The sequence below is a fragment of the Hermetia illucens genome, chromosome 2 (assembly GCF_905115235.1).
Source record: "Hermetia illucens chromosome 2, iHerIll2.2.curated.20191125, whole genome shotgun sequence".
Classification (NCBI taxonomy): domain Eukaryota; kingdom Metazoa; phylum Arthropoda; class Insecta; order Diptera; family Stratiomyidae; genus Hermetia; species Hermetia illucens.
This window is the reverse complement of record NC_051850.1, coordinates 122,102,262-122,206,611: the sequence shown is the minus strand read 5'-3', so window position 1 is coordinate 122,206,611 and position 104,350 is coordinate 122,102,262. Positions and strand designations below refer to the sequence as shown.

The following is a 104,350-nucleotide window of genomic DNA, read 5'->3' as shown; positions in this document are numbered from 1 at the left end:
CTTCATGTCTCCCATTGTTGAGGGGCATTAAAAATGCTGGCTAGCTGCATTGCTTTCTTTCAAAAAGATTTTCTTCTGCCGAGAAGAGTTCAAATTCTTCTGTCCGTCTGCTTGAATCCTTGTCGCTCTACCGTTCAAAACTTAAATTTCACTATCGATGAGACCTTTGTCCACCCAGTCTGTCAGTCCCTCTACCAGTGATCCCTGTGATCTCTATGAAGAACATCTCGTTCATAGGACAGGATAGGCCTCGATTTTCTTGCTTTCCTGACAGGTATGTTGCCTGCAGTGAAGTATCCGTTTCTGATACAGAAAGTTAGGCTCATCGGCCAGAAGCTTTTTACGTCCATGTGTATGCGGATGGATGTATATGGATTAAATATAATTTTATGTCCTTTTCTAAGTGTTTCGAATATCAACCTTTGCTAAGCATCCGCGTTATACATATTTTCTTATTATACAGGTATAAGCCATCCATGCCTCTATTACTAGGGCGGAAATTAAGTATATCAACTGAGCCAACAAACAACGATTTAAAAGCCGATGTAAAAGCCGTTTTTTGGAACTTTTTTGTGAAGAACTGAATAAATGCGTATTTCTCACTATATGTTATTAACATCTTGAGTGTGCACAACAATTTTTCCAACCCGATATCATAATTCATTACTGAATTACAGAGCAACTTATAGATCCATATCTAAAAAAGATGTTTTTCAGGTACCTATCGGGTAAATTTCGAAAATATGGTAATATGTTATTATTAACTTTACTTGAGGAGGTCATCTCGTGTGTCGGATCCAAGGAATCAATTTTTTTCTGGCATCAATTGTATCTAGATATAGTGGACGTTGTTTTTTTTTTATATTTAGAGTCGTTCGGAAATTACAGTGTTGAACAGGTAAAATGTCACACGCCAGGTTTATATCGATCGTCGTAATAAGGCGAGTATTTATCGGTCCGAATGACGTTCGAATAACTCCTCTAAAATCATAAGAATTAAAGCCATGCTTTACTTGTGTTTCCTCAAGAAAGCTAATGCTTATGGACTAGGTGTAGCAGATTATTGGTCAGTTAAGATTTTATGGTTAAAAATCGCATTCTACTTTTCAAATGCGTTCTTCTCGAAACTGCCAAAATAGCCCAAAATCCATCTAACGAAATTCTTTGAAATTTTTGACTTATTCAAAACATATTTTTATGGTCCGCAAACTAGGATAATTGCGATTCATAAGGTAGATTTTTTTTAACCATTAAAAAAGCCTTCAAAAAACGCCAAAATTTAAAAAAAAAGTTTGACAAGGCATCAAAAATTTAGCTTTCAATATTTTTTAATAATCCGGACTGTGGTTAAGTCCGCACGTTGAAATGTCGTTTACATTTTTTTTCCTCTAAGATGATCACAGCGCCCTCTAGCGTGGCAGGAGAAAAACACCTTTTTTTGGAGATGGGTGTAAGTTGCTCTGTATTTCACTAATGATCTATGCTATCGCGCTGAAAAAATAACTATGCATGCTCAATTAATATATGGTAAAAAATTCGTATTTGTACCTTTAGCCAATTATTCACAAAAAAAATCTAAAAAAACGGCCTTCACACGGTATGACCCCCTTAACAGGTATCGGAATGGGATGTATTTTGAGGCCAAAATTTCGTATTGGTGCATCATTGTGATTTTTTTCAGATTTTTCGGTTGGATAAGTTCTGAGAATGAAACTTGTTAGACGTTTTGGGTCACGCATTTTGAGCCTTCACTCCCCTATGTTTCAAAAATATTATCAGTTTCGAAAAGTACTAACAGATACCCCGCATAACCATATTCGGCGAAAAAAAAATTTACATCCCCTTTCGCATATATGGGTAGCCCCAATCAAACACAACACAAAATGGCACCACTTACTATATGTAAAGGGATTCCTAGACCACACCGTCTGACCAAATTTCGTGACCATTGGTTTAGCCGTTTCCGAGCAAATCGGTTGCAACAGACAGACAGAAGGACAGACATAGATCGAATCAATTCTAATAAGGTTTTGTTTTACACAAAATTGGAATGTGATTGTTAACAATAAAATCTTTACTGACCATTAATCTGCTATACCTAATCCATAAACCTTCGATTCTTCAAAAACACTCGCCTTGCCTTCAATTCTCGCTTGTTTAACGAACTTATTCGAACGTCATTCGGACCGGTAAATTCGAGCTTCATTACGGCGATCGACATAAACCTCGCATATGATACTTTTCCTGTTTAACACCATAATTTCGAAGAACTGGGAATATCATTCAAATGACACTATTTTAATGTCCGAGTTAAGGGCTATGCATTAGGCCCAGGCCTAGAGTTGCGGTTTTGGATACATGAAAATGAACTTCAAGCAGATGATGCCATCTTAAGAGCCAAATTTGACTTCCCGTTGTATCGGTGTATCGGTATTGTAGATTGGGAAATTCACTATTCGCAAAATTTCTTTCCTGCTAGTAGTGATTAACTGGAATGTTTTCTCAATCGCATAATAAAATTTGATGTATCCTCGGGGACGTTAACAAACTGCCTTCATCCAGATCGAATAGACGGCGCGAGATCTTGGGCTGTACATCAATGAAGGCAAAACAAAATATATGGTGGCAACGTTAGCACCGAAGACGAATCAACCAACAACATCAAACCGCACTAGTCAAACACGAAGAAGAATAAGGATAGGAGAATACAACTTTGAGACCGTTGACAATTTCTCCTATCTAGGGTCGAAAATCACAACCGATAACAGCTGCGATGATGAAATCCGCGCACGGTTGTTGTCAGCCAACAGAGCCTATTTCAGCTTACAAAGACTGTTCCGCTCGAAACCTCTCACCATAGGATCAAAGCTCTTACTTTACAAGACTATGATCTTGCCAGTCCTCATGTATTCCTCGGAAACTTGGGTTCTTAGCAGGAAAAATTGCGAACTCTTGGCCGCGTTCGAGAGAAGAATCCTCCGAAGATGATCCCACCCGGAAAGTCTATAAGGGCAATATCTATGGTAGAAAAAGAAGACGAGGCAGGCCCTGCCTAAGATGGAGCGATGGCGTAGGTCAGGACGCCAGGCAGCTTTTAGGGATATCGAAATGGTGGACCTCGGCGGAAAACCGGCATATCTGGAGTTCCTTATTAAGGCAGGCCTAGACCGGATACCGGTTGTTGCGCCGTTGATGATGATGATGAGGAAACCTACTCCGAACACATGGTTTACTGGATGGCCACTTTAATATATAGTCTAGTGGCCAGTAGGTATTCGCTTGCCAATATTAGAACTTCCGCACTAAATGAACTGGTGAACAGAAGTTCAAGCTTTTAATTTCCCGACTAAAAACGCAGGATGCTTGAATGAAATACATAAATATCTTGCAGCTATCGATCATACGACGGATTAAGGCAACAACTGCTTTACAATGCTGCAATATAGTCGGGATGTATTGAGCCCTTAGAAGAAAGCACCGATGACTAGGAAACTACCAACCTATCAAATCTCTTTCCGTTCTATTACCTAGCAAAGGTTTACGCCATATACTATTGCAATTCTTACAACTAAGACAGTTTCCTGGTGAACTTTTCGTACAACGGTGGATTAACGTTGCCATTCAAAACACATTCATTTACTACAATTAGTTTGGCTGGAAATGAGGCCTTAGTCATTGCCGGCCTTTTTGCCGCTGATTGAGTTGACGAATTGAAATGGTCAGAAAATGCTGATGCTTCGGTTTACCCTTGTATGCAGATGCCTCGGAAGATTCCTTCTCCTCAACCTTGATACAACCCGAACGTTTTTATTTTGCCCGGAGGCAGTTTGTCAAAAAGTGTTTGTATAAACTGGAGCGCTTAAAGCGCAACTACCTCTTCGTGCGCGTTATATATCTATATTTTTTTCGAAAATTAGGGTTGTCCTAAAGTCATTGCGAACTAAGGAAGCTATAAAGTTATTGTAAGTAACTTTGTATTAAGGTTTTATGTGAAAGAAAACCTTATGAAAATGCATTCGTGTCTGTCTGTCTGTCCCACACTCTTTTCTTCAAAACAGCTAAACAGGTTCAAACGGATTTTGGTGGGCTTATGGGAAATATCAAATCTCACGCGTACAGTGAGTGCCATAAATGTGCGTGCTGTTTAAAAGGGGCTCCCCACACATGCAAAGGAGGATGTAAAAAAATCCACTTAATGTAACCGTGTATCAAACAAAAGGCCTTGCAGAATGGGTGAGCGATGGGTAAAAAGGTGCACACAACCCAAAAACCTCAAAAAAAACTCAGGGCGATGCGCTTGGACGAAATCTATGTTCAAAATATATCCCATTCCAATATCTGCTCAAAAAAGCTTACTAATAATATATTACCAACTTTTGAAGTTGCCTAAAAAACCCCTCAAGTTCATCCTAGGAATGCAGCGCAATAAAAGATATAATAGGATCGCGCATAATACTGTAAAGTTTGGTACAAATCCGACTATTAGCTTCAAAGTTATACCAGTTCAAATTTCTCAATTTCCCGCATCTTATGTCATGCAAATAAGATACTAACTAACTAACTAACATTCCAGTGAAATATTAAAGTTCCATTTATGAACAATCTCCTCCTCCGATTTAATGGCTGTCCGCCTATTTGTCTGTCACACGAGATTTACTTTGGCTAAAACTATCGTCACGAAATTTAGTAAGAATATGGGTAAGTTTTACACACGGAGAAATAAAAAAAAATTTAAATTTTTCAATTGACGTAGAGACCTAATATGTTGATAACATATTTATCAATCAGAAATGACCATCATATCAATTCATGCTAAAAACAATTATCGAAATTACTTCTCTTATAAGTTTTCAAAACATTTCAATTTCATATGATCCAAATAGAATCAAATAATAAAATGCAAAACTCCCTACGCATGTGTGTATACTTCAAGCACAAAAAAGATACTTGGAAAAAAGTGTTGTCAGAAGTGGGATTCGAACCCACGCCCTCAGAGAGGACCAGAACGCTCAGCACCCAATTTCTTGGGCAAGATTGCTCTTGAGTCTGGCGCCTTAGACCGCTCGGCCATCCTGACACTTGATGGACGACTGCCCAAGTTACTATATAGATTGCGGGCATTGAAATTATATATGTATAGTTTTTACAAATTGAAGTATGTACGTGCTAAGAACACAAATTACTATTACGTATTATTTTCATGACTAATATAGCTACCACTCCATATACACCGTTTTAAACTATACGGATGAAATGAAAGGCACTTTTTAGTTTCCCAGTATATTATTTATGTGACAAATACCGATATTTCAAGAACCACTCGTCCCCTACTCTAGCACTGGGAGTGCGGCATAAGCATTTTCTCGAAAGTGAGGGAAATCCCCAAAGATTGTTTCTCTAAACTTTTTTTCGGTGTGACTTGTTAGAATCAAGTAAAGAGAGAAGTAGCGTCAGGTATAAACTGTGAAGATAAATTTTGCTTTTGCTTTGTAAATTTGAAATACTTTTTAACGGCGAAAATCGATTACTGAGCGTGTAAATTTAAACAGGTCTAAAAACGCTCCGGGAAGAGTTGAGCTTGAACGAATGCTGTTGTATCGTCACACTGGCATGACAAGTTCAAATAGCAAATGGAACAAATTATTCAGAATAGTGAGTGAGTTGGAATTCGCGCACGTAAACAAAATAAGGAAAATCCTGAGAAATGTTTTTTTAAGGTCTTGTGTAAAACAAATCTTATTAACGGGGTCATCCCGTGTGAAAGATTCTTTTGGAGGACTGGATAAAGATAGAAACGTGATTTTTTCACCACATGTTAATTGATATCTCTAGTATATGTGATTTTTCAGTTCGATATCGTGGCTAATTTTCGGAATACGTGTCAGTTTATGCACCCACCTCCAAAAAAAAGGTGTTTTTCTGCTGCCACGCTGGAGGGCGCTGTGTTCATCCGAGGAAAAAAAATTCCACGGTCCGCAAACTAGGATAATTAGAAAATATTAAAAGGTAAATTTTTGGTGGGCTTTTAAACTTAATTTTTTGGATTTTGGTGTTTTTTTACGGCTTTTTTTATGAATAAAAAAAAAACGACCCGTCAGATTGCAATTATCCTAGTTTGCGGACCGTAGAAACATGTATTAAAGAAGTCGTGAAAATTTCAAAGAATTTGGTTGGATAGACTTTGAGCTATGGTGGCAGCCGATTTTCAAGATGCAGTTTCGAGAAAAACACATTTGAAAATTTAAATGTGATTATCAACAGTAAAATTTTAACTCACCATTAATCTGCTACACCTGGTCCATAGAGAGCACCCTCCGTTTCTTCAAAAAAGTCTTGTAAGGCCGATTGTTGCTCTCTGGTTTCAACTCTGGCTCTTTTAGCGAGGTCAGTCGATCGTCGTTCGGACCGCCAAATTCGCGCTTCATTACGGCGGTCGGCATAAACCTGACATATGTGACCAACTTGACATCCCATTGTGACTAGGATTTTGAGAATGCCATTGAATCCTTCATTGAAAATAATTACAGCCAGAAAAGTGGCTATTTCTACGACCTTGGTCCCAGAATGAAACTGTTTAGGAGCGAAAGTCCAGATCAATGCATTTAACGACTCATTGGTATTCTGGGTCTCTGCTCCTAAACATTTGTTCAAGAGATCATCTCGTGACAAATCTTCGTAGATTGGTTTGATGACTGTTTCAACTTCTTCAGTCAAAGGTGCCTTCTCGTGGTGGAAACTATCCAGTTCTCCTTTAGCTTCCACTTTGCGCCATTTGCACCAACTGTCTTCATCTGCTGGACAATTTTGATGCTGAGGATTGTCGGCTGTAGAACATTTATGGAAAAAAGTTGCCCAACCTTCTATTGAATTTGCGTGTCCACGAATAGCTAGCCCTAAAAATGTAGTGAGGTCGTTAATAACCTTATCAGTAAGTTTTCCTGCCCATTTTCTACCAATGCCTTTGTGATTCTTCTTTGCGTTTCTAAGCCGCGTTCCCATTCTTTTCTCGACATGTCCTACGCATTTCTTTTTTACTACTACGTATATTTTATTATTTACAGAAATTTGCAGAAATACCGGAGAAAATCCAATCCAATATACAATATACAAAACTTGTCGCAAATGGAACATCCATGTTCATGCTTGCTAAAAGTTTCTTTGCTGATGTTGATGCGAAGTCCTTTTTCTTCTCTGATAAGTATCGATTCCCATGAAATACTCGTTTTTTAGTGCGAGCACGTCGTTGAACGTTAAAGCGATCTCCCTTCGTACGATCCATTTAAAAAAATCACTGAACACACAAACAGCGCAATACTTACACCAAAATGTAACTGAGTATAGCTTGAAAGCCTTTCAGTGCTCACTCTAGACTGGATTATCCTTTTTATTCTAAACAGCAAATCAGTTTAGACAGTTTAGTGTTCGAATTTATAAGGCTGAGGTAAAAAACTAACAGGCAAAAAAAGATTCCACTATATATAGATACAATTCATGCATAAAAAACCGATTTCTCCAACCCGACACACGGGATGACCCCCTTAAAATCGATTCACTGTCTGTCTGTCTGTCACACGCACTTTTCTCCAAAACGGCTAAACCGATCCGAAAGAAGATATGAGAAATTTCAAATCCCACGCATACAGTTAGTGACATAAATTTACGTGCAGTTTAAAGGGGACTCCCCGTACATATAAAGCGGTGGATGTAAACATTTTTTTCATTCAATATAGTCATGTGGAATATCAAATAAAAGGTCTCAGTTAGTGCTTTCCGAATCTGATTAGTTTTGAATGTGAAGTGCAAAGTGCGTGAGTAAGGAGTTAAAATGTACGCACGCACGCAAGTGAGACAGGACTCATTTTCAGAAACTAACCAACCCAAAAATCCAAAAAAAATCAGGAAGGTGCGTTTAGATGAGATCTAGGCCCCAAAATATGTCCCAATCCGATATCTGCTCAAATAAACGTACTGAAAAACCCCCTTAAATTCATCCTAGGACGGCCCATTTCATTTTTATTCCCCGCTGTCATAGACGGATTAAGATGTTTAATTTCTCTTATTTTAATAACTTGACAAAAAATTGCCCCTCGTTGTTACATATATTTATTCTTTGGACTTAATGATCTTTTTTATTATTGCATCTGCTTTAGTCGAAGCTTTAGGAAGTCTAAACCAAACTTCACCTCGAAAGCTTATAGCATTTTCGCACCAGCATTGAGGATAATATTTCGTATACACATGCCAAATTTTATGGAAATCTGGCCATTAATGCCAAAGCTTTAGCGGTTCAAACTTACCAATTTCCCGCGAATTTACTGTTTTTAAAGCCATGCAAATAAGATGCTGACGTCATAAGTAACGGAAATAATTGACATTCGCGTAAAATACTTATGTGAAATCTAAGCCGAAAGATGTCCCATTCCGACATATGCTTAATTAAACTTACTAATAGTATATTACCAACTTTCAGAAATTGAATGAACCCCCTCCCCCTTGAGCTTGTGGCGCAACATTCGTTAACGTTTACAACATTCGAAATTTGGCAGAATAGCTAGAAGAATTCCATTCTATTACTTCTGAATGGAATTCTTCTAGCTATTCTTTAGTCTCACGACTTTTGATCCATAGAGTATATAAACATACATGGGCCTCTCCAGACGGGACCACTTTCAACCAAATTGACCACGTGTTGATTGAACGCCACACCCTCTAAGCCTTGATAAATGTTAGAACAAATAGGGAGGCCAACATAGACTCGGATTACTATCTCGTTGGCATAGTGCTCCGGGCTGGAGTTACGACGCTGCCTACAATTCCCTCTAACAATCAGGTAAGTGCGAATACTAAAGCCATCTACAACAAATGATCTTCACAACCACCTGAAGAACGTTGTCATTGATACGGCCACAAACATATTATACTTGGCCCCAGCCATTCTGCTACTCATCTTGCCGAGACAAAGAGGAAACTCTGATTTCCGACAGAATGGGCATATTGAAAGGATAAGTTGAGTATTTTGATGAACTACTCAACAACCAGAGCATCGGCGAGTTGGAGGTCTCGCCAACTGAAAATGACAGACAAATGCTGCCACCACCGAGCATGAAAAAGACAGTTCACGTAATTCATCCACTTAAAAACCATAAGTCACCAGGAGCCGATGGAATTACAGCCGAACTAGTTAAATATGGGGCGAACCAAATATACTAAGTGATTCATTAAGTGATGTTTAAGGTTTGGGACAGCGAATCAATGCCTGACGGCTGGCAACGAGGTATTATTTGTCCCATACATAAAAAGGGGAATATCACGCAGGGCAGCAATTATAGAGGTATCATGTTGCTGGGCACTATCTATAAGATATTCTCCCTTATATTACTAGGCCGGGTAGCCCCATACGCTGAGAACATAATCGCCCATACCAAAGAGGCTTCACTCCAGGTAAATGAGCAATACATCAGATTTTCCCTTTGCGACAAACGATGGGTAAAACTGTACACGGCCATGAGAGACTTCGGTGTCGGTCGGTGAAATTGATAAAACTGATTAGGTTGACAGTGACCAATGTGTGGAATTAGATAAAACAGGACCACTTTCGACAACATCAACAACGACCTAAGACAGGAGGATGCCTTATCATGCGTCCTCTCTAACTTGGCACTGGGAAAAGTTATCCGCCATGTTGATGTTAATGCAAGAGGTACCATCCTCTTCAAATCCACCTAACTACTGGCCTATGCTGACGGTATTGACTTTATGGGAAGAACAACCAAAAATGTACAGTTTACCTTCATCCAGATCGAGCAGGCAGCATAAGATCTTGGGCTGCACATTAATGAAGCACGACAAAGTACATAGTGGCAACGTCAGCGCCAAAAATCAAAGAACCACCAACATCGAATTGCACTGGTCAATCGAAATCAATAAAGATTGGAGACTACAACTTTGAGACCTCAAAGGTCAAATCACAATCAATAACAGCTATGAGGATGAAATTCGAGCACGGTTGTTGACAGCCAAAAGAGCCTATCTCAGCTTACAAAAACTGTTCCGCTCGAAACGTCTCACCAAAGGGTCAAAGCTCTTACTGTACAAGACTGTGATCTTGCAAAAAAAAATTGCGAACTCTTGGCCGCGTTCGAGAGAAGAATCCTTCGAAAAATTGTTGGCCCCCTACATGAGGATGGACGATTCCGTAACCTATGGGCGATAAAATCCGGCTCAACAGGTTACGGTGGGTGGGTCACTTAATCCGTATGGATAAGGATGATCCCACCCGGAAAGTCTATAAGGGCAATATCTATGGTAGAAAAAGAAGACGAGGCAGACCCTGCCTAAGATGGAGCGACGGCGTAGGTCAGGACGCCAGAATTGGTGGACCTCGGCGCAAAACCAAGATGTCTAGAGTTCCTTATTAAGGTACGTCTAGACCAGATACCGGTTGTTGCGCCGTTGATGATGATAAAAAGAAGTGGCGCCTTGACCGCTTGTTGCGAACGGTAAGGAGGCGTAATGTCCTTCAGAGGTATTGCCTCAGGCCACTGCGTAAACTTGAAAATGATTGTAAGGCAATACTTGAAACCATGCGTCGGGCCTACGATGTCGAGATGTATAGTGTGGAACCGCTTGGTAGTGCGGGAGAATGAGCCCACTTCCTTCTTTACATGCTTGGTGACTTTACACTTCTTGCATGCGATGCACTCTCTGGCCCAGGATTTGATGTTCTTATTCATGGAGGGCCAGAAGTATTTCTCGGTGACTAACCGATTTGTCGTCCTGATGCCTGGGTGCGCTAAGTCGTGAACCGCATGGAACACTTCCTTGTGAAATCTGGCCGGAATGTATAGCCGGGGTCCCTTTTCCGAGTATTCGCAGCAAAGAGAGAGATTCGAGCCGAAGATGGGCAACTTCCGAAATTTGTATTCGTGGTTGGATTTGAGGCTCTGAACTACTGCGTCATCCTCCTGCGCCTTGGCAATAGTCAAGAAGTCGAGTGAGACGGGGATGTTAACCTCGGAGACACGTGACAAAGCGTCAGCAACTATGTTGTCCTTGCCGGACACGTGCTGTATGTCGGACGTGAACTGGCTTATAAAGCTCAGGTGTCGAAACTGACGAGGGGACGCTTTGTCGGGCTTTTGTTTCAAAGCATACGTGAGAGGCTTATGGTCTGTGAACACTGTGAACGGCCTGCCTTCTAGGGAGAAACGGAAGTATTTAATGCTCAAGTACGCAGCGAATGTAGCATCAGCCAGTTGTTGTCGGGATTTATCAAACGCGCGGATAGCCTCTTTAGACCACACAATCTCTCGTGTGTCCTTTGTTTTGAGACCAGACAAGTACGCGTTCAAAACGGACTGGTGTTGAGCGGTCTTCGATAGGAAACGACGATAGAAGTCTAGCATGCCTAAGAACCTCCTCAAATCCTTCACAGTTTTCGGACCGCTTGGATCTTCCCTGGGTCGGGCTGTATTCCGTCAGGGGAAATGAAGTGGCCCAGGAATCTCACCTGTGTCTGGAGGAACTTGCATTTCTCAACGTTTAAGACTAAACCGGCCTCAAGGAGACGTTGAAAAATGCACTCGAGATGGGCTAAGTGCTCAGGCTCTGAAGCTACAGGGATTTGGTGATATGCCTTGGCTAAATCCAAGGTCGAAAAGATGCGGCAATTTGGAAGATGATGCGCAAAGTCGTGGATGAGCGGGATAGGATATTGGTCTGGAACAGTCTGTGCATTTAGCCTTCTGTAATCCCCACCTTATCGGCCGCAGCCGCCAGCGCCTCCAAAGAATCGTAGACGCACGCGAGGACCGCCTGTTTGCCCTCCGGGAGTCGTCGCAGCCAGAGTAATTTTAACAAGCCATCGTGGATCTTGCTCCCACCCAATTGCCTCATTTCGCGAAGCAATTGGCTGGGGGTTCGATCACCCAACGACAAACCTACCAGCAAGTGATCCAGCTCAGCTGACTCATTTACTGACAGGGGCTTAATCAACTCGGTCTTCAACAGTGTGTAGAAGGCCGATTTCACAATTTCGGCCACCAAGAGGATGGACTCCTCATCCAGACCTACAATGGTTGCGTCCGCTCTTATTCTGGACATCTGGAACTGCGCTTCCAAATTTTAGGTGAATTTACCATCGTACAGGCCTCTCTCGCAATTTTTCCACGATCGGTGCAACTCCACATCGATTGCAGATATCCTCATTTCGGATGTGATCAAAACATGTCATGCCACTTGTCCAACGCAACATCTTCGTCTCCATTATCGCAAGACACCGTTTATTATGTTTTATAGTCGGCCAACACTCAGAACAATAGAGAGCGACACGACGGACGACATTGCGGTAAATTTTAGATTTAAGGCGTTCATTGATAATTCGATCACAAAAGAACACCTGTTGTGGAACGATACTTCATCCATGTTGCGTTAATGCGTGAAGCAATTTCATAACGCAGTTTCCCATTGGCTTATAGAATTGACCCGAGATATTTAAATCGCTCAGTTATGAGCACGTTATTGCCCCTGACAGAGACAGTGTCTGTTTCATGAGGATCGGGCGTAAGAATTTCAGTTTTATTCAAATCCAATCGATATTGCATGAGGTGATCATCTCATTTTTGGACAAGCTACTGAGATCATTTTTGCTATTAGACAACAGGAAAACATCATCTGCATAAAGCAGAAGTTGATGTCCCGTGTGACAGTGTCCATAACAAGGACAAAGAGGAATGGTGAGAGGGTGCTTCCGTGATGAACACCGACACAGACACGAAGCGGTTTTGATACATCGCCACACTTCGAACTTTACTTTTCGAATCATAGTAGAGCAATTGAATCCAGCGCACGAGTTCTTCAGGCACTAAGTATTGTTGTAGAGGATACTAGATGAGTTCGGGTGGCATACGGTCAAACGTTTTCTCTAGATTCACAAATGCAATGTAAAGAGGGCGATGCTTCTCACGGTGTTTCTCTATGGGTAACCGTGCAGCGTGTATTGCATGAATAGTTCTACAGTTCTTGACAAATGCGGCTTGATTCATGGTTATTTCAACGATTTTGCGAATACGGTTGTCAAAAATGCGTTCAAAAATCTTCATGTTATGGGTAATTTGAACATTCTCTCGGACTACCTTTCTTTTTCCAAATTGGAACTGTGGTACTTTTTTGCCACTCAGCTGGTGTTCTACCTTCCTGAATAACCCGATTAAAGAATTCACTGAGCCACAGTGTTGGGTCCAGAGCTTTCCAGACTTCCAATGCGATGTCGTCGGCTCCTGTTGCTTTCCTTGATTTCATTCGTTTTATTGCTTTCTCGACTTCAGTTGCGCTGACGGTTACGTCTCTGTGCTTTACGTGGGTATCTGTCTCGAGGACTTAATCCAGCGGTCTTCTTAAGATTGATTGGATTGATTTTGTAACCACAATTAGAGCCCCGCTGAGACAAGGACAACGGTATCAGTCTATACCAAGTGCATGGCTTAGCATTCATACTGGTGAACGCACATACAAAAGGAATTCTGAGCATGTAAATTCAAGGGCTCTCCCGGTTCCCATGGTACAGTATACCCCTGGTAAGGTTTCTTGACCAATTTGCCACTTCAGATAAGTCCCTCTGCAGACTCGGATCTGATCGCCCTAATTAGGCCTTTGGGCCATTCGCCTACTGCATCATGACCGGCAAACCAAAGTGAGTACAGCGTCTCCCAGTGCCACCACTATGGAGGGTCTCCTCGGCCACTTGGTTTTGGTTTGGCCGACAGAGTTGCCGCCCCGTCTTCCTCACTGCCACCTCTGAGCACCAGTTGCGCTGACAGATGGAACTGGTCCAAATGTGTGTAAGTGGAAGATGAACAAATTCTTCAGTTGAAATCTACGGGAAGTATTCTCACAATTTATCCGTCGCGGCTCGACGGTTGGTAATCAAAATACCGTTCTTGTCATTAACGCAACAGAAGTGTTCGATATCCTCTGTGCGTTCGTTTCGGCTTTTGGCAAGTCGATACAGATTTCTCTCGCCATCCCGAGTGTCCAGTTTATCGTAAAGATCCTGTTACACTGCCTTTTCATCCACATGACCATTAAGGTCGCCGCCATATCAATGATGATATGATCATGCGTCAAGAACCCTTGCCCATTTCTCGACAGGACTGGGGCCCGTCCTGCTGCGTCAACTGAGGTGCACGCCCTAGAATTTTTCCGAGACTTGTTATTCGATCCGATCATGTTTTTTCTAATGACCTGTCATCAAGAGAGATCAGGTAGGAATCAGCATAGTGGAATAATTCTAACCATACTTTATTCATCTCTTTCCCTGAGCTCAGCACTTTATTTTTATTTTACTGAGGATAGTACAAAGCACGTTACCTCAAACCCTCCTTCTTCACCTGGGCCTGGGACGAGCATGCTATGTCAATAGCATGGCGGAGCTGCAATTACAACCAAATTAAGTAAAAACTCGATGGAAAACAATATCCAATCTGGTTAGATTCAAGTAAATGTTTGTTTGTCTCTTATTTCACAGGAAACTTGGAATAATCCTTTAAAAATATATATTGAAATGTTTCAAATGAAAAAACTTTCATTTTTTAAAACATATATAAAGGAGCAGATGAAATTGTTGAGTTAACTGAGGTAATGGGTGCAGAAAAGTGAATAGTATCAGGAGCCAGTACGAGGCAGGTGAGCAAACCGGATCCACCGCAAACGAGAAAGGCGAACAACGTGCAAATCCATGTGGAAAAGTAGACAATGAGCTGAGGTAAAAGAAAGTGAATAATAAGGCGCGGCAGAACCTTCTCAGCTCTTTGTACTCAGATTCTGTTATTATCTATTCGTGTAAATTCTATATCTTTCTCTGCTGAAAATTCTGGCGCCTCATTTCAAATTAATTAAAGATTGTTCTATGTTCCGAGCCCGAGGCAAGGAATCCAACCCTTGTCCTTTCTGCCTCTCGGACAGCGCAGCCGCACAAGAAAAGGGAAACATGTCATCGCCACATCACCCCCCAAGTATTTTCTGCCAGAGTCAAGCACATACATTCGCCCCTCGCTTGGCAGTGGAGCTTTTGTGAGAGTAACGTCTTGGCCGTGGCTGTGAACGCTACAAATCCATCTTGGGAGCATTCATCTTGAGTGTCGCGCTGTGCGTTTGGGAGCCTCAAAAACCTCACAAGACGTTCCGTTCTCGGCTTGGTCTTGGATGTAGTCGCAGTCGTCACTCGCGTCGCCGGGCAATTATAATCGTTCACTATCTCTCCGCTAATTTAAATTCCAGATAAGATCTTTTGCATCGAACGCTCAGTGCCTTGTACTTTTGAAATCGCGAAAAACATCGAGCATTGTTTGTTCACGGGACTCGAAGATGTTCTGGTGAGTGGCGTCTTGCAAGACGCACATACGTTCGCACAGTAGCGGATTAGAGCCAACCACCCCCCGGATTAGTGGATTAGTGGAATTGGTAAATAGTCGGCGACTCGATGCATCCCAATTGGATTTAATAAGCTGTTAGCGCGTGCTTGTGAACATTTTCGGCTTTCGCGGTACCGATAAGGTTTCCTCAGGTGCAAATTTCGAAAGTGCTTTCCGATCGATCAGGTAACGAAATACCTGTACGGGTTGTGTGGACGGAGCCGGTGCCGTCTCCATCGCCGCCTTGCCGTGCTACCTGCGTCCCGCGGGCGCTCGCAAGTAGTCGCGACCCTAGCAGCAGGAAGTGAGTGCCCGTCTGGAGTATCACCTTATCAGCGGAGTGCAATCCACGAAGTGTGCAAAAAATTGTGTGGAAGAAAACTGCTCAAAGCGAACACCGCAGCAGTACCGCGAACTGGCAGTGAAGGCAAGACAACCACGTCCCGCTGCGCACCTCTCCAATATTGCTGGATACCAGCCCGGACTCAATCAGTAAATATTTACTCAAAAGCCAGACTTGTTATCAGTCTGAGTCGCTAAGTAAGTGCAATTATTGCAGTCTCACATTTCGAATAATTTAGATTAATTTCTGCCGCCTCCACAAAGGCTGATTGTTTTGAAGTTCCATTACGCATTTGCGGCAAGTGCCGTAATTATCTCCGGCCGGACAAGGAGACTGTATCGCATATGCCAACTCCACACTAGGCTCCATAGGAAAGTTCTCCGTGACACGAAAAACTATGACTCATAGCATTTAATTGCCTCCCCTAAGAAGAAGCAAAAATAAGTTTCAGCTCCGGGGGAATAATCGATTTCGGAAAAGCAAGTGCCGAACTCCTCGCTCTGTACCTCTCATTGTTATTATCCCTGCCTCCGTTCCAACGACCACAAGTGTCAGGACATCGTGCAGAGTTGCCGTCAGGACTTGGCGAACGATGGGTTGTATGCAAGCTTGGCAGTGTTTGTATTCGCCGATTGGGTAGTTTTACGACCCCTTTCAAATTCTTTGACGGGAAAGTGCAAATTATGCAGCCCAAATTCTACATTAAAATACTAAGTGGTACCAGGAAAACGATGGAATTTCCGTTTCATATGGTCAGAATTATTTCAAATATTATTCACAGATACAGATACATACGTGCTGCCACTGACACTTTAACATTGGTATCTTCCCGCATTTCGTTCGTTCGCCTGCAGCTTAATAACTTTTTGGGAGACTTTAGCTAGAGACTGCTACGTAGATACATACATACTTATAATACTTCAACAGCCAAATAAACATTGATTCATTATAAGGAAAAAGATGGATCGAAACATACATAACGCCTGTTGCTTATGGACACTGTTCGTGCCAAAAAGTAAGGGAAAATCATTTGCTTCAGTCCTCCTAGATTTGAGGGGTTCCTTTCGCTTCACAACAAACATTAAGGGGGTCATCCCGTGTGTCGGGTTGAAGAAATCGATTTTTTTTTTTTTGCATGAATTGTATCTGTATATAGTGGAGAATATGTGGACAAAGGGATTTTCCGATATTCCGAGTCCTTGAGAAATTACAGGGTTAAACAGGTAAGGAGTTTGCAGCCGCGGCTAGAATACTCGATGAGAAAGAGCATCGAATCTTTTTTTACCTGTTAGTTTTTTACTTGAGCCTTATAAGTTTGAACACAGGTATAAATATAAAAAGATAAAAAACCAATCAACTGTCTAAACTTATTTGCTGTTTGGAATAAAAAGGATAATCCAGTCTAGAGTGAGCACTAAAAGGCGTTCAAGTTATACTCAGTTATACTTTGTTGTAAGTATTGTGCTGTTTGTGTGTTCAGTGATTTTTTTAAATGGATCGTACGAAGGGAGGTCGCTTTAATGTTCAACGTCATGCTCGCACTAAAAAACGAGTATTTCATGGGAATCGATACTTATCAGAGAAGAAAAAGGACTTCGCATCAACATCAGCAAAGAAACTTTTAGCAAGCATGAACATGGATGTTCCAATTGCGACAAGTTTTGTATATTGTATATTGGATTTTGCTGGAGTTTTCTCCGGTATTTCTGCAAATTTCTGCAAATAATAAAATATACGTAGTGGTAAAAAAGGAATGCGTAGCACATGTCGAGAAAAGAATGGGAACGCGGCTTAGAAATACAAAGAAGAATCACAAAGGCATTGGTGGAAAGGGGACTGGAAAACTTACTGATACGGTTATTAACGACCTCACTACATTTTTTGGGCTAGCTATTCGCCGACATTCGATTCGATAAAAGGAGTGAAGCAAGAAATTTGGGCAACTTTCTTTCATAAATGTTCTACAGACGAAAATTCTCAGCATCAAAATTGTCCAGCAGGCGAGGACAGTTGGTGCAAATGCGCAAAGCGGAAGCTAAAGGAGAACTGGATAGTTTCCACCACGAGAAGGCACCCTTGACAGAAGAAGTTCAAACAGTCATCAAACCAATCTACAAAGATTTGTTACGAGATGATCTCTTGAACAGATGTTTAGGAGCAGAGACCCAGGATAACAATGAGTCACTAAATGCATTGATCTGGACTTTCGCTCTTAAACACCTTCATTCTGGGGCCAAAGTCGTAGAAATAGCCACTTTTCTGACTGTAATTATATTCAATGAAGGATTCAATGGTATTCTCAAAATCCTAGTGACAATGGGATGTCAAGTTGGTCACATATGTCAGGTTTATGTCGACCGCTGTAATGAACCGCGAATTTGGCGGTCCGAACGACGGTCGACTGACCCCGCTAAAAGAGCCATAATTGAAACCAGGGAGCAACAATCGGTCTTACAAGACTTTTTTAAAGAAACGGAGGGTGCTCTCTATAGACCAGTTATAGCAGATTAACGATGAGTTAAAATTTTACTATTGGTAATCACATTTAAATTTTCAAATGCGTTTTTCTCGAAACTGCAACTTGAAAATCGGCTGCCACCATAGCTCAAAATCGATCCAACCAAATTCTTTGAAATTTTCACGACTTCTTTAATACATATTTCTACGGTCCGCAAACTAGGATAATTGCAATCGGACGGGTAGTTTTTTTTTTATTCATAAAAAAAGCCGTAAAAAAACAGCAAAATTCAAAAAATTAAGTTTAAAAGCCCACCAAAAATTTACCTTTTAATATTTTCTAATTATCCTAGTTTGCGGACCGTGGAATATTGTCCACATTAAAATGCCACTTCGTTTTTTTTCCTCAGATGAACACAGCGCCCTCCAGCGTGGCAGCAGAAAAACACCTTTTTTTTGAGATGGGTGCATAAATTGACACGTATTCCAAAAACTAGCTAAGATATCAAGCTGAAAAATTTATCACGTATACTAGAGATATCAGTAAACATATGGTGAAAAAATCACATTTCTATCTTTATCCAGTCCTTCAAAATAATTTTTCAAAAAAAGGCAAAAAAAAACGGCCTTCACACGGGATGACCCCCTTAACAAACTCGTAAAATGTTTTCCAAACGAAAATAGATATTTCCAAGATTTTGCGTCAAATAAAGCTTTCTTAAAATCGATTTACTATTAGCTCCCTGCTTATTTTTGAAATCCATCTGGGGATTTGAAAGCCTCGAGATTGCACTCAGATCAGGCATTCGATAGAGCCAAATGGCGAAGCCGATCACGACGAGCCGACCCCGCTTGTGAACGGGACAAAGGCTGAAGAAAAAGAAGATGAGTCGTGTTTACTCCTTTTGTCAAGTGTGGACCATTTACGAAGTCCTTTTTAAGATTTTTAATCTTATTAAGCTCGGTTTACTGTCTGTCTGTGTAGCCGTCTTGTGTTCTTATAGGGAGGTGGGACTTTTACTCATAAAACCACCCCCTCCCTGTTCAGTGGAACCACTATTAGATTTAACTCACTTTAGTTATGTCTCCTTTCTTCTATGCCCGGCGTTTGTAGCCGCGCCTTCCTGACTCCTTCTCATGGAGGTCTCCGTTCAAAATTTTCGGGTGATAACCTTTCATCTAAAATTTCGTCTAGATTTTTCCTTCCTCGAGGTAATGATGGCATCCCCCATACGTGAGATTATAAATGATCTCATGTTTTCTCTCCAGGCACTTCCTGATCCTAGAGATCAACGTATATGTCTAATGACGCTTTTCTGAGTGGTCCTATCGCTGGTGCTATCTACTTATGGATCTCCCCGTTATATATATGTTATATTCGCCATCTCGTTTGCTAAGACGTCAATCGGCATCATTCCCGAGATAATGAGTGCCGCATCCTCTGAGACGTTCCTGAAGGCAGAAGACACCCTTAGCTTTCTTTTTCTCTAGACCATACTTAGTTTACGCGCATTAGATAAAACAGTATTTGATAGTCGACTTGGAAAGTGCCGGTCCAGTGCACTTAACCAGCCCTTAACAGCACTGACTGTTTCGCTTGAATACAACTCGGCATCCCCGAAAGGGTTGCAACGATATCCTGACCTCCTCCGGAACCGGAAAATTAAGTGCATCATTGCACATGATAGCAGTTATAACCTCTACCGCAGGAAATATTCCCTCGTACCTGCACACTTCGAACGACTTAGGGAGCATGTCCGCTCGGCGCGGCACGGCAAACTTCAGAGTCTTATACGGTATGCTGTAATGTCCTCTTCTTCTGCTGATCTCCAGAAGCTCCTCTTTGGTGACTGCCGAAAATGACTTCACACTCCGATGTCGCTGGGTGGTATCGGTGCCCCCTCTTGCTGGTGAAATAATCCCTGGAATAATAAAATGATATCATTGGAAGATTTTCAACAAGAGGGTTGGGCACAGGATCTGCGGACACAAACGGCTTTTCAATCGTCCTGTCACGACTCTATAACTGTTTTCCCACGGAGCTTATGTCCGCCTCCATGCAGAGCTCCTTAAAACATTCCCCTCGCTGGATGGCTAACTTGAGGTTCTTGCGGAGTTCCTTGTAGGCACGCTCCTTATGTCCCTAATCAATCCTACCTACTGCCCTTCGAGCCATTCGCAAGTCGATCGAAGGCTGGCCAGTCCAAAATTTCACCAATAGGTGGTGTAACCAAGAAAATTCTGGGCGACCCTACAATGATCGAGATTTATTTGAATCAACCTAATTTCTTCATTTGTAGTTAACGCCTTCCTAAACTTCGGGCATTCACCAGTTCCTGCAAAATTCCGGCCACCCCGTCCATTCTTTTCTTCACATAAAATGTATTTGGGGTCCCTATTGCATTTCTTAGCAATATGTCCTTCTTCCGACACCTTCGCATTGATCGGAAAGATCAAAGCCGCTAGACCATGCCTTCGGAAAGTGTCCGAACATAAAGCATTTTAAGCACCTCCTTCACGAAATCTGTTTCCTTAGATGGCTTCTAGGCTCACGACGGATTCGCATATTTCTATATGTATATAGATCTCTTGTTTTTGGGAACATATTGCAACATTCTCCCCAAGCGATTTTATAACAAAAGTAGTCAGTTTTTCTTATGCCCGATTTTTTTCAACTGAAACATGAGATCTCCTTTCTGGGTGCCTGGAATCTTGCTAATATTTCCGCCTAGGTCTCTTGGGCCAGGGTCACCTTTTTTAATATCTCCGCGTACAATAGATTTTCCTTGCTGGAGATTACAATTGCCATTCGGCGAATTCGCACCTTTGGTTTCTTTTGCTTCTTTTTATTCACGACCTTGGTCGATCCAACGTTTTTATTTGCCTGGATGTCGTTTTCGGCTCGGGCAGAGTTTTCACTCCTCAAACTTCGGAATTGTTAGTTGCGTTTGTTCCACTGGTCAGAATGAATTTTAGGCGCCTGTTGATTCTCTAGAGGTTTTCTCTGTTTCTCTCGCACTCTTTTACTTGGTCAACGGTCGATTGGTGCCGCTAGGGTCGCTCGTGACACTGTTAGAGCTGCAGATTTTGGCTTTTCTTAATGTCTGACAACTCTCACCATATTCTTAATAATTTAGCTCGAAGCTGCATGAAAAGCAGTTTTTCCGGATCGGGGCTCTGTTTTCTGTGAGTCTTGGTCGGATTACTTCTTTTGCATACTATTATTTACTGAGCTTTCTCTTTTGTTGTCTTTGGCATTCGAGGAGATCCTGATTCTAGAGTACCTCTTGAACAGATGCAGTGTAAAAATCGCCTTGATCATATTGGGGTCACCAATTATGGGGTTCACAAATAATTTTTGGTTACTTTTGTCCAAAAATTATTCTTGTGCGGAGCCCGGACCAATCCGTGTTTATTAGTATATGCCTCCACATATCTTCTCCAAATTTAAAATTAGAAATTAGAATCGTACCGTTAAAAACTCTCTAAATATTTTTCAGCCTCTTCGTGGAACTACCACTCGTTGCTTCATGGGGTTGACTTGGCGTTAAGTTACTTCTACTGAATACAGAATATTTGCTGCTTCCCTACAGCTTAGTAGTTGATGTGATTGCCTTGCTGTAGTCCTCTGTGGTCAACATGGATCGACCTATATAGTTGAGTAGATTGATTACATAAGATCATACTAGAACATAAGGCGCCTACTATCCAAGTTACTGGTTTTGAATATATCTGCAACCTCCTAACACCATATCCTCAGAATCACTGAAACTTCTCAATCCACTCTTTAACTTCCCGAAGGATACTCTGTTTCCAGTTGTGGTCAATACCAAGTTGCAGATTCAATAGCTGAGAAGTTTTGATTCCTTTTATGCTGCACCAATTCTTTTCTCTTCCGTTTTTCTCCACAACTGTGATGTCTGAAGTGTTTTGACACAGTTTTTTTTACCAGTTCCAGTGTACACTTTTGTTGGGCTAGCAACCCTTATTTCTTTAGAAAATTCTCTGTTATAATAGTTTCCCCGAAGTCTTCACTAAAATGTTTCTGTTCTCTTCCTTCATTGTTTTGCAATGATTTCCCTCCCGTTAGGCTAAGCTGACCCCATCTAGACTTTCGTTTTCTCTCTAGTAACTTATTGCGCTACTAACTATGCCTTTCAATCATCGCTCATGAGAGAAATTTTACTTCATATCACACCTGAAGTCATTTGCATCATACTTTCGATCTTATCGTCCCAGACCACTTCCCAAGTCAGCCCTACAACATCTTCTGTAATGATAAATAAATCACAAATAGACTTATCAGGTAGCAACCAGCTAAGTCCATGTCTTACTTCGATAGAGTTTAGAAACATGCCTCGGCAGCCTACTTTCCAGTGCTCAAGGGAAGGACATTCCATAGTTAGCTTTTGTGTAGTTGAACCTGGTACTGGCCAACGAAAGTGAATGAATACCTACTGGAAAAGAAGATCTGGTTGTGTTGCGGAACTGACATTCTTTAACGTACGCTGTTGCATCACATGTCTTAGCACTTTAGTGACAATTATTCACAGTGATCCCTATCACACTTATTCACACATTCAAGTTAGAGAGGTAGCCTGTAACCTGTAAGTCCAAAAGTAAGAATGTGGCTAAATCAGGTATCTATAGAGAGTACACTTTTAGAGAGCAAAATGCTACCCAATTCCGATATGATGTACATTTACCAGTAAAAACAAAATCGGTAGAATAGGGATCTGACCATCACTCACTCAGGTCCCCTCGAGCCAAACAACATACAAAGGAAAGCATATGAACAAAAATATAGAAACCTTAAGTTTGCTTTGTGACGAATTAAGAAAGATGCTTGAAGGAACTTTGCGCAGAGACGAACATAAGTTCATGCAGGGTATCTAGATGAATTTAAAGAGTATATTATGTTGTAGAGCACTCATTATTGTGGAACATCATGCACAGTGTGTCCGGATAGCTGAGTGGTTAGAGCACAAGGCTGTCGTACGGAAGGTCGCGGTTCAAATCTCACTGGTGGTAGTGGAATTTGTATCGTGATTTGACGTCGGATACCAGTCGACTCAGTTGTGAATGAGTACCTGAGTCAAATCAGGGTTTAATAATCTGGGGCGAGCGCAATGCTGACTACATTGCCTCCTACATTGTTACTGTAGTGTACCGTTACGGTCTTGAATGAAGTGCTCTAACACACTTCAAGGCCCTGATGCAATATGGATTGTTGCGCCAACGATTATTATAATTTTAGGATAAACTTAAGGGGGTCTCTCAGTCAAATTTTAAAAATAATATATAGTAAATATGATAATATATACAGTATAGCCATAAGTTCTGTCAGTAAATCGTTAAAAGTCGTAGTGACAGAAATGAAAAACGAAAAACAATGGCAACAGTGTGAACGTGTAATACAGGATCCCCTCTTACACCCGTTTAAGTTTCAGACCGCCGCAGGTAGTCGTCCGTGAGCAGCGCAAACAGAAGCGTTAACGAGTGAAATGAACATCTCCACGCGTACCATGAGTCGTATTTTAGGCGACGATCTCCAGTTAGGGGTCTACAGACATTGTGAAAGCCAAAGCTTAAATGAAATGAAATCCGTCTTGAGCGATACAAAACCTTCGCAAAAAAAGAGAATCACAATTTCTTTTTTGCGGATGAAAAAATCTTTTCTATCGAAAAAAAATTTAATCGCCAAAATGATCGGGTGTATTGAAGGTCATGTTATAAGACTAAGGATCGAGTACCACGCGTTCAAAGAGGGCACCACCTTCCGTCAGTGATGATGAGGTGGTGAGTGTCCTATCACGGCGTGACAGACATTCATTTTTGTGAAACTGGTGTCAAGACCAACTCAGCGGTGTATAAACAGATGCTGGAGACCATAATAGAGCCTCTGAATGAAAGCCTGCTCGAGGGTAATGTTTAGTGCTTTCAAAAAGATTCTTCCTCAGCCCACAAGGCGATGAACGTGCCACATTCCATAGCATCGACTGACCGGTTATCCGGAAGCCCAGACTTAAATCCATTGGATTATTCCCTGTGGAATAAGCTTGAAGAGGTCACCTGTCATCACCAGCATTCCAATTACGCAGCTTTGAAAGCCAATATAGTGAAAGCCGCGTGTGAAATGCCGCTGGAAACATCGATCGAGCGATCGATGATTGGCCAAAGCGTCTGAAACTTTGTGTGAAGAACCGTGGCGATCATTTCGAATAACCACTATGTACGCTTACTTATTAGACTATTTTGTACCTTCTGGCATAATTTCAGCTATACTGTGTACTATTATTAACTTTATTTGAACAGGAATCAGTATGGAGAATCTTTGGAGGCTTAGATACAATGCGCGTGGACCACCATATTTCTTTTTCTATTTGGGTTGGGTAGTTTCTACGAATGGGTGCTTGGAGTAACTGACCCTTTCCGGACCACTGTACTCCTCCCGTTTGCAACCGATGTCAAAATTAATAGCGTCTTCGGAAAGTACTAATAGAGACCTTTGATACCCCGCATGCCTATATTTGGAAAAAAAAGAACTTTGTTAATAATACATAGTAGGATCTATACCAAATTTTTCAATTTCGTGCCACATATTGTAGCTTGTATTAAATTCTGTACTACTAGGATAAACTTAGCAAAGTTTTCTAGTAAATTCGGAAGAAGTAGGAACATTTTATTATTCTAACATATATCGGCTAAATTTCATATGATTCTTCGGTTAGGTGATTTCTGCGAGTGGGTTCAGTTTCATTTTAAGTCTGCATCTTTATTCTTCACTCCCCTCCCTTATAATTTACATCAAAATTGAAACCTATTTTATAAAGCAATATCCAAATGTCTCATTGAGGTCTCCATGATATTTTCGATAAAAAGCGATAGCTCGTAAAATTTACCAATTGTTTACTTCTTATGTAATTATTGAAGAATGAAGAATTGGCAACACTAACTCATTCACAGCACACGCAACTAAAGTAACAACTCGACACACCACCCTATTCCCCCGAAGCTAGATTAAACAGATTTTATATCCTGTCGGGGCGGCTAAGACATTATTCCTTCAACGAGCAAGCCCCCCGCAGTATCGCTACAAATATACACATGCACATGGATGCAAATGAACGCACTAAAAATGCAATGCAACTTGAGACCTTTTCGTTGTAAATTTCATCCCCATTTTTGTATGCGCCATACCCTAGAGATTATTCCGTTCCCAACCCCAGAAGGGGGAAAATTGTAAATCTATAACGTCCTTTGTTTCCTCAAACTAAAGTTAGGTGGGATGTTTTGGGGAGAATATTGACTTTAGGGAGGAGAACACAATTCGGGACTTGAATGCAACACAATGTCGAGGGTAAAAGTGCTTCGGTGTCATTGTTTATTAATAATGGGTGTCAAAGTGAGAAAGTGGTTGAAGTAAATGTTGCAAAAACACCTTCAATTCGAAGCAGGTCTACAGTTATGAACGTTTGAATACCACAGTGCATCCGCTTGACTTTCTTCCAGGGTATGAACCCTTTTTTCTGCAAATAGGACTTTATTACGATTCATTTTCTGCTTATTGGTCAGTTAGTTTGCCGTTTTTCTGGAAATGCAAATCCTCTAAAGGTATTGAGCCTCCATTCCGTGTAGAAACACTTTTATCTTTTATCTAAAATGCTTTTTTCCTTTCCACTATGATAATCATCTTTAATTTACTTTCCCAGTTAAATTATTCCGTCGGTGTAACCGAAATGACCACTCAAATTCTGAGGTTGTCATTAAAAGTGCGCAATAGTTCAGAAAGTGAATCCTTTCCTGAAAGCTGGAGGTTACTTCCGGTACGTAGGCCTTGGTTCCATGTTAAAGAACATTCCTTTTATAGATGACTCTGTCATTGTGCCTCACAATAGCTTACTTTCTAGATATCTTTTTGAATCTGTAAAGAACGATGTTCGCCATCATATTGGTTGCTGGCGACCAATTTCTTGAAGCGCTCAAAAGTAACTCTTTAGATATAAATTACTTCCTAAGCAATCTACGCTTTCATGAATGCACACTTCATCAGAAAATCCGTAACTATTTCGACAACTGACTGATTTATTCTCTTAAAAACAGTTTGCTTAATGACTTAGAAGCACTGGATATGACTGGAAGGGCTTGAAATGTCTCCTGTTCAAACCTCTGTGAACTATAAGGCATCCATACCCTTTCTTCGTTGTCATTATTATCATTTACCTCATTTTATATTCAACGAGACTGTGCTAAAGTTTCATTATCATCGCATTCAATGCTGTGCCAATAGTAAGATTACAGCAGCGAAAAAAGCACAAAGATGAACACAAAACTTCATGGCGACCAGGATTCGAACTCGAGACAACGAGTTTAGGAAGCTCAACCAACTCGACCATCACATTGTCATCGTCTTTGGTTTTTGCAATTTCTCAATTTTATAGCCCAATGATGCGTATGAATTTAGGCACTTTCTGATTGCGACATAATTCATTTTCATGTAGGAGTAAGTAAATTATAGTGAAATCTTAAATATGTATGTGGAGATCTTAGATACTAAACAGTGGAAGCAACAGAATTAGAAAAGCGAAGAAGTTACTCAACAGATCTTACTTTTGACTGTTTCTATGATTTTCGATTTGGCGCGTAATCAGCTAAACAGAACTTCGCCAACGTAGGTTCTTGAGGCACGCCGGCAATGCCAAATATGCGAGTGGACCTACACCAGGATCATAGAGGTGATAGAGTTTCTATCTGCGACATAATCCTTAACAATTTGCTGAATACACGTGACCAGAGTTGGAATCATTTCTTATGTCGAAGCTGACGATAGCACAGTATATTTCGGCACTGCCCTATCACTTTAAACTTAGAAGTGCTTCCTCTGCCAGACTGTTGCTTTACGAAGCTTTCCATACCTATATCAATGAAGATTTTCAGATCAAACATCTTTGAACAGCATTGCTTCGTCTGAGAAGGGCGTATGTTTTTCGGATTAATCATAATCCTCCTCTTCATTATGATCGTTATGTTTATATCGCTTTCCAACTGAACAGGTTAGGAATACAGTGATATGCTCGAGCTTATCCTCACTTTGCGAAAGGTATAAGCACTCCCGATATTAGTTAGCACAGTGTCCAGTGACGAAAAGACTTCTAACAATATCAGTACCCTTTCGCCCCCTGCCATTTGAAATTGTTCAGGTTTATCTGAACAAATTTTCTTTGCACTTTCCTTTTGGAGATCTCTTAGACAGCGGGCGTTTTCCGCTTCCTGCGGTGTGAGCTTTATAACGAAAATCTGCATCCTTGTAAATTGAGAGCCTTTCTCGCGATTCCTTGCAAAGTGCTCTTCTTCGCCACATCTTCTGCAACGATCGGATATATTGTGTTTATTTATGCAAAAATTCCTTATTTATTTATGCAAAAATTCCTTATTTATTTATGCAGAACTTCCTTCGAACTAGCTGCATTGCACAACTACCACACAGGTCAATTACTACACCAACGGCTGAAGTCTGTAGCACTTGAGGACCTGTCTAGGCCTGGTTTTGTAAGGAATTCCAGATATCCCGAGATCCTCCAATTCGTTGGTAGAATGGGGGGTGGGGACTGCTCTCTATATATCTCTTTTTGATATTAGGTGGTTTTTGATATTAGGTGGGGAGGGGAGTGAAGACTCAAAATGTGTGCTCCAAAAAATCAAAGAGGTCTCGTTCTCAGAACCTATCCAACCGAAAAGCTGAAAAAATTCACAATGGTGCGTTTTTATAAAATCTGGGCCTCAAAATACATCCCGTTCCGATATCAGCAAAAATAAAATTAATAGTAGTATATTACCATATTTTAGAAATTTACCTGAAAAACCGCCTTAAGTTCATCTTAAAAGTACAAAGTATAGGCGATAATATGAGACACAATTCTGGAAAGTTTAAACTCGATCTGACCTTTATTAGCAACGTTATAAAAGGACAAATTTTCGCATTACACGTAAATTTATTGCTCTCTAAGTCGTGTATATTGATAATTTCTCCTATCTAGCTTCGAAAATCACAACCGATAACAGCTACGATGAGGAAATCCGCGCACGGTTGTTGTCAGCCAACAGAGCCTATTTCAGCTTACAAAGACTGTTCCGCTCGAAACGTCTCACCATAGGGTCAAAGCTCTTACTGTACATGACTATGATCTTGCCAATCCTCATGTATTCCTCGGAGGCTTGGGTTCTTAGCAAGAAGAAGTGCGAACTCTTGGCCGCGTTCGAGAGAAGAATCCTCCGAAGAATTTTTGGCCCCCTACATGAGGATGGACGATTCCATAGCCTACACAATGACGAAATCTATGAGCGATACCATGACCGTCCGGTTGTGGATAAAATCCGGCTCAATAGGTTACGGTGGGCGAGTCACTTAATCTGTATGGATGAGGATGATCCCGCCCGGAAAGTTTATAAGGGCAATATCTATGGTAGAAAAAGAAGACGAGGCAGACCGTGCTTGAGATGGAGCGATGGCGTAGGTCAGGACGCCAGACAGCTTTTAGGGATATCGAATTGGTGGACCTCGGCGCAAAACCGGGATGTCTGGAGTTCCTTATTAAGGCAGGCCTAGACCGATACCGGTTGCTGCACCGTTGATGATGATAAGTCGTGTATGATGTCATAAGTATATAAAGTGATGAACTTATATGAATGGCGGGTTCCGTGAAGACATTTTAGTTTTCCTTTCTTGGCTTTTTTTAGTTATTTATATATCAGTATCAATTACTGTGGGCAGGCATGTTTATGCATATACATGTGCTTAATTTATCGAGGGTGACATTCAAATCCTTGGATTTGCACAGAAGCGACAACTTCGACCTATTATAACTTTGTTAATAACAGTGCGATTTCTATCAAATTGGGTAGGATGATGCTCTATGCTATAGCCTACATTGCTGCTAGGGTGAACTTAAAGGGGGTTTCGCATTCAATTACTAAAACTATATACTATTATTAACTTTATTTGAACCGGTATCGGTACGCGGGGTATTTCGGAACCTAGACACCAAATAGTGGTAGCTTCTAGATTTCTTTTAGATTATTGTGTTGGGTAATTGCTGAGAATGGATCTGTTAAAGAAATGATCACTTTCGATCCCCCGCACTTCCCACCTTTCCAATAAATGTCAAAACTAAAACCGGCTTCGGAAAGTACCAACCGAGACCGTTCATTTGATACCCCAAATGACCATATTTGGGAAAAAACTTTACACCCCACTTCTGCATGTATGGCGATGCCAGTTATCAGGCGTTGATTCATTGTCTCAAACCTTGAACAAAAGTGGATGGGCCGCTGATGCAATTGGTAACCTCCGTATTTAACCTATTCGACTGTAATCTCACCAGCTAGCGGCGACTTATGATTCATAAGTCGATGAATTGCACGGACCGTTTCTTCCATGCTTGGAAGTGGTAATGTTTGTCCGTCGTTTGCAGATGGCGGCACCTCCACCTTGCCAATATTCTCTGTTGACCAGATTTAGATCTGTACCGGGATCGCATGTTCCATGAGATAATGCGAAAATCGTTTGTTCCTTTTCTTTCGCTGCGTCTGTCGCCATGTTGTTAATTAAGTCCGAGGTTCCTTTTGTGTCTGCATAGCAGTTCGTGTTCAACCTAGAAGACTAGTTGGCACAGTTTGTCTTGTCCCTTAGCTTCGGGTGACTCGAATTTATCCTTCCATGTCTGTACTTTTTAGCTAAGTAAGAACTACGAGGGATCGCCACGTCGAGGTGGAGATGAGGTTTGGTCAGCAGGCGTTTCCCAGGTTTTGAAGGAACACATGGACAACATTGGTCTCAACACGTCAGTCTCAACACGATGTTATCTCCAAATGTTGGACAAGGCAGCGATAGCGGATTAACGCTGTTGATACATCAAGAGACATTAAGTTCAGTGCGACGGTTGGCAGAAACAATATTTCTAAAATATGTAACTTTATCTGCAGAAATTGCAAAGATTGCAAGAAAAAGTTCCACAGGGAGTCCATCACGCCCGCTTGAGCGCACTGATGGATGGAATGATTTTACTTTAGTTTAGAGGAGCGGTCCCTATGATGTGAAACTTCATCGAATGTTTTATGGTTCAAAGTGGTGTTAAAATGATGTTTCCACTTCTTCACCTGCTCGCCATCGTTGACGAGGAGTTGACCTTTAACGCCCTTCCGTCGAATGGAAAGTATTTAATGATGCATTATAAAGTAGCAAAAAGGTTGCTATTTGCAATAACTTCTGCTTTTCTGAGCAATGCAATGGTGAATTTTCTTTTGCCACGGCGTACACGAGGTGAAACTCCTCGTACTTTTTCAAGGCAACGGAGCTCCAGCGCATCACCTCGCCCCTTGCTCGAAAAGGGTAATTACAAAGTTCTATAAAAACGCAGCCTTTTAATTTGGAGAAAGTTTCAGATAAAAATCTCGTATTGGTGGCATTAAAATACTTTTCGGTTGCGGTATTCACCTCTTAGGTTTGCATATTCAATTTGAGGCCGCCCTGTATATATAAGCAACAATACTAGAAAGAATAGTGAAATTCGAAATATTATTATTAAGATAGTTATAATACGTAAAAAATGTATTTTCCATGTGAATTCACTGTATTGTAAATGTCACTGTTATATTATAGTGGATAGCCTGATATACTTCAAATCACAGGCAGCCTGATAGACTTTTGTATTCTTAACCGCTTCCTTATCAATAACTGTGCACCCGAAATCTCCTAGTACCTGAGAAAACTGCAAAACTGTTCATACCGAAAATGCCCAGAAGCCATTTTCTCACTTATTGATGTGTAGACATGAGAAAGACATTTGAAAGGTATAAGTACTTTTCTTCTTTAGCCTTTTGCCATTCATTATTGAGATCAGATCGTCTAGATCATCGGTTTTTTCGGTCATAAATTTAATCTGGATGTAGTCTAGAAGTTGTTGTATCTGGTTTACCCAGGCCTAACAAGAGGGGGATCCAGAGTTTTCCCGGAGGACCCCAAATATAAATTTCGATAACAAAAGGGATAACAGAGGGTCCGCATAATTTCCAGCATGGGTCCCTTTTTAACCTCGGGCCCGGATTTTCTCGCTCAGGGTCGTCAAACCATCGCTGCTTCGGCCAGCTATGCAAAGAAATTGAATAAAAGTAGCCACTGCTTTCCACTACCAATGGCTTAAATAAGGGCTGCATCTAAGATGATAGGCTAACTTGAAACGTAAAAACGCTCCCAACACTCAGTTTTACCTCGTTTTAAAGAGCGATCGGTAATAATTTTAAACCCCTTAATTAGCTTTGTGTGCCTTTTACCACCAATATTGTATGCGATATTTATGTGTCTCATTTTACTGGAGTAGGAAACTCAATAGCAGAGCTGCTTGAAAATAGTATAGTTGTCGAGACCATTTCTAACCGTGATAATGAGGAACGCCCTCATCGTGTTATATTTCATCCTCTACCTTTGCTTGGAGTCCTTTTTTTGTAAGACGCATAGACTGAGCATAATAGTGCATAGTTACGTATACACACTTCCATTCACGGTAGGCACAAGCTTCTAATGAAACCCGGCACATTTTCAGGTGTCTGGCTGATTCCCGGCAGTTTTCACAAAGTCACAGTGTATATTCACATGTGCTTGCTTCATACTTAAACTTTTTCATCCCTTGGGGCTGCTGCAGTAATATTAGCCTTGTACGCCATATGAATTGTTTAATGTATTTAACGTACGGCGACGACGGCAGGGATTTTGTCGGGGCTGCAAATCACGCTACTGCATTTCATTATAACAAAGGGTACTTGAAATTCTACTTCAACTGAGGAAGATGGGGAGAAAGTGTAGAACAATGCAGTGATTAATTTTCGGTGATATGTTGCACACATCGCGTTTATTCCGCTGATGAATTAAGTAATTAACTTGATAGAGTAGTTGTAGTTTAGAAAGAGTTAGTTCACGGCACTTTTAGTGTGAATTAAAGTATGATTATCCGCCTTCGTATGCATAATTTGCGTATGCTGTGCATATATGGCGTTTTTAGTATTCATTCAAGTCTACGAAAAAAAGAGAAAAAATAGAACTTCTGTTGCGATAATTGCATGCATCTCACTGTAACTGTCAGACAGAGCAATGTTTTATGCGAAGGCAAGCGAATAAACCGAAGAACTAAAGTACAAGACAACTTAATTATGTCCCTCCCATCCCAACTAACAACGCGCCGCTCCCCATCTAAAAACTCCTGCAACCATTTCACCGGATGGTACGGTAGTTGCTGCCAGTGCCGCTGAAATACACAATCAGCCCCTAAAACCGCAGCAGTGCTAATATCCCAGTGCAACATTCTGAAATCTTTGTCCTTTCAACCCTGCAAACCGGCTGGCTTTTTTCCCAAGATGTCTATTTTTTTCTATTTTCAGGTTCAAGCTTTTTTAGCCCGTCGTCCTTGCCGGCTCGTTTTCCGTATTCTTCCTCGTTACGCTATAGTACGGTTCTCTCGTCTTTTGATTGAGACATGCTATCTAAAAATCGATAAATTATAGAGAAGTGGAAGGTGTGCACGAAATCACTTCCACAATATTTACATTACGTGCAGTCCAATGAATGCAATTTGCTTGTGATGTGTATTTTTTGAAGGACCCCATCTTTTCGCAGTTTCCGTTCCTGGAATTAGACTGTTCACGTATTCATGATTCGCTCGTATACTCGAATTTTTTTTCACTAGAACTGTTTGCGCATATCATGGGCAAGACGTTAGTCCTTTTAAGGAACATAATCGGAAAGCATTTAAAATGATGGATTGTGTCTGGCTTGCTTATATGGATTTTATATTTGGGGCGATTAAAAAGTGGAGTGGGAAGATTAATGGGTAGAAAACGTTTTTCCTTAGCACACAGACCATATTTCTTTGAGAATCAAGATAATAGAAAATGGAAAAGCGTAGGAGTTTTCGGAAAACCAAAGAAAGCTAAATATGTGTACAACGCGTACATATGTGCATACTCATATCTGATGTCAGTTATGCAACACACACACACAGACTTCAGAAGTTTGAAGAATACCTTTGACGATCGATGCAGATAGTTTAAATTCAGAATCTCTAACAAGACGGGAATACGCGGATCCCTATGGGAAAATATGTACTTTAAACAACTTACTATCTTGTCGATTCGGAAACTTCCGTTGCTGACGTTATTCCCACCTTCTACAGAAGATTAAAGTCGAAAACCGGAATCTGGGTTCTCCTGTAAGTATATTTGGATGCAAAACATGCCTTTTGTACATAGCTAGCAATATGCCCTTTGTATACCAGAGCACTCATTTTAGTGTGATATCGATATTCAATGCTTTGGTTTGCAGTAAATTTAGACATACATAATAGACAACTTTGACCTACTATAACTTTGCTAGTAACAGTTGGATTTTCACCAAACCCTGTAGTATCAGACTTTCTATCATAGGCTATATGATTCTAGAATATACTGAAGGGGTTTTCTACGTAATTTCCCGAAAATATAGAAATACATTATTAGTAACTTAATTTGAGCCGGTATCGGTATGGGTTCTTTATAGAAATGATCATTTTCGAACCCAGCACTCCCCCGTTTACACTTAATATCGAGACTGCTTCGAAAAGTGCTAATGAAGACGTTTCATTTGATACCCAACATGACTATATTCGGCGGAAAAAAATGAACACCCCCCTATTGTATGTATGGGGATCCTATTTGCCCACACGCTCAGTGTGGAACATCGTTCTGATGTTACACACTGAGCATGTGGGCGTTCACAATTCCAATCTTCCCAGCAAAGTTCGTGTCATTCGGTGCAGCTGTTTCCGAGAAAAGTGCGTGTGACAGATATACAGACAGATATTGAACCGATTTTAGTAGGTTTTGTTTTATACAAAACCGTAAACCGTAAAAAATCGGTTAGACATCCTCAACCTGACTAGTACAGCAGTATTGGTTTATACTGAGTTCAAATTCATCATCTATGTATACCAACTGATGCTAGGTCTATCTAACAGATTTGCCGTAACTAAGCAGTACGGCGCCCGAGTTGCACAACCATAACGAGCATGACACTTTCACAAAGGAGCCAACCGCAAATAACCGAGCCGAGCATATCCCCCCCGAATTCTCCTGAAACGTATGCTCTCGGAGGGCCACCCGAGTTCTTATGGAACCAGATAACCTCCGGTGAAACTCTGTGGCAAGGAGCACTTCAGATGAGTCCTATTACAGGCTCGGATCTGATCGCCCTCCAGGAGCACGTGGGGACAGCACTCCACAACGGGTTGACTAGAATCAATCCGGTGCAGAGGACCGCCAGTAAACTACCACTCTACGTACAAAATGAGACATAAGATGTCACGAAATAACACTAATACAATACACACGGCACTATGTACGTTTGCCCATCATTCTGCAGATGAAGTAGCATCGAAAAACTCCCTTCATTGCCGGAAGGAAGCATGGCCGTATTCTTTAGCGCATTGAAGTGTATGTTGTGTGTATTTAGCAAGACTATCAAGACAAGAATATCAAAAATACCGTTCACTACATTAACGCGCATGTTGTCTAGATTGCGGATGTCATAGTACGCTGGACAGAAAACCCTCACATGAGGCTAGGCTCCGCGAAAAGAGAAACTCATTCAAGCTACCATCTCTCAGGAGGAAATCTATCTTGAACCCAAAGTCCACGACAAAATATTCTCTGGCAGAGACACCCTTCGCGTACTCATATGTGAAACGACTGTTCCAGTTTCGTACCATCTAACTTAGATCTTACACTTCCATCTAACAACTTTTTGACTGCAACCAGTCCTAATCCTTCCGCCTAACTTAATCCGTTTGCAGCAAATATATACCCTTCTTGATCCTATAGGCCATGGTACGCCAGACTACTTTTTATATCAAGAGGACGAACACCAAACAATACCTGGTGCCAACCGAAACCGTGCTTTGAAAGCCGTAGAGCAGTTGCCTGTCCTGCACCTTCATAGACTATCCAAGAAAGAGAGCCACATATATAGGTCTAGCAGATCTCCTGCTTAGACGCCACTCACACCTTATCACACACCTCATGCACCAATTTAGTTGAAGGCGTCCTGAGCGGGCGGAAGGATATACGTTCCGCGATTGCGACTCCCACGTATGTCACTTTCTCCGGGTATTTCAAATTCTTTCTATTTAATTTAACAAGTAGCGGATGATGCAAGTCACCTTTAAGCAATATCGCGATGGTTTTTCCCTTGAGACCGCGACACCGACTTGAAGAGTCCACGCACTAACGATGTGCATGTACTCAGTACCCCGCTGTACTTACGATAGATCCCTTTGGGAAGCTGCACTTCATTCACTTTAGACGAATGCTCTCCTACCATGGAAGTAGATCTTCTACAGAGCTGATTTCTGGCAGATGACCAACCTAGATAATCAAATGCGCCTTTGAAGTTTGCAAAAATTCCCAGGACTTATTTGCTAACACAAAAGAAAACAAAATTTTTCACTTGAAAGTCGTCGTCGGTGAACCTGCTTGTTCGGAGACTATACTGCCTATCGAACCACAGAGGAGATGTATGCACTCCCAGTCAATGGGCCATAATGCTGATAGTAAAAAAGCTAGATTGTTGGTTTGTCTACCGGGACTTTGTCAGCGGATAAGTGAGGCATGTCACACTATAATACTCTGACAGAATTTGCATCGCGAAAGGAAACGAGACTACTGGTGGAATCAGTAAAGCTTGATGTTGAAATCATTATGTCTGTGAGCGAGGAGGCTTTGTCAAAGGGCAAGAGGAAAGCTGGAACATCGGAAGCAGGAGGAGATAAGGAAGATTCCGAGATTGGACGCGATTCCAAATAAAACCTTCAATTTGGCTGCTAAGGCCAGGTTCACAAGCATATTTGAACCTTGCATACTAGAAGGAGTATTTGCAAGGGACAGGGACATTCCGTATTAGGACTGTAAAATGAAGCGCTTGGTCATGATTACGAATGGTAGAATTAGGTCTGGTGGCAATCGTTTTTAAGGTGTCAATAATAGGGTGAACAATACTGAAAATATCGATTATTAAATACCTGAGGGCGAATGATTCCTTCGGATCTCCTATTCAATCAGGCGCATTACCTCTGCCAGATAAGGAGAACGAATCCCAAATTTGCTGTGTAGGAGGTGGCAGTAACGATGGGGCGATTCCCATGCATTAATAAAAAGTCGAGCGAAGGTAGGGGGGATTGAATTATCACATCTCCCAATTCCTTACTGAACACGGTAGCTATATAAATTGCTTCCATGTCTTCGATTTGGATGAGCCTCAAGACTGTCCTGAATACCCTACTACAACCGAGGACTCACAGAATGGAGGAGAGATTGAGGCTAAGCGATGTCTTCAACGTAGAGATCGAACACCACAATCTAGTAGAGATGTTAGACTCAGGAAGAATGGAAGGATGACCCCCTTAAGTACATAAATATTTGGCTCACCCCGAACAAACGATAATTGTTCTTTCTCGCTTACTGAAAAAAGCTAAAAAAGTAAATATTAGATGTTCCCATTTGTCGCTCCCTATGGAGTTGCCACATCTTCCATGAGGCGGGTAACTCCGTGTGAATCAGGGAATGCTCAGTGGATATTTCATGGGCATTCACATGTACGTATCACTAACTGTGGAGATCAGTCCACTATCTTCTGGATATGATTGACAGGCCGGTTCCTATTCTAAACATTCTATGTGAAGCTCACGACATAAGATGGTTTTTCCCAAGTCAAAATAGATTTCAGATAATCGTCTCCAAAATATACAGGCGAAACTTCGTCAGTTTGTTCAAGGATAATTAAAAAGAATTTACTTTGTACCCATATCAAAGAAAATTTATTTTGCACTCCCTTGATATTATTGCCCTCATGCACAGCTGAGTCGATTTGAATCCGACATCCAGTCACGATAGCAAATCCCTCTCCTCCAACAATGAGATTTCAACCGCGACCTTCCGCTACGACAGCCCAGAGCTTTACCCACTTGAGCAATTCAGATACTGGGAAAAATATTCAGAAATAAAATCGAATATGAAAGAAAAGAGAGGGGGGGGGGGGGGTAGTTAGAATGCAGGACCACGGAAACCCAACTTCGAAGGTGGAAGTGGACAAACGGGCTCTCAGCAGTCAATATCGAACAACGGCAATGCCTCAGTAGTGGAAACCTTGGTGTGTAATGTGTAATGTTACAAGCATAAGGGAGGGGCAACAACTGGTTCGATCGGTGGACCCATTCCGAAGAAGCTCGATACGCTTGAGCACATAGCCCCCCATAGAACTTAACTTCCCAGAAAATGAAGCAGGCGAGGAGAGCAGCTGAAAATGCTAACGAAGCGGCGGCTGTGGAAGCCTAGAGAAAGTTGGCACCTCGGAAAAAGAGAAATGGGACCGGAGGTTATTATCACCTCTAAATGAGGTGAAGCGGGGGATGTGGAAGCCTAGAGAAAGGGGGCACCTCGGAAAAGGAGAGATACGACCGGAGGTTATCATCATCTCTAAATGAGGTGAAAGGTTATAGGCTAGATTCACAGGAAAGTGGAGGTAGACCCTCGAATTAGCCCCGTTAAACGATCCCAGAAAGAGTGCACTATGTTGGAGCTCAAAAATTCTGACAATGCAACCGTGGACAAATCCTTGAGCCTAAATTCGAAATTACCTAAAACAGGGACTGCAAGCAAGAGTTAGCAGGCCGAATATCACTATAGTTTGAAAGGACATAGATGAGATCACTATGAAGAAGAAGGTTCACAAGACCTGGGGAAAAAGAGTTCAACCAAGAATCAGCGGTAAAAGCGCCAAGGAAAGCCTATATATAGTAGGGCACAAACCACCATTGTTAGCTTAGCCGTAAAGGCAGTACTCACGGTATTGTAAGCAATGAGAGTGAAGGTGGGCTGGGTTATTTGTCTGATTGGGGAGCTGATGTCATTGAAACGGTGCTTCAGATGCTTTGGCTGCAGTCACATCGCATTTCCTAGTGCGAATGCCAGAATGAAGCAAAGTAGCAGATGCAAAGTGTCATATCAGCAAGAACGATGGAACTGATCTAAATTTCATACTGTGCAAAGGTAAAGAGGGTGTAGACCATCGATGCATGGCAATAGGTATCCGGAGTACCGGACCTCTGATTTTGTACGCGAGAGGACGTAGGCTTAAAGGATTTGTCGCCGCCGTCTGAAAGCAATTGCTGCCAGTCCGGCTCCTCATCATTCATCACGCAGGGAAAGGCAAACGGTGCTCCAGCTCAACAAGTACGTGATACTTCCATTTACTGAGGAAGAATTGCGAGAAATGCGCAGGAGAATTGAAGACAATAATACTCCCGATTTGGATGGTATCTCTTCCAAAGCTTTGAAGCTGGCAGTGAAGACCAGGCCTGACCTTTTCGCTAAAACCTTTGAAGTGGGTCTAAAAGAAAAAAATTCCCTGCTCAGTAGAAAAAGTAAATGTAATAAGCCACCTGAAGATACAGCACTAAATCGCCCCATCTGCTTGTTGGATACAATGGGGAAGATTATGGAGAGAGTTATCTACAACAGACTATTACAATCATCAAAAATGGCGTATCGGGGCGCCAGTCTGGGTTTCGACGCGCTCGCTCTACGCTGGATACAACAACGATGGTCCCGCGGAGCAATGGTTTTAGTGGGTGCGAATTCCATTCTAGATCTGACGCTCACCCATCACATGCAAACTCAGCACAAAATCATACGAATCATTACATGTAAAATGGTTGACAGAACATATATTCTCACCCGATTTCGCGACGATAGATTTAGAAGTGTCCAAGTAAATTGGGAGTGACAGATTTAAATTTTAATAAGGCTTTGTTTTATACCAAACAGCTTTCAGTTGTTTCAGAAAATAGTTGAATATTAATGTCGGTTATTTAGAAAATCTGGTAACCGGTTAACCTAGTTGCATACGCCAAACCACAGAATATGCTGAGTTTGTCCTCGTTGCACAGAATTCCTCTATTCTAACTACAATGTTTGCGGATTTGCAGCAAAACCCTGAAATAACATACTCATACGTTCTATTTGATAGTAGTAATTTTTTTACAGCCTTTCCAATGATCACATTTGTGTGAAGATAAAACCGGCCATGAATATTTAAACTTATCCATTCGATCCTCAGCTTCATTAACTACATATAACAGCGGCGCCAGGAACGATATTTTTATTACTTTTAAATGTCACCATAAACGCGAATACTTCTTTTAAAATTCCAAAGTGATTCTCAAAGCAGACATCTATATTTATTTTTTTTTGTAGATTTAATGAAGACAGGCTCTCGTATATGGCTATAGATGCTAGACTGCGTGGACTTGCTGAGCTAAATAATTTCACTAGATTACCAAAATCGTTCGTTTAATCGATCTAATTACCATAAAATCTTTTGTGTTTGAATGTCCAAACACAGATTATTTGTATAAGCAAATTTAAGACGTTGCCTGAATAATTTCCCGTCGGTTTAAATTAAATATGAGGTGAAAAGGTTAATTTTCTTATCAGACAATAACACTCCGTTCGAGCTTGTATTGAAAACTTTTTGAGCTGCCAGTGCATGTGTTTTTTTGCAAGTACACTCAATTAAATAGCTATTCAGAGGGCATTCATGCGCAAACATGTTCGTTATACAGAATTGAATGCAAATAACTATTAATAACATGCACTCATTGAAATTCTAGCTAGATCCTATCTACTCAATCTTCGTTTGCTTTATGCGTTTTGATTAACAATTCAACCCTCGTTTGCCGAAGTGAGAAGTGTAACGAGGAACAACTGAGATAAAGTTCCATAAAAATGTGATGATATGAGAAGTCTATAAGGGGTTGTGACAAATCCTATTACAATTTGCTCATAAGACGGCTTCCAATCTATGTATTTATTGTTCATACCAGCTAGCATGATTATGCAACACGCATGTGAATATATTCGAGATGATACCACATGTGCATTTCTATTGAGAAAAAGTCAGCAGCGAATACCAAAATGCCAGCAATCTAATGTTCATTGAAAATTTGCATGGTTCTTCGAGCTATATCGCAAAACACTATGATGGAAGAAATTTGAAACAAGATAAACGCTAACCATCCAAATCGGAAAACATTGATACCTGCAGAAATCCAAAAGTGAAATTTCATTAAAGACTGGATTAGAATTTTTTTATGCAAAAACCAGTCGAAAATGGTCTACCCAGAAAACTAAACGCTCCGCCAGTATTCCTGACTCCTGTAAACAGCTTCAAAACATTACTCTCTTCTGGGCGCGGGTCTCCCTAAAGGTTTTTAATTGGCTTGAACTTCACTTCCCACTCTTTCCCTGATGTTTCTCCCTTCAAAGTCTCACGTAGCCTTCTTGTACATACGGTAGCCGCTACCCACTATGAATACTAATTTTCACTTTTACACGGGACTTTCTCGGTGTCATTCAACCAAACAAATTCCAAACGACTCCAAACACATCGTTCGTCTGCCATATGTCTCAAAACCCGCATACGCTCCATTATAATAAAAAGCAATGCTAAATAAAACAACCCAATAAATTTTTATTTGCAGTTCCGAACAACAATGGGAGATTCTAATCGGCGAACGGAGAACAAACTAGACGATATTATGCAAGGCATCCTGACATAATCGGGCAACAAGACCGCCGAACCACCAAGCGAGTGGCCATTTGCTACAACAACAAAGACTCCCCGAGCAGTTCAATGAAAATTCCAGCAAAGGACATTGAAAATGTATCGAAGAACTAATAAATGCTGGCTGCAGAGTTCCTATAGCTGTTGCTGATGGCGTCTACGGACGACTAGCCGGTCTAGCAACAAATTGTTGTTTCCCTGTGGAAGTTGAGGCATCGTGAGAGGAAAATTAAACGAAATTCAGAGTCTTCCGGATTGAAAATGAATAGTGAAATCTTCAATATGCATTCAAGGATAATATCGAGACGTTTGCTTCTGGTGCTTCTCTTGGGTTGCGTAGTGCGGGTGAATGGAAGTGAGTTACTGGAAAAGATTTGATTATAGAACGAAGTTTTTTTTTGTATTTGGATGAATTGATTTTTCCTCTTTTTTTAGTGGCAAAGCCTCGCATCTGCATAGGATATATTGATCCATTTTTCAACTCCATCGCCAACGACTCCGAGGAGGATTATAATGATCGAAATGTAACAGACAGCCAGGAAGTAAGTATTGAATTACGATTGATCTTTGCAATTTTAGGGACTTTTAGAGACATCAAATTGAAATACAACTACATAAGCTCTATATAGGGATTCGCATTGATGGAGGAACTACAGACTAAATTGTACTTGCTGGAACCTTCCCCTATACCCACCTATAGTGAAAAGCGTAGACGGAACCGGCTCCAAAGAAGGCATTTAACCGAAAACAGAAAAATGTTTTATGCAAAATGCGATATCCCTTCTGAATGGGTGCATACGCTCTGCTGCACCATCAAATGCAGCAATGGACTCCCCATTTGCTTATGAACATATCAAAATGTTACAAAGGATAAATAACTCCACAAAACCCCCGCTGAAAGCCGAAAACCGGTTTCTGTGCGGTCAGGTTTATGTTGTTACGATCATTTCAATGTCAGTTAACATTTTATAATTTGAAACTTCGATCTGAATTAATACTGCGACTGCGATAGAATTTTATATCATTTCATTGTCCAGTCGAAGAGCTGCCAAATTGCAAGGGAAGCATATCTTGGCAAGCATTTTGCGGAAGATATGTAAATGACCGTAGCACAAATGATATCGCAGAAGAGATGTCTCAGAATGAAGCAGGTGGTTTCGACACCTAGTTGAATGTTTCGACAGCAGATAATAATTTTTCACTAACGTTTTTCCAGTTTAAATTTGTTATGTGAGCTCATACCATTTTGATAATGCACAGCTTTTCATCATGCTGAGGGTGTATTTTAACGTATATTCATGTATAACCATATATGATATAGATATGGGTGTGAAATTGCGTAGCATTGCGGTAAAAGGCAATGAACCGAACAAGTTATGTGTGCTGCAACACCCTTCGCACTATCATCGGAGATCACCTATTCAATGGCCTCCTGCTTACGACGTTCACACGCTTTCGCGGATCTGAGAACATTCTCCAGAGCCTGAGGCAGAGGTCTTCGTTGAAGACAACTTTACCAAGGTATCTTCGTCTGAGATCTAAGGCGACCGGGCAGCTGCATACCAGGTGCAGGGCCTCCTCACATTGGCTGCATATAGCCGAAAGCACCACTCCAATTTTTCCATGTGATAGTTTAAGGAGCTGTGTCCCGTTAAAAGCTGTGCTAGGGTTTTCATGTCTTTCTTGAGGGATCTGCCCCGGGTTCTTCACCAAGATTTTCGGCTGCCGGCAGAAGTTCAAATTTTTCCATTCGACTGCGTGAATACGTGCAATTTTCCCCAAATAGCTCCGTGTGCTACGGTCGACATACTATTCATTGCTCCAGTAACACTAAGACCACCGAGCCTCTGAATCTGCATCAGCAGCTTCCTGCTGTTAACAAAGTTCAGTCTCGGCCACCAGATGATCCACGCAAACATCAAAATGGCTGTTATATGGTTGTATCCATCCAATAAATCCGTTTTGGTGAAAGTTTTTATCTATCACAATCCTGCAGTATCAGACCAATCTGAATGATTTCTGGTATTGTTCCTGGATATGGTGCTTCCAGTTAACTTAGAGTCGATATGAACTCCTAAATATTTGACTGTTTGTGCCAGCTGGATTTCTGAATTCTTTTAAGGTGTAGTGGCCCCACCTGACGTTCCTAGTGAACATAACTACATGGAACAAGTCCAGTCTTCCGAGCATTCACCGTGAGCCCATTATGGAGACTGCAAATGTGGATTACATGCAGTGTTGCGTTCAAGCGGGGAGAGAATCCCTCCCTGGGGGTAGCCCTTAAGACATGCTGCTTCAATAGACTTCTCTCCGACCAATATCTGGATCTTCTTCTATTCCAGAATGTAAAAAATCGAAGTGATTAACAGCGGATCGATTCGATAATATCTTGCCGCGTTACAAATGCCGCCAATGAGGCATAATTGAAAGCGCCTTCGATGTCTATGAATGCACCCAAGGTGTATTCTTTATCGGGCATCGTCTTCTCAGTTTTTTCCGTTAGCTCATGGGGTGGTGTCTCCGTGGATTTAACTTTCTGATAGGCATGTTGCCTACAGTGAAGTGGCCACCTAGGGATATATTGTATGTATCCCTTATGAACCGATCTACCGATCCTTTTAGGAAGGAAGTAAGACTGACCGGACGGAAGTTTTTTGCGTCTTTATAGGCAGATTTCCCTGATTTGAGGATAAATATAAGCGTGTGCTCGGCAAGTAGAGTATATATTCCGAATATGTAGGCCCAGGACAGACATTCGCACTATTACTAGAGCAGGAATAATGCCATCTGGACTCGCAAACTTGTACGGTATCTGTGAAACGAGTTGAATGCGCATTTCACTCGTTCTAATGATCTTGGTTTGCATGGAAAAATCCAATCTTTCGGTTGAGGACTGTATCCACCTTTCGGCCCTGAGAAGAGATTTTGGGTGCTGCCTGGGAAGTGCACTTGAAGAAAATGGTTTGCCGTTTTTACATCGCTTTCTGCGTACCTCTGAATCTGACTTTAAAGCTCGGACCTTTGTCTTTCTCCTCTGGTTTGCCAAATACGAACTCTACCATAATGTTTTACCATTCTTTGGGATCATGAGTGGACAGTTCTCTTCGATACCTTCTCTCATTCTACTTTGGATCATCTGCGTTGTTTTCTCAATTCCACCAATGAATTTGATGGCGTTTCCCAGGGATCGCGTCGCTCAATCTCCAATTTGGTCTGCAGTCTCGATACTTTTGCGTTGATGTTAGAACGTCCCCAGCATATATTGTTGGCGTTAATATCTCATCCTATTATTATTCCCATGCCATTAATTTTGGAATATTGCTTAGCACTGATGAATGCTCCACTGAGAACTTCGTCTACGTCATATGGGAAATAAGCAGTGCAATCCATCTACTTGTCTCCCTGTTGGCTGTGTATGGTCAGTATGATTGTTGTGGTGTCATCACATATATCGTTAACCAAGATAGCTAGAAGGTGTATGGAAACCATCATCTAGGAGCGGCACATACAACTAGGCATACAACTAACAACCCATGGTTCTTGTATGGGTTATATATATGTTTTGCCGCCATTGATCCGACGACTGACAACGACGCTTAATAATGCTGCAAATTTATTTGAGAAATATGGCACCCCGTCTATGAAGCAGATGAAAATGCCGTTGGCTGCACGTCCCCTTCAATGGTTTTTGGAGCCGACACTTGTAATGTGACGGTCGCAGTAGTCAGTAGTAGAGCCGGCAGCCCGTTGGTTCCCGAACCTTTTTAATATCACCTTCAGGAACAGTGAGGAAAGTTCCTGGCCTATCGGATCTTTCTCCTACTAACAGCATCCAGGACCTCGGCACCATTACACTCCTCTTCGGAAAGCCAGTGATGATGGCCGCTAGAATATTCTCTTCAGCAAGCCTATTGCAAGCAGAAGGTTTTGGAAATTGCTATGGTCAAATTTGAGATATGAAAACGAAAGTAGACTTCGGAGTTTTGGGGAAAGATGGTGTGTGTCTGGCCATTACCGGTACCATGAGCACGACATTTGGTGCAGTTGCAAATTCCTGGATTTATTTATTTGGAGCATTGCAATAAGACCGGTCCATAAACTAATTCTATTAGATTTGTGTGGAAACAATGGACGTAAGGGCACAGAGCATTCGGAGAACTGAATCACACTTGCTGATGCTTGATGCTTGGATCCTCATACATCTGTTTAGTAGAAGATATGAAGTTATCCTGAAACTTAGACAAAACTGGGACGAACAAGAAGAACGCGTAGCAGGACATACTGCGATCTTCTACACCGATGGCTCAAAAACAGAACATGATATGCGAGAGTATTTCAGCAGTAATGTGAAGTGTATGCGATCTTAAGGGCAGCAACCTCAATGATGGACGACCGGTTGAAGGGCAGGCGCATCGCATTGAGGGCGTTTAGCAGTCCCTTCGATCACTTCATTTCTAGATTCAATACGGTGAAACTTCTCTTGGTAAGTGCTACCTATGATATAGAGGAAAATTAAACCTCGGATAGCAGCAAAAGAGGGTTCAATTTCTCCCATGGGGAGTCAGTAGCATTGGCTAATGCTACTATCAAAACCTGGGAAAAAGCCTCCCGTAATGGCAGATGACAGAGCCTTAATGCTGCCAAATACAAAATTTTTCTTGTCAGGACCTAACAAACATACTGCAAAATGTTTCTTGCGGAAAGCAGAAAGACTTACAGGACTGTGGGCATTCTGATTAGCCATAAGCTAGCTAGACATATGTTCAGAGTAAGGATTCTCCAAGAAGATACGTGTCCACCCTGTAAGCGAATGCCCGAATCTCAGTGCGTAGCTTCAAATCACTAGCGGAAATCAGGGATATTGAGTGCAATGGGCCGTTAGGGTCTCAGTGCTCAGAGGCTCTCCCCAACCTTAAACACGCAAACACACACATTCCATTCCTGGTGAGTTCGCCCCGTAAAGCCCATTAAACCGAAACTACTTGTTCCTTACTGTCATGGCGATGAACCTCTTCCGGATTCTACCAAAGGATTTTGATCCGCATAGCGCTCCCTTCCTGGCCAGCTCATCCACTAACTCATTGCGGTCTAACCCAATATGGCATAGAACCCAGAGTATTCTGACCTCACTGTACGATCCAAGCGTATTATTAAGACATTCCCATACCAGTTAAGAGTTCACCTAATTGGAGCTAAGTGCCTTAATACATACCCGGCTGTTGGTTAGAGTTGCATTATTTCAATTACCCTGTATGAGACCTGTCAATGTACCAGATAATCAGTTTCCGGTTTAAGCCGAAGGTCACTGACTGAAAGCGTGGCAGTCACCTACGACAGTCCGCCACATAACTCCTTCGTTAAAAAAAAAACCAATTCGGACCGCTCATTTGTTAACTATAATGGTTTAAAAATTGAATTCTCACAAGGCGGAAAAGAAAACGTAGTGATTGGCTAACACTTCATGTGACGTCATCGAGGGAGCAATTTGAATCTCATCTACGTGAAAACATCCGGTTTAGTTTTTACTTGTTACTTTTCAAGTATTCAATCAGTTTTTAACAGGAAAGTGGGAAATTGATGCGTGAATGGACAATCCTTCAAGTTACTTTATGTTTCGGCAGTAATGGTAACATGCTATATAGCAAGATCTGACATTTTTACCTGCACGGCGGTAGAACGTACGTTTTTGAAAGATACTCATCCCACAACAAAATGTATTTGCACTGAGCGGGATTCGAACCTTGGGGCGGTTGAATATTCTGTAGTATTTCTTCTCTTGTGACTTGATTTGAATTTGAATAATAGTGACACGAAATTCTAACGCAATCGTATATTACCAATTAAGGTTGGAGTTAGGGTAGGTAGGTAGGTATCAGTGGCCGCTCCGAGGAGCCCAATTAGCACATTGGTGCGCCGTTTTGATGCCACAAACTCCTAAGACCGTGACTGTTGTTATTATTATTATTTTGTTAAGGGAAAGTCGCACCGCGTCCTTGAAGAACTATTGTGCCCCTTTTACTGGTTATAGTGTACCTGTTGATCATAGTATCTCAAGCAGGCCAGTAACCGTTAGGAACTTTAGTATGTTCCCCACTTCCAGAAGTTTCAGCTTTGCATCTGGTATTAAGTGTTCTCCCAGATGTATCGACCTACTTTGCACAAGTGCTGGACACTGTCCCAGGACGTGCATAGAGGTTTCGTCCTCCTCCTCACAGAACCTGCAGGCAGTGTCCGTAGATATCCCTAGCTTCCCTAGGTGGTAGTTCAGCCGACAATGACCAGTGAGAATTCCCACTATGATTCGGAGGTTCTTTTTGGTGAGGTTTAAGCAATCCTTTGTGCGCATGGGTTCGTATCCCCCAATAAGCACCCTGGACTGCTCCATCCCTGGTAGGCCCGCCCAATATAGTTCCCTCAACCGTTTTTCTTCGTTTCTTAGATTCATAGCCATGAAACTGTTTCCGATTCCACAGAAGGGTTCTGGCCCGTATAAAGGCATCCCTGCTCCCTTCTTGGCTAGTTCATCCGCTGCCTCATTGCCTTCCAGCCCAGCATGGCCTGGAACCCAAAGTATCCAGACCTTGTTGGACGAGCCGAGTGTATTCAGTCTCTCAAGGCATTCCCATACCAGTTTAGAGTTCACCTGGTTGGACCTAAGTGCCTTGATCGCTGCTTGGCTATCGGTGAGAATAGCTATGTTCTGCCCCCTGTAGTTCCTTTGCAGATTAAAGGAGGCACATTTGTCTATGGCGTAAATTTCCGCCTGGAATATGCTAGTGTACCTGCCCATTGGCTCAAAGTACATTTTCCTTGGACCAATGACACCGGCACCCGCTCCCTCTGCTGTGAGGGATCCGTCAGTGTACCAAGTAATCAGTTGCTGGTTTAAGCCGTATGTCGCAGCCACGCTTTCCCAGTTTGCCTTGTTACTCCAACGTATTTCAAACTTCTTATCGAAGTGAAACCTCGTTGTCATGTTGTCCCTCGGTATCAGTAATTCGGGATACCGTCTAGAAAGGATATCAATCTTCCTTCGATTTAGGCAGCTCCCCGCCTCACTCATGCTACCGGCCATCCTGAATATTGATCTCCTTGCCTGCATCTGTATGTGCAGATGGAGAGGGGTTAATCCCAGAAGGACCTCCAGGGATGCCGTTGGGCATGTCCTCATTGCCCCACTGATACACACGCAAGCCAGCCTTTGGAGCTTACGTAATTCCCTGGCTTGTGTGCTGAGTTCGGTTCTTTCTGCCCAGATTACCGCTCCATAGGTAATCATTGGTCTTACTATTGCAGTATATATCCAAAGTAGTATCTTCGGGCTACAACCCCATTTTTTTCCTGCTATGGATCTGCAAGTCATCAGAGCCCTCGTGGCTTTCCGACAAGTGTTTCCGACATGTGTCTTCCAGAGTAATTTTTGGTCTAGCGTGATTCCCAAGTATTTGACCTCTGTTTCTCGTTTCACCTCCATATCATGTAATGTTATGGCTTTCAGGTGATCCAGCTTACGCCTCCTAGTGAATGGTACTATGGTGGTTTTGGTTGGGTTGATCCGCAGTCCCACCTTCCTGCATCAGGCACTAGTAACCCTTAATCCAGTTTGGATTCTATCACATAGGGTATCTTCATATTTGCCCCTACAGATTAGAACAATGTCGTCCGCGTAGCCCTGGACTTGTATTCCAGTATTAGTTAACACGTCCAGGAGTTCATCCACTACCATACTCCACATCAGCGGCGATAGTACTCCGCCCTGTGGACAGCCTTGAGTGGTGTTCATGATAATAGAATTTGTACCTGTTTGTACCTCTATTTGTCTGCTTTCTAGCATTTTGCCCATCCAGAGTGCCAGGGTGTTTCCCACTCCTTTGCGGCTCAGGGCATCCTGTATCTCTGTGTGCGATGTGTTGTCGAATGCTCCTTCGATATCCAAAAACGCGCACAGTGCAATTTCTTTTGTTTCAATGGCGTCCCGTAGTACCTCTGTCAGCTGATACAGAGCAGTTTCAGTTGACTGTTGTTATAGGAACAGGGAAGCAGAGTCCAGCTGGCTCGGATCTTCAGAGCCAGCCCGTAGCATTCACGAAGGAAAGCAGTTCTCCCACCCTGCAGCTAGAAATCTCACTGAGGTCCCCAAAGAATGGTTTACCCAGTGTCCGCAGCCTGACTCGAGCCAGAGCTGGGCAATCGCAGAGAAAGTGCATGAGGGTTTCCCTTCCTTCTCCGCAGCTTCGGCAATGCGAGTTGTAGGGTAAGCCGAGCCTAGCGGCATGGTCCCCTATGGGCCAGTGCCCCGTGCAGACCGCCGTAATCCTGAATGCATTTGCACGCGTCTGGCACAGGAGCTCTCGTGATCGGGCTATGTTATAAGCGGGCCAAATTCTCCTTGATTTGGCACAGCTTGTAAGCCTTCGCCATCTCAGGCCCGCGGCTGCTAGGTAGTGCGAGTAGACTCGGCCCCCAACAGCCGCCAGTGGAACACCGACTGTATTCCCCGAGGGACTGCCAAGAGCAGAGCCTTGCCTGGCCAATCCGTCAGCCCGCTCATTTCCCTCTATGTTCCTATGCCCGGGAACCCAGAGGAGAGTGATCTTGAGCGTGCCGTTGGAGGTTGGAGTTAAAGTTCAAAAAAGGTTAACTCACATTGAAATGATCCTCACAATTTAAACCTGACAAAGAAACTCGATTCCGTTGGACGATGTTGATCCACTTCTCCCAAAAATCTCCTTTCAGAGCAGCCAAAGAAGCTTTCTGGGGGGTTTTTGTGGAGTTATTTGTACAGCAAAGCGGGGAAAATTAATTTTGATATTTTTATATTTTTATGAGTAACTGCCAGTTGCCGGGCTACTGAAGTTTCTTGGCTCGAGCTATGACGTTATATATATAATATGGCGCGGGGTTTTCATTCAGTTCAGATAATTTCAAAAATACAGATTTTTTTTCAAAAACGACCTTTGGCAGTTTTGTTAGATTGCAATATAGAGGTGATTTCCATTATTAGTGAAAATAAAGCAGGAAGTCTGTTGGCAAATTTATAAGAATACCAATCGGGAAGCAAAGAAAGCGGTTGCTGTCACCCGACCGGTCCATTGCAAATATCCTTACCACAAACTGGACCCTCGGGATGGCGGTAAAAATCTGAATCGACTTGCCAAAAGTCGAAACTAACACATACAGTATATCGAACACTTCTGTTGCGTTAATGACAAGAACGATATCTTGCTTGCGACCGACGAGCTGCAAAGGATATTTGGCGAGAATATTTCGAGCAGATTTGTTCATCCTCAACTTCCACAATCATTGCCGACATTTCATTCTGACATTCCATCTGCCAGCGTCACTGAAGTTGAGGAACCAATAAAATTAATGAAATCGAGGAAAGCAGCAGGACTCGAGTACATCGCATCTGGAAAGCGGAGACCTGGGACGCAACACTGATTTCTTCAATCGGATTATTGCGGAAGGTAGAACACCATCTAACTGAGAAGAAAATGCCACAATTCCAATATGAAAAAAGAAGTGTAGTCCAGCAGAAAGTTCAAATTAACGTCCGATCCGGTTGCTTTTCGGACGCGGTTTTCACTGCCCTATTCGCAAGATCGTTAAAATAACTGTGAATCAAGCTGGGTTTGTCAAGAACTGCGGAACTAATGACGCAATATACGCAGCGCACTTATTCATGGAAAAACATCGTGAGAAGCATCGTCCTCTTTATATTGCATTTCTGGATCTACAGAAAGCGTTTGACCGTATGCCACACGAACTCATCTGGTATGCTTTACGACAACAGCTAGTTCCAGAAGAACTCCTACTATCCGAATAGTAAAGTTCGAAGTATGGCGGGTGTATCAAAACTGCTTGGTGTCTCTGTCGATGTTCATGAAGGAAGCGGCCTCTCACCACTTCTGTTTGTTCTGATTGTAGGTACTTTCGCACGCGATATCGAACGTCCAACGCCCTATATATTGCTAGCAAAAATGATTTCGAGCAGCTTGTCCAAAAATGAGATGATCAGCCCATACAATATAGATTGGATCTGAAGAAAACTGAATTTCTTACCCCCGATCCTCATGAAACAGGCATTATAACTGAGCGATTTGAATATCTCGTATCAATGCTATCAGCCAATGGAGAACTGCGTTGTGAAATTGCTTCACGCGTTAACGCAACCTCGATGAAATGACGTTCCACAACTGGTGTTCATTGTGATCGACGCATCAATAAACGTCTCAAGTCTAAAATTTACCGGAGAGGTCCATGGTTCTGAGTGTTGGCCGACTATAAAAGACAGTGAGCGGCATCTTGCAGTAATGAAGACGAAGATGTTACGTTGGACTGGTGGCGTAACACACCTTGATCACACCCGAAATGAAGATATCATCAATATGAGGTTGCACCAATCGTGGAAAAATTGCGAGAAAGGCGTCTTCGATGGTATGGTCGCGTAATTTGCGCTAACGAGAATTCACTTCCCAGGATTAATCTGAACATCGAAGTTGATGGTAAGTGACCAAAAGGTCGACCGGAACAACGTTGACTTGATACGCTGGATGGTGATTTGAAAGCCTCACGGTTACATCCAGTTAAGGCCAGACCCCGTTTATGAACGGGACAAGGGCTAAAGAAAAAGAAGAAGATCATCCTATTCCTTGATACCAATAATTCAGGATACCGTTTTAAGGAGCTTTCCGTCATGCTAACACCCTAGAAAATCCTGAAAATTGCCATCCTCGCCTATTTTTGTATGCGGAAATGAAGAAGAGTTAATCCCAGAAGGACTTCCAGGGATGCCATTGGGCATGTCCTCGTTTCTCCAGTAATGCATACGCAAGATATACTCTTTAGTTTTTATAGGTCCCTGATTGTTGTGCCGAGTTTGGTTCTATATGCCCAGATTATCTCCCCATGGGTAATCATTCACCTTACTATTGCAGTACGAAGTATATCCATAAAGTAATTGTACTAGGGCTTTCATGGTAGTAGTGAATGGTTTTACAACATGTTGGACATATTACCGCGTGGCCTGACGCCTCCCCTTCAAAATGAGACCCATTCCAGATTACTATGTCGAAAACTCTTCCAATATCATGTTTTGCAACCTCCAATTGATATTTTTCATGAGGTAGAAACTGTTTATGGGAAATGCACACTACAGGCCTCCAACCAAAAGGCAGCCTCAGCTGTGACGTCCACCCTCCGCTAAAAACTTGAAACCCACATCGTAGTTCACCATTGCATTGGCTGAGAGCGCTGGTCCGAAATGGTTACACCGCTCAGTTCTCAGCAGGTCGTTACCATTGATGAAGATAATGCCGGTTTCATTTTTGTCGGTCGTTAAAAACTGGTGGTGAACGAAAGAGACCGAGAAAGTTACTGTGCCTAAAGTGGATATTATTGTATGCGACACCTGTCTGGGCAGAAACAGTAGAGAGGTCATCTAATAGAAGGGTGCCCTAAGAGCTGCAAGCATTTGCAGGATCACAGTAGAAGATGTAGTCTGTGTAGTAGTGAGAATATTTCCGATTAATATTCTCGAAGAAAGAAAACAAGATGACCAAATTTGCAAGGAATGTCGCCCTTTGAAACAATCTGCCACCTTGAAATTGGATACATCGCAGAAAGAAAAGAGGTCATATCGAGTGATCCCAAAAAGAATGGAAAATTAGATTAATACCTCACACAATTTATCACTGAGCATAAGAAGTATTTTATACCGCATAGGACGTGACTACGTCCTTTTTGTGAAGGCTGGTTGGATTCAGAGTATGTCTTCCTCTACTGCCTGATATTTATGGGCGATAGAGAAGAGCTGCGCTCGGCGCCAAATGAGGCATTCCAAGCTGAACACAGAAATGCTAGGGTTGGAGAAAATATGGAACAAGGTCATCACCAGAATGAAATAAGTGGGACGGAATGGAGAATTTTATTTTCTACGAAATAATTACTTTCCAGGAGTCCCTGGAAATCTACTATCTACTCGTTCAAAGGTTTATTACTTGCAAGCTTCACGAAAATGTTCATTTTTTTTAACCTTTCTTGGTTTTGAGCGACAATAGGATGATTTCCATCAATAATACTTTATCTAATTTTGGACTTCAAGAACGAGAGAATTCATATCTAAAGTCTTCGTTTGAATTTGAAAAATAAAAACAATAACGCTGTTTTCTTGGCTAGGGCATCGAAGTACCCGCTCAGCACTGATGAAGCGAAGAAGCTGTTCCTGAAATATCGGCATTTTCGGAACAGTAAAATCTTATCAACAATGGAAATGACATCCTGTTCTTTTATTTCTAATTGCCTTACTAGAAACACTGAATGTACATTTTCTTTCGTTCGATGTTATCATTTATACCCCTATGCTATGCTATGTGTCCGCGGAAATAATCAGAACGATTTAACTTTTCTTTTGTTAAAGAACTAGGTTCACTCAAGGTATCTTTCTCTATTTTCAGCCTGCGCAAGTGGAATGCAAGCCTGGGTTTGATTTCTGCTATGCTTTGTGGAAGAAACGATCCAATGGAACGATGATAATCAGACAAGGTAAGACTCCCTATTTAGCAAATAGTATATCCACGGTTCTTTACTTTTCAAAAATAAATTAAAAAATACACTTACAAAAACAAGATTACAATTAAAGCAATCTGCCAAAAGACTATAGTCTTGACATCATCCAACTTCCTCTAATGGTAACGAGACCTTCCTTTAGTTTTAGCGTTATCAAATTGCACCACAGCCTTCGCTCCCTCGAAATGGGCATGTGACCTCAGATTCGGAGGAAGTACCAATTTACACGCAGCTTGAATATCGATAGGTCTTAGAGTTTTCCGCTTGGCGTAAACCGTCAGTTGTGAGGCACATTGCGTAATGCGATCGAGCATATCATTCATGAAATTGTTCATCACATTCATGGCATTCTTTGATAATTTCTGCCCTGGATGTATCCTTTTCAATAGAAGTCTTACGTATCTGCGAAAGTTTCGGTTGGCAATGAATTGTCTCCGACGGCGACGTGTGATCCCTCGCTTTTTCGAAAGATATTTTCCAAAATTATAGCCCATACTCTTTTCTTTCATATGTTGACTAGATGCGCCGCCCATTGCTTCTTTAACTACAATTAGCGACTCCTTAAATACTCGACACTGAGACGGAATCGCTGGGAGGCTGTAAATTTAAGAAAATATCCAATCATTTTATGCTTTCCATAATAGTAATCGTGAATTTGTGCAACTTTGTAAAACGCAAAATTTTCAGATTACATATTTCCACTTCACGTAGGCAAGCTTGGTGAGGAAAGGGGGTGACTCATGCTCGTAGCCAAGTTTCCTCTAGGATCCGGAATAGCAAATTTAAGAAAATTAGATTATTTTAGCAATATTGAGGGAAACCTAATCAGGGTCAAGATTTTCTACCTTGTTAGCACTGATGAAGGGAACAAGTGGTTCCCGAAATATCGGTATTTGCAAGAATAAATATCTACACCAACGAAAAAGAATCAACAAGTTTTTTATTATTTCAAATAATTAATCGTTGGAAACTCGGCATAATTACACTCAGAGGATTTTCTGTCTAGTCTTATTCTTGTTTGATTAGTTCAAGGAGACTTGTAGAAGGTGTTTATCGCTCCGCCCGATGTAAATGCTATGAGGATAAAAGACATTACCAAGAAGTGCAGCATATCTTCAAATTTATGTTGTGCGCAAGAAAGGAAGGTTTGCATAATTATAGCTAGCGCCGAACACTCAGAACTGGAACTGCAGATTAAAATTAATTCAAGTTCAACCTCTGAAGAGTCGCTCAAGATCTGCATTTCCAGACCGCTTCCCAAGTAAACCCTGCGGAATGAATGAATTTGATAGGTGAAGCTGTAGCATAAATGTCCGGTGGTAAAACCACACGATTGTATGAGGTAGCTTCGGGTCAGTTAGGGTAACCGATGTATATGTGTATAGGTTTTACGTTCCTCCAAGTCTTATTTTGTAAAAGTTCGAGAACATGTTTCGCTCCCGTAATTGCTTATTAGTCCGGATGGCTCAAGTGGTTACAGCGCTGGGCTGTCGTATCGTTACGGTCTTGAATGAAGTGCCTTAACACACTTCAAGGCCCTGATCCAATATGGATTGTTGCGCCAACGATTATTATTATACCGAGTTATCACAATCTCGGCAGATGCCGGATTTTAAATAAATACTAGCACTAAGTGCCAAGCATTAAGACTCGGACGATCCTACCTACTTAAAAACTAAAGGGGCGCTGGTGGTGCTGGCCGGTGGTAAGTTAATGGGAGAATCCGTCAAGAACTCCCCGCAACATCGAGCGCGTATGCAGAATGGTGTATTTCTGCATGGTTTGAACCAGACTGTGCGAAAGTCCCAAGACATCAAGGGAACCCGCAAGGGAGATGCCAAATTTCTTTGATTTCCCGAGCGAGTGCCTCATAGTTCACCTTCTTCTCCACGTATTTCCGTTCGATGTTGCTATTATGGGGGATAGAAACATCAATTATATACGTGGAGCGACCCGTCTTATCAATTAACAGTACGTCAGACTTGTTATGTAGAGTATGACCATCAATCAGAATTTGCCGGTCCCAATACATGCTGCAAGCAAAACTATCAAGTACTGTTTGCGGCTCATATCGGTAAACCCAACATGCTCCCGTGATCAGCCCATGCTTGTATCCAAGATTTGGAAGGATAACCTTACATACAGTATTGTGCCTGGTGATGTATTGCACCGATACCATAATAGTACAGCCAGAAATGAGATGGTCCAAAGTCTTTAACGCCAAACCACACATTCTGCACTGGTCGTTCTCCACCCGTTCTTTCATAATGAACTTTTTATAAGCTCGGGTGGCGACCACGCCGCCGTCCTGAATGGCACACATGAATAACTCCGTCTCAGGAAAGAGCTCCCCAGCACACAGCCATCTGTTCGACAAATGCAAATCGACAAATGGCTGCCAAAGACAATTCACGTGTTTACCGTGCATTGCCTTCGACTTCCATTCATCGATCCGCTCTTGGTCCGACTTGAAAGATCCACCCTTCAAATTTAGTGGAGTCAGCCCACAGTCTGCCTTACAGCCAGCCGCCAGTCTGCCTTACAGACAGCCGCATACAACGGACTCGCCTGTTCTTTGCTATAAAAATAAGTGTCTTGGTCCACGGCATTATTTGGAATGCATAAACCAGTAAAGGGATAGTGAATACATTCAACACGCTTATTTTATTCTTCCCCGATAGATGCGATTTTAGTACGAGCTTTACACGTTGCAGGAATTCGGACAGCAGATCATCCTTCAGATCACCAACACGAGCATGGGTTTCCTTGCAGAATTCCTAGGTACTTGTAGAAGTCTGTCTCGGCCATAGCGTCGATGTGGATGTCACCAATACTATATCCGACATGCTCCTCGTGATGAACTTTGCGGATGGCTTGGATTCGACACTTGTCTAATCCAAACTCCTTCTGAATATCAGGGACGAATATTTCTACTATTCGCAACAGACTTCTAAGATGGGTAAGATGTGCGCACTGATAAGGTGGTATGCCACCCTTCCATGACTATCGCGAAAAGCTATCGAACGCTATCGAAACTCTTGGCATAATCGATATAGCAACTAAAGAGGTTTCTTTGGCCTCGAGTTGCTTGTCCTACAACTACCGAGTCGATAATGAGTTGCTCTTTGACCCAACTCGGCAGCCCTCCTGCTCCTCGGACAGAATGTTGTTGGTCTCGAGGTGCGCATTGACCCTTCCACTAATGATGGACGTTATGAATTTGTAGAGGGTTGATAAGCAAGTAATCAGTCTTGTGTCTGCGGGGTCCTGGACCGTGTATTTTTTAGAGATAAGGTAGGTAATCCCCGCAATGAGAAAAGGTGGAAATTCCTTCGGCCAACTCATGACTTGATTTACGCTGTGTGCCAACCAACTGCCGCAAAATTCATGCCAGGCGTATTGGCATGGCGGGTGCCTTCGGCGGTGATCCACTCAGCATGCTGGCGGGTAACCCCCAAAGTCCTCCCCAGTATTCTTTCGGTTCCGTTACCGAAAACTGTACTGGCTGGACGCTCTGCTGGGATTCGTTGAAGGATCTGAAAAAGCTCCGCTGGTTCCCCGCGTATGTTGCATTCTGGACACGTCTGGAGTGACTTTCGCCATACCGTCGGAACCGACTGCATATGACAGAAATTTTCTGCTTTAGTGTGTCCAGAATTTCAACTACGGATGTTTCACTGGGGATGGCATAGTTTCTGTAAACCCTCTGCACTTTATTCCTCATCCATCTGCTGGCATTGCCAATGCTAATCTGGATTAGCCTAGAAATGTCCCGAGTCCCGCCGACGTTCCAGACAAATTATCCATTATTACTATTAATAATGGAAAATCATAATAATAATTCCATTATGGGGGGGGGGGCGCTTTTTGCATGAAGGGATGATCATGGAGCAGTACTCGAGGATACTTCTAACAAGGGAGTTAAGGACGGTTGGATAAATCAAAAAAAGAGCCTAATATAAAGCCCGACAAGTTCGCAGCCCGAGCAGAACATCAGCGAACCATTTTGATATTATATTTGATTGAAGGCATAGGCGACGATATAGTGGAAAAGAGCTTAAGGTCGTCGGCGTAGAGCAAAGTGGAACAAGAACAAGAAAAAAATAGTGAAGTCGTCGTCGCCATCAATGTGCTCAAGCGGCGCTCCAGAGAAATTAATGGCTATTATCAGAGCGACATATGATGACGCAAAATATAATATGCAACATTTGGGTAAAATTTCTGAGGAATTAGAAGTCCAAAGCGAAACTCAAGAAGGTTAGCATAACATTCTTCATGGGACTTTGTTCTGAGGACTTCCATGAACCATGTCATCTTTCCTTAAACACCTCGACTATAATGTTTGCTCTCTCACAGGTTTGAAGAAGGAGGCCAGCAAAGTTGAACTGAAGCCAAACACCAAAAATACCAAAGTTCTCAGTTTGACGTATCATCGCACCCTTCCTATTATTATAAACGGTCAGAATATCGAAGACGTTGAATGTTTTGCATCTAAAAAGCCCCGTTTCTGCCGCCGGAACGCATTTCCCCACCAGCGAGGAGGACTGTGAGTCAGAGCCTTACTTGGAGGGTTTGCGGCCCCCAGCCGTGCGAGACTATCAAATCGGTAATTACCGGGGATAAGATCGGTTGGGCTATAAACTGTACATATAAATCCCCAGGTCCAGATGGCATAATGCCAGTCATGCTACAGGAGCTGTAAAAAAGGGTTTTGTCCGTGGCTTGTTGAGATTTGCCGAAGGAGGATACGTACCACAGTTTTGAGTCGTGGAGACACGCACGAGTAGTTTTCATAACGAAAGCCAGTATACCTACCTCAAAAGCAAGTACACAGAAACCACTATCCACGAGGTAATTTGCACGGTTGAGTGGTCGTTACAGTACAAGCAGTATACCCTAGCTGCCTTCTTGGATATAGAAGGAGCATTCAACAACGTTACTACCAACGCCATCAAGGAAGCCTTGACCAGCATTGGATTGGAGGGATATCTTACGCATTGGATTATATCCATGCTAAGTACCAGGATAATCCAGTCGGATCTGGGAGGGAACTACTTAACCAGAATTGTGAACAGAGACACGCCCCAGGGCGGCGCCATCTTTCCGGTGCTCTGGTTAATAGTGATGGACGAAATTTTACGAATATTGAACAGCAGCGGGGTGAAGGTAGTGGCGTATGCCGACGGCTTGGTGATATTACCGTCAGAGATGTTTCCGTCCATTATGAGCGACATCATGGAAGGAGCATTAAGAAAACTGTGAATGTAGGCCGCAAGGTGCGGAGTCGGCATAAACCTAAAACGGAACTGATGCTGTTCACCACCCGGGCAAGGGGTAGCTGAATGAACAGTAGATTGGTTGCTTCCTCAAATGTAAAGTGTCAGAGTATAATTCTGGATCCAAAACTAAATTGGCGATTGAACATAGAACTGAGGGTAAAGAAAGCCTGTAGAGCCTTCTTGCAAAGGAATGGGGTCTCCGGTCGGGGATGGTTCTTTGGATGTATACCGATGTGGTGTGTCCAATCCTAACGCTCTATTGTATGTTGGCAGGCTTTGAGCAAAAAGTGCAATAGAATGAAGCTTAATAGGACTCAAAGAACTGCGTGTGTAGATGCTACTGGGGCTCTGCCATCCTGCCCGGCAGGTGCTCTTAATGTACTGCATCTCCTCCTCCTAGACTTCCACATTAAATACGTTGTAGCGTGCAGTACTGTCAGACTACGTGGGATGCTGGACAATGAAGCCCTACGGCCACAGTATCATCCTAAACGAAGTACCTCGGGAAATCTGGGCATTTCCCACGGACTATGCCACACGCAAGTTGAACTTCGCAACTTGGCTGTGAACTTTCCAACCAGGGCATATTAGAAGACCAGCGGGCGGCGTGGTGCAAGGTTATGATTCGTATGGTGTCCCAGATTTCACTAGTGTATTTCAAGCGGCGATACTGGAAGTCTTTTGATGGCTGAAGCATGATCCGAGCCCCAAGCGGGGTTCTGATTTTGCCAGTTCTTCTGCGAATCCAGTCGGCGTCTCGCCGGCAACTATCTAGGGCGGAATCTACTTGCACTACTTAGCAGCCATGGGCCTTAGATGGCGAAGGCTTACCACCTGTGCCAAGTCAAGGAGGATTTGGCCCGCTTATAACAAAGCCCGATCACGAGAGCTCCTGTGCCAGGCGCGTGTAAATGCATACAAGACTACGGCGGTCTACAGGAAGCACTGACTCATAGGAGACCACGCCGCCAGGCTCGAGATACCCTACAATTCGCATTGCCCAAGCTATATGGTATTGTAGGTAACAATACACCCTTGAGCGACACTGCGCGTCGTAAGATTCAGCCGAGCAGAGAATATTTTGCAGTGCCGTATTTAATTTCCATATAATGAACTCAGTTGACTGCTACGATTTTTCAGTGTTAGTTTGTACCCATCTGTGAAGTCGCAAAAGAAGTTAGACCGGCTGGTTCGACAATGAATGTAAGCTAGCAACGGAACGGAAGAATGCTGCGTACCGGACAATGCTGCATCCTCAAAAAACGCATGCACGTGCAAAGGCCTATCACCAACTTCGTTGAGTGAAAAGACGACTTCACAGACAGCAAACAGAGACCTGGAAAAACCAATAAGTCTGTGAACTCGAGAAGTGCAAGGGTCAATCGTATCAGGCGCGGAAGTTTTTCCAACCAGTTAGCAGAATGAAGCATTATACACCTCGATGCTCATCCTGGCGAGACAAGGAGGGAAATTTCATTTCGGACCGTCTGGGCATATTGGAGTTCTGGGTTGAGTACTTTGATGAGCTGCTCAACACGGAAAATATCGGCGAGTTGGAGGTCCCGCCAACTGAAGACGACGGACACATGCTGCAGGGTAAAACTTTACACGGCCATGAGAGAATTCGATATCCCGATGAAATTGATAAGACTGACTGTCTAAGACAAGGGGATGCCCTATCATGCGTCCGCTTTAAGCTGGTCCTGGAAAAAGTGATCCGTGATACAGATGAAAGGTAAGAGGCAAGTTCAAGTTCACCCAACTACTGGCCTACGCTGATGATATCGACATTATAGGAAGAACAACCCGAGATGTACAGTTTACCTTCATCTAGAGAGGCGGCCCGAGATTTCGGGATGCATATTAATAAAGGCAAGATGAAGTTACATAGTGGCAACGTCAGTAACAAAAAACCAAAGAACCAATAACATCGAGAACAATAAGGATAGGAGACTACAGCTTAAAAATTTCTCCCATCTAGGGTCGAAAATCACAACCGATAGCAATTATGACGATGAAATCCGCGGAGGGTTGTTGGCTGCCAACAGAGCCTGTTTCAGCTTACAAGAACTGTTTAGCTGGAAACGTCTCACCGTAGGGCCAAAGCTTTTACTGTACAAGGTAGTGATCTTGCCAGTCCTTAAGTATTCTTCGAAAATCTGGGTTTTTTAGCAAGAAAAATTGCGAACTCTTGGCCGCGTTCGAGAGAAGAATCCGCACAATTTTTGGCTACGTAGGGATGGACGTAAGGATTCCGCAGCCTCTAACATATATCTATGAGCAATACCACGACGGTCTGGTTGTGGATAAAATCCGGCAAGTTGCAGTAGGAGCGTCACCTAATCCGGGGTGAGGTGAGGATGATCCTGGAGTTCCTTACTAAGGCAGGCCTAGACCGGATACTAGTTATTCCACCATTGATGATGATCCTGGCTTTGTATAAATGGAACTACCGAGCAATCAAATATTCTTTCTTTATTCTCTATCCAAATCCACAAAATTTCTTAAGTCTGAAGCACTACGTTTCTGGTTTCCTACTTTTTTCCGCAGAGAACGACATGTGTAACCGAACAATAGAATATTGTAGGCTTTTCGCAAAGTTCTAAAGGGAAGTCAAACATATTTGCGTGACGAGGTCAATGACAGCCACATAAAATCCCCCAGTATTGTGAGAAGCGGTTTTTCTTTTCAGCTCCTTTCGGCTTTTGTTTCAACATTAACTTGGTAATTTTTTGGCTTAATTTTCATCACATGCCAATAGTTTGTGTAGTTTCTGTTACTACGCAAAAAAATTCTGTTACAATAACAACAAAATCCAATCTCATGGACTTCGGAAGGGATCAGTGGTTTTCCTCCATTCACTTACGGAAATTTCCAAAATTTCTTTTTTCTAAAACTATTATGCACTCCGCAATAAAACTCTAAATACGCAGCTTACTAAATTCGAATTGCAACCTCGACCTTTGGGAAGAACTTAATCGCTTCCAAGTCAGAATTTTACTTTTCTTCTAATGCGTAATTTGTACAAGCTTTTACTGAGTTAAATGCAGTCAATCAAGAAAAATTCTGAAATTGTTGCATCCGATATCAGACATATCAGAATACCGACGCGCCTGTGGAGACGCTCATTATGGCCATAGTAGACGTAAGAAATCAGTACAATCACAGTAAATTCTGTCTTTTAGATAGATGACTTACTTAGAATATACTCGTATATAATACGACTTCTAGCACCCAAAATTCAACGTTAGAGACATTATTTCAGATGGCAGCATCGCTAGACGCCAGACCACGTTAATATTGGGCCAGTGCAAAGAAAACAAGCTTTTCAATATTTTTACCACACAGAACGATAGGAAGATTCGCAAAGTGATTAATAAACTTGCTCCAATTACGTCTGTTCGAAGATTTCCATGTGGTTATTTTTAACTTTACTCAGGCAACCAAACATGACTCAACACTTTTCCCGTTGACTGTAGCAATGTGTAATTCACTCTTGAAAAGCCTCATCACATTTTGATATGCGAACAAAGAAAAACACTTCGTATGTGCCCGGGTAGCTCAGTCGGTAGAGCGTTGGACTTTTAATCCAACGGTCCAGGGTTCAAGTCCCTGCTCGGGCGGTCACTTTTTTTCCATCATTATTTTTTTCTCTGCAGATAACATGAACTAACTCCTTTCCATCAAAGTTCTCAACACTTACCTCATTTTATAATATTTTCAAGCTTAGTTTTCGTTCAAATAAATAAATATTCATCCGATTGGAGTATCTTACTTAATAAATGCAAATCAAAACAGTAAATATTGCAAAAAGACAAGAGGAACGAACAGACAAATGTTAAATTTGGACAACGATTTTTCATTGAACAGTTAGACAGAACGAACAAGGACGACTCGACCAATTTGCCTTTTCAAAACAAATTTTTATTTTCCACTGTGCATAGTGAATGGCGCAACGCTTTTATTATATTCCTGTTTTCACGTCTTGCAGGATGCTGGCAATATTCAGAGAAAGTTGGTCCTTGCCAGAAGGAACAATGCGTTACAACGAGACCCACGGACACTTCGCAGGACTTGCGATTTTGCTGCTGTTCCAGCGATTTGTGCAACATGAACGAAACGAGTTTCATTCAACTTGAGGTAGGTGACAAAATGATTCTACATTCACCGAATTAGAATGCAAATTAATATTCAAATCCCATCCATAAATAGCAGGCAGGTTTTAGGGGGCGGTTATAGTTGATATTGTGATTTTCATAAGGATATTGACACGAATTTTGGTAGGTAGGTTGGAAGGGTGAGCCCCCATACATCCGGTGAATTTTACTGTTCCACATTGAACTTAAGTGGGGCTCCTCATACATCTAAAAGAAGGGTGAAAAGATTTTTTTACTGAATATAGCCAGGTGGGGTATCAGATGATAGATAACGATTAGTACTTTCAGAGGCAAATAATAATGTTGCCACTGGTTGTAAGGGAAAAGAATGCGGGGGTTCGAAAAGGATCAATTACTCTAACGACTCGTTCTCAGGAACTACCCAACCGAAAAATCTGAAGAATATTATGGTGGTCTGGGCGCACAGTATCTAGACCTCAATATACCTTACGGTACGATGAAGTTAATATTACGTCATAATGTCGGATTTTACCTAATACTAGTGTGGCGGTGCATCGGAAGCGCGAATCTTGGCGGATGGATTATGGATTCGCCTCCACCGCTGCATCCAATGGCCGCGGAGAACAGCTGACGGCTTGACATAGACTAGACGACAAGTCTCGACTGCCGGCCAGAGAATAGAAAAAAGTATAAGTACATTATGACAAAATAAACTATTAAAGCTCAGTAAAAGTCCCGATATTAAAACAAGAGTGTGATATAGCTACTAGAATTTGAATTTGGAATATATAATTATAATTAGCAATTTCTGTCTTTTAATTTTTAGGGGAAAACGGTCCCTTCAAACTAGCACTTAGTGCCAAGCATTTAGGCTCGGATGAACCTACCTACTTAGAAACTAAAGGGGCCATGGTGCTGGTGACCGGTTGTAGATTAATGAGAGGATCGGCTTAGAACTGTCCGCACCATCGAGGACGTATGCAGAACTGTGTACTTCTGCATGCTTTGAACTAGACTGTGTGAGTCCTAGGACATCAAGGGCTCGTGTTGACCTTTTGCGAATGGCTTGAATTCGACACTTGTCTTATCCAAACATGTCTACTATTCGTAACAGATTTTTAAGGTGGTGATATCACCTAAGTACATCAAGTGTGTCAGCTCGCACTTAGCACAAAGGCCATCTAGCATCATTGAGAAGCTATAAAAAGAGGTTCAGTGCCATGCATAACCAAAGGGGACTCAACGAATCCTTCTGAAAGATGCCACTCCGTATATGAATAGGCTCTTAGATATTGGTACTCCCTGATGATCGCACTGATAATGTGGTATGCAAGTTTGGGATCAATTAGATACAGACATAGGACATCGATTAGCCAGGTGTGCGGGGCACTGTCAAAAACCTTAGCGTAATCGATATAGCAACTAAAGAGATTTCTTTGGCCTCTAGTTGCTTGTCCTACAACTATCCAACTACCAAGACGTTAATGAGTTGCTCTTTGCAATCCGTTAATCCGACTGGGCAGCCCTTCTGCTCCTCGGACAGAATGTTGTTGGTCTCGAGGTACGCATTGACTTTATGAATCTGTAGAGGGTTGATAAGCAGTTAATCGATCTTCTATCTGCGGGATCCTGCACCGCGTCTTTTTTACGAACGAGGTAGGTAATTCCCGCAGTGAAGAAGGGTGAAAATTTCTCCGGTTTAATAATGACCCGATTTATGCTATGTGCCAACCGACTATCAACACTATTACACTTTTTATACCAGAAATTCTGCACCCAATCAAGACCAGACCTCTCCAGTTCTTCGGGGAGTTTATGACTCGTCGAACCTCCCCTTCGGTCCTGCCAGACGTAGTGGCATACTAGAGCCTTCGGTGGTGATTCACTCAGCATGTACCCCAAAATTACTTCGCTTCCGTCACCGAAAACTGTGCAGTCTGGACGCTCTGTTGTGATTCGTTGAGTGATCTGAAAAAAAACGCGGTTGGTTCCTTGCGTACATAGCATTCTGAACACGCCTAGAGTGACTTTTGCCATATCGTCGCAACACACTGCATACGACAGAAAATTTCTGCTTTAATGTGTCCAAAATTCCAACTACGGGTGTCTCACCGGGGATGGCATAGTTCCTGTAAACCCTTTGCACTTTATTTTTCACCCGTCGGCTAATGTCAGCTGCTGCTGATTTGAATCAGTCTAGCAATGTCCTGAATTTTCCATGGTGAATCTCTTTGGGCACTCAAACCAATAGCGCAATACACAAGTGATTGTAGTTGCAGGAGCGACATATCACCAAACAGCGGAGATGCAGTCTCATCATTGATTTGAGACAGAATTCTCGGAGTTCGCTGGAGATGCATTGAGCCTGGGAATACCTGGTCTATGCAAAGGATCCATTTCCGAGAATTCTATACACGCTCTTTGGAATTTGTCCCGAACCTCAGCGGGGCGGTGAAGAAGAGTGCTTTGGCGAGTGCAGAAACTGTTGCCTGAAGTGCCTCGTGGTGTTGCCCATCGACTCTTGGTCACCAATTTTCGCGATAACCTCAAGGCGAACATGCTGCACGATCACGTGCGCGAATTGCCGAACACGCTCGACGAATCTCTGGTGCGAAATGCGGTAAAATGTTGTAACTGCACCCGCCGTTGTTTCGTAGTAGGAGCGGATGATGGGGAGGTTCATTTCCTCAGTCCAGATCATCCGCTGCCTACGTGAACCTGCTGAAGCGGTCGCCGCAGATTTTGGCGAAACAGCTGTAGCAGGCGGAGCAAGAGCATTGCTCCGGTCATCGTGGCGCGTAAACATCGAACCGCCTCACGCCACGCTGTCCATTACGGGAGCCCGACCCAGTTACCAAGTCAAACGACTCCCGGTGGTTGTCCGTACCGGACTTTAAATTCCTCCCTCTCCTGATTTTTGGGTTTCCATTTTATTCCTAGCTGCAAGTTGTGGTAATAGCTTCCTTAGTGCAAGACTGCAAAATTCCTGCATTTTACTCACCTACCCCCTTGAGACGCTACGGTGATGTACAGCGATCTATCCCTCCTCCTTTCACAACCGGGCTTGGAACCGGCTATTATTATTATATTTTGGAAATTTACTGCGAACCAACCATGAGTTCATTTTAGATATTTATTGCAGTAATTAAGGTTCTAATGGGAAGTAACACATTGCACAATTTTGTAGAAATCCCACTACCATTAACAAAGTTATAGTAGGTCAAAGTTGTCTCTTTCGGGTCAAATTACTACTGCCTGCGAGATAAAATGTCAGTACCACATCGAATTCAACGTCGGGTATATTCAACGTATATTCACTACAAGCTACTTATAAATGGAACCATCCAGTGCTCAATTTTTCTTACATAAAAAATCAACAGAACCTTATATTATATTGGTATAGAAAGAATTTAATTTGTACAATTTTAAACCACTGCTATTCTTGCAGTCCTACATATGTATCAGGTTTGGAAAACTGTTTTTGCATTGTGACGGTAAATAATTCTGAAATCAATTATATTTAACAATATTGTTTCTATTTTAGGGGGGATATGGCAAATGACGAAGTTCCGTGGACCACAACCGTGGAAGAAAGTTGCTTCCCAACTGGTCCGGTCCGTCGTCAAGACCGTGGCGGATTAGGACTCCTTCATTCCGAAACAAAATTTAGTCTAGCTTCGATCTACAAACCTAAATATAATTCATACGTGTTTTTTAATTTACGTAAGGGAGCTACCTTGTAGCCCTTTCGATCATGTTGCTCTCAGGTTAGAAGTGAGGCAGTGTCTGATGCCTTGCCTCTGCCATGGACGTTTTGCAAATTTGGTGCTTGCCCAAGACTGCCGGGTCCGTGGAACACCACCGTGAAGTATGTTGCTCCCAAAATAGTCCGGTTCGCCATCAAGTGGATCGCAAACTTAGGAGTCCCTCAATCCCTAAACAACATTTTATAGCTTGTTTAAAGCTCCTGATAATTTTTCTCAAGTTCTATAACCAGGGCATCATAGGGAAAATCCCCAAATTTCCGCAATTAATTGTTGAAAATCACTACGCAAGTAGTCGAGAAGTTGATGAGGAGCTAAACTTCAACGATGAACTTGTTATGATTCGTCTGCTTCCTGTTAAGTTCACTTCATTTGAGTGAACCGAAAGAACTTATACAACGATTCGAAAATAGGTAACTGCGAAAATGAATTGCCGTTAGAGATGTGGAAGTGCCCAGAATTGATGAAATCTTAAGGCATCCTCTTCACCAAGAATAATACGGGACTAAACATATCTTTGGCATTGCATGACCCCGGTCTCTTCAGATCTTTTCCCTCCTCCGGTCTCTTCAGATCTTTCCTCTTTAGCCATAATCTGTGTAAATTTTATGAAAATGATATGATAGCCCACACGGTAGCGATAGGTCATTGATTCTCTTCTTCTTCAGCCTTTGCTGCCTACAGAAGCGGGGTCGATTGGTCTTGATCGATTGCGTGATCTTGTTTGGTCGAAAGCCTGATCTCAATTGAGTCAAGAGGCTTTCAAATTGCTAACCGGCGTATTGCTGTTTCACCCAGTCTTTCGGTCGCTTTCCTTGGACTTTGATGTTCAGACCTTGCCAAGTAAGATCTCGTCCGCCCATACCACCGAAGACGCCTCCCTCGCAATTTTGATCGCATCGATCGCGCATATTCTCACTTCGAATGTGTTCTTCATTACCGCGAGGCATCGCTCATTGCCTTTTATAATCGGCCAAAATTCAAAACCAGTAGGCGAACGACACTGCGGTAAATTTTGTATCTGAGAAGTTGGTTGTTATGTCAATGACAAAGAAAGCCAGTTGTCGAACGCTACTTCCCGGCTGCACTATTGCGTGAAAAAATTTCAAAAAGCAGTTCACCATTGCCTGATAGGTAGGTCACTCCCACTGACTGTGATAGTGGCTGTCTCATTACGATCAGTCGTCAAAAATTATGTTTTATTCAGATTCACTCTGAGAACGTGTGGCATGAGACGATCATTTAATTTTTGAACAAGTTGCTTTAGATCAGCTTTGCCATGAGCTGCTAGGAAAACACCATCTCTTCTGGTACTAAGTGTTGCCGCAGAGCATACCAGATGAGTTCGTGAGATACATGGTCAAACGACTACTCTAGATCCAGAAATGTAATCTAAAGAGGGCGATGCTTCTCACGATGTTTCTCCATGGGTAACAGTGCTGTATATTTTGCATCAGTAGTTCCATAGTTCTTTACAAACCCGCGGTTTTTTCAAAGATGTTATGAATACCGTTGAGAAGAATGTGTTCAAACATCTTCATGGTATGGGACAGGGACCGGATCGGATGGTAATTTGAAAACTCTGCTGCCGTAACTTTATTTTTTCATATTGGAACTATGGTACTTTCTTACGAGTCAGATAGTGTTCTACCTTACTGAATAACCCGATTGAAGAATTCACTGAGCCACAGTGTCACAGCTCAGATGAGATGTCGTGAAGTCCTTTTGCTTTCCCCGATTTCATTCGTTTTATTGCTTCCTTGACTTCAGTACCGCTGTCAGGTGGAATTGTTTCAAATGTCGGCAATGCTTGTGGAAGTAGAGGGTGAACAAATTTTTCCGTTGAAATCTGTTCGAAATATTTGTTTGGCTATCTATGCGTCGCGACTCGTCGGTCGGTTAGCAAAATACCATTCTTGTCATTAACGCAACAGAAGTGTTCGTTGGTGTCGGCTTTTGACAAGTGGATTCAGACCTTTCTCGCCATTTCGAGTGCCCAGTTTATAGTAAAGATCTATGTAATGGACCACTCAAGTAACAACAAACACATTATTTGCTTCCCATTTGGTATTCTTGTAAACTTGCTAGCTGGCCAGCGTTTTATCGTCGAGGCACTTATAATTTCTTTTCATGGAATTTCATTTGAACGGTTGAAGAACCGTTTGTTTGTCTTTTTGACCCCAACGGTTGTATAGACCGCTTTATGGATGGTGTTTTTAACTTGGTTCCACGATTCTTCTACATTCGAAATGGTTAGTATTTATGTATTCATGTATTTATTTACAAGTATAAGGTCATGAGTGTCTCTAAAATCGACTATATGCTCGCCACCTTCATTGCGTGCCTCAAACGTCTTTCCCCCTGGCTTTTCACCCACATGACCCTTAAGGGCACCCGCAATGACAATATAATATACGCTCTGACATACATCGAGAAAACTTACTGATTTCTCGACAAGACTGTGTCTGAGGTAAACGCCCTAACATTTCTCCGAAGCTTTGGATATCTCAACACTACCCCTTTTTTTAACGACAATGAATGCATTTTCTTGTTCGGCCCGTCATCAAAAGAGATCAGGTAGGATTTAGCAGCATTTTATTTCTGTGTCACTCACGATCTCAGCATTTTATTTCTGTGTCACTGACGATAATAAACTGCTTTGCTATTCAAACCTTCTTCCTTCATATTTGCTTGGAACCAGCGTCCTATGTAAATAATATAACGTTGTTCTCTTCGGATTGTGATGTATTAATTTTAACCAACAAGCCAAAGGTATCGTGACAAAATTTGAAAATGAAGGCAAATAAACTCTCGGAAAAATTACGACTATATTATTTAAGGAGGTATTGGCGATTGGGACTTTTCGAATCTGTTCCAACAGTAAAACCGTGTTAACAGCACTAAACAGATACACCATATTAGGCCAGCTGATATGTGTCTGCCACCAGGTGCTGCTTTATCCCGAACGACTGAACAAAGCGATTTAAAGGGGGATGCTAGGACATTCGAAAGCTGTTGATAGTGTAGATCCCGATAGATTGTCTCGCCAAGGGTCTAAAATTCATATAGCTGAATAGACTTATTTTGAAAGTATATTGGTAAGTATTCCTTCAAAATATCGGGATCAAAGTCCAATTAGAGCTTTCAGTCAGGCACTTATTTTTAAACTATGACATTGAGAAAATTTTCCTTCAGTTCCACTCGCTGTTAGTGTAAACAAGTAAGTAACTATTCAATCTCCTCAGACTCAAGAAAAGGATACCTTAGTAAGGCCTTCCTCAACGCCCGATTTCTATGCTCTCTAGGAAGGGTCAGTATTCTGACCTGAACTAACTTAAAATAGCCTTTCACTTCATTCATTTGATAAGCAAAATCCTAATGTTTTATTTTTTCCTTTTTTACAGCCTCAAGAGATCTCATCAAATGATACCGATGTGCCTGAAATAGCTGAATTTCAACCAGTTTGGAAATCGCCACTTTTTTGGATTGTTTTAATAATAAGCGCGCTTGTTACAACAAGTCTGCTAATTGTATTTGGATTTCGACGACCGCCGAAATCTGGACCAGAAACCGCACCCCTAGCACCTTCAGGGCCAGGATACAGTTCGAATTTACAAAACGTTGACAATCTTAAGTTGTGCTCAATGATTGGTCAGGGAAAATATGGAACCGTCTGGAAGGGGATGATAAATGAACAACCGGTAGCTGTGAAAATTTTTCCGGCTCAACATAAACAATACTTCGTCAATGAGAGAAATATCTATTCTGTGCCATTTATGGATTGTTTCTCACTGCTTTCGTATTTTGGTAAGTTGCTCTATCGCTTTGTTGATATAGATGTCACAGGCAGGGACTAATCCTGCGATTGCCTGGCAATTTAACTGGCCTAAGTTGAAAATGACTATAATGTCAACCTTTCCATCTTTCAGGATGCGACGAAAGACGAAATCTTGACGACAACATTGAATATTTCCTGGTGCTTTCGTTAGCGCCATATGGATGTTTACAAGATTGGCTTATGGAAAACACTACATCATATAGCATATTCTGCAAAATGGCTAAATCAATAACACGAGGTCTGTCTCACCTACACACAGAAATCAAGAAAGGAGACCAGGTGAAACCCTGTATTTGCCACCGAGATTTTAACACTCGCAATATATTGGTCAAAGCAGATTTCACATGTTGTGTAGCAGATTTTGGATTTGCCTTAAAAACCTTTGGATCAAAGTATGAATACAAAGGCGAAATCGCTGTTGCGGAAACGAAAAGTATTAACGAAGTAGGAACCTTACGTTACATGGCACCTGAGATTTTGGAAGGTGCAGTTAATCTACGAGACTGTGAAACTGCTCTGAAGCAGATTGATGTATACTCTCTGGGACTTGTCCTTTGGGAACTGTGTGTCAGATGTCATGATCTTTACCCGCACGGCCAGTCTCCTCCCGCTTATAAGGCACCATATGAAGCTGAAATAGGAAAGAATCCAACTTTTGAACAGATGCAAGTCCTTGTTTCAAAACATAAAGCAAGACCGCTCTTCCCACCTGGTTGGGGTGGTGGGCCGGCAGGAAAAATAGCTCGTGATACCTGCGAAGAATGCTGGGATCATGATGCTGAAGCTCGCCTTACCGCTCTTTGTGCCGAGGAGAGAATTCATGAACTATCTAATTTGAGACCGCGTTCATATATAAGCCGAGGACCTAGCCCGCCGTTAAGTGCAAATAATTTGGTTTCTACAGCAGCTCCTTTGACTTATGTTACCTCGAATCATGCTACTTATCACAATGCAGATGCCTCAGTAATCACGCCTCCGAACCAAATTATTCCAATAGTGAATAATTGCGGAAGCGAAACAACAACAACAATACTGAGTATGGCTTCACCGATCACAGAAAAGAACCATAATATTTACTCGCAACCAATTCAGGCTTTTCAGGGAAGAAATCCTTGCCAAGAAAGGAATTTAGCGCCAGTCAATATACAAAACCAAGTATTCATAGAGAAAAGTAAGAAACACAGCTTCGTTGAAAGGGGTCAGGAAAATAGTCTATCTTGCTTGGAAGACGATGTTAGTGTTGAAGACCTTATATCCTCCAACCGAAATGTGATTGATCAGACAATTATGGGTGAAGGATTCCCAAAACAAAATAATACAGACAAGAAACTTCGTGGCTGGCATGGAGTGCGAGCTTTGATCCAGAAAAAACTATTCCGCAAAGATGCATCAAAATTGAACATAGATCCAGAGGAAAAATCAAATTTAGTTGATAATAGATTAGCTATAAGAATTGATTCAGCATCGCCCACAAAGGACATTCGTGTCAATTTGGTGGACATAAAAAATAGCAAATATCAAAATGGTAACAACGTGCAAACTAGACTCGAATCTTCCAGTGCCCGCCCCAGCAATTTGGATTTGAACCCAATTACCGTTCGGGTTAATGGCCTTTCTGTGGACAACGCTAAATCAAACCTTATTCGAAATATTTCCGAGGATTCGCATACCAGGCACAAGAAGAGTCTATCAACGGATTGCGATTACAGTGACTCTTTTATAACTTCCCCTCGAATTGTTATTTCAAAATCAGCTAGTGCTGTGAAGAACCTGAACAGTGCGGCAGAAGATAAGGCGATTAAGCGGCAAAGGAGCCTCGAAGTATTCAAGGAGATATTTGGAAGCAAAGCCAGTACCGAGCGGCTAAGAGACCCTAGTCAAAGGGTAAAGACACCGGGGGATGTTCCGCCTTCGGTACGGAAAGTGCGCGCTTCAAAAACACTTAGCTTGTATGATGACAGAATGATGGGTTCGGACGTAAATAGCCTCTAGCATGAGGAGGTGCTGCTGCTAGAAATATAGGAAAATATTTTCCTAATATAATCTAGCAGCAGACCTCAAGATGGATGTGAGTTATAGATACTAGTTCTTATGACGAATAGCTGTTTAAAGAATACTCAGAAAGATATACAATCAAATCATAATTTTACGGTAATTGCATCATTGCGAAATGGGAATTGAATAACTAAAAAGGCTGAAAGGAGTTCAACGAATGCTAGTGGAATATGTTTTGATGTTTTTACCTTTCAATTTTTTGCTGATGGATAAAATGTGATTTTTGAAAGTAATCTTAAAAAGAAACCCTTCCTATATCGAAGGTTTCAATTACTCCCGGTTGCCTCAATTTATCATCGCTAAGTTTTTATAATTAAATCATGCCAGGTTCACTTTACTATCAATGATGTATTTGGAAATTACTTACTCACTTTGACGGCGCGACAGTTTAATAAGAATTCGAACATAGTTGATATGACGCTTCCACATTGCCCCTTATTCCCCGCTTCTCTATTCTCTATTCCAAGAATTTGTTCAATGTTTGCTTAAATGCAAATAACTTGTCAAACGATGGATCACCTAACTATAAACCTCAATATTTTCCAATAATTTGACTACCATACACTTTTTTCTTGTTCTTATAAGGCAGTGAGCAACAAATATAGTAGAATTAAATATAATTGGATCCAAAGCAGCACATGTGAAGGTGCTACCGGGGCTTTGCAGTCCTGACCGGTGGATACCTTTAATATACATCTAAACCGTCTTCCTCTGGACCTCTATATTAAATACGCTGCAGCATGCAGTGCTGCCAGACTGCGAGCCCAGATGCTGGACAGCGAAGTACTTCGCCCGTAGCAGAGGAAGTACCCCGGAAATTTTGTGCAAGCCTAATGGACTTCGTCACACGATAGCTCAGCTTTAAGAGACATTTTGCTGTGGGTTTTCCAACCAGGATAGAGTGGAAGATCGGCGATTGGTTTCAAGATTATGATTGGTAGGGAATAACCAACAGTTCAGTTCAGTGTATTGTAATCGCAGGTACTGGTTATACTAGAGAACTGTCAATCGCTATGGCTTGATTCGAGCCCCAATTATAACATAGCCATTCTGACTGCTGGTGATTGTGAGGGGTGGAATCTACTCATGCTGCTTGACAACCACTGACTACAGATGGCGAAAGCTCATCAATTGCGCTAACATAATTACGATCTGATCCTTCAATAACAAAACGCAAGAACTTTTGAGACAAATGCGAGAAAATGTATACAGGATTACAGCGGTTTACAATGCAATATAAAGGACCATACCACCAGACTCGGCATACCCTATAATTCGCACTGTCGAGAAAAACTTAGGCACCTCTTTTGCGATTACCTAGCTTTAGCTAGAGCCAGGCTCCACACACTAGGAAATAATTCTTTGGAGACCTAAAAGAGATCTCTGTTTGTATGGTGATGGAGTGGCTATGTTTTGTAAGCGCCACGGACTAGTTCTAAAGATCTAAGCCGGCTAAATTTTGCTTCCTTGCCTTTTTGACAGGAGTTATGATCTTAGGTACCTGGGGGCACCGACACCTACCCATATCCAACATGATTTTCATCGGAATGTACGAGAATATTCCCTTGTAGTTCTGACAACATAGTAGTTCCCTTTTTTTGTAAATTGGGTCGTAATGGTATGTATCATTGATTCGCTATGGTGAGTACGACCCATAAGTCACTTTTTTCTCAAATCGTCGGCTTCGATGGTTGTTTTAATCTGTAGATTATTTTAAATAAATACGACCAATAAAAGGTTGCCAACATTGGCCTCCGAAGCTTTTCCATCAAAAATTCTTTGACGATCTAATTTTCCTTTAAAAGCGGGGGTTAGTCGAAATCATAAATCTTGATGTAAATGTGTATGCACTCGCATTTCCCATTGTTTGAGGCGATAATGAAAAAACAATATTATCTCAACAAGCAAACTATTTAACCAATGATAAGAATGTTGCATCCCGCACCCCCCAATGTTTCATTCAGAGTGATAAACGATTTGAAGGGTGAAAAGAGTATCTACAATATTTGATGGAAACTCCTCCCCGAATTTCAGATACAAATTACACTTCCAAATAAAAATCAAACCATGTTGAACAATTTTTTAAAAAAAAATGTCTCCTAAACTGATTTCAAGGAGGCGAATACTATTTTTGGTCAGGTAGAACATTACAAAGATTGCCTGGATTCAAATTGATATAGAAACTTTCCTTCTGCTATTGAAAAGTTTCTGCCTTAAGAAGGAACTCTGGCATCTTTGTCTAAGTCATCGCTCGCTCTAAGACAAAGTCTACCACCTATTATAGACTTTATGGGCCGGATCATACTCACCTGAATAGATTAGATGACCCTTCTACCGCAGCATACTGATAAGGATTTTTTTCGCAACCAAATGGTCATGGTATCGCTCATAAATTTCGTCGTTACAAATCTGGCTTACGGAATTGTCCTCCATCTTTCTGTAATTCTTGAAGGACCCTCCTTTTGAACACGACTGAGAGTTCGCAATTTTTCTTGCTGGCAGAATCATTGTTCCTTTTTTCCCTACTGACTTAAAATCTCACAGCTCTCGTCTCTGCTCTGATAAGGCGTGCTTTGTTGTTGTTATCATAGATAATCATACATAATAGTACGGCGTTTAACTCATAATATTCAGTTGGAATTTTCTTTTGAACTGAATAGCGCAAACATGCTCTGGATATTCCGAAAATCTATTCTTCCACCAATTTAAAATATCGTAAGTTGGATTAATTTTACATGATTTCATAAGTTTTCGGCCTATTCCCTGGAATAGCAGGGGGTCTTTGGAACTTTTCCGGTTGAGTTATTCTTACTGTTGTGCCCTATCTAAAGTTTTTATAAATGATTGAAGATTTCGTCATATTTGAACCTAACTTTATCAGTATGATTACGTAGGTTATACGTCTTCCACTATTTTTGTGATGTCCATTCCTTCCTCTGAAAGACTCGCCACAAGAAACTAACTAAGCATTTGAACTACTATCAGGGATAATGCCCTGGAAGCCGTGCAGTGATTGCTTACTACCAGAATTTCTGGAAAATTAAGCCTGATAGTTGCGGCTCTCCATGGAAAACAACTCTTCATCTTTGAGCAAACAAAACAAAACGCAATTATTAAGATATCCTGTCAATCCACTACGGATCCTGCCTTGAAAAACCATTGAGCTACTCATCTCAAGAAGTGGCTTTCACATTGAGCGTGTTCTACGTCCTCGATTGCTCCCAAGGTCAATTTTCCAGGTCGGAAATAGTGCTACTTCTCAAAGAGCCCGTCAGCGTTCTGAATTGCTTCCGCCAGTCGTGGCTTTAGCATTTTTTGTCAAGCAGCTAGCCACCTATATCCAGCACACAGTGGAATCTATATGAGAAGTGGAATATGCTTTACCTTTACTAATCACATCTTTGCAGAAAATCCTTCGGATAAGTAAGCGCTATATGTATCCAGTGCATCCGTAGGTATTCGACTGCCAGTATTGTTCCTGTCCCTTTAGGCTCGAGTGTTTTATTGTCCTTCAATGTATTCACTGCTGCGGTAAATTCATTTTCTGCGCACTGAGGAAGAGACGTTTTTTCTCAGGTCCCTCCTCTATTCTTGTGTAGAAAACAAAGAGTTAACGATTTATGTCGTAATTTTACTATCCATCAGTACGTGGCCAGATTTGCTATGTAGTTTTCGCATTACAATCTTGTATTCCAATTTCCAAGGATCGCTGTTTAGATTTACAGAGTTCTCTAAATCTCGCCAACCTCAAGCCCTTCTTGACTTAATTGACCTCTTCTGCTTTTGTAATCACCGTGCCAAGCTTCCCAATCCTAGCCAATCTTCTTCTTTCTTGTAAATTTCGAGGCAATTCATCTTTTTATTAGAATCACTCAATATTTTCTCGGGCTTTGAATTCGGACTGGTCTTATGTTATATGATGGTCGTGCATGATGTTTGCCTCGATGGCCTCCATTTCCATTTGTCAGCCACATCATTGAAGACTAAGACCTTGCAGCCAAACATGCAAGGATTCCAGAGGTCAAATTCAAAATTGAAGGTATTTATGACACATTACTGCAGTTGCGGATTCCAATGGCGTTAGTGAGTTAATTCGCTGAGATTTGAAGGTTTCCGTTCCGGACCAATTGCAGGACGGGTTGTCCAGTACTTGTATCTGGATCTTTTCGTGGATTGTCTTCAAATGCACTTCAGTACTTCTTTTTGTTCTATGACGCTATAATCCGAGTCCCACTCTTGGCATACCGAAATCTTCTGCTCTATTCTTCTCGGTTGAGTGGAGTCATCTCCAAATCATGGATCGAGAAGCATATGGCTCGCGTTATCCACTCAGTCCTCTACCTGTTTCAAGATTTTCCAGCTGATTGTTAACTTTCCATTTTACTTTGGGTAGGCATTTTTGATGGGAGTGTGCTGCCATAGAAATTACTCAGGGCTCATTTCAGCGTGCTGACGTTGATGATTTGATAAATGCCTATAGAGGAATTGTTTCCGACTGACCAAAACAAAAATTTCGCATAAGCGAACCGCTCAACATAAAATTAAAAGTATGCAAGCAGAAACTAATCGGTGACCCCAACAAGAACACAAGAATATTTAGGTACAAGTTAGTCATACGGAAGCTTGACCAAAAGCAATCACTCCGTTCCATAAAAGAGACTTCAAAATATTCAGGAATGCTGTTATAAACAAAAGGAATAAAAGTAGTGGGATCGAGGAGTATTTCTAAACCAATGTTGGAACTGATTTTTCAAAACAGGACCTGCTAATATAGCCAACGCCGGCTTTTTTGTTCTGCCATTCGAAACCCATGTTTATTAATTATCATCATCAAGGGCATTAGAGTCGGTGGCCGGTCTAGGTCTGCTTTCCTATGGAACTCCAAAAATCCCGGTTTTGAGCCGAGGACCACCAATTAAAAATCCCTAGTAGCTATCCGACATCCTGGCCTACCCCATCGCTCCATCTGAAGCACAGTCTGCTACGTCTTCTTTTTTTTAGCGTCGACGTTGCCCTTATAGATACTCCAGGCTGGATCATCATCATCACCCATGCGGATTAGGTGACTCACCCATCGCAGCCTATTGAGCAGAATTTTATCCACAACCAGCCGTGATATCGCTAAAAAAATTGTTTGTTATATAAGCTTGGAAATTACCCATCCTATTGTAAGGAACTAACGATTCTTCGCGCTAATTTTCCTGTTCAGAACCAAAGTCACCAAGCCATACATGTGGACTGGCATTGTCTAGTAAAGAAGCGTTAACTGTATGATAAGACTCTTCTGTTGGCTGCGGATTTCGACTTTATTGGTTGTAATTTTCGCTCTAGATATGAGAAATTTTCAACAGTTTCAAAATTGTAGTCTTCTATTTTCATTGTTTTCAGTTGATCAGTGCTATTTGATATTGTGGTTGCTTTTGTTATTGATGCTAACGGTGACATTATGTACCTCGCCCATTGTTAATGTGCAGCCTAGATTGCGCACCATCTACTCAATCCGAATGAAGGTAGTTTGTGTATCTCAGGTTATCCTTGCTATTATGTGGATGGTGAAAAATTTCAAGAGTGACTCTGCTGCTTTTGTCTGTTCTCACCCATAGGCCAGGGACTGCCTAGTCCGCTTTACTAATTTTATCCAGATATCGAATTCTTTCATAACTACAGTGTAAGCCTGACTATGCTATCAAAGGCCACCTTGAAGTCAATAAAAAGATGGTGCAACTGGAAATCACATTCGAACAGTTTTTCCATCAATTGCCTCTTTGGTATGGGCCGATGATATTCTGAGCGTATGGAGCTGTCCGGCCTAATGAAATGATAATCAGCAATGAGATAACTCTACAATTCTTACACTCTACACTTTTTATGTATGGGGCAGGTAACACTTCACTGCCATCAGGCATTGATTCATTGTTCTAAACATTGGGCATAAGCTGATGAACTGCTTGGTGTAGTTGATCGTCACCATATTTATCCAGTTCGGCTGTATATCCAACTTTTTCTTTAGTTTTTGTGTCCTGTTCTGAAGTCGGCTCAATCTAGATATACCAGGTGCACAAGCTTCAATCCGCTGTTTTTTTTTCTATAGAAACCAAAGAAAACTTTATTCAAAATGCTGGCCCTTGCTTTCATACATTTTTTCCGCCTATCGGGTAATTTATGGATACCATGCCAATAAAATTATTGATCTTTCGAGGCAAACTACGCCATCAAGTCATTTCGGACGTTTACATAGGAATCGGAGTGCTGACCACCGAGCGAGTGGCACGTCGATGAAAACAGATGATAGCCGGATGGGGCCAGGTCTGGTGAATAAGCGGGATGGGGTAGTATCTCCCATTTGAGCGGCAGAGTATTATCATGGAGGAAAATCAGCTTTTCATGCCTTTTTTAATATCCCGGCCGTTTTTCATTCAGACCACGATGCAATTTGATGAGTTGTTGGTGATAATGGTAGCCATCGACAGTTTCACCAGGTTAGACAATACGCCGCTGATCCCACTAAACGCACAGCATCGTCTTCCGCCCGAAGCGATTTGGTCTTGCAGAAGATGTCGCTGGTTGGCCGGCATCAACCCATGATTTTTTCGTTTAGGATTCTCAAAATAAATCCATTTTTTGTCGCTAGTCACAATGCGATGAAAAAATATCTTTTTTGTGTCTGGCAAGCAAGATTTCGGATGTGTTTTGGCCCCGCTCCATCTGCCTATCGTTCAATTCATGCGGCACCCATTTTCCGATCTTTTGAACTTTACCCATTGCACGTAGACGCATGGAAACGGCTTGTTGAGAGACACCTAATTGTTTGGCGAGCATTTTCTGCGTTTGAGTATCCTTGTTCAAAAGAGCCTCTAATTCGTGGTCCTCATTTTTCCCGGGCCGATTTTCACGCTCCTTGTCGCTCAGATCGAAATCGCTATCTTTGAGCGGACGGAACCAGTGTCGGCACGTTGTTGATCATTGTCGCCATAGGTCTCCATAAGCATTCGTTACAATTCAGCGGCTGATTTCTTCAAATTGAAGCAAAAAAGCAGAACCTCCCGCAAATGCTTCTTTCCGGGAAGCAAATTGGACATGATTATTGAAGAGAAAAAAAAATGTTTTTGCATGAAATTGCTGATGATATGCACTGACAATTGTTGACAAATGTCGAACTAAAAAAAAAAATATGGCGTACTCATAGCAGCTTGATACGCTCCCTAACGTCATCTGTGAGCAAACAGCGGATTTAAGCTTGTACACTTGTCTCAATCATAGTCGGTGAGTCACCGCTGTTTCAATTGACTTTTTAGTCGTTTCCCAACTTCGATGTTCAATAATTCATTAATATGCCCATACGGTCGAAAATCAGATTCCCCTCTTAGTTTCGGCAGGATGAACATCGTGCTGTATATGGTTTGATCCGGCTAACTTTTTGATACAATTCCCGCACCTGGTGTGGCTGCTCCCTGCACTTCTCAAATTTACAGACTTGTTGGTCTTCCCCGATTTCCTTTTTCTGTCTACTTCCGGTCGACCTAGTTCGTAATAATTCACCCGTTTTCTGTGAGATTGCTGGATTGTCCGGTATGCAACATTTTCCGTATCGTTGCTAGCTTCTAGTTATCATGGAATCAGTCATTTTTTTCGCGGCTGGAGCCAGATGTGTTTGTGGTTGGTGGAAATAATATCATTCTTCAGGTGATTGTGAAAGTCAGTTGTCAATGCTTCATCTCGAGAACATCTGACAGTTGTGGTTATTGTGGCATCGATTTCCCAATTCTAAGTATTGCGAGAGACTCTACTATGTTTCGCTTCAGTGTTTACTCTCGTCTGATTGTCAGAAGAGGTTCGAGGTGATGTTGTTATTCGAGCCCAGAGCCCCATGTCAATAAGATAGTAATTCGAGTCTACATTCGCCCCTATATATTCTGGTATTCATCAATGCTGAGAGATGGCGGCGCTCAATTAACAAGTAGTCAAGTTGGTTTGAAGTGGTCTCGTCTAGAAGGACTCACGTTTGGTTGTAGATCTCTTTCTGTACAAACCAGGTACTTCCAACGACCTGTCTGGGTTTTACGCACGGAAGACTAGCTTTTATCCTTTCCCCTCCACAGGTTTTCTTTGAGTAGGGAGCATCAGCGATCACCACTTGGATTTGTTAACAGACTTGTTGGTTTAGTGGGCTTTCAGAAGTTTTATGTTCCGTCTTGGGTATCAATCTACGCTTCGTACTGGAAACCTAAGTTGTTATGTTAATGTAGTTTTATATTTTTCAACTTTATGTATATTCCGTATACAATAAGTCTTGCCATGGGTTGCTATGATTAGGTGTTTATGCCTTTTATCGATTATCTCGTCAAGGAGAAGCAAATTCGTTATAGACCTGGGGTAAATAGAGCACGTTTGCGCTACTCACCTACCCTAAAACTCGTCAGGAACTAGGATGAAGTTCGTTTTTGATTGTTGCTGATGTTAATGAGCAAAGTTGCAGCTCGAAGTTCGGTTGTGCCTCAATTGAGTGATCAGTATTCCTGCAGGATTCGACACATGCACCCATATTCTTAATTTTCCGAGAATTTTGCCGTTTCCGGCATCACCTCGCTTATTTGAATGTTTTCCATTTTTTAACTCAATTCTTTGTCATTGTTGCTACGCGTGTCCTTTTCAAGCTAATGTATAAAAGCGTCTGCTTCAACCTGGATTAACCTGGATTTACAATTTCATGTGCGCTCCGGTGCGGGATAAGCGATGTATCCTGATTTGTTACTTTTACATGAAGGGAGGCTCAAAAAAATTTTTCATAAATGTGTTTGTTATACTTTTGTATGGTTTTCACTTTTTAGGGGTAAAAATGGATAACGTTATTATCCCTCCCGCCCCTCCTGAAGCGAAATGGCGGAGGTACGTGGGAGTACGATGATTCTTGATTCCAAAGTTTCACTGCGCAGTCATCCGAGAATCTCTTAAAGCGAAGTAGGAAGGGAAAAAGACATAACCCAGAATTGCAGAAAAACTTGCTACTTTCTCGATTACTTCAATCAGAAGCAGTGATGGTTTTATCTTCTAAATTGCATTTATTAGCCTAGAACTAGGTTTCCCATCAAAGACGCTTCATCATATACGATCAAATCAACTTCCGCCGAAGGAGCGAACAACCAACCATCAGCTAAATAGCTACCATTGCTTATTTATAGAAAAAACTAAAAGAATCTCAGCAAGTACCCCAATTACTGACAACTTTTGAAAAAGATATAAGGAATTTGTAACGAATTATTAGAAAAGTTTCGGTGCTACGTAAGAAGTAAAATCTTAAGTGAATATATAAATGACAACTTTTAGATGCATGTATTCAAATTTGTTACAATATTACAGAAATGTATATGTTAGTGATAGAAACAATCTGAACAAATTTCTTAGCAGCAAAAGCTTAAAATAGGAACCACGAAAATCACTTATATGTATGTACTTTGTAAGTGTTATTAACGGGATCATGTTTTCATGTGTATGTGAAGTATTTGTAAAATTGTAAAGCAATTCAATTGTATAATTAGGTCTTGTATGTATTTACGCTGGATATTGTGTATATTCTTTGTGGAGTGAGTAACATGTGTAACGACTGACCGTATAATATGTATGTATTACAATTACTACAATTAAGGATTGTTAATGGAGAATAAATCACAAAAAATAACTCTATTACTATCTAGTAATCTACTAAAGACTTAGGCTAGAAGTAGTTAATGCACTTCTTTGTGATAATCCATTTCTGATATTCTGTACATTGGTTTATACTTCCAACGCGAAGACCTTCTCATTTTGAAAATTATCCTTTCAAAAATATCAAAAAAAAAACTGAGTGCAGTTGATCCATGACTATTTTTTCAGTTTTCGAAATACTTAATTTCCTCTACTTTCATTTTCTTTGTTTCTGAATAAAAAATTGAAACTGCAGCCACGTTCACTACATATTTATATATGTATATTCATGGTATACAGACAGACGGATATCCCTATTGTAAGTCATAGTCGGAAGTTGTTATAACGCGATAGGACCATGGTTTCAAGACTGCAAAGGAACGAAATAGGGAGGAACTTCCATAAATTGTATGCTAATTTGTAATTTATAGGCCGCTTACGAACAGGTACAATAAAAGATAAAAATGGGAAACTTCTTCACCTGACGATCACGCTATTACGTATGTACATTAGTAAGTTGTATTTATCACTTTTAAAGCTTAAATGAGCAAAAAGAAAATTGTCAATAAGGGAATTTTTAGTATATAACAAAACTGAGAACGACAATGATACTGTGTTTAATAACTAGTGTCTTCTGCTTAGTTTGTAAAGTGAATTTATAAAAGGAATTGTTATATTTTAACTAAAAATAGATAATAAAAATTTAAAATCTGAAAAATGTGTCTCAAACAAATCAATTCAAAGCAGTGTGGAATATCTATTCTAACATTACCTGGAATCAAATATTCAAAATGGAGTATCCGCGGCTCCGTGAAATTCCAACCAACCGTTTCTTTATTATCTTGATTCAACCCGCTGGACAAAATCATTGAATTGGACTCAATATTTCCTCTTTTCTCAAATAACATTGTGTCTTTCATTTCATTGTCCCATGTCATGTCATGTCATCATGCATGCCGTAGCATGGATTTTGCCTAATGGCTCGATAAAGGCAAATTTTAGCATTTTTGAAATTCCAATATTAAAGTGATAAGAATGAATCATTTTAAGCATCCGCCTGTGGTCTAGGCGAATGGAAGTTTTGTAGCAAACGCCATATAAGAATATTAAAAATGTCGGACCCCGGGTTATTTAACAATCGTTCAACCAAGAGGTTGTGAAATTACAAAAGAACAAGTCGGGAAACCGGAAGCTGGACGCTTCAGGTACGAAAGGTTTTGTGTTTCCCTATGTGAGAAGCATAACGCAGTTCTCAATTGGCCGACAGCGTTGACTCGAGATATTTCAATTGATCAGTACTGTCAGCTTCTATAACCTGCCCAGAACTGAGCGAATTAAATATATCGGGTCAATATTATCAGCCAATGGAGAACTGCGTAATGAAATTGTTTCACGCATTAATGCGACCTGGATGAAGTGGCAATCCACAGCTGGTGTTCTTTGTGATCGACGTATCAGAGAACGTCTCAAATCTAAATTTACTGCAATGTCGTCCGTCTGCTGCTCTCTATAGTTGTAAGTGTTGGCCGACTATAAAAGACAATGAACGGCGTCTTGCGGTAATGGAGACGAAGATATTACATTGGACTGGTGGCGTGACACGTTTTGATTACATCCGAAATGAGGATATCTGCAATCGATATGGGGTTACACCGATCGTGAAGAAACTCCGAGGAAGGTGTCTTCGATGATATGGTCAACTAATTCGGGTTAACGAGAATTCACTACCAAGATTGTTCTGAACATCGAAGTCAATGACAAGCGACCAAAAGGTCGGCCGAAACAACGGTGGCTTGATACACTGGATGGGCATTTAAAAGTCTCAAAATTGCATCCAGATCAGGCATTTGAAAAAATAAAATGACGAAACCGATCACGATAAGCCGACCCCGCTTGTGAACGGAACAAAAGCTGAAGAAAAAAAAGAAGATATGAGGAGTGACGGGCGCATGACAGCTCCGTATCACATAGTTAAAAATTCCATTGCCCTCTAGTTTTTAAAAGCGATTTAAATAAATCATTTGATGGAAAGCCCTGTATTGATAATAGTCAACCTCATACGCCTCACACCTTGAGTTTAATATTATTAGCAAATGCCAACAATTTAACCAACATCATATATAAACAAGTCGGAAACCGGAAGCTGGACGCTTCAGGTACGAAAGGTTTTGTGTATTTCTTAGCACATAGCACGTAATATATGCATATATTATGTGAGAATATCCACTCTCGGATGATATTGACATTTATAGTCTTGAATTTGCAAGGAAGCGACAACTTTGACGTATTATAACTTTGGTAGTAATAGTGCTATTTCGACCAAACTTGGGGAGATCATGCTCTATGTTATACCCTATATTATTGCGAAATTGCATGGTGCTAACGTGAACTTAAGGGGGGTTTTACAGCCAATTACCAAAAATTATGGTAATATACTATTATTAACTTTATTTGTGCAGATATCAGTACCAGAGGTATACAGTGGTAGCCTCCTGATTTTTTTCAGATTTTTGGGTTTGGTAGTTTCTGAGAAAAATGCGTGTGACGGACAGACAGACAGACAGAGAGTAAACCGATTTTAATAAGGTTTTGTATTTACATAAAACCTTAAAAATGAACATTTTCGTGAATCTTGTACGTAATAAACCTTTGAACGAGTAGATACAAATAATACAATTTCTAGGGATTTGTAAAAAATAAAATTCTCCATTCCGTCCCACTTATTTCATTCTGAATATGACCTTGTTCCATATTTTCTCACAGACAGACAGACAGACATACGCTAAACCGATTTTAATAAGGTTTTGTGTTTACACAAAACCTTAAAAAGGGCTAGGGAGAATTAGATTCTTCTTGAATGGAATTTTAATATGAATTTCAATTATTTTCGTTAATTATGACGTCAGCATCTTATTTGTATGGCTTAGGATGCTGTTAATTAGCACGAAATTGATAAGTTTGAACTGCTATAACTTTCCCACTAATAGTTGGATTTTCATGAAACCTGGCATGTGTATGCACGAGGCTGGCCTCTATGCCGGTGCAAAATTTAGTACACTTAGGATGAACTTAAGGGGAGTTTTTTAGTCTATTTCTAAAAGTTGATAATATACTATTAGTAAATTTTTTGAGCAGATACCGGAATGGGACATCTCTCGAAGATTAGATTTCATATAAGTGTTTTACACAAAACCTTAAAAAGGGCTGCAGATAAATAGATTCTTCATAAATGTGACTTTAATATTCCACGCGAATGTCAATTATTCCGGGTAATTATGACGTCAGCATCTGATTTGCATGGCTTTGGAAGCAGTAAACTCAGGCGAAATTGCTAAGTTTGAACTGTTATAACTTTGGCGTTAATTGCCTGATTTCCATGAAATTTAGCATATATATACAAAATATTGTCCCCTATGCTGGTCCTAGGATGAATTTAAGGGGGGTTTTTCAGAAAATTTCTAAAAAGTGGTAATATACTATTAGTAAGTTTATTTGAGCAGATATCGGAATGGAACATATTTTGAGGCCTAGATTTCATCTAGGCGCACCACCCTGGTTTTTTTCGGATTTTTAGGCTGGGTAGTTTCCGAAAATGAGTCCTGTCTCACTTCAAGTGAGTACATTTTGACTCCTTACTCACGCACTTTGCAATTTATGCCAAAACTAATGTCAGTTTCGGAAAGTACAAATCGAGACCTTTCATTTGATACCCTACACAACTATATCCGGTGAAAAAAAATTTTGAATCCTCCTTTTGCATGTATGGGGAGCCCCTCTTTAAACTCCACCTAAATTTATGCCACTCGCTGTATGCGTGGAATTTCATAGTTCCCATCTGTCCACCAAATTTCGTTCGGATCGGTTTAGCCGTTTTGGAGAAAAATGCGTGTGACAGACAGACAGACAGACAGACATTGAATCGATTTTAATAAGGTTTTGTTTTACACAAAACCTTAAAAAACAAAACAGAGTTTATTGTAGATTATTCGATCTATTGGACAGCGTGACGATTTGAAATCCTGCAAATGACTGACGAGCTGGTACGTATACAAAATCCATTTATCTAGTCATTAATGCTGAATTGCATTCGGTTGCAATTCCTATGAAATAATTTTATCTGTTGTCTAGTTATGTTGATAATTGGAGACAATTGTTTGCCTGATCTAAGGATATTGCCTAGACAGGTATCGTGCTACCTGATAATCTAAGACGATTGTTTACCTCATCCAGGAGGTCTTCAATAACCGTTGAAGGATTTGTATACGTAACTCGCGTGAATAAGTAGTCAGGTTTTGTTTTACACGAATCGATTCAATGTCTGTCTGTCACATCCGATTCGCTCGGAAGCGACTGAAACAATTGCCACGAAATTTTATGTTAAGTTTGGGGAGGTTCCCCATTCATGAGAAAAGGGGATGTAAAACTTTTTTCGCAGGATATGGTCATGTGGGGTTTAAGGGGCTCGCTTTCGAAACTGATCTTATTTCTGATATTGGCTGAAACAAAAAGTGACACAAATCTCATTCTCAGAACCTATCCAGCCAAAAAATCTGAAAAAGAAGCAATGGTGCATTTATACAAAATCTGACGTCCCTTTCGATGCATTTTTGTATTGAATGAGGTGAGTTTTGTTTGCATATTAAGACGTGAATATAAGAAAGAAGAAAACATGTTTTTTCCTCTCAAGGAGGCCTTCTCATGTAACGTGTTTTTTCGAGGGTTTTTTTTACAATTTTACTGTGAAGAAATTATTCAATATTACAGGCATTGAAGTTTAATCAACTTTTGTAGTACAAAAATAATAATATTTTGTAAAAAGAAATTCTCATTTTAGGCACTGTACCGTTTCAGAGAGAGGCCAACCAAAAAAGATGGGCCGATGTTTCGTGGCAAATCGTAAATACGGTTGGTTTGAAACATAAGTAGAGATTTTTTTTCAATCTACACTTTTGTGATTATCATCCGACAACTTTATAAATATTTATGATAAAAATTCTGGCGGACTCAAGAAAAAAAAAAATTCTTAGCCACTTTTCCGATTTAATTTTTTTTTTTAAATATTCGTTATTTCTAGGAGAGGGCTAAGTCACAACATTTACCTTATAACTCGTATTTCATTTCGAATTCAGCAAAATCCTCTTGGCATCTTAAACTTAAAAAATGCTAAAAAGAAATTAAATGTTTGAAAGTGTCACATGAGGGGGAAACCACATTAGAAGGCTTTTTTTAGATTTCTTTTAGTGTGTTGAATTATTCAAGATTCAATCAAATTTGGATATTATATTAAACCTACTCCAAACGACTTTTTTTTCGAAAAATTAAAGCAAAATTGAAAAAGTTACGTTACAATATTCCGCTGAAAATCGTAACTGGAGTTCCCCAACTGCGAGACGTGTAGTAACTCCAATTTTTATCTGAACCCAAAAAGCTTTCAATTTTATATTACTCAGTGCAGCTAAAAATAATCAAAATGAAAAGTTTTACAGGTGTTCAAAAAAAATTTCGATTTTCACCATTTTTTTTTTGCAAATTACGCGAAAAGCCACCCTTAAAAATATGGTTTCATCCGAAATGTTGATTCATATTCTTGGTAATTCTAAAAGGAATCATGCCTTTCAATTTCATAGTAATCGATTTATTACTTTGTAAGCTAGAATTCCCACAAATGTGAAAAACGCGTTTAAAAAAAAATTGTTTAAAAAATCCCCTTTTGGAAATGAAGGTCGGAAGGTCGCGGTTCAAATCTTGCTGGTGACAGTAGCAATTGTATCGTGCTTTGCCGTCGGATACCAGTCGACTCAGCTGTGAATGAGTACCTGAGCCAAATCAGGGTAATAATCTCGGGCGAGCGCAATGCTGACCACATTGGCTCCTATAGGGTACTATAATCCTGTAGTGTACCGTTACGGTCTTGAATGAAGTGCTCTAACACACTTCAAGGCCTTGATCCAATTGGATTATTATTATTATTAATTATTCATTAAACAGTTACAACAAATACAAATGCATTCCTACAAGGGACTGACACCAAGTATTTATAAATACACTTTACATAACGCTGCCAGATTTCGTAAGGACATAAAGCGACTACCTCTTGGACAGCGGACCCTGAGCCTGCATCCGGAAATCACTCCCTTCTACGCAATAAAAAACAGTGGTTTCCCCCTTAATGACACTTTTCACACGCACAATTAGTAGAGTGCTTTTAAAATTGTTATTTCTCAGAAATGAAATTGCTGTTTTAAGGTTTTGTGTGAAATAAAACTTTATTACAATCTACACAATGTCTGCCTGTCTATCTATCTATCATAAGCGATTTACTCCGAAACGACTGAACCAATTATCCCGAAAATTGGTGAGGACACCGTGGTCTGTGTGACCCTTTACGTGCAGCGAATGCTGTCTTTTTGTAATGGATTTGAAAGAGAGCTCTCCATACATGCGAAAGGGGGGTTTAGCATTTTTCCTTCGTAGGTAATATGATAATCTATGAGCGATACCATGACCGTCCGGTTGTGGATAAAATCCGGCTCAATAGGTTACGGTGGGCGGGTCACTTAATCCGTATGGATGAAGATGATCCCACCCGGAAAGTCTATAAGGGCAATATCTATGGTAGGAAAAGAAGACGAGGCAGACCCTGCCTAAGATGGAGCGATGGCGTGGGCCAGGACGCCAGACAGCTTTTAGGGATATCGAATTGGTGGACCTCGGCGCAAAACCGGGATGTCTGGAGTTCCTTATTAAGGCAGGCCTAGACCGGATACCCGTTGTTGCGCCGTTGATGATGATGATGATGAAATGATATGGGGTGATATTGGGTGAAGAATAGGATAGTGAGGGCTCAAAATGTGTGCCCCAAAAAGTGAAGCAGGTCTCATTCTTGAAATTTACCCAACCGAAAATTCTGAAAAACAATACAGTGATGCATCTATTCGAAACCTAGGCTTCAAAATACACCTTGTTCCGATATCTCCGCAAATAAAGTTAATAATAGTATATTAGCATATTTTGGAAATTTACCCGAAACCCCCACTTAAGTTCATCATAAAAGTACAAAATGGCACAAGTTTAGGCGATAATATAGGACACAATTCTGTAAAGTTTTAACGCAATCGAACTTTTATTAACAAAGGTATTGAAAGTCAAAATATTGCATTTCACGTAAAACTATTGCACTCTAGGATGTATATGATGTCAGCATCATATGTATAAAGTGAAATTATATGAACGGCGAGGTCCATGGAGACAATTTGGTTTTTTTTTTTAGTTTTTTTTTTAATTATTTGGATATCAGTATCAGGCATGTGTGTGTATTTGTATATATGCTATACCACAATTTTGTTATAGCAATGCTGGCGCTTCACCTTCCCGGCTTCATAGAGAAATTCCACCTAATCTTTGGCTCCCCGGCGCTGTTGTTAATAGAGAAGTGGCTTTCCGTGCTTTAGACTGCAGACATAAGGTAATTTGATTAATTTGCGTAGGAAGTATGACATTTAAGTAAAGTACGGGCTACAAAAGACTCTACCCTTTGAGTGATAGAATAGTTTGACATTTGAATTAGGCTATAGTGGCTGCTGATGATATTAACTATCAGCGTTACTTACATCCATTTTAGGATAAGTTTGCTTATTGTATTTAGATCTGGGACTCGGAGGTGGATTATTGACCATCGTTTATGATTTTGAAGTCTGTCCCGAACAGGACTTCTGCTAGAATCGGCCTTTGTCAATGTCAATTGTGTCACAATACAACAGAGAATGCAAGAACTGCATGGAAAAGATCCGCAGTGAAACCGTGCAAGTCGTCGGCTTTACTATCTCTAACGATGTTAACGGCAAAGATAATTTTGCTTCTTGGAGGAGCAATCCGTATTCGGATGTTACGACATCCATGATGATATCCACAAGGGGTAGAACTTCATCAAATGTCATACGCAAAATCGTGGTAAAGTGTTCCTTTCACCTCTTTAGCGTCTCATCATCGTGAACGAAAAACTTACCGTTAAAGTTACTTGCAGGAGCCATAGACTTCTTTCATTTCTCGATCCGACTGAACATTTCCGTAGTCATCCATGTCTTGTAACGCTCTTGTAGGACCTGCCCATCTTGACATGTACCAGAGAAAGAGGCACTTCTGATGGTGGCCCAATACTTTCTCGGCACACTTGTAGGGATTATATTGTTGGCACTGCAGGAAATTTTTCTTGTTGCTGGACAACAGCAACAATTTGGGGACGGCAACCCTCCGTTATTTTGCGAATAGATGCGACCATCAGATGATAATAATGCTGGTTAATAATAAACTCCGCCGAAGCCGGTCCCAAGCCCGGTTGTGAAAGGAGGGGGGATGGATAGCTTCAGTCTGAATGGCTGTACGCCACCGCAGCGTCTCAGGGGGTAGGTGAGGAAAGTGCAGGAACTTTGCAGTCTTGCAGATTACTCACTAAGGAAGCTATCTCAACACCTGGCAGCTAGGAATAAAATGCACCACCAACAATGAGAAGAAGGAGAAATTTGAGGTCCGGTACGGATAACCGGCGGGAGACGTCTGACTTGGTGATTGGGTCGGGCTCTCGTAATGGACAGCACGGCGTCGAAACCGCTAGTCGTGGGGCGGTTCGACGTCTAGGCGCCACGACGACCAGGAGCACAGCTCCGCCTACTGCAGCTGTTTCGCCACAATCTGTGGAGACCACTTCAGCAGGTTCGCATAGGAAGCGGATGAAATGGACTGAAGAAATGAACCTTTTCATCATCCGCTCCTACTACGAAATAACGGCGGGGGCGGGTACAACATCTTACCGCCCCTTGTTGCACCAGAGATTCGTCCAGCGTTTCCCGCAATTCGCGCACGTGACTGTGCAGCGAGTCGCAGACCAGTACCGCTTTATTACTCGCCGCGACACAATCCCGGCCACCATCAGGGAACGTGTTCGACTTGAAGTCATCGGGGAAACTGGTGACCGAGAGTCGATGGGGGCAGAGGCGGCGGCATCAACAACACCACGCCGCACTGCAGGCAACAGGTTCAGTACTCGCCGAAGCACTCTTCTCCACCGTCCAGCTGAGGTTTCCGCTGAGGTTCAGGACGAATTCCAAAGAGCGTGTATAGAATTCTCGGATATGGATCCTTTGCATAGACCAGGTATTCACAGGCTCTATGCATCTCCAACAACTCCGGGAATTCTATCTCAAATCAATGATGAGATTCCATCTCGACTGTGTGCTGATATGTCGCTGCTGCAACTACAATCACTTGTGTATTGTGGTGCAGTTGCGGCTATCAGATTGCACGGTCAGAAGATTGCGACATTGAGACATTGCTAGACTGATTCAGATCAGCACTGGCAATGCCAGCCGATGGGTGAGAAATAAAGTGCAGAGGGTTTACCGGAACTATGCCATCTCCTGTGAGACGCCCGTTGTTGAAATTATGGACACACTAAAACAGAAACTTTCTGTTATATGCAGTCGGTTACGACGGTATGGCGAAAGTTATTCCAGACGGGTCCAGAATGGAGCATACGCGAGGAACCAGCAGAGCTTTTTCAGATCTCTCAACGAATCCCAACAGAGCGCCCAGACTATACAGTTCTCGGTGACGGAAGCGAAAGAGTATTGGAGTGGACTTTGGGGGTTACCTGCTCAGCATGCTGAGCATGCTGAGTGGATCACCGCCGAAGGCACCCGCCATGCCAATGCACCTGGCATGAATTTCGCGGATGTTACCGAAGAGGAAGTTCGACGAGCCATAAACAGCTCGAAGAACTGGAGGGGCCCAGGTCTGGATCGTGTGCAGAATTTCTGGTATAAGAAATTTACCAGCGTACACAGTCGGTTGGCACGCAGTATAAATGAGGTCATGAGTCGTCCGGAGAAATTTCCACCTTTCCTCACTGCGGGGATTACCTACCTTATCCCTAAGAAGGACACGGTGCAGGACCCCGCAGACACAAGACCGATCACTTGCTTACCAACCTTCTACAAATTCATCGCGTCCATTATTAGTGGAAGGATCAATGCGCACCTCGAGACCAACAACATTCTGTCCGAGGAGCAGAAGGGCTGCCGAGTTGGGTCAAGGGGTTGCAAAGAGCAACTCATTATCGACTCGGTAGTTGTAAGGCAAGCAACTAGAGGCCAAAGAAACCTCTTCAGTTGCTATATCGATTATGCCAAGGCTTTTGATAGCGTTCCGCACACCTGGCTAATCGACATCCTACATCTGTATCGCATTGATCCGAAACTAATAAAGTTTTTGGCGACAGTCATGGAAGGGTGGCATACCACCTTATCAGTCCGTACATCTGAGGGTGCTAATACCTCAGAGCCCATACGTATACAGAGGGGCATCTTCCAGGGGGATTCGTTGAGTCCCCTTTGGTTTTGTATGGCACTGAACCCCCTTTCATGGCTACTGAATGATGCTAGAGGGCATGGGTTTGCAATAAAGTATGGCCTACGTGCTAAGTGCGAACTGACACACTTGATGTACCTAGATGACATCAAGCTGTATGCTGGTACTGACAACCATCTTAGAAGTCTGTTGCGAATAATAGACATGTTCAGGCGTGATATTCGGATTGAGTTTGGATTAGACAAGTGTCGAATCCAAGCCATCCGCAAAGGTCATCACGAGCCGCATGCCGGACATAGCATTGGTGACCTCCACATCCAAGCTATGACCGAGACAGATTTCTACAAGTACCTAGGAATTCTGCAAGGAACCCATGCTCGAGTTGGTGATCTGAAGGAAGCTCTGCTGTCCGAATTCCTGCGACGTGTAAAGCTGGTGCTGAAATCGCATCTCTCGGGGAAGAATAAAATAAGCGCGTTGAATGTATTCGCTATCCCTTCACTGGCTTATGCATTCGGAATATTGCCGTGGACGAAGACCGACCTGGAAAACGTCCAGCGGCGGATACGGACAACTATGTCCAAATTCCGAATGCATCACCCAAAGTCTGCCGTGGAGCAAATGAACCTGCCTCGTGACATCGGAGGTAGGGGCGTGGTTGACGTGGCGGCACAACATCATCGCCAAGTCGACTCGCTGCGCGCTTATTTTTACAGTAAAGAGCAGGTGAGCCCCTTGCATGCGGCTGTCTGTAAGGCAGACTGTGGACTGACTCCACTTAACTTGAAGGATCGATCTTTCAATCCTCTGAGTGGGGTGAAGTCGGACCAAGAGCGGATCGATAAATGGAAGTCGAAGGCAATGCACGGTAAACACGTGAATTGCCTTTGGCAGCCATTTGTCGATTTGCATCTGTCGAACAGATGGCTGTGTGCTGGGGAGCTCTTTGCTGAGACGGAGGGGTTCATGTGTGCCATTCAGGATGGCGTGGTCGCCACCCGAGCTTACAAAAAGCTCATCATGAAAGAACGGGTGGAGAACGACCAGTGCAGAATGTGTGGTTCGGCGTTAGAAACGTTGGACCATCTCATTTCTGGCTGTACTGTTATGGCACCGGTGCAATATATCACCAGGCATAATGCTGTATATAAGGTTATCCATCAAAACCTTGCATATAAGCATGGGCTGATCACGGGAACATGTCCGGTTTATCGATATGAGCCGCAAGCAGTACTTGATAGTGTGGCGCGGCAGGATTCGCAGCATTCGAAATTTATTTCGAATGTTGCGAGTGCGCACGAATAGATGGCGCGGATCTATCCACTTTGCGGAGCACGACACGGGAGTGGAGGACCGGCGAGTGTGCCATGAGTTAGGGGCAGAAAAGAAACAAATGAAGTGAGACGTCTTTTCTGCCTCTAACGTTTGAGAAGCAACAATACGAGTCAGTTTTTCTTGTAAATATTTAAACTATACAGCAAATGGATAAAAGCGTCTTATAAATTAAGTTCAGTTTTTCTTGTGAATATTTAAACTATACAGCAAATGGATAAAAGCGTCTTATAAATGTTTATTATAATATATGTATTTATTATTGGATAAATACTTAATTGGTGACCCCGATTTTAAAAAGGTGATAAATAGTCCACCATCGCCGACATTGGTGAAGTTCTATTAACGACAAAAATTCGTCCGAGCAACACGGCAGAAATAGAACTTCCAAAGACTGAGAAATCCATCAAAAACATCAGTAGACCGTACGGCAAGCGATTTGCACGCGTTCGCATCTACAGTTGAGTGTGGAGTGCCGTTGTCAACATCACGAAAACGTGTCGCATCTCCACATCCCGAGTCGGAGCAGAGGCAAGAAAAAACGCGAGAAAACTTTCTCTACACAGTGTACTGCGCGACACACGACGGACCCTCACCAGAAGTAGATTTTCACGCGACTTCCCGTACGCGTGCCCTCCTGCACAACACCTTTCACGCACCGGACCAGTCATCATTGCCACGACCTTCCGACAATCTTTGCAGGAAATACTATCCGCGCTTCAAAAGTGTTCCCAATGTGTGTGGTCGGATTAATGACGTAAAAATAATAAATCCGGAAAATCAGAATTGTGCAGAGTCCAGCCAGCGAGCAGGTTCAGAGCAATTTGGCGCTGCATCGTTCGGAAAGGATAAGTTGAACAACCGCCCGGTCTCCTCGCAGTCAGTGGCCGCGTCATTGCCGTCGTCATTTTGGGATATCTTCCAATAATTTCTAACCCCAGAATAAACCAACCATTTTTCCTCGGCTAAGACATCGCAAAATATCATCCCCGGAATAGCAATGACAATTTTAATGGAGAATTAAGCTGCCATAAACTCCTTGTTGAAATCCTCGCTTTATTTCACGCGAAAAGCCACAAAGTAAAATATCTTCCCATCAAAGACGAGCCAAGATTTTTTCTGCAGCAGAACAGACAACTCATACGTACAAGAATGGTGAAAAAGGGCAAAACGACAGCGAAGAAAAATAAGAGATTCCAAGGAAGTCGACGTTGCTGAAGAATAAGAAAACTCCACAACGATCAACAACAGCAGCAAACAGACGTCCCCAGCACCGCCAACGCCGCAGCTACAGCCGACAAGTTCGACCAGCGCCGCCGTCGAGGAGTTATACTTAAGTGAAATTATTATTCATTTATATATAATATTTATTTATTTATTCAGTTAAAAAAAAATAGTAATAAAAAAATTGAAATCGCTGCAAGAGACGGCGTGGAGGTGTTTAGCATCGCGAGTTCTCCATCTTCATTGGTGGTGTTTTTGGTCTGCGCTGGATAGCGTCCGCTTCGTTTTTTCTCGTTTCGTGCGTGCATTTGTGGGTGCGGCCTGCCGTGTCGGTGTAAAGTTCACCGTGTTTCAGTATAAACTCACCGCGTTTACATCTCAATCTCGTACTTCTCTGTAAGAAAAATGTCTTTTGACAATAAAGACGCGGCAGGCCCATCGGACCCGCAAGTGACCGCCCTCGCCGTACGCGTTCCTCCGTTTTGGCGGCGGAACCCCGAGCTGTGGTTCGTGCATTTGGAAGCACAATTCCAAATGTCCGGCATCACATCGGACGCGACCCGTTTCAACTACGCGGTGGTCGGCCTGGACGAAGAGTCCATACTTCTGGTGTCCGACGTGGTGAAGTCGACATCGTACGTGCAGCTCAAGAGCGAGTTGATCAGGCGCCTGTCGGCAAAATTAGACCACTTGCTGGCGGGTTTAACGTTGGGTGATCGAACTCCCAGCCAATTGCTTCGTGAAATGAGGCAATTGGGTGGGAGCAAGATCGGCGACGACCTGATCAAGTCGCTCTGGCTGCGTCGGCTCCCGGAGGGCACCCAGGCGATCCTCGCTTGCGTCTCCGGTTCCTTGGAGGAACTGGCAGCGACGGCCGACCAGGTCCAGGAGGTGTACGTGCGCCCAACCTTGGCGGCCGTTCAACCACCGTCGGATGAGGTGGGTGAATTGAGGCGCGAGATTGCTGCTTTAACAGCCAGTATGGCCGAGATGCGGGCGACGTTGGACGCTCGGCGTTCGGGCGCCAGATCGCGAGCACGCTCGCGGTCTGCCATCCGAAAAGGGCGATCAGGTAGCAGGTCGTCAAGACAGTCCACGGACCCAGGGATTTGCTGGTACCACCGCAGATTCGGGGATAAAGCGACAAGATGTACGCTACCGTGTAGATTCTCTCCTACCGCAAAAAACTAGGTCCGCGGGGGGTCTTGGCGGCGGCCACCCAGAACGCAGCACCACGTCGCCTAACTATTTTCGACCCCCTCAGCAGGCGCAACTACCTCGTCGACACGGGTGCGGAGGTTTCGGTCCTTCCCGTACCCCAGCATCATCAACTTTTCCCTCAACCGCTCAAACTTGCGGCAGCAAATTCCTCCCGCATAAACACGTACGGGTATAGGCAAGTGGACGTGAGTCTTGGCTTGCGTAGGACGTTTTCGTGGCGTTTCATCCTGGCGGATGTCAGCTTCCCCATACTAGGCGCAGACTTCCTGTGTCACTATGGATTGCTGGTGGACTTGCAAAACAAGTCTCTTATAGATTCCACGACCAAACTTAATTCGTCGGGACATATGGTATCTCACCCAGGCAATAATCTTTCCGTTCTTTTAGAAGACATTACCGACTCTCGTGTTCGGGCACTTCTCCAAAAGTTCAGCCAGATTACTACCAACTGTAGTCTCTCCAAACCAGTGAAGCACAATGTGCAGCACCACATTATCACTACTGGTTCCCCGATCTTCTCGAAGGTGCGTCCTCTACCATCTCAGAAACTGGCAATTGCACGGAAAGAGTTTGAACAACTCGTTCAACAGGGTATCTGCAGGCCCTCAAACAGCTGTTGGTCTTCCCCACTGCATATGGTCCCTAAGCCAAACGGCGAATGGCGCCCATGTGGGGATTACAGAAGGCTAAATGCACAGACTGTTCCTGACCGATATCCAATTCCACTCATCCACGACTTTGCGCATCACCTCGCGAATTGCCGCATCTTTTCGACCTTGGACTTAACCAAGGCTTATCACCAAATCCCAGTAGCTCCTGAAGACATTCCAAAGACGGCAATATGCACACCCTTTGGACTCTTCGAGTTCACCCGGATGACTTTCGGATTGTGCAATGCGGCGCAAACCTTTCAAAGGTTCATTCACTCAGTCCTGCGAAACCTCGAATTCTGTTTCGTATATTTGGATGATGTTTTGGTCGCTTCTTCCACTGAGTCTGAGCACTTAGCCCATCTCGAGTGCATTTTTCAACGTCTCCTTGAGGCCGGTTTAGTCCTAAACGTTGAGAAATGCAAATTCCTTCAACAACAGGTGAGATTCCTCGGCCATTTCATTTCCCCTGAAGGAATACAGCCCGACCCAGACAAGGTGCAAGCGATAACAAGCTTCCCGCGTCCAAAGACAGTGAGGGAGTTGAGGAGGTTCTTGGGCATGCTGAACTTCTACCGTCGTTTCCTGCCCAAGGCCGCCCATCTCCAGTCCATTTTGAACGCGTACTTGTCTGGCCCCAAAACTAAGGACACACGAGAGATCGTGTGGTCTGAAGAGGCTATCTGCGCGTTTGACAAATCCCGTCAACAACTGGCTGACGCTACACTCTTGGCATTCCCTCTGCAAGATGCACCCCTAGCCGTTTTTGTTGATGCCTCTGACATCGCAGTAGGTGCTGCCCTTCACCAAAAGGTGGACCAAGTTTGGCAGCCGTTGAGCTTCTTCTCGAAGCAGTTGAATCCCGCTCAACGGAACTACAGCACCTACGATCGCGAACTGCATGCCGCATACCTGTCCATCAAATACTTCCGTTTCTCCCTAGAGGGCCGGCCGTTCACAGTGTTCACGGACCATAAGCCTCTCACGTTCGCTTTGAAACAGAAGCCCGACAAAGCGTCCCCTCGTCAGCTTCGACACCTGAGCTTCATAAGCCAGTTTACGTCGGACATCCAGCACGTGTCCGGGAAGGACAACATTGTTGCTGACGCTTTGTCTCGTGTCTCCGAAGTTAACATCCCCGCCTCACTCGATTTCTCGGCTATTGCCAAGGCACAAGTGGATGACGCAGCACTTCAGAGCCTCATGTCCAACCCCAAATACAAATTTCGGGAGTTGCCCATCTTCGGCTCAAACCTCTCGCTCTGCTGCGAAGACTCGGAAAAGGGACCTCGGCCATACATTCCGGCCACATTTCGCAAGGAAGTGTTCCACGCAGTTCACGACTTGGCGCACCCCGGCATCAGGACAACAAACCGGTTAGTCACCGGAAAATACTTCTGGCCCTCCATGAACAAGGATATCAATTCCTGGGCCAGAGAGTGCATCGCATGCCAAAAGTGTAAAGTCTCCAGGCATGTAAGGAAAGAAGTGGGCTCATTCCCCCGCACTACCAAGCGTTTCCACACCATACACCTCGACATAATAGGGCCTTTGCGAGACTCGCACGGTTATAAGTATTGCCTCACAATCATCGACAGGTTCACGCGGTGGCCTGAGGCAATACCTCTGAAAGACATTACGGCGCAATCATGTGCTGAAGCCCTCTGTCGAGAGTGGATACCTCGCTTTGGCGTCCCTGCAGTGGTCATCACTGACCAGGGAATGCAATTTGAGTCCACCCTTTTCTCCGAGTTAGGCAAACTCCTTGGTTTTAAACGCCAGCGGACTACGGCATACCACCCACAATCCAATGGGATGTTGGAACGTTGGCACCGGACGCTGAAAGCCGCCATTATGGCACGCGACGACCCGTCCTGGACGCAAGTCTTGCCTCTCGTCCTACTCGGCCTTCGTACAACCCGCCGAGAGGAATTTGCTGCCAGCCCCGCGGAGCTGGTTTACGGGGAGAACCCAAGACTCCCAAGCGATCCGGTCTTCGACAAGAGATCGGGTCTCACGGAGTCGGGGTTGGTGCGTCTGCTGAGGGACAATCTCCGACGCATCAAGGCGCCACCACCCACTCGACACTCGTCCATACCTGCCAGTTCGCCCAAGGAGCTGGACACTTGCACGCACGTGCTGATCAGGACGGATGCCGTCCGGAAGCCGCTGCAGCCTCCATATGAGGGCCCGTACCGCGTTCTCGAGCGTGGAGAACATTTCTTCCAGCTCGAGATCGGTGGTCACAAAAAGGCGGTCTCTTTGTCCAGGCTGAAACCCGCGTGCGCCCCGAAGCAACGTCGTGTCCGCTTTGTGGATTAACGGCGAACGAAGTTCGGGGATCAGTCGCTGAAACCCCTAGGTTTCATCTGGGGGCGGAGTGATGTGGCGCGGCAGGATTCGCAGCATTCGAAATTTATTTCGAATGTTGCGAGTGCGCACGAATAGATGGCGCGGATCTATCCACTTTGCGGAGCACGACACGGGAGTGGAGGACCGGCGAGTGTGCCATGAGTTAGGGGCAGAAAAGAAACAAATGAAGTGAGACGTCTTTTCTGCCTCTAACGTTTGAGAAGCAACAATACGAGTCAGTTTTTCTTGTAAATATTTAAACTATACAGCAAATGGATAAAAGCGTCTTATAAATGTTTATTATAATATATGTATTTATTATTGGATAAATACTTAAATAGTTCTGCTTACAGCATGTATTGGGACCGGCAAGTTCTGACTGATCGCCATACAGCACACAACAAGCCTGACGTACTGTTAGTTGACAAGACGGGTCGCTCCGCGTATATTATTGATGTTGCTATCCCCCATAATAGGCACATTGAACGGAAATACGTGGAGAAGAAGGTGAACTATGAGCTATTGGCTCGGGAACTCAAAGAAATTTGGCGTCTCGAGCGGGTGGTTGTATTTCCCATAATATTGTCAGCTACAGGTATTGTACCTAAATCCCTGACGGCTTCCCTTGATGTCCTGGGACTTTCGCACAGTCTGGTTCAAACCATGCAGAAGTACACCATTCTGCATACGTGCTCGATGTTGCGGGGAGTACTCGACGGATTCTCCCACTGACCTACCACCGGCCACCACCACCAGTGCCCCTTTAGTTTTTAAGTAGGTAGGATCGTCCGAGCCTAAATGCTTGGCACTTAGTGCTAGTATTAGGTAAAATCCGGCATCTGTCGAGATTGTGATAACTCGGAAATAATAATAATCGTTGGCACAACAATCCAGCCAATGTGGTCAGCATTGCGCTCGCCCGAGATTATTACCCTGATTTGACTCAGGTACTCATTCACAGCTGAGTCGACTGGTATCCGACGTCAAATCACGATACAAATCCAACTGCCGCAAGTGAGATTTGAACCGCGACCCTCCGTACGACAGCCTTGTGCTCTAACCTCTCAGTTATCCGGACCGAAATCTTGCGATCAAGAGGTAGCCAGAAACCAGACGATGAAAGTACTTCTTGCGGTGATCGTTAACGACAGTTCTAACCCCGATTCGCATCTGCTACCACTTGGTTTTCCAAAGAACAAAAGCACAGGAGAGGAGGAAAGGAATACTCTTTAGAGTCCCATCATATCACTTTGCTAGGCCCGGAATGTCCAGTTTGTATCGCTAGAATTCCCACTTAAGTCGGGGAAATCGAGCATTCTGGGAATTCTTGATACCGTTGTCGAACCATTCCAGGAACTGGTTATGAACCGCAGTCGTGTGCTCAGTTCATATCTGAGGCTTTGTAGTAATTTCGGTAGCAATAGATTTTGGAAATTTGTTAACTCACAAATTTCTATCCCTTTCCTCTTTCACGACAAGCAATGCTGTGAAAAATACTACGAATCACATTACAGTTGAAACAATTGATATTAATTGAACCTGAAATTTTACTATTTTCCATTAAAAATTCAAACCATTTTTTTCAAACTCGCAATATTTCAATATTTATTATATTTATAAATTTTTTTCTTCTTCTTCTACAAATTTTCTACAATTATCTTAACTTTATCGCTTTTCATTTAGGATTAGATCAAGCTTATACATATGTTAATGCAAAGCATTGCATTTAAGTGTCATTTACAAAATAAAGTATATTACATACTATATACTATTCAATAAGTTCTGCCTATTTGCCTAAGGCATATTCTTCTTGTGTACCCTGCGTACTATATTAAAGAATAAACTAAAAAGACTTTTATTGTGAAGAACAAATGTTTGAATTTATATTGGAAGATGAAGATAAAAGTACTCGTAATACAACTATTATATATACTGAATGACGGAATCGGTATACCCTTTAAGGTTGAAGTTTCAAGGAAACGTGTTAATCAAGAAAAGCTTCACTGGTATAAATTTTTGAGGAACCAAACTTTGCGAAAAATAGTATAACGCTGGAATTCGGCATAATTATTGTAGGTATGTACATATATAACGAGCTAAGCTACACAAAAGAAGAAGATATATTTTTTTAATACTTTCCGAATTAACACTCCATTCTTCATCATCAACAGCCCAACAACCAGTACCCGGTCTAAGCCTGGCTTAGCAAGAAACTCCAGACACCCCGGTTTTGCGCCGAGGTCCACGAATTCGATATCCCTAAAAGCTGTCCGGCGTCCTGACCTACGTCATCGCTCCATCTCAGACAGAGTCTGTCTCGTCTTTTTTTCTACCATAGATATTGCAGTTATAGACTTTCCGGGGTGGATCATTCTCACCCATACGGATTAGATGGCCCGCCCACCGCAATCTGTTGAGCTGGATTTTATCCACAACCAGACGTGATATAGCTCTAGAACGCCGTCAAGAGTTTCTTGCGAAGGATCCAGTTCTTCGAGGAATAAGCTAAGCTGAGTTTGAGCCATAGGGTCAAGGTAAGACGTTTCGAGCCAAACAGTTTTTGTAAGCTGAAATAGAATCTGCTGACTGCCAACAACCGTGCGCGGATTTCATCGTCATAGCTATTATCGGTTGTGATTTTCGACCCTAGATAGGAGAAATTATCAACGGTCTCAAAGTTGAAATCTCCTATCTTTATTGTTTTCGTCTGACCAGTGCGATTCGATGTTGTTGGTTCTTTGGTTTTTGGCGCTGACGGTGCCACCGTGTACTTCGTCCTGCCTTCATTAATGTACAGCCCGAGATCTCGCGCCGGCTGCTCGATCTGGATGAAGGTAGACTATACATCTCGGGTTGTTCTTCCCATAATGTCAACATTATCAGCGTACGCCAGTAGTTGGGTGGACTTAAAGAGGATGGTGCCTCTCCCTCTTACCTTTGCATCATGAATCACTTTTTTCAGGGCCAGATTGAAGAGGACGCATGATATGATATCCCCTTGTCTTAGACCGTTGTTGATGTTGCATGGTCCCGAGAGTGATTCTACTACTTTTATCTGACCTCGCACATAGGTCAGGGACAACCTAGCCAATCTTATCAATTTCATCAGGATACCGAATTCGTTCATGCCCGTGTAAAGTTTTACTCTGGCTTAGCTGTTATAGGCTATGTTGCGTGTCCAAATGTCGTAGCAAAAAGTCGCGGATCAAATCTCACTGGTGACAAAGGGATTTGTAATCACGACTGGATGTCGAATACTAGTCGACTCAGCTGTCAGGGTAATAATCTCGGGCGAGCGCAATGCTGACTCGAGTAAAGTGCTCTAACACACTTCAAGCCTCTGATCTAATTTAGGCGGCCTTGAAGTCTACGAAAAGATGGTGCAACTGATGTCCATATTCCAACAGTTTTTTCATCGCTTGCCATAGGGACAAAACCTGATCTGTTGCTGATTTACCTGAAGTGAAGCCTCTTTGGTATGGGCCAATGACGTTCTGGGCGTATGGGGCTATCCCACCTAGCAAGATAGCTGAGAATATCTTATAGATGATACTCAGCAACGTGATACCTCTAAACTTGCTGCTCTGGGTGATATATGTATGGGACAGATAATCCCTCGTTGCCAGTCGTCAAGGATTAATTTGCTGTTCCACACCTTGAGCATCAGTTGTTGAACCGCTTGGTGTAGCTAGTCACCTCCATATTTAACCAATTCGGCTGTAATTTTTAAGATGAATTGCACGGACTGTTTCTTCCATGCTTGGTGGTAGCAGCAATTGTCCGTCAGCTTCAGTTGGCGGTACCTCCAACTCGCTGATATTTTGGTTGTTGAGCAGTTTATGAAAATATTGAACCCACCGCTCCATTATGCCCATTCTGTCGGAAATCAGATTTTCCTCTTTGTCTCGGCAGCATTAGCATCGAGATGCATAAGGCTTCATCCTGCTGACTTGCTGGTAAAACTTCCCCGCCTGGTGCGGTTGCTTTTTTCGAGTTCACAGACCTGTTGGTTCTCCCAGGCTTCTTTTTTCCCGTGTGTGTGAAATCGCTTATCCTCTTGACGGAGTTCGTGAAAAGACTCGGCGAGTGCCCGCGTTCTCTGAGAATGCAGCATTACTCGGTATGCGCCATTCTTCTGTTCCATTGCTAGCTTACATTTATCGTCGAACCAGCCGTTACGACTAGGGTCAAATATGTTTGTGGCCATATCAATGATAACGCTCTTCGGTGATTGTGAATATCATTTGTTGATGCTTCATCTCCAGCTGCGGTTATTGCGGCATCCATTTCCTCTTTTAGGTGTTACGGAGGGTTTTGTTGTGAATGGCTTCATTATTCACTCTCACCTGATTGTTAGAGAAGATTGTGATTCGAGCCCAGAACACCGTGCCAAAGAGATAGTGATCCGAGTCTATATTGCCCCCCGCCATATGTTCTGACATTCATCAAGGCTGAGAGGTGGCGACGTTCAATCAACACGTTGTCAATTTGGTTAAAATGAATAATCCGCAGTCCATTATCATTGGTACCCTTATGTAAGCTATGGAAGCCAAGGTATCGCCTGAATACGGGCTCCGTTCCTACGTGACTGTTAAAATCTCCTGCCTCGCAAACGCAGAGTGCATAGCCTTTCGCTATTGTTTTCAAAGCCGATAACAGCAGATTTCGTTTTTTGCCTAACTAGGAAGCCTACCCCGAGCACATGGTTTACTGGATGGCCGCTATAATATATGGTGTAGTGGCTCTTCTTCAGAAAATTACTTTAAATATACATCCTAAATGCTGACGCCCTGGTTGGGCAAAGCGGTGGAGATGTGTGTGGTGTGAGCCTTTTGTTGGGCAGAAAAAGAAAAGCGCTGTGCAATACTCATGGAACACGATACAGATTTTACGGGAGCCTCATCTGCGAAACTAAGAAAATCAAAGAATTACACTAGGCAACTCAAAAAAAATCACCCATAACTCGGAAATGAAAAAAGCCAATTTTTCCTGTTCTTT

At 42.3% G+C, this 104,350-nt stretch overlaps 2 protein-coding genes and 2 non-coding genes across 5 annotated transcripts; 2 read left to right on the top strand and 2 right to left on the bottom strand.

Annotated features, from left to right (window-relative positions):
• Positions 1 to 4,961: 4,961 nt before the first annotated feature.
• Positions 4,962 to 5,077, bottom strand: Trnal-caa. Its single transcript has 2 exons — positions 5,040 to 5,077; positions 4,962 to 5,006 (listed from the first exon to the last, which is right to left on the bottom strand). It is a non-coding gene; the product is annotated as a tRNA-Leu (tRNA).
• Positions 5,078 to 15,076: 9,999 nt separating this feature from the next.
• Positions 15,077 to 72,867, top strand: LOC119650407 (bone morphogenetic protein receptor type-2). The gene is made up of 7 exons (XM_038053192.1): positions 15,077 to 15,950; positions 40,827 to 41,264; positions 41,345 to 41,451; positions 53,365 to 53,452; positions 62,747 to 62,895; positions 70,042 to 70,444; positions 70,567 to 72,867. Exons 2-7 carry the CDS (start codon positions 41,171 to 41,173, stop codon positions 72,465 to 72,467), a joined length of 2,742 nt encoding a protein of 913 aa, XP_037909120.1. The 5' UTR covers positions 15,077 to 15,950; positions 40,827 to 41,170; the 3' UTR covers positions 72,468 to 72,867.
• On the bottom strand, positions 53,325 to 62,650 carry LOC119650408 (histone H2B, gonadal-like). 2 transcript variants are annotated; one of them, XR_005249275.1, is made up of 3 exons: positions 62,459 to 62,650; positions 53,528 to 54,073; positions 53,325 to 53,462 (listed from the first exon to the last, which is right to left on the bottom strand). XR_005249275.1 is itself a non-coding variant. In XM_038053193.1 (2 exons), exons 1-2 carry the CDS (start codon positions 62,461 to 62,463, stop codon positions 53,593 to 53,595), a joined length of 486 nt encoding a protein of 161 aa, XP_037909121.1. In that variant the 5' UTR covers positions 62,464 to 62,650; the 3' UTR covers positions 53,466 to 53,592. The 2 variants fall into 2 exon arrangements, 1 of the variants encoding a protein (XP_037909121.1); XM_038053193.1 differs by lacking the exon at positions 53,325 to 53,462 and having other exon boundaries at positions 53,466 to 54,073.
• Positions 62,306 to 62,378, top strand: Trnak-uuu. The gene has a single exon. It is a non-coding gene; the product is annotated as a tRNA-Lys (tRNA).
• Positions 72,868 to 104,350: the final 31,483 nt, after the last annotated feature.

Coding starts and splice junctions, on each gene's coding strand:
- LOC119650407 (XM_038053192.1), top strand. CDS start 41,171: ATGAATAGTGAAATCTTCAATATGCATTCAAGGATAATATCGAGACGT. Junction 41,452..53,364: donor ATGTAACAGACAGCCAGGAA/GTAAGTATTGAA, acceptor CTCTATTTTCAG/CCTGCGCAAGTGGAATGCAA. Junction 53,453..62,746: donor AACGATGATAATCAGACAAG/GTAAGACTCCCT, acceptor CACGTCTTGCAG/GATGCTGGCAATATTCAGAG.